The sequence below is a fragment of the Crotalus tigris genome, unplaced genomic scaffold, assembly GCF_016545835.1.
Source record: "Crotalus tigris isolate CLP2741 ecotype Arizona unplaced genomic scaffold, ASM1654583v1 scf7180000017753.6788120, whole genome shotgun sequence".
NCBI lineage: Eukaryota > Metazoa > Chordata > Lepidosauria > Squamata > Viperidae > Crotalus > Crotalus tigris.
Window position 1 is genome coordinate 5921944 of NW_024096615.1, and position 117354 is coordinate 6039297.

General features: G+C 43.5%; 1 protein-coding gene across 3 annotated transcripts; it reads left to right on the forward strand.

The window, feature by feature from the left end:
* The first annotated feature begins 3935 nt into the window (after window positions 1-3935).
* On the forward strand, window positions 3936-92662 carry DLG5 (discs large MAGUK scaffold protein 5). 3 transcript variants are annotated; one of them, XM_039340795.1, is made up of 33 exons: window positions 3936-4528; window positions 31271-31339; window positions 34837-35008; window positions 36335-36478; window positions 37616-37799; window positions 40841-41100; window positions 42042-42354; window positions 43138-43368; window positions 45458-45642; window positions 46421-46546; window positions 47680-47812; window positions 47975-48102; window positions 48472-48647; window positions 49251-49354; window positions 49751-49843; window positions 51570-52595; window positions 53761-53899; window positions 54975-55113; window positions 56704-56825; window positions 58971-59060; window positions 60114-60282; window positions 63538-63700; window positions 65439-65572; window positions 67234-67389; window positions 68847-69030; window positions 69982-70130; window positions 70370-70540; window positions 71578-71774; window positions 73741-73884; window positions 75054-75181; window positions 77871-77980; window positions 79977-80086; window positions 92509-92662. In XM_039340795.1, exons 1-33 carry the CDS (start codon window positions 4150-4152, stop codon window positions 92541-92543), a joined length of 6063 nt encoding a protein of 2020 aa, XP_039196729.1. In that variant the 5' UTR covers window positions 3936-4149; the 3' UTR covers window positions 92544-92662. The 3 variants fall into 3 exon arrangements, with proteins under 3 accessions (XP_039196729.1, XP_039196728.1, XP_039196731.1); XM_039340794.1 differs by lacking the exon at window positions 92509-92662 and adding an exon at window positions 83300-85049; XM_039340797.1 differs by lacking the exons at window positions 36335-36478; window positions 92509-92662 and adding an exon at window positions 83300-85049.
* Window positions 92663-117354: the final 24692 nt, after the last annotated feature.

Consider the following 117354-nt stretch of genomic DNA (forward strand, 5'->3'; position numbering starts at 1 on the left):
CAAAAGCCGTTCTTTGGATCTGAAAAATATTTCCTTTAATTGTGTGCGTTGTACGGTGAGGAATTTGTGGGAATGAGGGGGGCGGGGGGGGGCAGGGCTTAGAGTCTTAAATGTTTCTGCTCCATTCTTGCCCTTTATGTCAAACGCCCAGAAATGTGAGAAGGGGCTCCAGAAAAGGCCGCCCGTCTGTGGGTTCTAGGACTGACTCGCTCAGAGCCTAGATCCCAATAATGCTCAGTGCCGTGTTTCTTAAAATGCTCCCGTGCCATGTTTTCAGTAGCACACTGCTTGAACTTCACCGCGCCAAAGCTCCGCTCCTTTGCCGTGCCCTAGAAGGACACAGAGAGAGACAGGAGAGATTCTGAACCAGCCTACGTATCGAGGGTTGCATTGCATGGACTGAAAGCTCGCGTAATGCAGATAATTCCTCTTTCCTTGCCCTTGGCTTACTGGTGAAGCCCTGAGGGTTGAAGTAACCCTTTAGAGTGAGTCCTGACATCTCCCACTTTTTGAATTAAAGAGGAGGGGTGCTCTGAAGGGACAATTGTACAGAGCACCCACAGTTCAGTTCCTGAAGGCGTTTCTCTGTCCTGTCGCTAAGGGGGCATAATAAAAACCAGGACTTTCTTAGTGACGCTGGGAATCACCAAATGCCTGTTAGACCATAAATACTACTCATCTCTCAAACCAGGGAACATTTGTTGGTTTTTTTCCCACAGATTCCTCATCATCTGCAAGAAAAATAAACTGCTTAGGGTGTAAGAATGGGGAAACACCCGAAGATGGATTTGTCTGTTCAAAAGTACACTCGAGATCGGTCAGATCGGAAACATCCTTTATTCATACGGAAGGTGAGAATTCTGCCCCTCCTTTAGAAAAGGCAGGATAGAGACCTCTGCAAGCTCAGTAGCTCACGAAAAGAAGCGAGCCTTTGGCGATAGTAAAGGACCAGTTCACGAAGCCATCCACGTTCCCTTCAGTTGCCCCCAACTTCCTTTCAGCCTTTCAATTTCGACGTAAAAGAGGGCTGGCCCCTTGCTAGGTCATTTGATTACTTTAAAATTTGCTTACCATCTCCTTTCTGCTCATCCCATTTTATTCGGCGTAACGTGAGCCACTTAAATTTCTCCTGTGCTTTGGGACCTTGGAAGGTGGCGCAGCAGTTAGAGTGCAGTACTGCAGGCCACTTTAGCTGACTGTGTTCAGCGGGTCAGCGGTTCAAATCTCACCGGCTCAAGGTTGACTCAGCCTTCCATCCTTCCGGGGTAGGTAAAATGAGGACCCAGATTGTTGGGGGCAATGTAAATATATATATACATTGCTTACTGGTGTACACCGCTTAGAGAGTGCTTGCGCTTAAAGCGGTATATAAGTCTCATAAATAAATAAATAAATAGGAAAGAAAGCAGAAAAGATACAACTGACAAACAGCATCGCAACAAGCGGCGCCCATTGTCTGAGGCCGAAAAGTTGCGGAGCTCCCTGGGCGAGTAGGAGGGGCCTCCTCCCTCCCTCCCTCCCTCCCTCCCTCCATCGGAGGAAGGAAGGGAAGGAGAGAGGGAGGGAAGTAAGGAAGGAAGGGGGAGAGAGGGAAGGAAGGAAAGCAGGACGGAAGGAGGGAAAGCAAGAAAGGAAGGAAGGAAAGGAAGGAGAGAGGGAAGGAAGGAGGGAGAAAGAGGTGGAGCAGGTGATCGCGCTGCTGGAGGCGGCCGCCATGCTGGGGCCCCGTGACCTGCTCCGCCTGCGGGAGGCCGGCCTGCCCACCGCCGCCGCCGACTTTTCTTGGCCAATTCAGGGAGGGGCTTCACCCTAGAAAGGCAAGAAAGAACGGGTGGAAATCAAGGAGAGAAGCCACCTAGAACTAAGGAGGAATTTGGTTAACAGTGAGGACAATTAATCATCGGAAGAGAAGTTGTGGGTGTTCCAACACTGGAGGCTTTTCAGAAGAGACTGGACAGCCCCTTGTCTGGAAGGGTGGAGGGCAGAGGTCCCCAATCTCGACAGCCCAGCAAGGAGGGGGAAAGGGGAACCAGCCAGCTACTCGTACTGCCTGATTCCAATGGGCCTCAGCCGGGCCGTGACCTACGAGCTGGGGATCCTTGGTGTAGGTTCTTGTGCTTGAGCCAGAGGTGGGACTAGAAGACCTCAAGGTACCTTCCAACTGTGATTCGTAGGAGGAGGAGGAGGAGAAGGGTCTCCTGCTTCAGCAGGGGGTTGGTCTAGACCAGTGTTTCCCAAACTTGACAATTTTAAGGCATGTGGACTTCAACTTCCAGAATTCCACAGCCAGCGTTGCTGGCTGTGGAATTCTGGGAGTTGAAGTCCACATGCCTTAAAATTGTCAAGTTTGGGAAACACTGGTCTAGAAGATCTCCAAGTTCCCTTCCAACTGTTATTCGGAGGAGGGGGAGGAGAAGAAGGAGAGAAAGGTCTCTGGCTTGAGCAGGGGGTTGGACTAGCAGACCTCCAAAGTCCCTTCTAACTCTATTGTTCAGTGAGCCTCCAGCCCTGCAATTCCAGGGAGGCCTCCCCTCCAAGTTCCAACCAGGCCCGATCCTGCTTAGCTGCAGACCCCAGTCCCCGACACCCCCTCCCAGACTTGGGCCAGAGAGGAGCCCGATTCTGCCAAAGGCTCAGCAAGACCCGGCTGGCCCTGGGACCAAAGAGCTCCCTCCCTGCGCTGCCTACCAGCCAGCCAGGCCGGCTGGGGAAGGCCCAAGGCGGCCGCTTTCCTGCCCGCCCGTCCCGACGAGTCGGGGCAGTGGGGGGGGGGCGAGAAAGTTTCAGCAGCCGGGCCGGGGCTCCTCCAGCGCTGGACCCGGGGGAGGGGCGGCAAAGGAGGCGGGGGGGCGGCCGGGCCAGCTCGGCGGCCCGCTCTCCTCCCCTCCGCGCAGGCCGAGGGAGGGAGGCCGGCCGGGCAGGGGGAAAGGCCGGTCCTGCAGCCCAGCGCGGCGGCCCCCGCCCGAGGAGCCCAGCAGAAGCGGCGGCAGCAGCAAAGATGGCTGCGTGCGCCCGCCGGAGCTGCTGAGGGCAGGCCCGGCCGGGAGGCGCCCCCGAAGCCGCCCCTTCCCCGGGGGACGCGCCAGGCCGGGCCCCCCCGACCACGCAGCCGGGAAAGCGGAGCGGGGGCGGCGGCAGTTCGGGGGAGGCGCGGGCTGCCCCTTCCCTCCCCTCAGCGAAGGGGGCGCGGAAGGCTCGGCCGGGCTTTTGCCTCCCGCCCCGCCGCGCCGACCGGCCCCTGGGCGGGCCAGAGCAACAGTTGCCACTGGCGGCGTAACTTTGTGCCGAGTCGCGGAGGAAATCCGCCCTCGGGAGCAGGGAGCGAGGCCGGGGACAGCGAGGGAGGGAGCGAGGGAGGGAAGGCCGGGCGCGCCCCTTCCCTTCCCTTCGCTGCCGGCCTGCCTGCCTGCCTGCCTCTGGCCGGGCGCGGGTGGGCGCGGGCGGCGTGGGAGTCCCGCGCGCGGCGCCCATTGTCTGAGGCCGAAAAGTTGCGGAGCTCCCTGGGCGAGTAGGAGGGGCCTCCTCCCTCCCTCCATCGGAGGAAGGAAGGGAAGGAGAGAGGGAAGGAAGGAAAGCAGGAAGGAAGGAGGGAAAGCAAGAAAGGAAGGAAAGAAAGGAAGGAGAGAGGGAAGGAAGGAAAGAAAGGAAGGAGAGAGGGAAGGAAGGAAGGGGAGAGAGGGAGGGAAGGAGGGAAAGCAAGAAAGCAGGAAGGAAAGAAAGGAAGGAGAGAGGGAAGGAAGGAAGGGGTAGGGAGGGAAGGAAGGAAAGCAGGAAGGAAGGAGGGAAAGCAAGAAAGCAGGAAGGAAAGAAAGGAAGGAGACAGGGAAGGAAGGAAAGCAAGAAAGAAAGAAAAGGAGGGAAGGAAGAGGAAAGAAGGAAGGAGGGAAAGCAGGAAGGAAGGAGGGAAAGAGGGAGGAAGGAAGGAAAGGAGGAAGGGAGGGAAGGAAGGAGAGAGGAAAACAGGAAGGCAGGAAAGAAGGAGGGAGGGAGGGAGCGAAGGAAGGAAGACGCCCGCCAGGACATCCTCCTCCTCCTCCTCCTCCTGGCCGCCGCCGCCGCCATCGCGGGCCGGGCAGCCGCGGCGCTTCGGCCAGGGGAGTCGCGGGCGCCCGGGCTGCCGTGGCTGCTGCTGAGGCGGCGGCGGCGGCCATGGAGCCGAAGCACAAAGAGCTGCTGGCCCGCTGTCAGCCGCGCCTGGCGGAGGCCATGAGCGAGGTGGAGCAGGTGATCGCGCTGCTGGAGGCGGCCGCCGTGCTGGGGCCCCGCGACCTGCTCCGCCTGCGGGAGGCCGGCCTGCCCGCCGCCGCGGGGCCGGGGGAAGGCGGCGAGGGCGGCGGCGGCGGCGGCGGCGGGGCCGGGGAGCCCCTCCCGGCCAGCGTGGCCAAGGCCGAGCTGCTGCTCCAGCTGCTGCTGGCCAAGGAGCGCGACCACTTCCAGGACTTGCGGGTGGCGCTGGAGAAGACGCAGCCTCACCTGCTCTCCATCCTCTACCTGAACGCCCGCGAGGCGCGGCCGGAGGAGGCGGCAGGTGAGTCCCGGGCCCGCCGGCTTGGCGCTTACCTGCGGCCCGGGGAGGGGGGGAGAGGGGGGGACGCCAAGGTCGCTGGGCTGGGCAGGGGGAGGAGCAGGAGCAGGAGGGGACTTCTCTGCAGGCGCTCCTCGAGTTACGGTATAGCCCAGCTTTCTGGGGTTGAGTTTGGGAAGTCGGTCTTTTGCCCCGCTTTACGACCTTTCTTGCCGCAGCCGTTGTGGCAGTGAGGAGGTTGATGAAGTGAATCTGACTTTGGAAGGAACTTTCCTTCCTTCCTTCCTTCCTTCCTCTTCCTCCCTCTTTCTTTCCTTCCTCTCTCTCTCTCTCTCTCTCTCCTTCCTTCCATCTATCTTTCCCTCCCTCCCTCTCTCTTCCTCCTTCCTTCTTTCTTTCCTTCCTGCTTTTGTTTCCTTCCTCCTTTCCTTCCTTCCCTCCCTCCCTCTCTCACCCACCTCCCTTCCTTCTTCCCTTCTCTTCTTCCTCTCCTTCCTTCTTCCCTTCCCTCCCTTTCTCGCCCTCCTTCCTTCCTTCTTCCCTTCTCTTCCTCTACTTCCTTCCTCCCTGACTTTGCTTCCTCTACTTCCCTCTCTTCCTCTACTTCCTTCCTCCCTTCTCTCCCTTTCTTGCCCTCCTTCCTTCCTTCTTCCCTTCTCTTCCTCTCCTTCCTTCCTCCCTGACTTTGCTTGTCAGAAGGTCGCAAAAGGGGATCCCATGACCGGGGTGGGGGTGGGGGGAAGGGAAATGGCAACCATCATAAATTTGAGTCAGTTGCCAAGTGTCTAAATTTAGAATAGAATAGACTGGAAGGGACCTTGAAGGTCTTCTAATCCAGCCCCCTGCTCAAACAGGAGTACCTATACCATCTCAGACAAATGGTTGTCCAGTCTCTTCTTAAAAACCTCCAGTGGTGAAGAACTCACAGCATCTGGTGGCAAGTAGTTCCACTGGTTAATTGTCCTCACTGTTAGGAAGTTTCTCCTTAATTCTTGGTTGCTTCTCTCCTTGATTGCTTTCCATCCATTGTTTCTTTTCCTTCCTTTTGGTGCTTTGGAGAATAACGTGACCCCTTCCTCTTCTTTGTGGCAGCCCCTCAGATACTGGAATGCTGCTATCATATCTCCCCTGGTCCTTCTTTTCTCTAGACTGGCCAGACCCAAGTCCCGCAGCCGTTCTTCATATGTTTTAGTCTCCAGGCCTTGGATCATCTGAGTTGCTCTTCTCTGAACTTTTTCCAAGGTCTCAACATCTTTTTTGTAGTGTGTAGTATTTTGATCACATGGCTGTGGGGATGCTTGCAACGGTCATCGGTGGCAAACATGGTGACAAGTCACTTTTTTCCAGTGCTGTTGTAACTTGGAACGGTCACTAAACGAAGTGGTGCAAGTGGAGGACTTACCTGCAATCCGGATTGAATGGCTTGCTGGGAAAAGTTGGAAGACGAGCAGAACTTCCCTGCATGGATGGAGAGATTCCCCCCCCCAAAAAAAAGGTGACTGCAGGCGTGCAAAGCCCAATAGGGAACCTATCCAGAAAGAGTGGGAAAAGGAAAACGGCCTTGGCAGAAAAATTTCCACTGCAAACACGGTTCAAGCTTCTCTTTGCGCTTCGACAAATATTGGGTGGAAAACAGGGTAACGGTGTACAATCCGAAGCGTTAGTGGCACCAGAGGTTGCAAGGTTGTGCTTTCTTTGGTGACAACTAAGATGGGTACCGTATGTTTTTGTGGCAGCCCTAGGCAGGTGGAGAAATCCTTGCGGTTGTGGCAAGGATTTGCAGGGGGGGGGGTCATCAAGTTTCCTTGGCTGATGTTTGGACAATCTTGAAGACTTCAGCTGGAAGGACTTTGTCTCTTTGGGTTTGGGCAAAGTTCACATGAGAGGGAAGAACCTAGTGGACGACCGCTTGACCATGAGCCAGCCATGTGCAGCAGCAGCCAAAAAAGCCAATACAATCCCGGGTTGTGTAAACAGAGGCATAGAATCAAGAACACAGTATTAGTACCGCTTTATGAAACCCTAGTGAGGTCACACCTGGAATACTGCAGCCAATTTTGGTCACCATGCTACAAAAAAGAAAGACATTGAGACCTTGGGAAATGTTCAGAGAAGAGCAACTAAGATGATCCAAGGCCTGGAGACTAAAACATAAGAAGAACAGCTGCGGGACCTGGGTTTGGCCAGTCTAAAGAAAAGAAGAAATAGGGGAGATATGATAGCAGCATTCCAGTATTTGAGGGGCTGCCACAAAGAACAGGAAGGGGTCAACTTATTCTCCAAAGCACTAGAAAGCAAAACAAGCAACGGATGGAAACTAATCAAGGAGAGAAGCAACCTGGAATTAAGGAGAAACTTCCTAACAGTGAGGACAATTAACTAGTGGAACAGCTTGCCACCAGAAATAGTAGGTGCTCCGTCAATGGAGATTTTTAAGAAGAGGCTAGACAGTCACTTGTCTGAGATGGTATAGGTTCTCCTGCTTGAGCAGGGGGCTGGACTAGAAGACCTCCAAGGTCCCTTCCCGTTTCTATTCTATTCTATTCTATTCTATTCTATTCTATTCTATTCTATTCTATTCTATTCTCTATATTTCTATTCTATTCATGTTATAAAAAGTTGATTGATTTTGCTTGTCATAAGGTTGCAAGAGGGAATCCCGTCACCCTGGGGGACATTGCAACCGTCATAAATGTGAATCAGCTACTCAAGAGTCTGAATTTTGATCACACGGCTGTGGGGATGCTGCAACGGTCATCAGTGTGAAACATGGTCCTAAGTGACTTTTTTTCAGTGCCTTTGGGTTTTTTTTTTTATGCCTTTGAAGGGGGGCATCGTTGCCTTGGTTGATAGTTGCACAGACTTGAAGACTTCAGCTGGAAGGATTTACTCTTTATCTCTTTGGGTTTGAGCAAAAGTATTTTTCTTTAAAAAAAAAAAAGATGACGGTGGTGCTTCCTAACATGTTGAAATTTGCTAACGGAGGAATTTTGGAGCTTGCACATGGCTTCACCGAAATTGAAGAATTTCTCCTGCTCAAAGAGGGTGATTCATCTCTGCTTACATTCTTTCCAGAAGCTTTCTTTCTGGCCTCAAGCCTTGGTTTCATTGTGACTCCCCCCCCCCCAATTTTCAGAGCAGTAATAGTACCGGCGTGCATTTCGCATATCACCGTAAGCTTTGCAAAAGTGCCTGAAGGTAGCTTGTATAAAGCCATAACGATGTCTGGAGACTCTCCGTAGACATAATCATGACTTCCAAGGATGAGATGGCTCTCCTTGCTTTGCCTTGGACCATCCAATGAATCAGTCGGAATCAGAATAGAATAAAATATAGAATAGAATAGAATAGAATAGAATAGAATATGGAATAGAATTAAAACAGAATATGGAATAGAGAATGGAATAGAGAATATAGAATAGAATAGAATATAGAATAGAATAGAATAGAATAGAATAGAATAGAATAGAATATAGAATAAAATATAGAATAAAATATAGAATAGGATAGAATAGAATATGGAATAGAATATGGAATAGAATATGGAATAGAATTAAAACAGAATATGGAATAGAGAATGGAATAGAGAATAGAGAATAGAATAGAAAGAATAGAATAGAATAGAATAGAATAGAATAGAATAGAATAGAATAGAATAGAATAGAATAGAATAGAATAGAATAGAATAGAATAGAATATGGAATAGAATTAAAACAGAATATGGAATAGAGAATGGAATAAAGAATATAGAATAGAATAGAATATAGAATAGAATAGAATAGAATAGAATAGAATATAGAATAAAATATAGAATAAAATATAGAATAGAATAGAATAGAATATAGAATAAAATATAGAATAGAATAGAATAGAATAGAATAGAATAGAATAGAATAGAATAGAATAGAATAGAATAGAGCTGGAAGGGACCTTGGAGGTCTTCTAGTCCAACCCCCTGCTCAAGCAGGAGAACCTATAGCATCTCAGACAAGTAACTGTCCGGTCTCTTCTTCAAAACCTCCAGTGATGGAGTGCCCAAGATTTCTGGAGGCAAAAACTGTTCCATTGGTGCGTGGTTTTTTGTGCTTCCTGCATCCCGCAGATGGGGGTCTTGTTTGTTTGTGTGAACCGGTTGCTGGCATGCCGTGGCCTGCTACTGGTCCATGGACCGGGGATTGGGGACCCCTGCCCTATAGCATTTCAGACAAATGAAGGGTCCTGGGTGCTCTCTGAGCTGGCTGGTTTTCTTGCAGACCTTTCATTACCCAATCTAAGTAGCCTCATCAGTGCTAGTAAGGAGTGCCATCTGCTCTCAGTGTATGTCCTGGTGGCTCGCCCTGTCTGTGTCACTGGGGGTGGTATTAGAAGTTGCTTGGTTGGGTTGTTTGCTGTTGGCTTTTTGACAGTTTCTTGATTGGGGTGTTGTTTACTTGATTGTTGGTCCGATGTTAACCTTGGAGTTAATCGATGGTGATCTGGGTGCCGATGGCAGGTGGTGGAGAGGTGCTGAAATCTTTTGGTTCCCTTTTGGGCTGGTTGATTGTCTCTTTTGCATAGTCTAGAGATGTTGATGATGTCTCTGTGTCTATTGATGGCTGATTATTCAGAGTGCCAGGCTTCTAGAAACTCCCTGGCCTTTTTGGATTTAGCCTGGTCTAGGACGATCACATTTTCCCAGTTGGAACTATGGTTAAGTCTGTCCATGTGTTGTGAAATGAAAGAATTTCCATCATCCCTTCTGACTGCCAGTTGATGTTCCTGGATGCCTTCTGCCAGTCCTCTGCCTGTTTGTCCTACATAGTGGATGTTGAAGTCCTTACACTGCATGTTGTAGATGCCTCCTGTTTTTTCTTCTTCTGGGGTTGCTGGGTCTTTTGGTGGACTTAGGATGTTTTGAAGGGCTTTAGCTGGCTTGTGTACTGCGCTGATTCCATGTGGTTGTAAGAATGTGTTGGTGGTTTCTGAGATATTCTTGTTGTATAGCAGTGTGATTCTTTTTAGAGCCTGTGTTGGTTCTGCTGTATTGGGTCGAGTGGTCCAGAACTGTTTGATGAAGTTTAGTGTGTGTCCATGGGGTTGGAATGTGTTGTATAGATACTCTATTTCGTTTTTCTGCCCTTCCGGGTTGCTGCAGTGTGTTTGGGCTTGTTTAAATAAAATCCTTACGCAGCTTCTCTTGTGGGAGGTTTAGATTAGATTAGGTTAGATAACCTTTATTCTCGTTTTTTTACTATGGCCACAACAGCACGCATTAAAAATGAAATGTAGTTGCTTGCTCTCAAATATACACATACATAACACACATTTAAAACATACTATATACAACATGTGTATCAACCTACACCCTTACATATAAGTAACATATAAATATTAATCACTGTCCATCTTGAATACATAACGGAAGGAGGAAGGTTGAGAGTTCACAAGGTTGATATCGCATGGAACAAAACTGCGACTGAATCGGGATGTTCTGCTTTGGATACCGCAAAGCCCCCCTCCCCTCCCAGAAGGGAACAAGGAAAACAGGTTGTGAAAAGGGTGTGTAGTGTCCCAGACAATCTTGCGGACCCTGCTCAAGCATCGCTTGTGCGCTATGTCCTGGGTGGAAGAGATGGCAGAAAAGAATGACCTTTTCTACTGTACTCACCACTCTCTGCACCGCCTTCCTGTCTGAAGCAGGGATGCTTCCAAACCAGACTGTGATGTTGTGATGCTTTGGTTGTTGCTTTGGCAGTGGAGCACCTGGTTAGTATGGGTGGTTTTTCAGGACAGGTGCCTTTCTAGTTTGCCGTTGTGGTCTCTGCTGAACAGGAGGACCAGGAAGCATAGCAAGTTGTTGTTTTCTTGTTCTCTAGTAGACTGGATTCCTTTAATAATGTTATTCAGACAAATGGCTGTCCAGTCTCTTTTTTTAAAAAACTCACAGCTTCTGAAGGCAACCCGTTCTATGGGTTAATTGTTCTCGCTGTCAGGTAACTTCTAGGTTAGATCTTTCTTTGATGAGTTTCTATCCGCTGCTTCTTGTCCTGCCTTCAGGTGTTTTGGAGAAGAGGTTCACCCCCTCTTCTCTGGGGCTGCCCCTCAAGAATTGGAAGACGGCTATCATGTCACCCCCTAGTCTTTGTCTTCAGTAAGACAGACATTCCCAGTTTCTGCAACCATTCGTCAATATGCTTTAACCTATCGTCCGCTAAGCATTTTGTGGTTCATCATGTTTGTTTGTTGATTAAATTTATATGCTGCCCATCTCACTATCCTAAAGAAACTTAAGTCATATTCTACCAAGCTTTTGAAGCTTAGCCAGGATTCACTAAATACCATCTTTTCCTGAAACTCAGTTTGAAGAGATGTGCTTCTACCTGCTCTTGACATTCCTCTAAAAACAGTTTGCAGGTTTTGGTTCCTTATTTTTTTTGTCTGCACTTTCTTTCTTTCTTTCTCTCTCTCTTTCTTTCTTTTTTCTTTTTTCTTTTTTCTTTTTCCTTCCTTCCTTCCTTCCTTCCTTCCTTATCTTCCTTCCTTCCTCCCTCCTACTCCCCTTCCTTCTTTCTTTCTTTCTTTCTTTCTTTCTTTCTTTCTTTCTTTCTCTTTCTTTTTTCTTTCCTTCCTTCCTTCGCCATCTTCCTCCCTCCCTCCTTTCCTCCCTCCTACTCCCTTCCTTCCTTCCTTTCTTTCTTTCTTTCTTTCTTTCTTTCTTTCTTTCTTTCTTTCTTTCTTTCTTTCTTTCTTTCTTTCTTTCTTTCTTTCTTTCTTTCTTTCTAGGAAAGGAGTTGCTTTTATGTGATTACTACTTTTCTTGCCTAGTAACAGCAAGGAGGTAATCATAAATCATAACTACGTAAGTTTCTTTTCTGGAGAGAGAAATGTGGAATAGAAAAGGTTTTCCATCAACAGCTACCGTGTGTCTTTTTTTAAAGACAAGCATTGATGACGGATGGAAGATAGATGCTTTCCTCCTCCTTTTGCTTTGTTCCTTGGGGTTTCTAGTTGGGGGGGGGGGGGAAGAGAGATCCTATTAGAGAAAAGGAGATATTCAGTGGAAGACATGTTGCCACTGCTATAAGATTTTGTTGGAGATCACTGCCCCAAAGACGCTTTTTTCAGGAGGCAACTGGACTGTCTTGTTTTTCCTTTGAAGACGTTTCGCTTCTCATCCAAGAAGCTTCTTCCGCTCTGACTGGTTGGTGGGGAAGGGAAGGATTTATACTCCTTGCAGAGAAGCTGGTCATTTGCCTTCTTTTAGAGGGTCGTTGAGGCCACCTGGAGATCTACCTATGTTCTCAGGGTCACCTGAGTCGTGCAAATGGGTGTGGAGCCTTCTTGGAACTGCTGAAAGGATTGTGTTGTTGGGGTGGTTTTTGTTGTTGTTGTTGTTGTTGCAGAATTGCAAATCAGTTGCAGATCAAGTTCAGACTAGTTTGTGAGAGATTGCAGGATATAAACCTTAGGATGTGGCTGGCTCCAAGTCGGCATGTTTGTTGACAGATCTGTTGGTTGAATACCAGGCTTGGATGAATTCGCGTGCGTGCCATGGGGTGGCATGGCCAATGATTTTTCTCCCGTCCCAGTCGAACTGGGGCTGCTTGGTGTCAACATGGGTCGAGATCAGGTGTGGAAGTGTCCTTAAGGTTTAATAGATTCCCTAAGCATAGACAGATTCCTTTGTAATGCTACCCCTTTTCATCCATGGTGGTTAAATAGCCTAACTACAAGCAAGAACAAATGTTATGCCTGTTGAAAGAAAATCAGGTCCAGTTCCAAGCTGGGAGTAAGAGACTGGAAATAAAATGGAGGCTGGCTGCTTAGGAAAGAAGGTTTAATGGTGAGCAGAACCAGCAACAGCATGTAGTTCTGGGACAGTGGACAAAATGATCAAGTCTTCCTGAATGGATTAGAAAACCTGCATTCTTGAAGGCCATCCTCTTCAGCTGCTTTCTGCCTTTGTTAAGATGTTTTTTTTTCTCCATTTCTCCTTTGGGGAAATATAATAACCTGCCTCTTAGTTTATTATTAAGAATGAAGAATATTTTAATCTGGGGAGGGGATGTCTTCCTACCTGCCTATGAACTTTCCTTCCTTTTCTAGCAATGCATCTATTTTCTGAGAAATTTTAAATGCTAAACAGTCATTGCGTATGCACTGCATTCCTTAGAGCAGTAGGCCTAGGCCAGCTCCAGGTTCATTCCCACCCACTTCCCTGAGAACGGCATTAAAATATGGGGAAACCAAATGTCTACCTTGCAGATGTTAGTCTTCTGTCTGACGTTCTGTTGCGACGCGTTAGGTTAAGCAGTTCAAAATCCTTGGGGCGAAATGATGTAGACTGAAGTTGCTTCTGTTCCGGAGTTGACTGAGCTGGCATGGCTTGATGGAATATGACAAGTTTATTCTGACAACTGGCCTTTGAGGTAATACATTTGAGCCCAAGAGATTATTCTGTGCAAGCCGGCCTTTCTCTACGCTGCAGATTGTTTCTTCCTGAGACAGGGGAGAGATTAAGGGTTACCTTGGATCTAGTTGACGGCGTGTTGGAAGGACGAGACGGTGGGTGGGTGCCTGTTGATCAGGTTTCCTCTGTGAAAATAAAAACTGGAGAAGACCTTGGTCAGAATGCCCTGGAGTCATCTTGGAAAGTCATTGTTTTTTTTTTTTTTTCAGTCCACTTCTATAGGACATAGAATTACAGGGCTGAGTTCTTCTTGTCCAGGGGTGTCAAACTGCCGGCCCATGGGCTGGATGCGTCATGCCAAAACCGTACCCACCCCGTTGCCGGCAATGGAGAAAAAGTTACGATACGTCGTGACACATCACGTGACGTTGCAAGTCTGACACCCCTGTTCTAGTCCAACCCCTTGCTCAAGGCAGAAGACCTTATACTGTCCTATTCAAATGGTTGTCCTTGAAAATCTCCAGCGATGCAGCAACACCCCCGCCCCAGAAGGCAGGCTGTTCCACTGATTAATTGTTCTCCCTTTTAGGAATTTTCTCCTAGGTTGGAATGGAATGGAATGGAATGGAATGGAATGGAATGGAATAGAATAGAATAGAATAGAATAGAATAGAATAGAATAGAATAGAATAGAATAGAATAGAGCAGAGCAGAGCAGAGCAGAGCAGAACAGAATAATAACTATTGTCACTATGAATGTACACTAATCGGCATACATTAAAATGAAAATTTAAAATGAAAATTCTATTCTATTCAGGTTCTCCTGCTTGAGCAGGGGACTGGACTAGAAGACCTCCAAGGTCCCTTCCAGCTTCTATTCTATTCTATTCTATTCTATTCTATTCTATTCTATTCTATTCTATTCTATTCTACTTCCTTCCTTCCTTCCTTCCTTCCTTCCTTCCTTCCTTCCTTCCTTCCTTCCTTCCTTCCTTCCTCAAAAAAAATCTTTGCCATTGGGAAATGAGAGTTCACGTGAGTGCATCTTGAGTTAAACATGCTATTTGTGGTGTTTGATGTTGTAACCTGGCCCCGGAAATCTGTGCCTGTGTGTGTGCACTGCTGAACTTTGCACATGTATGGCTAATCTGTGGAAGTTGTGTACATGCAAAGTTTATTAATATAACATTGCCTTGTTTGTTAGGTTAAGCACCAGTGTGCATATGCATTGTGTCTGTATTTGGTCTTCTATTGAGTTTGGTTTTCAGAGTGCAAACATTTTACATTGGCGTGTTTTCTTTCTTTCTTTCTTTCTTTCTTTCTTTCTTTCTTTCTTTCTCTCTCTCTCCCTCTTTCCTTCCTTCCCTCCCTCCCTCCCTCTCTTTCTTTCTTTCTTTCTTTCTTTCTTTCTTTCTTCCTCCTTTCTTTCTTTCTTTCTCCCTCCATCCCTCCTTCTCTTCTTTCTTTCTTTCTTTCTTTCTTTCTTAAAAAAATCTTTGCCATTGGGAAATGAGAGTTCACATGAGTGCATCTTGAGTTAAACGTGCTATTTGTGGTGCTTGATTTTGCAACCTGGCCCTGGAAACTGTGCTTGTGTGCGCGCACTGCTGAACTTTACACATCTTTGGCTAACCTGGGGAGGTTGTGTACATGCAAAGGTTACTAATATAGTGTTGCCCTATTGGCCAGGCTAAGCATCAGTGTGCATATGCATTGTGCCTGCATTTTGTTTCCTTCTTGAGTTCGATCTTCAGAGTGCAAACATTTTACATTGGCGTGGCCTGTTTTGAGCTTTCGGGCTGGTCGGCTAGCTCTGTAGGTGTGTGCTCCTATTTTTGCTACAGGAACATAAATGTTGTTTATGCAATTAATTCACACCTGCAGCGTTTTCCTTCCCAGTTAGCAACCATCTTTACCTGCAAACGTGCAGTTGTTTTGGTTAGGCTTTCAGCCTGCAAGCAAAGAAAGAGGATGCCGAAGTGTGAAAAACGGCCACAAGCCACGTTTTTCAGGGCTGCTGTAACTTTGAATGGTTACTAAACAAACCATTGTTAGTCAATGACTACCTGTGATGCGCCAAAACTCTTAACTTCCAACATAAGCTGATAGGATGCCACCCAGCTAGTATCAGAAAGAGGAGCAAACAGTTCAATAAATAAATAAAAACTAAATTCCAAAATAACTGTGTGGCTAAATTTTCTGCATGTTGGGCAGAAGGTAACTCTCAGCAAAGACTACCTGGAGTGAAAATGCAGAAGGGTTTGATGTTTCCAAAAGATCCAAAATGGCTTCCCGACAGTTATAAAACATCCCCACTTCTGCTTTTTAGTGGTGTACAAAACACTCGAGATGTTTCCAGTTTATTTCTCCCAAGGCTGCTTCTTTCTGCCTGCTGTGATCCTCTCCGTTTCCTGCTCACCGCCCTTGTCAGTTTGCAGTTTATAGAAATGGGCAAAAAGCTTTTTTTTTTAATTTTGTTTCCCCCCCCCCTTTTAGGAAGCTCCGTCCCATAAAAGTGTAGCAACATATCAAGCCGCCGTTTGATGAATGTGGACCGACATAGCTATATGCCCTCTGGGTGGGATTATTAGCTAGCTGGAATGATGGTTTGTTTAGTTTTGTGTTCTGAGATGAAAACTCAAGTAAATGGAAGGGCGCTGCTCTCATCACGTATTTTAAATGGGTTTAACTGACATGGCTTTTTTCCCTTTCTTTCTTCCTTCCAAAAAACCTCTAGGAGTTGTAATTAGATTGTGGTATGTGAAGAGGCCCCTTAGGGTTTTCTGGCAATAAAACCATATTTAAGATTTTAGTTTAGGTCTGTCTGAACCTTGTTTTTCATGGACAACTTAATCTTGACTGGATGGCCCCGTCTGCGCTCTTTCACTGCAATTCCTAAACGGGCCTTTTTAAAGGCTAACTCCAAAGCAAGCACTTCTCTTACATGTAAAGGAAACAGATAATTAATTGCCCGTGTATTTTTAAATGCTAAATCCACAGCAAGCACTTCTCTTACATGCATGTAAAGGGAAATACATTCTTGTCCATGTATTTTTAAATGCTAAATCCAAAGCAAGCACTTCTCTTAACATGTAAAGGAAATAAATACTTGTCCATGGATTTGGCCCATGCCATGTTTGGCCTTCTTAGGGCTGTTTTTTTCCCCTTTTTTCCTGTTTCCCCTGCCGGCTCTGCCTTCCTTAGAATATAATTAATGAAGGAATTTAGGGCAAACACAATTAAATTACAGGCTTGTTCGGTGACAGCCAATGATCTGTTTGAATGGGGTTTGCTGGAGTTTCACATGATAAAAACAGTCTGCCGTGCCTTGAAGATGTCGGCAAGAACCAGAACGGTAAGGCTTTCTGGTCCGTTTTACGAGCAAACCCTAGGAGAAAGTTGAAGGGTGCTTTGTGTGGCTGGTTAGTTGGTTGTCTGATTGCTTAACTTGGTGAGCGGTGAATCAAGATCTAGCTACTTATAAGCTGACTTCCAAAACTCAATGGGGATCCACTCGGAAAGATTTCTTGTACAGCAGATTTTAAGAAATGAGGATAACTTGCAAGCTCCTTCTTCAAATCCATCTTTTAGTCCTTCAAATAGGGCTCGGTTCCAGCACTCAGGTGCTATCTTGGTTTTTGTTTTTGTTTTTTTTCATTTTTCCCCAGCAAACCGGAGAGCGCCTAAGAATGGCAACTGGTTTATGTGATTGTGCGTGACGTGTAGCTCATTGCCAGCGGGCAACCGAACCGTCTATCCTTACTAAACGTTGGGAAGGGAAATAGAACGAGGGCCTACAAATATACAACCGGCAATTCAGCCTCCCCCGTCACCGATGAAGAACTAGAAAAACAGATAGAAAAATGGTTAGAAAAATAAACCGTGCGCAAAACAGTGGCCCCAAATCTGCCTATAGGTAGTTCTCAACTTACAACAGTTGATTTAGTGACCGTTTTGAAGTGACAACGGCAGGGGGGAAAAAGTGACTTAGGACCGTTTTTCACTCTTAACGGCGATTCTGTGGCGAGAAAGGTCGTAAAATGGGGGCAAATCCCGCTTAACAAATGTCTCATTTAGCCACAGAAGTTTTGGTCTCGTGATCGTAAGCGGAAGATTACCTGTAGTTTGTCTTTTTTTTAAAAAAAAAAATGATTGTCATATCAGAGGGGGAATATAATAAGGGCATGAAGGAAACAGACCTAGCCAATAATACTTAAAATCTTGATCTCCTCTATGTTCATCTTCAGAAGTTCTGTTTTGCTTAATGGGGCTTATTCTCCACTCTTGAACGTAACCTCGCCTTAATCGATTTCGCAGGTTTGTTTTTTTTAATTACTAAGTTTGAAGCATTGAGCTTGCCAAGCGAATAAATCACTTGGCACTAGGCGGAAGGCCATTGACCTAGCATGGAAAAAGCAAGTTTTAAAAATGGTCCAGAAGACCAGGAAGCTTAGCTGTTTATTTTCCCGAGTCGGATCATTTGCAGTACTTGGAGTCTACAGCATTATCAGATGATGATTCTCGGGAATTTTGACACGCTATCCGCCGATGATGCATATTTAGAAACACCAATTTAGCAGACCCACGAGCATCTCAAAACGTTATCTGGCCATTGCCAAAGAGAAGCTCTGAAGCAAGAATTTAAAACAATGGTAGTCTTTATAAGCCGGCATTCGGAGGCATATGACGTCCAATATTACAGGCAATATATTGACCTTTGCCTCTTATGACTAGGATAACAGAAGCTTTGTACAACAGCGGAGAATTCTGGAGTTTAATTACAGAAGGATATCCTTTTCTCGTTTATAAATACCCCTCATTCAGCTTCAGTGAGCAATCTGCAGCTCTAGAGTCTTAGGAGAGAGCTGGTTATTTCATTTCCTCGCACCAGGATTAATCTATAATTGTATAACCTCCCCTCATAATCCCCCTTCATCGCTTCCTCTGGCTTGTCTTAAAAACAAGCTCTTCTGGGCTCTTCTTTTCAAGATGTTTCTTAGATGTGCAGCTCAAGTCAGGATGCTCAGGTTATCTACCTGTTTCTTTGTTTATATGAAACGTTGGTATCTTATTTTCCATAGAAAAAAATCTTGAACAAAATCATAATTATATTGAGTATAGTTGCGCACTGTGATGTGATAACAAGAATTATATACATAGATGCAGACTAACTGAAGTGGTACCTATTTATCTACTCTATCTATCTATCTATCTATCTATCTATCTATCTATCATCTATCTCTCAATCATCTATCATCTCTATCTACCTATCTATCATTTATCTTTCAATCATCTATATCATCTATCTATCTATCTATCTATCTATCTATCTATCTATCTATCTATCTATATCAGTGGTTCTCAACCTGTGGGTCGGGACCCCATTTGGGGTCGAACGACCATTTCACGGGGGTCGCCAAACAAGGCTGTCCGCCATTTTTCCCCCCTTTTCTTTGGCCAAGCCCCTGGCACCCGGTGATGTATAAGTGGTTGGGGGTCACCACAACATGGGGAACTGTATTATGGGGTCACGGCATTAGAAAGGTTGAGAACCACTGATCTATATCATCTATTTATCTATCATCTATCTATCTAATAAATCTATCTATATCAATCACTTCTCTCTCTCTATCCATATCTATCTATCTATCTATCTATCTATCTATCTATCTATCTATCTATCATCTATATCTAACAATCCTCTATCATCTCTATTTATCTATCATCTATCTAATCTATCGATAGCAATCATCTCTCTCTCTCTCTCTCTCTCTCTCTCTCTCATGTGACCCCAGGATGCTGCAACCGTCATAAATACAAATCAGTTGCCAAGGGTCTGAATTGATCATATGACCACAGGGAAGCTGCAACGTTCGTAAGTGTGAAATACGGTCACAAGCCATCTTTTTCAGGGTGTTGTAACTTCGAACGGTTACTGAATGAACTGTTGTAAATCGAGGACTACTATAACTTTATTCTGTAATGCTTTCACTAATTCACCTGCAATAGGTAGCCTAGTAATTTCCTCAATCACTTTTTAAAAACTTAATGTTTTTAAAAGCCAATGGTTGGACTTACGGCCATTTTTTTTAATGCGTTAGATATATCCTGGGATCTCACATTCTTGATCTCACAACCAGATTTGCTTGGAAATTGTTTGGAAATAGTTGCAAGGTTGATTATCCTATTTTCCAGACACTTGGAAACAATTGGAACAAGGTTGTTGCTTATTGTTGCTTAATGTTGTTGTCTGAAATGATACATCCTCATTGCTTCTCCTTCTCGACAGGCTTGTCACTTAGTTAATTAAGAACTTAATGTCATTTATTAAAAAAACCACGGCTTAAAAAAACATAAACAGCTTTATGACAAGAGCAAACAGTCTTGAGGGCACACAAGAACCAAACCGAATTAAAAGATGGAGAAAAGAGACCACTGAGCAAGGAATTATATTAAGGGAGGATACGGCTGAAGGCTGTGCTCTCTGAGCTGGGCGGTTTTCTTGCACACGTTTCATTACCCAACTAGGTAACGTCATCAGTGCTAGAAGGGAGTGGGGTTTGTGGAGATGAGCAGGAGGAGGAGGAGGAAAAGAAGAAGGAGAAAGAAGGTGTAGGAGGTGAATAACGTGAATAAAGAGAAGGAGGAGAATAAACAAGAGGGTTTGAGTTAGTTGAACAGTTAAAACCTTAATTGAAAAAAAATATCTTTCTTGTGGAGAAAATTGAAGCTTTTTATGGCTTGGGATCCACCTATAACGAGGCCCCTTAACTGTAAACCTGACTATTGGTTCTTAGTGTTTTCAAAAGAGCTGGCTCACAGCAGCTAACATGTAAACAATCTGTCACAATCGCAGCAGACACCCAATACAACTTACCTTGTTTCAGTTGAAACTCAGGAAACAACGGCAGGTTTTGGTTCGAGCAGAGAACCGATAAAACAGATTCAATAGGCAGGTTTACAACCTACACGGAGATAGATTGTCCACTTTGCTAGATTGAACATGTTGCTCAGCTGTGGCACAGCAGTTTTATGTGTTGAACCCAGAACTTTTCAGAGAAGCTATTCATGCTGACCTCAGCAGTTGATTCCCTGATGTCTGAATGCTTCCATTTCCATTGTTCAGTTCTGTTATACATTGGACTTCCCATGTTTTGGTCCTGCATGAAACTGCAGACTTGAAGAGTGAAATCAGCTATGACATTCCAACAGAATAACAGAGTTGGAAGGGACCCTGGAGGTCTTCTAGACCAACCCCCTGCTCAGGCAAGAAACCCCATGCCATTTCAGACAAACGGTTGTCCGGTCTCTTCTTAAAAACCTCCAGTGATGGAGCATTCACAACTTCTGGAGGCGAGTCGTTCCACTTATTATTTGTCCTCACTGTCAGGAAATTCCTCCTTAGTTCCAGGTTGCTTCTCTCCTTGATTACTTTCCATCCGTTGCTTCTTGTCCTTTGAAGAATAGGTATCCACCTTTATTATTTTTACAAATAACCTGGGGTGGCGAACATTATCCAAAACACGTCTTTCTCCTCTGTGAGGTGGGTTGAATTGAGAGAGAGAGAGTGACTGGCCCAAAAACACTCAGCCGGGTTTTATGGCTAAGGCGGGATTTGAACCCGCTGTCTCCCGCTTTGTAGCCTGGTGCCTTAACCACTAAAATAAACTAGCTCTTGCTTTTCTTCCGTGGAAATCTGGCTTAAGGCATCCAACATTGCTTAGGCTTTTCTTTGCAACCTTAAGGGATGCAACTCTCAACCTTTTTGCTGGGAATAATTTAGCAATTTTGGACAAATCTCTATGTCCCAGGAAACTAATAAACATTACATCAGACTCTCCCACTTTTTAGATAACGGTGGTTATGCTGTTAGTTGTAAACATTATGCTCTTAGTTGTAAAATATCATTGCCAAATCCTACAGGGTATATCTATATGACCAGTGGCTGTGTTAGTCATTAAGAGAAATAATAACTATCATGATAAGCAGCTACAGCTTCGTGACATCCAGATAACCCGCAAATGAACTACAACTTTATATTGTTGATGAGCTAATTGGTGCATAGAAGATAACAACAAAGACTCCACAAATGTTTATATGATAAATAAAGCGGGCAGAGGCAAAACGTGATGTTGGTAAATCCTTCCCTAACTCGGCACCTTCCCAATATATTAGATTAAAATTCTCATCTGTCTCCATTGGGATTCTGGGAGTTGTAACATCCCTGGAAGGTGTCTGGTTCAGGGTTACCAGACTTCATAGGAAGAACAAAATTCTGATTTGACACCTTCAAGTAATTTTTAATATTTTTTTTGAAAATTAGAGACTTTGCTAACTTATGAATAGAATAGAATGCAGAATGGAATAGAGCAGTGGTTCTCAACCTTTTTAATGCCGCAACCCCCAACCGGTCATAAGTTGAGGACTACTCAACCGGTCGTAAGTCGAGGACCACTCAACTGGTGCAGCACCGTTTGCAGAATGGGACTTTTGGTGGGCTCAGCAGGGCAGAGACAGCCTGGACAATTCCTATTGGCTTTGGAAAGCCAATAGAATTAGACTCTATTCAAGAGAGTCTATTCTATTGGCTTTCAAAAGCCAATAGAATAAAAGGGAGTAGCATAGCTAAGGAAAAGGGGGAAAAAATGGCGGACTGCGTTGTTTAGCAACCCCCGTGAAATGGTCGTTCGACCCCAAATGGGGTCCCGACCCACAGGTTGAGAACCACTGGAATAGAGTAGAGTAGAGTAGAGTAGAATAAGGGATAGAATGGTATGGAATGGAATGAAATGGAATGGAATGGAATAGGGAAACAATGGAATGGAATGGAATGGAATGGAATGGAATAGAATAGAATAGAATAGGGAAGAGAAGAGAAGAGAAGAGAAGAGAAGAGAAGAGAAGAGAAGAGATAATATGGAACCGAATAGAATAGAATAGAATAGAATATGGAAGAGGAGAAGAGAAGAGAAGAGAAGAGAAGAGAAGAGAAGAGAAGAGAAGACATAATATGGAATAGAATAGAATAGAATAGAATAGAATAGAATAGAATAGAATAGAATAGAATAGGAGAATGGAATGAAATGAAATGGAATATAGAATGGAAGTCACAAATGGACATTAGTGCCATTGTAACTTTGAACGGTCATAATGAACTGTGGTTTACTGTTGTTTGTCTATAGACAGAATCTTGCCAGGCTAAAGCAACTCTCTGCATAAATATAGATATACTTTGTGAACTAATAGGGAGGGGCCCTCTCAGCCTTCTTCCTGCCTAGCGCCTGGGGAATTCTGGGAGTTGTAGTCCACCCGACTTATAGTTGTCACGGTTGAGGCGAAGTCTAGACAGTAGGGTGACTTCCAGCAGCCCATTTATCCGTTTTTAATAGTAAAGAATGGCCACGAGGCTTAAACAAGCTCAGACTCATTCTTAAAATAAATATAATGTACCCCAAGGGTGGCATTTTTTATTTGCTTTATTCGTTTTTCAAATTTGCGTAGCAGCCCAAGCCAGCAAAGCAAGCGGGAGGCGTAGAACAAAGTTAAAACACGACGGCCTGCAAATAAACAAGGATGATTATTTAAACATTTAAAACTGTAAAATGCAGTGGGGAGAGAAAAAAAATCTGCCACAGTTCATTTGGTGACCGTTCAAAGTGACGTATGTCCATTTTTCACACTTATGACCCCCTTCCCCACGGTTATGTGATTTATATGCGGATGCTTGACAATTGACTCGTATTTATGATGGTCGCAAGGTCCCAGGGTCACACAGGAAAAGTCATAAAATGGGGCAAAACTCGCTTATCAAATGTCTCACTTGGCAACATATATTTCAGGCTCAGTTGCAGCCATAACTGGAGAACTACCAGTAGGAGGGTTAGTTTAACAGGCAGAAATCTCTGGTCATTTGGTAAATACGTAAAGAGTTTCCTGAAAGTAACATATTTGTAAGAACACGCTCCTGCATATGCAGGCATTCCTCGACCACATTGGAGCCCAAAATGTTTTGCTGCTAAGCGAAATCTTTGTTAAGTGAGTTTTGCCCCCATTTTACGACTTTTCTCACCACGGTTGTTAAGTGAATCATTGCATTTAACACGGCTGTTAAGTGAATCCTCTTTCCCCATTGAGTTTGCTTGTCAGAAGATCACAAAAGAGAATCGTGTGACCCTTCCCCGGGATGCTGCGACCGTCATAAATACGAGTCGGTTGCCAAACGTCCGAACTTTGATCACGTGACCCTGGGGATGTTGCAACGGTCATAAGTGTGAAAACCGGTCACAAGTCTTTTTTTGGGTGTCGTTGTAACTGAACGGTGGCTAAGTGGGCTGTGGTAAGTCGAGGGCTCCCTCTGCTACAGTTCGTGCTCAGTTCTGTTCTCATTTCGGATCACTTATGAGTAATTTTACTACACCAACCTTCTAATGAGTTGCTAGTCACAGCAAGTTTTTCTTTCTCTTTCTCTTTTTTTATAAGTTAGCTTTCCACTCTGCGCTCAACTGGTTGCCTATGTGAGACAAAGGATCTTTGTTCTGTGCTTGGATGTCCAAAGTACATTGTCAGCAGATTGCTCTGTTCAATGTTTTTATTTTATTTTATTTTATTTTTAACCTCTCGCAGGATCTCCCTCCGACTTAGCGTTCCGAACCTCTGCACTGTTTACGGAGGGATAAAGACTCAGAAACGAAGCCATCCCAACCAGGACTTTGGGTCTTGTTACACGAGAGGAGAGAAATATTTCTCCCTTTACACAGAATCCCTCTGGATTATACTGTGCTTTTGTTTCCACTGTGATCCAGTAACCCAAGCCTCTTTCGTTGACTCTCGTATCGTTCTTCCAAGCATAGTGGAATATATTCTCCCTGCAAAAGCTGGGGCTTGGGGCTTTTCGGCACGGCCTGCGTTCCATTGTGTAAAAATCAAATGAAAAATAAAGCTAGCTTCAAAATCAGTTTCAAATAAGGGATGGGCAATTTATTTAAAATATCTCTGCTGTTTGAAGCCTGTAGGATATTTTGGATACCAGCTTTCATGAGCCCTTGCTAGTGTTATAAATTCTCAGGAACGATGAGTTATACTATGGGACTTAGGTTTGGCTAGTCCAGTGATGGCAAACTTTTAGAGACCGAGTGCCCAAACTCACTTATGCATCGTCGAGTGCCGGGTAAGTATGGCCCATTGGGTGGGTGTGGCTGTGGTGGTAACGGCAGATTGGGTGGGACTAAAAAGTTCAGTCAATCAATTCCAACTTTGCAAGATCTTTTTTTTTCTGCGAGAAGTTGAAATTGACTGATTGAACCTTTTTTTTTTTTTTGCACACGGCGGCGGAAGCCTAAAGCGAAAGGGTTTTATAAAACCCAGCTGAAGGCCTAGGACTGGGGCGATGGCGCGCGTGCCCACAGAGAGGGCTCTGAGTGCCGCCTCTGGCACCCCTGCCGTAGGATCGCCACCACTGGGCTAGTCTAAAGAAAAGAAGGACTGATAGCAGAGTTCTAGTATCTGAGGGGCTGCCACTAAGAGGAGGGTATCAACTTATTCACCAAAGCACCAGAGGGCAGGACGAGAAGAAATGGATGGAAAACAAGGAGAGAAGCAACCTGGAGTTAAGGAGAAACTTCCTGACAATGAGGACTATTAACCAATGGAACACCTTGCCACCAGAAATCAATCCCTGGAGGTTTTTAAGAAGAGGCTAGACAGTCACTTGTCTGAGATGTTACAGATTCTCCTGCTTGAACAGGGGCTGGACTAGAAGACCTCCAAGGTCCCTTCCAGGTTCTACTCTACTCTACTCTACTCTACTCTACTCTACTCTACTCTACTCTACTCTCCTTCTATATTCTATTCTCCTTCTGTATTCTATTCTATTCTGTCATTTTTTGAAAAAAATGGCTTTTCTGTGGACAACTAAAGGAACTCATGGTTAATGGTTTATTTAGAATTTTAAACAACATTTACATATTCTTGCAAAAGGCCCACTGGCAGGGATACCATGAGTTCCTTTATTTGTCCACAGAAAAGCCATTTAAAAAAAAATGACAGAATTGTTATTACATTACCTTAGAAGGTGTACCAGTTCTGTGGAACGCACAGAAGTTATAATCCCATCCTTTTCATTTCCATAGATTTTAAGAACACAGAATAACATGGTTGGAAGGGACCTTGAAGGTCTTCTAGTCCAATTCCCTGTTCAAGCAGGAGACCCTATATCATTCTGGACAAATGGCTGTCCAGACTCTTCTTGAAATGTTCCAGTGATGGAGCACCCACACAACTTCCTTCCTTCCTTCCTTCCTTCCTTCCTTCCTTCCTTCCTTCCTTCCTTCCTTCCTTCCTTCCTTCCTACTACCTACCTACCTACCTACGTACCTAGAACATAGAATAATAGAGTTGAAAAACCTCCAATGATGGAGCACCCACAACTTCCTCCCTCCCTCTCCCTCTCTCCTTATCTACCCACCTAAAACATAAAATAATAGAGTTGGAAGGGACCTTGGAGGTCTTCTAGTCCAACCCCCCCTACTCAAACAGTCGACCCTATGACCATTTCAGACAAGTGGCTGTCCAAGCTCTTCCTGAAAATCTCCATTGATGGAGCATTGTGTTATTTTCACGTAAGAAAAATTTACTTTCAAGTTGAGTCTGTAGCCCCAGAGGCTGAGAACACCTAACCAAGAGCATTCATATGGAAGATTTTGAGTTGAGCTGTTTGGTTCCAAGCTTGTAAGCTTAAAAACAATTCCTCTTTGGCCCATTTCCCTTGCATTGCCTGTGAAAGGAGATACAGAGATAGGGATGTGTGTGTGTGTGTATACACATGCATGCACATACATGCACGCCCCATCTCCATTATGTCTCTTTATATCCACACACAGAGATGTACATAGGTAAGCGGTGATCTTGTTTGATGTGGAAGGAGAGAAGATTAAAGAAGAGTGTTGACAGGAGAAGGGGAAAACTCGAGTGACCAAACTTGTAATAGATACTGGGTGTGACTAAGACATTCTCGATTGCATTAGAATCTTAAGACAGGATGTAGGTTCTTAATTCATACATGGGAAAATGTTGTTTTGAGGCTCTTGTGAACTCCCGATCAGCTGTTTTGCAGGGAAACTTAATCTCTGTTATTGCTTCTTTTCTCTCTCTCTCAAGGATTGCCACTTTCAAGTCAGGGACAAAGTGTTCTGCAGATAGATTCCTCCCCAGATTTTTGATAACGATCTTTCTCATGCCAAGCCTGCCATTCAAAAAATGGTTGGGTAGCAATTGTCCCGTTCCCGTGAAAGATCGTGGAGCATTGTGAGCAAAAAAGGTGACACGGCTCAACAAATAATCTACTCGTGGGACCTCCCAAAGGTGCTTTTTCAAAAGGCAGCTGGACTTTCATGGGATTTTATTTTTTTTCCCCCTTTGAAAGCATTTTGCTTTTCATCCAAGGAGCTTCGAGAACTGAAGAAGCTTCCTGGATAAGAAGCGAAACGTCTTCAAGGAAAAAAATAAGAAAGTCTAGTTGCCTTTTTTGAAAAAGCACCTTTGGGATAACCATGATCTGGAGGACTGAGAATCTCTGTAGATCTTTATTCAGTTGAGTAATTGTAGGGCTCCCTGATGTCATGGTGCAAATTTTAGATCCTTCCGATTTGTCATCAAAAGATGGTCTCTCTTTTTAGCTGCTTGGTGATGTATGTAAACCAGAAAATTTACAAAAATGCACATTGACGGGCTTGCTCATCCGTAATTTGTAAATAGTTATTTTTCGTAGTTATTTCTGTCAAAGATGAATGCCGGGAAGTAGCACTTCCGTTCATCTTTGAGTTTCCTTGTGCACTTTCCCTTGGAAATCCAGAGGCTATACCGGTTTTCCTCAGGATGGCAAAAATCGGGTTGAAGAAGTTAAGATGCTTTTCGGAGGACAAAACATTGCGCCCAGAGAAAATGGGTATCGTATTTTCCGGCGTATACAGCGATTCGGCATATAAGACGACCCCCGACTTCGGAGACAATTTGCATGTTTAGAAAGTTGTCTTATACGCCAGAAACTACCGTATTTTCCAGCGTATAAGATGACTCGGCGTATAAGACGACCTCTGACTTCAGAGATGATTTGCGCATATGCTTTAGAACAGCGGTTCTCAACCTATGGGTCGCGACCCCATTTGAGGTCGATCGACCATTTTTTTGGGGTCGCCAAAGGCGGCGATCCGCCATTTTCTCCCCTCCGGGGGCGGCGCCGCGCATGCGCGCCGCGCATGGGGGTGCCCCGCCGCGCATGGGGCGCCCCGCGCATGCACGCCGCACATGGGGGGCACACCCATGTGTGCCGCGCCACGCATGCGCATAACGTTTGTGTGACGGGGTCGCCGTCACACAAATGTTGAGAACCGCTGCTTTAGAAGGTCGTCTTACACGCCGGAAAATACGGTATTCTTTTTAAATAACATGGCTGTTATACACTGTCTGCTGGCTGATATCTGATTTTATATATATACAGTGTTTGTGTGTGTGTGTGTGTGTGTGTGTGTGTGTGTGTGTGTATGTAGGTCTTTGGTTGTTCGGGTTTTCTCCCGCGTAAAATTGGAAGTGTCTTGGCGACGTTTCGACGAAGTCCCATTCGTCATCTTCAGGCTGGTGTTTTCAGCTTCGTGCTTCGAGGAGCAATATATATGTATGTATGTATGTATGACTATAATCGCAAAATTAACAACTAATATAAATTAAAAAAGAGAAAGGAAGGGAAGAAGAAAAGGAGAAGAGAAAGAGGAAAGGAAAAAACAGAAGAAGGAAGGGCAAGGAGAGGAGTAAAGGAAAAGAAAGGAAAGGAGAAAAAGAAAGAGAAGAAAAGAAGAGGAAGAGGAAAGGAAAAAGAAACGGAAGGAGAAAGGGGAAGGGGAGGAGGAAAGGAAATGAGGAAGAGGAAAGGGAAGGAGGAAGAGAGAAGGGAAATGGTATAGGGTTTCCTGCCTGAGCAGGGGGTTGGACTAGATGACCTCCAAGGTCCCTTCCAACATTATTATTAGTAGTATTAGTATTATGAGAGAAGGGAAGGAAAGGAAAGGAGGAAGAGAAGGGAAGGAAAGGAAAGGAAGAGAAGGAAAGGAAAAGAGGAAGAGGGAAGGGAAGGAGGAAGAGAGAAGGAAAGGAAAGACTTCCAACTTTCATCACAAGAAGTATAAACAATTTAAGCAACCTTCTCTTAATTTATGGCTAATGCTCTCTTCATCTCATGCCCCATCTCTATAAGCTATAAAGCATCAACATTTCAATCCCAGTGTTGGCAAAAGCCATTTTAAGCATTGCCACAAAGAACAACTTCTCTGTCTTCACCTTGATCAACTAAATCAATGTTATATTCCTTTCTTTTACTTCAAACAATCTTAATCTTCAGTCCATTCCAGTAAATGCCACATAATTTGATTTCTTCTCATTTCTTCTTTGATTTCTTCTCATAAGATTTGTCCGAGCTTTAACAAATTTTTTTGTAAAGTCAGTAATAAAGAATTATCCAGATCATTTTCTTGGTTTACTTGTCAATTCCCTTTCAATTTTTAAAGCATCTGTCATTGCATATCCAATGAAACATTTTTCCCGTGTTATTCTTTCTAACGTCATTTGTAGATCCACTTTGAGTGTCAGATAAAACTTGTTCCATTTCTGCCAAAACCTTTTTTTTGGGGGGCAGGGGGACACAGTCTATCCAAAGAAGCAAATATCACGAATGGCAATGTTGATATTAGTATCCGGTTCCATTTTTTTCAAAAATATCCTTCGGTATTTCAAATTTTATCACACTTTGTACCATTCTGTAGCTTTTTATCCTATTTATGCATTCTTTTCCTTTCGTGAAAGCCTTTGGTTCCCTCTAGTGTCTACTTCTTAAAACTGTTAAGGCTTTTATGCGTTAGGAAAAAAAAAATTAGGAACAAGCTGACTTTCCCACGGGAAGGACTCTTTATAATTAATTCCAAAATCTCATTTAAAAATTCATCTGGAGCCTTAATCTGTCGGTAGCTTTCTAAAAGCAAAGTCTTAATTGGCTTTTTTTTTTCCTGTTTATTTCATTTTTTAAAAAAAGTTTTTTTAAGATGGTACTTAAAATTTTCTTTCATTTAGGAGGGAAGGCAGACCTGCTGACCGAACGGTTTCTAGTAACTGAAAAGAAGTTAATAAGCAACCTCCGAAGGAGATTAGAAAAGGAAGTACAGACTGTCCTTGACTTACTGAGTCCCAAATTTTCTGTTGCTAAGCGAGACATTTGTTGAGTGAGTTTTGCCTCATTTTACGAACATATCTCGCCACAGATGCTAAGGGAATCACTGCAATTGTTAGTCACCCGGTGGTTAAGTGAATCCGAATTCTTCCCCGTTGACTTTGCATGTCGGAAGGACACAAAAGAGGATCACACACGTGACCCACCCCAGGACATAGTGCAACCATCGTAACTACGAGTCGGTTGCCAAGGGCCTGAATTTTGATCACCTGACCACGGGGATGCTGCAGTGGTTGTAAGCATGAAAAACGGATGATAAATCACATTTTCCCACATCGTTGCGACTTCAGACAGTCGCTAAATGAATGGCTGCGTGCCAAGGACAACCTCTGTGTGAACGGAGTATCCCTTTTTTAAAGGTTGCTGAGCATAATTTGAGCAAGAAGCAATCTGGAATTAAGGAGAGAGTTCCTGACAGTGAGGACAATTAACCAGTGGAACAGTTTGCCACCTGAAATTGTGGAGGTTTTTAAGAAGAGCATAGACAGTCACTTGTCTGAGGTGGTACAGGTTCTCCTGCTTGAGCAGGGGGCTGGACTAGAAGACCTCCAAGGTCCCTTCCAGATTCTATTCTATTCTATTCTATTCTATATTCTACCCTACTCTACTCTACTCTACTCTATATTCTGTTCTGCTCTGCTTCTGTTCTGTTCTATTCATAGGCGTTTGAATAAAGATATCCTAGATCCATTTTTATTCAAATAATCACCGCAACCAGCATTTTTTGGCTTTTTAAAATTAGGCAACCATTTGAGGTTCATGACAGAACAACAGTCTTTCACTTAATTACTTTCAGTTGAATATGTTAATGTCTTCCCTAAATTTCTGAGTCTTAATTTCTCTGCCACCTGTTAATGCTCCGTATGTTATTTTTTCGCCTTTGTCTGCCACCAGCTGCTTGTTTTCTAAGTTGCTCTGTGACTGTGACTAGACATAATTAAGGGGAAAAGAGACCTCTTTTCTTAATACTCTTAGTATTTTGTGAATACATCAGTGGAAAGCTTTCAGAGAGGAAACCCATGGAGCAGAGCTAGACTGTTAACCAGTCAGTGGACTGGAGATGTGAAAATATATGAAAATCGGCCAGAGATTGCTATCACGCCTATGAAGAAGAGGGTTGCAAACAAATCTGTGTTTGGTTCAGTTTTCCTCCAAACTACATAAATCTCATACATAACTAAATAGGATAGGATAGGATGGGATGGGATGGGATGGGATGGGATAGAATGGACTAGAATAGAATAGAGTAGAATAGAGTAGAATGCAGAATAGATTAGAATGCAGAATAGAGTAGAGTAGAATAGAACAGAACAGAACAGAATAGAATAGGACAGAATAGACTAGACTAGACTAGAATAGAATAGAATAGAATAGAATAGAATAGAATAGAATAGAATAGAATAGCGTAGAATGTAGAATAGATTAGAATGCAGAATAGATTAGAATGCAGAATAAGAGTAGAACAGAACAGAACAGAACACAATAGAATAGAACAGAATAGGACAGACTAGACTAGACTAGAATAGAATAGAATAGAATAGAATAGAATAGCGTAGAATGTAGAATAGATTAGAATGCAGAATAGAGTAGAATAGAACAGAACAGAACAGAATAGAATAAAATAGAACAGAACAGAACAGAATAGGACAGACTAGACTAGACTAGACTAGACTAGACTAGACTAGAATAGAATAGAATAGAATAGAATAGAATAGCGTAGAATGTAGAATAAATTAGAATGCAGAACAGATTAGAATGCAGAATAGAGTAGAGTAGGATAGGATAGGATAGGACAGGACAGGACAGAACAGAACAACAGGACAGAACAGAATAGAATAGAATAGCTAGGTCCTGTATCAATCAACTTCATGGCAATCATTCAAATTCCTATTTGAAACTTATTCTTGCTCTTGATCAGCTTCCCTGCTTGGAGAAGCCTACTGCTTTCATTGGGAACCTAACTACAAAATTACAGGGCAAATGGCTCAGGAAAACAGGGAGATGGTATAGGAATCGGATAAGAGAGAAGTGCAGCACGGTAGAGTTAATAGCCCTTATATCGCCTTTTTTTCCCCCCTTTCTCCAGGATCAACGTATAGCGTTCTTTCTATAATGCCTTCGGACTCTGAAAGCAGTAGTTCTCTCAGCAGTACGGGTAAGTAAAGATTTGCCTCTTTGGTTATTTGGTTTGGTTATTTGGTTTGAATATGGGAATGTTCTCACTCAAAATCTATGCTTAGAATGCAAACTTTAGGGTTTGTTCCTTGATTTTCATTTGGACCAAGATTCGGAGAGTAACCTATGAAACCTCTGTTTTGCTTGGCGACTCTTAAGCCAGTAAAGGAACTAGCTTGACTGCATATTTCCTTTTCACAAAAGTGCTTGGGTTTCGTTTGTCCAAAAGTGCCTTTTTCAGGACTTTCTTGTTTTTCTTTGATGATTTTTTGCTTCTCATCTAAGAAGCTTCTTCAGCTCTGACTGGAGGGTGGGGAATGGAAGGATTTATACTCCTTGCAGACAGCTGGTCATTTGCCTTCTTTTAAAGAATCCTTGAGGCCACCTGGAGGTTTACCTGTATCCTCAGGGTCACCTGAGTGGTGCAAATGTGTGTGGAGCCTTCTTGGCTGCAGGATGTGTCCCTTCCCTGTTGGAGACAGGCGCAGGCTGTTGGGGACGAGTCTGTGTTGTCTGCATCGCTAACTGAAGCGCAGATGGTTCCTGTAGTCTGCAATGTTTTCTGGAAATCCGTTCATGCTCCCGCACCCTTCGAAGGGGGTTCATCCCAAAGTGCATGGCTAAAGGAAGTTCTCAACCAGGATCTGGATGACTGAGGACTTCCTTAGACATTTAGATTTCATTTCCTATAGACTGTTTCATTAATTATACAGTTTCCAGCAAGCTTTATGCTAGGCAAGTGCTCTAAATAGTGCACAAAGCTTAGCCGTGCATGATTAAGTAGGTGCCCACTTGGGTTTTATTTTCGGAATCTGGTTTTAATTCTAGGGAGGCTCGGAAAAAAATTTATGCGTCTGGGGCAAAGTCCGGAAAACGGATCTGTCTGAGACCCTCGTGGGAGCAATTTCCACACAGCTGAAATCTTGCAGCTTGTCCCGTGTTCAAAACAGGGAATCCTGGAGACCGTCCCTTCCCCACCACCCTTTAAAGGTGGCGAATGAGAGCAGAAGAAGCATTTGCACCCATATAAATAAGAGATTGTGTTTAATATGTAGCAGTCACTGAATACTAGTTAGCTTTTCTTGCAATAAAGGAACAGTTTCAGGACTCTGGCCAGGCTGTTTTCTTGGTTGCAAGTCAGGCTTGTGGGAAAGCTGTTGTTGTGTCTGCTGCAAAAGATACAGGCTTCGGTCAGTGAGATAATCTTTCAATAAATAAAAACATCGGTTCCTCCTGAGCTTTTGAGGAGCGGCTGGCATTTGTTTTGCACGGCCAGCCCATATGGTTTAAATCACATTTCTGCCGGTCTTTTTAGCCCAGTAAGATGAACAGTGCCTTTAAAAAAAGAGAAAAGAACTTCTGTTGTTTATTTAAAAGTGAACTCCATGGAGGTTTGACTGTCATCATAACAACCACTCTTCAAAGATCATTCTCTCTTTCTGCCAATCAAAAATCCTTCCTTCCTTCTTTCCTTCCTTCTTTCCTTCCTTCCTTCCTTCCTTTTCCTTCCTTCCTTCCTTCCTTCCTTCCTTCCTTCCTTCCTTCCTTCCTTCCTTCCTTCCTTCCTCCCTCCCTCCCTCCCTTGCCAGTCTGTCTTCCTTCCTTCCTTCCTTCCTTCCTTCCTTCCTTCCTTCCTTCCTTCCTTCCTTCCTTCCTTCCTCCCTCCCTCCCTCCCTCCCTCCCTCCCTCCCTCCCCCCTCCCCACTCTTCCTTCCTTCCAAAAATTTCCACAAACTGTACTGTAAAAAAAACCTGTGGAATTGTCATAAGAACGTTTGCTCTTTTTTTTTTTTTGAGGGAAAAAGTGTCCTTTGACACTTCCACTGTTGTCCAGGAAAATGAACTGTAAATGCAGTCTGATTAATCATAATCGGAGGCATAAAGCAGGATCAGATCAGCAGAAGAAATAACTAAAAGATTTTCTCTAAAGACTGTGGAGTATCTGGGATTGACTCCCACTACCAGATTACTCTCTTCCGAGCTTGCTGTGCTGAATTTGTTTTGCATCATTTGCTGCAAAAATGTTCTTAGCCTTTTGACATTTTTCTGGAACTTACCAGGATATTAAAACGTTGGGTGTTCAGGATAGTCAGATAATCAGCCATTTTGAATTTTAGCAACAAGTTTTTGAAGCATACTTGGAGGGATGAGATGGGTTGAATTAGGAATGGAGGCAGATATCCGAAAGTGTGAAATAATGACAGTTGTGCGTTTGGGTGAAAATAGAAATCCTTTAGCTGGTGATACAGGTAGTCCTTGAGTTATGTTCCTTTGTGACTTATGACCGATTTTTACACTTAACGACCATTGCAGGATCCCCACAGTCGCATGATTGAAATTCGGATGCTTGGCAACTGGTTCATACTTACGACCGTTGCTGTGTCCCTGGGTCATGTGGTCCCTGCAGTAAAGTCAGGTGAAATCCGAGAGCCCCACGCAAAGCTCAAAGCAATTCCTCCGTTTCCCCCAAGGTTGTTTTGAGAACGCTGAGGTGCTAGGCAGATAACAAGGCACCCTCAGGGCACGTTGGCCTTGAAGTCAGGCTGGAACTGGCTGGGAGAGAATCTGCTCAGTCTCGGAAGACAGTCCCCCTCCCTAATTCCCCAGCGGTTACAGCAAAAGCGAAAGCGTGTGAAGGAAATCAGCAAACATTCCTCCACACACACCCTCCCTTTCCACAGAATGGCAGAACATGCTGGTGGACCTGACCCTGGGTCCTCGTTTGACCGACCTCAGAAGGACGGAAGGCTAAGTTAACCTTGAGCCGGTCAGGATCGAACTGCTGGCAGTGGACAGAGTTGGCCTGCAATACTGCATTCTAACCACTGCGCCACCACGGCTCTACTAACTAATTGCACACACCCAGATCTACAACAGAGCTCTTTCAACAGCTTCCCCCAAATGCCTGGAGGGAAAGGCAAATCCTGATGTTTTTCTGGGAATTCACCAGGATTAGGAGTTGTTCATGTCTTCAGGGATTACGCTTCTTAAGTCTCATTGGGTTACATTTTTTTCACCCAGGAGACCCCGAGCATGCCCAGTCTGGTGGAACGGGAGAAACCATATGGCTGACAACCAGGTAGTCCTTGACTTATGATGCCAATAGAGTCCACCATTTCCATTTGTAGACAAGACGGTTGTTCAATGAGCTTTGCTCCATTTTACGACCTTGTTAAGTTATAAGCTGGTTGTTAAGTGAATCCAGCTTCCCCCATTGACTTTGCTTGTCAGAAAGTCGCAGATGGTGGATCTCGTGACCCTGGGACACTGCGACCGTCATAAATACAGGCTAGTTGCCAAACACCTGATTTTTGATCACGTGACCACGGGGGTGCTGCAACGGTCGTAAGTGGAGAAAATGGTTGTAAGCCAATTTTTTTCACTGACTAAACCGAGGACTGTCTCTGTCTTGAAAACGTTTCTTCTAACCCTCATAATTCCGCTTCCGTGTTGTTGTTGTTTTTGGCTTGGTCACAGGCACAACCGGCAAGGCCTCGGCGTCTCCCCCTCCTGCCCCGGTGGAGGTGAGGCAGATGAATGAAAAAGTGGAGACCATCCTGTTTCAGCTTCGCCAAGTGACCCGCGAGCGGGACGACCTGCGCAAACGCCTCGCCCTGTCCTCCCCGGGGTCAACCTTTGATGACTGCAGGTGAGAGGAGAAAGGGGAGAAAGCTGAGATTTGTCTCAAGTCTGAAACTTTGGCGGCTTTGCAGAAGCCCTGAATGCTCCTACACTGGAGGCTTTCAAGAAGGGACGGGACAGCCATTTGTCTGAAATGGTCTAGGGTTTCCTGCCTGAGCAGGGGGTTGGACTAGATGACCTCCAAGGTCCCTTCCAACTTTATTCTTATTATGGATCATCGCACAGTCAGCCAGATGTTCAGACTGGATTTGGCATTTTGTCTACCTATCGAGTCCTTACCCAGGACCTGGGATAGGCAGATGTGGATGTTTGACGGTATCACAGATATCATTGCAGGATGGAAGCGGTTCCTAGTAAGGCCGTCTTTTGCAATTGACTAATGGCGAATTTGTCAATGCCAATGGTGTTCAAGTGGTGCTCCAGTTGTTTTGGGATTGCACCCAAGGAGCCTATCACTATTGGTACTACCCTTGCTTGCTTTTGCCATAGTCTTTCTATTTCTATTTGTAGGTCTTTGTATTTTATTATCTTCTCCAGTTCTTTCTCTTCTATTCTGCTTTCTCCAAGCACTGCCACGTCCACTATCCAGACTTTTTTTGTCTTTCTTATCGACAATTGTTAAGTCCGGGGTGTTGTGTTGCAGGTGCTTTTCTGTTTGAATTCTGAAGTCCCAGAGCAGTTTAATTTTATCATTTTCTATGACTTTCTTCTTCTTCTTCTTCTTCTTCTTCTTCTTCTTCTTCTTCTTCTTCTTCTTCTTCTTCTTCTTCTTCTTCGTCTTCTTCTTCTTCTTCTTCTTCTTCTTCTTCTTCTTCTTCTTCTTCTTCTTCTTCTTCTTCTTCTTCTTCTTCTTCTTCTCCTCCTCCTCCTCCTCCTCCTCCTCCTCCTCTTCTTCTTCTTCTTCTTCTTCTTCTTCCTTCTTCTTCTTCTTCTTCTTCTTCTTCTTCTTCTTCTTCTTCTTCTTCTTCTTCTCCTTCTCCTTCTCCTTCTCCTTCTCCTTCTCCTTCTTCTCCTTCTCCTTCTTCTTAAGTCACCCGTGGCAAGTTGGCTGTGGTGAGTTGTCATAGACCCCTCTCACCAACACTCACAGGGCAAGCCACTAGAATATAAACTGAGAACAAACCCCACTCCCTTTTGGCACTGATGGTGTTACCTAGTTGGGTCATGAAACGTCTGCAAGAAAAAAGCAAGCTCAGCTACAAATATTCTCTTTGGTTGGTTGTGGCCTAGAGCTGAACATTTAAAAGAAACTGGTGATGAATCCCTTGCATACTGTTGACCAAACTCCCCAAGGATTCTTCAGCTTACTCGCATGAGCCTCTCTTTCCGGTAGGCCTAACCCCAAACCAAACCACGATTATGAAAGACTGAAGGTACAGTGTATGAAGGCAATGTCAGATCTACAGTCACTACAGAACCAACACACCAAGACACTAATCAGATGTGAAGAAGCTGCCAAGGAAGCTGATTTCTACCAGTGAGTAAAAGTACACACCAGTAACCCTTTTTTCTTTGCATTGAATAGATTCTCTTAGAGTTGGAAATACTAACTTTCTTATACTCAGTCTGGATCATAATTTAGTCCAGGGAGTTGTTTTTGGTCTTCTTCTTCTTCTTCTTCTTCTTCTTCTTCTTCTTCTTCTTCTTCTTCTTCTTCTTCTTCTTCTTCTTCTTCTTCTTCTTCTTCTTCTTCTTCTTCTTCTTCTTCTCTTCTTCTTCTTTTCTTCTCTTCTTCTTCTTCTTCTTTTCTTCTCTTCTTCTTCTTCTTTTCTTCTCTTCTTCTTTTCTTCTTCTTCTTCTTCTTCTTCTTCTCTTCTTCTTCTTCTTCTTCTTCTTCTTCTTCTTCTTCTTCTTCTTCTTCTTCTTCTTCTTCTTCCTTCCCCTTCTTTCTCCTTCTTTCCTCTCCTCCTCCTCCTCCTTCCCCTTCCTCCTTCTCCCCCTTCCTCCTTCTCCCCCTTCCTCCCTCCCTCCTTCTTCTTCTTCTTCTTCTTCTCTCTTCTCTTCTTCTTCTTCTTCTTCTTCTTCTTCCCCCTTCCCCTTCCCTTTCTCCTCTCCTTCCTCCTCCTCCTCCTCCTCCTCCTCCTTCCCCTTCTCCCCCTTCCTCCTCTCTTCTCCTCCTCCGCCTCTCTCTTCTCTTCTTCTTCTTTTCTTCTTCTCTTCTTCTTCTTCTTCTTCTTCTTCTTCTTCTTCTTCTTCTTCTCTCTTCTTCTTCTTCTTCCCCCCTTCCCCTCCTCCTCCTCTTCTTCCTCCTCCTCCCTTATTCCTTCTTCTCCTCTCCTCCCCCTCCTCCTTTTTTCTTCTTCCTCCTCCTCTTCCTCCTCTTCCTTCTCCTTCTCCTCCTCTTCTCAAAATTGCATTGGCCTGTCCATGAACAGTAAAAAAAAGTTAATCTTGATTTGAAATTTTTGCTCTTTTTCATGTCCAAATACTTGATGGCCCTTAAAGCCTTTTCCCTGTATTTCAGCAGAGGGAGAAGGCCAGCCGTGGGAATCGCTCCTTCACTCTCTCCTTTAAAAGTCACTTTTGGTTTTTTTTGTTTCATTTCCAAGGAGCGAAAGGCCAGGGAGCGTTTTTCCTCCGGCCTTACTTGTGTTGCCTTTCTCTCCTGCCCCAGTACGTTACACAGCCGCCTGCTAGGCGACCAGTCCCAGCTGAAGGAAGACGTGGACACCTTGAAGAGGAAGAACAGCCAGTTTGTGCGGGAGCACAATCACCTCCAGCAGTTGTGTGAGGAAATGAAGAGGCTTCACGAGGAGGACCAGAAGGAAATAACAAACTTACGCAGCCAACAGCAGCAGGTATTCCTTCCCCTGATATTTTTTTTAATTAGGATTTTTCATTTAGTGACTGTTTGAAGTTAACAACAGCACTGGAAAAAAACTGACTTAGGGACATTTTTCCACATTACGACCGTTGCAGCATCCCCACGGTCACGTGATCAAAAATCAGATGTCTGGCAACTGTCTCTTATTTATGACGGTCGCTGTGTCCCCGGGGGGGGGGAGATCACATGATCCCCTTTTGTGATCTTCTGGCAAGCAAAGCCAATGGGGAATCGCAATTCGCCCCTTCGGTGGTGAGTCAAGGATGACCAGTGATTTCCATAGGAAAGGGGGATTACTTTTTGTTCACAGTTAAAATATGACATTAATGCCTTAGCAGCACTTTTCATTGAATTAGCGTTTTGCTTGCATTCCATCATTCCTGATGGCTTTTCGGCTGTGATTTTTGCAGAATTTAGGCACTCTAGTTACATTTTTCCCAATCTGAGCAATTTATGTGTTTCCATTTATAAACTTTTTGGTCATAAAAGGGCCAAGTTTGAAAATCCCTGCCCTATCTAGATTGAACAGTAATTCAAACTGATGAGCTCTTTTTTGCTACATTAATTATAATGGAATAACAGAGTTGGAAGGGACCTTGGAGGTCATCTAGTGCAACCCCCTGCTCAAACAGAAGACCCTAGACCAAGGGTAGGCAACCTTGGCTCTTTTATAATTCGTGGACTTCAACTCCCAGAATTCCTCAGCCGGCATGGCTCAGCTTGGAAACCTCTCCCTTTCCCCTCAGCATAGCTGACTCAGGAATTCTGGGAGTTGAAGTCCATGAGTCATAAAGGAGCCAAGGTTGCCTATCCCTGCCCTAGACCATTTCAGACAAATGGCTGTCCAGTCTCTTCTTAAAAACTTCCAGTGTTGGAGCATTCACAACTTCTGGAGGCAGGTTGTTCCACTGGTTAATTGTTCTCACCGTGAGGAAGTTTCTCCTTAGTTCTAGGTTGCTTCTCTCCTCAATGAGTTTCCATCCGTTGCTTCTTCTCCTGCCTTCAGGCGCTTTGGAGAACAGCTTGACTCCCTCTTCTTTGGGGCAGCCCCTCAAATATTGGATTGTTGTTCATAGTTGTGAATGAAAAAGACTTCCTAAATTGTGATGATTTTGTACTGAAAAGTCTCTTGATACGTTATATATGTCAGGCCCCCAGAGAATGGATAATCTGCAACTCGGTTTGAGGAAAGAGGGAACACGCCAAAGCAAAACCTGCTCTTTATGGGGGGGGGGGAAATGTCTGTATATAACTTGGGAGGTTCCTCCTATTATCCTCCCAAAATTGCTATTCTTACAAGCTCAGCAATTTTCAAACAGGAAGGTATGGGAAGCAATAAATGGCTATTTCCTTGTAGTCTGACCCTTTTAGAAGCTGCAGCTGTTGCAGAATTTGGTGGCCCCTTTTTAGAATGGAGAGCTGTCTTAAGCGTGTGAGGAGGAAACACAGGAGTGACATAAATAAATGTACATAGCAAGCAAGCAAGCAAGCAAGCAGGCTGTTTGTCCTGGTTAACCATTTGCTTCTAAAGCCACTTCAAAGAGAAGGGAGCTTGAGCAGGGCAGGAAATATATACCACATCTGGAAAACAAAGCAAGGCAAGGAAAAATAAATTCAGTTAAAAAAAAAACTGGCCTGAAACTTCAGGAATATTTTTCCCAGCCCTGCCCAACTTCATTTTTGATCCATTCAGGCTCAAAATGACCTGCTCTTTAAACAAATTCAAGCAGAAATACTTTCCATATGCACAACGTATCACACAGTAAGGCAAGCACAAACACAGTGTGACTTCTAAGGGGGTCTAGATGTTGACCAGTGTTGCAAATCATTTGGTGTTTTGCCTTGTTTTCTTGGCTGTCCTTGGTTCTCTAGAATCTTCTAAAATGTCAGAGTTCAAGCATAGCCATGTGTTTTCTATCCTCCTTCTTCAGACTCCAAATTTTCTTTTCCACCTGCCTTTTTTTTTTGTTTTGAATGTTACAGCACTTTAGCATTTTTTTTACGTTAATGCGTAAGGCGTCTGTTCATATGGAAATGAGGTTTTTGAAACAATGCCTTAAGAAACAAAGAGAATGCTCAACTTTTCACTGTGCAGAGAATGATTGAATCTACCTTTAAATTGCATTGAGACAAGGTATTCATGATTGTTGGAATGGAATAGAGAATAGAATAGAGAATAGAATAGAAAGGAAGGGAAGGGAAGGGAGAGGAGAGGAGAAGAGAAGAGAATGGGAAGGGACCTTGGAGGTCTTCTAGTCCAACCCCCTGCTCAGGCAGGGAACCCTATACCATTTAAGACAAAGACTTGTCCAATCTGTTCTTAAAAGCCTCCAGTGTTGAAGCATTCACAACCTCTGGAGGTAAGTTGTCCCACTGTTCACTTGTTCTAACCGTCAGGAAGTTTCTCCTTAGTTCCAGGTTGCTTCTCTCCTTGCTTAGTTTCCATCCGTTGCTTTTTGTCCTGCCTTCAGGTGCTTTGGAGAATAGCTTGACTCCCTCTTCTTTGGAGCAACCCCTGAGATATTGGAACACAGCTATCATGTCACCCCCCTAGTCCTTTTCTTCATTAAACTAAACATACCCAATTCCAGCAACCGTTCTTCATGTGTTTCAGCCTCCAGTCCCCTGATCATCTTTGTTGCTCTTCTCTGCACTCTTTCTAGAGTCTCAACATCTTTTTTACACCATAGTGACTAAAAATGGATGGATGGATGGATGGATGGATAGATAGATAGATAACCTTTATTGTCATTTTTTATTGTGAGCACAATGGCACACATTAAAAATGAAAGTTGCTTGCTCTCAAAGTATACACATACATAACACACATTTAAACATACTATATACTACATATGTATAGACCTACACCCTTACATATAAGTAACATATAATGGATGCAGTATCCCAAGTGTGGCTACAAAAACTCACTGGGCTTTCCTGGGCTTAAAATAAGACTGAGATGTGTCTCACTTTTGCTACAAAGCTTTGTTCAAAGTCTTTTTCCCCTTCGTGTAGGTTATGAAGCAGAATGGGTCATCGGAGATCTTGAATAAACTCTACGATACAGCCATGGATAAGCTAGAAGTTGTGAAGAAGGACTACGATGCACTAAGAAAGCGGTACAATGAAAAAATAGCCAGTCACAATAGTGATCTGAGCCGGTTAGAGCAGATCGAAGAAGAAAACAAATGTCTCCAGAAACAGATGGACATGTTGATGAAGCAGCGGGACACAGCCATCCACTTCCAGCAGCAATGTTCTACTTCTCTGAGAAGGTAAATATCCGCTTCCCCAACGGGGTCTTCTAAATCAGAGCTCCTTCAGTAGAAGCATCTTAACTCGATTCTCTCTTTCAACTTCCTTGGTGGTGCTTACAGTCTCTCAGGACCAAAGTAGACGTAACGGAACCAGCCTCATTGGTATCTAGGGAGGTTCTCCATCATCCAAGTCCTGGTTGTCCCGAAGATGCTTTTTTAGGAGGCAATTGGTCTTTCTTGTTTTTCTTTAAAGACGTTTCTCTTCTCCTCCAAGAAGCTTCTTCAAGCTCTGACTGGATGGTGGGGAATGGAAGGATTTATACTCCTTGCAGACAGCTGGTCATTTGCCTTCTTTTAGAGAGGCATTGAGGCCACCTGGAGGAATGCAATGAATTCTAAAAGATGGCAGATGACCAGCTGTCTTCAAGGAATGTAAATCCTTCCATTCCCCACCATCCAGTCAGAGCTGAAGAAGCTTCTTGGATGAGAAGCGAAATATCTTCAAAGAAAAAAAAAACAAAGAAGTCTAGTTGCCTCCTGAAAAAACACCTTTGGGACAACCCCGTTGGTTTTCTGCCTGTTTGTGAGTTGACATTTGAAATGTGAGTCTGTGTGTATATGGAGACAGGTTTTGAGGTGAAAAGTCCACAAAGGTGGACTGTCCTTACTTCCACGGTGTCTCTACTCCTTTCCCAGTCTGCCTCCGAAGAGGTGGAAGTGAAGTAGATTTGAAAAAGGAAAGGCACATTGAAAGATAAACTAAGACACAGTCCGACTCTTTACATCCGCTCACCTTTTATTGGGGTTAAAGTTTAACTCTGCTTACTAATCGTGTGGGCCACGTTGCTTCCACTCGGACTGTTTTAAAACAGTTTGTGTTCCGGCTCTAATTGGAAAAGGGATTTCAAAACCCCCCTTTCCTTTCCTGCAAACGGTCACCCCTCGCTATTTGCTTCTAGATTTGAGACCATACAACAGGAGCTGAGCAAAGCCACAGCCCAGAACAAGGAGCTGCAGAGGGAGATGGAAAGGCTGCAGTCGGAAGCCACAAGGTACAAAACGGTGCAGCTCAAGGCTGCCAAGGATGCGGAGAAATACAAGGAGGAACGGGACTCGGTCTTCAGCGAGTATCGCCTCATCATGAGCGAGAGGGATCAGGTGATCAAAGAAGTAGACAAGCTTCAGACGGAGCTGGAGGTGGCAGAATCCAAACTGAAAAACACGTCCTCGGAGAAGAAAGTGGCCAGTGAGGAAATGGAAGCTTTAAGACAGGTATGGAATATCTGTGGAGATTCTCCATCAGGGTTGTCCCAAAGCTGCTTTTTCAGGAGGCCACTGGGCTTTCTTGTTTTTCTTTGAAGACGTTTCGCGTTTTTCTTTGAAGACGTTTCGCTTCTCATCCAAGAAGCTTCTTCCGCTCTGACTGGATGGAAGGGAAATGGAAGGATTTATACCCCTTGCAGACAGCTGGTCATTTGCCTTCTTTTAGAGAGTTGTTGAGGCCACTTGGAGGTTTGCCTGTGTCCTCAGGGTCATTCCTTCATTATTACCAACAATTTTTTTTTCTTTCTTTCTTTCTTTCTTTCTTTCTTTCTTTCTTTCTTTCTTTCTTTCTTTCTTTCTTTCTTTCTTTCTTTCTTTCTTTCTTTCCTTCCTTTCCTTCCTTCCTTCCTTCCTTCCTTCCTTCCTTCCTTCCTTCCTTCCTTCCTTCCTTTCTAGAAGCTTCTTCAGCAAGCAATATAAATCCTTCCACTCCCCACCATCCAGTCAGAGCTGAAGAAGCTTCTTGGGTGAGAAGGGAAATGTCTTCGAAAGAAAGACGAGAAAGTCCAGTTGCCTCCTGAAAAAAAAAAGCACCCCTGGGTTCCATACAAGTTGTGCGCAGAAAATGACTTAAATTTAAGTTATTAGTTAACGACTTCTCATACATGCCCGGCAGTTAGAGTTTTCTTTTTGGTCAACACCAGGAGCTTTGAACAGGTCCAATGTCTGCTCATTGCATGAGAAGCTTCTTCCAGCAGTTGACGGACCTACCAGGGGTTGCTTCTCTTTCAGGAGCTGAATTCTGCTCTGGTGGAGCGGGACCGAGCCATCTGCGAAAGGAATGAGCTTCTGGAAAAATATTGCCATGAAGTGAAGGATAAGGCTGAGGCCCAGAAGGAGCTGGACCAGGCATGTAAGGATATTGAGACCGTGAAAGAAGAGCGGGACGTAGCCAGGAAGGAGAGGACGGAAGCCATTATCCAGAGGGACCACCTACTACGAGAATACTACCAGGCGCGCCAGGTAATACTGTGACTCTTTTTAACGATTGCGGAGTAGGATGCTGTTTTCTTGGAAGTCCTTTTTTCTTTTCTTTTTTTTTTAAATTTTATAACATTTTATTAGATTACAGAATAAAATACCCAAACACAAAAGCAAATAGTAGGACAAAGTGGGGAGAGAAAGAGAAAAGAAAAGAAAAGGCATTTTATTACAGAATAAAATACCCAAACAGAAAAGCAAATAGTAGGACAAAGTGGGGAGAGAAAGAAAAAAGAAAAGAAAAGAAAAGAAAAGGCATTTTATTAGATTACAGAATAAAATGTTGTTGTTGTTAATTGCGAAGTCGTGTCCGACCCATCGCGACCCCATGGACAACGTTCCTCCAGGTCTTCCTGTCCTCTGCCATCTTCTGGAGTCCATTTAAATTCACGCCTACTGCTTCAGTGACTCCATCCAGCCATCTCATTCTCTGTCGTCCCCTTCTTCTATTGCCCTCAATCTTTCCCAGCATTAGGCTCTTCTCCAGTGAATCCTTCCTTCTCATTAGGTGGCCAAAGTACTTGAGTTTCAACTTCAGGATCTGGCCTTCTAAAGAGCAGTCGGGGTTGATCTCTTCTAGGACTTGACCGGTTTGAACGCCTTGCAGTCCAGGGGACTCGCAGGAGTCTTCTCCAGCACCATAGTTCAAAGGCCCCAATTCTTTTGCGCTCAGCCTTTCTTATGGTCCAACTTTCACAGCCATACATTGCAACTGGGAAAACCATGGCCTGGACTATACGCACTTTGGTTGGCAGGGTGATGTCTCTGCTTTTTAGATGCTGTCTAGATTTGCCATAGCTTTCCTCCCCAGGAGCAAGCGTCTTTTAATTTCTTGGCTGCAGTCCCCATCTGAGGTGATCTTGGAGCCCAGAAAAATAAAATCTGTCACTACCTCCATTTCTTCCCCATCTATTTGCCAGGAATTGAGAGGGCCGGATGCCATGATTTTGGTTTTCTTGATGTTGAGTTTCAAGCCAACGTTTGCACTCTCCTTCTTCACCCGCATCAAGAGGCTCTTTAGTTCCTCTTCACTTTCTGCCATTAGAGTGGTATCATCTGCATATCTTAGGTTGTTGATATTTCTCCCGGCAATTTTAATTCCAACTTCTGATTCATCTAGAATAAAATACCAAACAGAAAAGCAAATAGTAGGACAAAGTGGGGAGAGAAAGAGAAAAGAAAAAAAAAAAGAAAAGGCATTTTATTAGATTACAGAATAAAATACCCAAACACAAAAGCAAACAGTAGGACACAGTGTGGAGAGAAAGAGGCATTTTTCTGTTTTTTTGTTTTATTTCTTATAATGGCCAAATTTGTTGAACTTGCTTGGTAATTTTTCAATTTCTCTGCTTTTTCTTTTTCTTTTTTTTCTTTTCCTTTTTTTTAAAAAAAAGCAACTTCACTTAATCGTTGTACATAAATTACATAAACAATTGCATAAGAATAAGAGTGAGTTCTTCAGAGGATCCCATTAACAACCGAGATTTAATCTGATTGCAGAATACAGGCTCACTAATTCAGAAGGTGGGGGAAATAAAATCCTTGCCCATAATAATAATAATAATAATAATAATAAAAATTGCAAATTGTACCTATGCTGAGCGCAAATTATTTTTTGTTTTTGTTTTTTGTTTTTTAAAAAACCTGATGTAAAATGCATTAGCAATCAAAGCAAAGTCTACGGAAGCAACCACAGAACGGATGATAGATGATTGGGGTTCTATTGAAATAAATCCAGAGCTTCTAATATTTTCAAACCATGTTGTCAGAATGTTTTAATTTCTTTTTCTTTTCTTTTCTTTTTTTTTTTAAAAAAAAAACCTGATGTAAAATGCATTAGCAATCAAAGCAAACTCTACGGAAGCAACCACAGAACGGATGATAGATGATTGGGGTTCTATTGAAATAAATCCAGAGCTTCCAATATTTTCAAACCATGTTGTCAGAATGTTTTAATTTCTTTTTCTTTTCTTTTTTTAAATCTGGCTTGGGTTCTCCCGGCCACAACTCTGAGCGCCCGCTTTCCTATCATCCGGCGTTGCTTCTGATTCCGTGATCTGCTTTTTCGCAGATACAAGATTCAGCCACGCTGGATGTAGAAAGGGCAAACAAAGAAATAGAAATCCTTCGGAAGCAGTACGAGGCCATGTCACAGGAGTTAAGAGAAGCGACGCAAGAAGCAGAAGTTGCCAAATGTAGACGGGATTGGGCTTTCCAGGAGCGGGACAAGATCGTTGCCGAACGAGAGAGCATACGGTAAAACCATCCTTTCTAGGAAATTGCACTATCCAGGACTGTACACGTAGTCCCCTATTTACAACAACAACAACAGCACTAATAATAATAAAGTTGGAAGGGACCTTGGAGGTCTTTTAGTCCAACCCCCTGCTCAGTCAGGAAACTCTATACCACGTCAGACAAACGGTTGTCCAGTCTCGTCTTAAAAACGTCCAGTTTCGGCCACAGAGAGTGGGCCATGACAAGATGGCCACAGAAGACTTGATCTTTTTTCAACTCATGGATTAAAGTCTTTCTGCTTTTTGAATAGGATCAAAGGTGCCATTTGCAGGTCTGCAACCATACTAAAGATTAATCGATTAAAGGAATCTGTACCTTTAGGGAAAAAAACGCAGTTGAGCTTGATCAAATGATCACTGGGGATGCTGGGGAGGTCGTAAGTGCGAAAAGCGGTCGTAAGTCCCTTTTTTTCCAGTGCTGTTACAACTTTGAATGGTCACTAAATTATGTACTCCCTGCTCCCAATATATATTGCACGTAATAGAGTGAAAGAGTAGGCAGAGATTTCCCATCTGAAAACTTCCATCGGGTCTACTAATCCTGTTTAGCTTAGCTGAGAAAAAGGTTCTCCACGTAGAACCATCGGTCCTTCTAAAGGTTATTTCATTGATTGATCTAGTTGCGCTGGTTGGACTGCCTGTGTTCTGTCCTAGAGAAGGGGGCACGGAGGCTGTGTGGGGACTCTTGTTGTGACACCACAGCAGCCCTCTAACCTTGTGTTTCCATTTCTTTGAAGAACTTTGTGCGATAACCTGAGACGGGAAAGGGACCGTGCCGTGAGCGACTTGGCGGAGGCCCTTCGCAACCTGGATGACATGAGAAAGCAAAAGAACGATGCCGGACGTGAATTGAAGGAACTGAAGTAGGTGATACAAAACTCTTTGCATCCTCTGTGTCAGGGCTTTCTTTCCAGGCAGAAGCCCTGGGAGGACGGGATATTTATGGCATGAAAGCACAGGTCGTCCTTGAGTTACGAGCACAATTAGCCCAACATTTCTCGTGCTAAAGGAGACAGTTGTTGAATGGGAGTTGTGCCCTGTTTTACAAGGTTCCTTGCCACAGTTGTTCAGTGTATCGCTGCAGTGGTTAAGGAGGTCACACGATGGTTAAGTGAACCTGGCTTCTCCATTGTCTTTGCTTGTCAGTAGTTGGCCAGCTAGGGTACAAATAGCAACAGGAAAAGCGCTTAGACTTATATACCGCTTCGCCGTTCTTTTACAGCCCTGACTAAGCAGCTTACAGAGTCAGCCTCTTGCCCTCGACCATCTGGGTCCTCATTTTACTGACTTCGGAAAGAAGGATGGAAGGCTGAGTCAATGTTGTGCCAGTTAGGATCAAACTACTGGCTGTGGCTGGTGTTAGTCTGCAATACTGCACTCTAAGCACTGTGCCACCAAGGAAGGAAGGAAGGAAGGAAGGAAGGAAGGAAGGAAGGAAGGAAGGAAGGAGAGGGAGGGAGGGAAGGAAGAAAGGAAGAAAGACAAGAGTGGGAGGGAAAGGAAGGAGGGAGGGAAGGCAGGCAGGCGAGGATGGAAAGGAAGGAAGGAAGGAAGGAAGGAAGGAAGGAAGGAAGGGAGGGTAGGAGGGAGGAAAGGAGGGAGGGAGGAAGAAAGATGGAGAAGGAAGGAAGGAAGATGGAGAAGGAAAGAAAGAAGGAAGGAAAGAGAAAGAAAGAAAGAAAGAAAGAAAGAAAGAAAGAAAGAAAGAAAGAAAGAAAGAAAGAAAGAAAGAAAGAAAGAAATAGATTTGTCTATCGGACTAACTTTGAATCAGAAGACAAATAAACCAGGATGCTCTAGTCTGAATGGGTTAGGAGAGATTCATTCTTTGCCCACTTAGCAGATTTCATTCAGAGTAGTATGTTTGGATCCCCTGCCTATTAAGCAGCGATCTGGTTTACCTGAAATCAGAACCCAAGCCTTGAAATTGCGCATATAAGGGTGAGAGAGAAAAAACGGTCTCTTCGTCCCGATTGTGATGTTCGATTTTCCCCAGAGAGAAGATGGAGAATCAGTTGGAGAAAGAGGCACGGTTTCGGCAGCTGATGGCTCACAGTTCCCACGATTCCGCCATCGACACAGATTCCATGGAGTGGGAAACGGAAGTAGTCGAGTTCGAGAAAGACAGAGTAAGTGGAAGACCATGCTCCTAAGTCGGGAGTAAGAGCTCCACGGCTTGAAAGTTCCCAGCAAACAGAGATAGGAGGTGAAGCAATTACCTCGCATGTGCTCGCCGTGTCCTTTGTAAGAAATTACTACAGGCGAATGTGTGTCGCGTTCATATCTTTTAGGAAGACATGGATTTGAAGGCTCTTGGTTTCGATGTGGCCGAAGGAGTGAACGAACCTTATCTTCCTGGAGACTGCGGGATATTTGTTACCAAAGTCGACAAAGGAAGCATTGCAGACGGCCGATTAAGGTATCCTGTGGGTGGCTTGTCCAGACACTGGAGTTGAATTGAACTGAATAGCTAAATGTCTATGGCAGGGGTAGGCAACCTTGGCTCTTTTATGACTCATGGACTTTAACTTCTGGGAGTTGAAGTCCACAAGTCATAAAAGAGCCAAGGTTGCCTACCCCTGGTCTATGGAGATTCTCCATCATCCAGGTCCTGGTTGACCCAAAGGTCCTTTTTCAGGAAGCCACTGGACTTCCTTGTTTTTCTTTGAAGACCTTTCCCTTCTCATCCAAAAAGCTTCTTCAGCTCTGTGCTATTAACAGAATCGGGTAGTCCTGCTAGAAAATTAATTAATTAATTAAAAAGTCTAATTCATTTCTAATTAATCAGGGTGAACGATTGGCTCCTGAAGATAAACGACGTGGATCTTACCAACAAGGACAAAAAACAAGTCATAAAAGCGGTCCTTAATGGCGGAGGAGTTATCAATATGGTGGTCCGGCGAAGGAAGTCCTTGGGAGGGAAGATTGTGACCCCGCTACACATCAGCCTTTCGGGCCACAAAGGTGAGTTCCCCGTGGCGCCTCAGAGTCAGGCGGGCAAATATGCGGGGATCCAGCCAGTATTTCCACTGCATTCTTCATGGATTCGCTCACCAAGTGACTAAGTAGATTCCCTCGTCTGCGTTCCTGGATTTGCTATCCAAGGGAATAAGCACATTGATTGGCTTCCCTTGTCTGTGTTCCTCTAAGACTGGAAGGCCTGTTATGGAAGATGTTTTCTGTTTCGTATTAATGATTCTAAAACGTCCAATTTCATTTTTTTTTTTGCAATGGCCCTGGTTGCATCGCTATGTCCAGTAGCTGTTAAGATACCGACTTTCCTAAATTAGAAGTCTCCTGTAAGTCAATCTCAGTTCTTTCATGGACGTCACCATATACGATGTTTTTCTTGGCAGTAGTAGGTCATCATTCTGGATGACTTAAAAAAAAAAAACTTCCCAATTTAGCCTGATCCCTGACATTCCTGGGAGTTTTTCCATCCAAAATCCTGACCAAACCAGGCTTTGCTTTAGTTTCCAAAGTCACCTCGCTGCTGCCGGATGCCGAGAACTCAGAACAAAATTGAGTGCTAAAAATTCACCTTGGCTTTGGTCTTCTCCATTTCAGATAGCGGAATTGGTTTAGAAAATGGCGTCTTTGTGGCCACCATAACGACGGGCAGTCCAGCGGCCAAGGATGGGTCCCTCACTGTGGGAGACAGGATCATTGCGGTAAATTTATTTTCCAGTCTGCTTTTAGTTCATAGAGTAGATTTACAATAGAAATTCAAATCAGATGAGACGGGAAGCTGGAAGCAGAGATATTTCTTCTCAAGTTACATGCTAACTATAAGTGGTTGGTAAGCAACTATCATAAAACAAACAGCTGTAAATGTGGCCAGATTGCCACAGGGCCATAGAAGGGGCCTAACCCATCAAAATTTCTGATCCAGGTGGTAAGTCCTATTTTTCGGGTCAGTTGTAATTTCTAATGATCGCTAAATGCTTGTTGTAAATCAACTGGCACATACTTATGACAGTTGCAGTATCCCTTTGGCCACCTTCAGACAATGGGGAAAGCCAGAGTCCTGACTGTTGCATGCTTGACACGTCTCCATTTTCCTGCAGATAAATGGAATTGCACTAGATAATAAATCACTGACGGAATGCGAAGCTTTGCTGCGAAATTGCCGGGAGTCTCTTACACTTTCATTGATGAAGGTGAGCAGGAATAAAGAGTGTGTAGTCTTTGTCAGTGAATAATATTTATTTCATAGGAGAGGATTGTATCAACCGCCTCTGCAGTTGTCTTCTTCTTCTTCTGATATTTCACTATGCATCATCCCCCTTTCTTCCTGTGAAGAAGATCATGACATACCAGAAGATTAAGCAAAATTGACTCATACGTCACGTTGTAGCATCTTTTCGAGTGGAGAAATCAGCCCTCTGGTTGGGCAGCCCATTAAAGCAGAGTTCCCCAACCTTTCTGGTTTGCTGGCCTGGTGAGAAAGGGAGGGGCAGGCACTTTTACACACGCATGTGCACATGTGAACCGGGATGCTGCCTGGCCCTCATCTTCTAAGTACTTGATAGGCAGGGGGTAAATCAGCATTCTTGTTGACTGATCAGGGGCCCGTTTCCCAGGCTTCAGTCACTTCCCTGGTTGTTTTTTTACCTGCTCGTCCAACAATCTGAGTAGCTGCAAAATTGAATATTGGAGTCCAAAAGCTTGGCAGACAAAACCAACCCAGATTGGATCCTGCAACTTACTTAATTGTCATGTCTTTCTCCTTGTATCTGTTTTTTGCAGGATGCTCCCTTCACTTCAGCAAGTGGGAGCATGTCATTTCCAACCGGAAGATGACGAAGGAGACTTAAGTTACCGATTGCTTTCATTAGGCCTGTCCTCCTGAATTTATCCAATCCTCTAAACTAGCGATCAATATTTTGGCCATTCATAAATCTTTTTATATATATATATAAATATTTTATTAGGTTTTATATAGGTAAGGAAAAGATAGGGTCAATACGGGCATAAGGGGAATGGAAATAGGAATTTGGGGTAGGATAAGGATAGGTACAATAATGGGGTAACCCCCCATAATATTCCCAAGCCTTAACAAATAAGCTACCATCTGGATCTAAATATTAAATAAACATAATTTGTATAATACTAAATAATTATAAAGATAAAGTTAACTATAATCATAAAACTAAAATTAGATAAGTACTGTAATTAAAATTCCTCTAAATCAATATTCATACTTAATAACATATTAACTAATTCTAGTCATCACCATTAGTATTTAAAATCACTAATAAAAAAAACTATTATTAATCTAAGAAATAACACTTAGTTAAGAGTCTATCATTTATTCTATTCAATTTTAAAATTCAATTCAATTTTAAATTCTGATCATATTTTGACATATTTCTAACCATCGATAAAAATTTTCCCAAGTTTTAAAATAAATTGAATCTTTTTTCTCCTTCATCTCCAAAGTTAATCTATCCATTTCTGCACAGTCCAAAATTTTCGAAATGGTAGATTTTCATTTTTCCAAAATTCATAGATCTTAAGGTAGTGAATTCCACTTCTCTGTGTTTGTTTTAAATGTATGCATTCTATGGGATTTTAAATTTTTTAGACCAACACTTCTAGAAGGTTTTAGGGGAGGAAACTATGTTAGAGTACCCCCCTGTCCCATAATTAATTAAAAAAAACAATATAAATTACAAAATAAATTCCCAAAAAAATCAACGTATTTTACATGATTTTTAGAATTCAGCTTTTCTTGTAACAGTATAAGGGTACAAAATATTAATGTATTTCAGAGCAGCCTAGCACTAAACATTGGTAGATTCATATATAGGTTTGGGACTGCTCTATTGCACAGCTGCATCTGTAAATTCTGCAACCAGCTGATGTTGTTTCTCCTCCTTCCAGGTTTATCCTCAGAGCTCGTGTTCCTCTTGGAGTGGCCAAAACATATTTGAAAACCTTAAGGATTCGGAGAAGATCTCCAATGGCAGGACTCACCCGTCAGACGTACAGGTTCAAAATAAAAGGAACTTAAAACACAACAGTTCAACCCAAACCGATATTTTCAGCCCGGACATAATGGATGTCAAGAAGGATCAGAGCGATCAAGAGAACAGCTTGTACTGCAGTCTGAAACCGTTTTCCAGTAGCGTTTTACATACCGACTCCCACAGGAACACAGTCCACGAGTGCCACAGTAATTCGGAACACAGCCTCGGATCCTTCGGTCCCGATGGGTACGGAGACCCAAGTTACGGGATAGTGAACCTGGACAACCAGAGGCTCTCCTTTGAACCCACAGTCGCAGATTGCCTTGTGCTTGAGAGCGCCTTAGACAAAGGACCGGGCGGGAAACACAGCGGTGGCACCTGGCCCAAAGTGCTGGTCAACTTAGGTCCGGCAGAAACGGAAAAATTCTCCGTGTACAAAAAGCCCAAACAAAGGAAATCCATCTTTGACCCGGACACTTTCAAAAGACCCTTGACGCCTCCCAAGATGGATTATCTGTCTCCCAATCCGATGTTGGGACCGTCAGCCCAGCCTTCCAAAGCAGAAGCCGTCTCCACTCCGCCAACACCTCCAACTAGAAGCGATTCTATTAAATTTAAACACAAACAGCAGGCCAGCTCTACCTCGGAGTCTACCGTGACCACGGGATCCCCCCCTCCTAGTCCAGCGACAGTCCAGCCCCCACTTTCCATTGAACAGAAGCCAGACTCCTGTGTTCTCAAGGGGCGAGGTAGACCCTCAGGACAATACTACAGGGAGGAGGCGGGAGACCCTGGACACTTGCCTTCAAGAAAACCCTGTGAAGAGGACCTTGGCTTTCAAAGAGCAGAAGAGCCTGAAATTAAAAGACCAAGGCCCAAATCTGCTCCCGCCTTCAGGCATAAACTAAACCCCGTGCCCATCCCTAATCCATCTCAGCAGGTAGATATGGGATCTTGGAAAAAAGGATGCTGGCTACTCCTTTCCCCAGTGAATTCAGGGCTTAAATGATCTTTCCGACATCAAAGGGGGGTCGCATTGCAGAAAGGTTGACTTGTTGTTCAAGGTGTGCCAGGATGCTTCTTGAACAGGGTCTAGGACAACGTGTCATGGCCAACTCACTGCGGTTAAATTGACAACGGCCAACTCCCTGTGGCCAACTTGCTGCAGCCGAGATGCTGTGGGGCAACTCGCCGCAGGACAAGAGTTGCAGCAATATCGAAGACCTGGTGGAATAGAATCGTTAAATAAAAGAAGCCAAAGGAAGTGTGAAAGACAAAATTTAAAATATATTTTTTTAATTATTTTAAAGAATTAAATTGAATTGTTGAATTGTCCCACAGCAAGTTGGCCACAGGTGAGTTGTCCCACGTGTAAGTTGGCCAAGACAAGTTGGCCACAGAGAGTTGGCCACGTGAGTTGTCCCACGTGTAAGTTGGCCATGGCAAGTTGGCCACAGAGAGTGTATGTTTTAGTCTCCAGGCCTTTGATCATCTTAGTTGCTCTAATCTGAATTTTTTCCAAACTCTCAACATCTTTTTTTGTGATATGGTGACCAATATTGGCTGCAGTATTCCAGGTGTGGCCTTACTAGGGCTTTATAAAGCAGTACTAGTACTTCACGTGATCTTGATTCTGTGCCTCTATTTACACAACCCCGGATTGTATTAGCTTTTTTGGCGGCGGCTGCACACGGCTGGCTCCTAAGAGGCAGAACACTTGACAATTTTCATCCCAGGTCTGATTATACGTACTTCTCTCTTTTTTTGGTCTATTTCTTCAATTAAGTCAGGAAATGTACTGTGGAAAATCAGCTCAGAATTCCACTAAAAGGGGGGAGTGTGATCAAGCTGTAACAAAAGGAATACATAACATTTTTGTGTCACGTCATACTAGTTGTGTGCGAGTAGAAATTGTAGAAATGTATGTTAAGTATTATATCTAACCTGGAATATTTGTTCTGAGAGTAGATCAAAGAGCCTGTTGGGAGGCCATTTTGTTTGGAAAGATGTCCTAATTTGCTGTGAAACGCAAATTAGGTGCCTTTGGGCGTCTATTGGAAATATGACCCATAACACAGGAAGATGCTTTGGATTTTCTTGCCCAGGTACAGAAATACATTCCAGCAAGTGAAGAGTTCCTGTCTCCGGAGGCACAAGAATGGCCGACATATTCACCCAAACGGGCGAGTCGTCACAGCGATGGTTTCGTGTCGGCCTGTTTATACTCCGGAAGCTTATCAGGAGGTTCGTACCAATGAGTTGCACGATCAGTTCAGACTTTCTTCTGTTGCATGATCTCTGCCCAACTGCAGATACTCCTCAACTTAACAACAGTTTGTAACCAAAGTTACAACGGAACTGGGAAAAAAATGTCTTACGGCTGTTTTTCACCCTTACGACCGTTGCAGCATCCCCTATGGCAGGGGTCCTCAAACTTGACCCTTTGATGACTTGTGGACTTCAACTCCCAGAATTCCTCAGCCAGCCTCCATTTTGTTTGTTAGATTTAAGACAGGGGTCTTCAAACTTTGCCCTTTGATGACTTGTGGACTTCAACTCCCAGAATTCCTCAGCCAGCGTGTCAACTGGCAGAGCCAGGCCCTGATAGGAGGGTTAGGGCCAACCTCACATTGGGGAAAGGGGCAAGATGTTCCAGAGGGCAGGAGCCACAGTAGAGAAGCCCCCCCCTTCCTGGATCCCACCAGCCGGAATAATCAGGCTGACGGGACCTGCAGCATGCCTCCTCTGCTGGCATCAGTGGGACAGGCCAATCCCAGTGGGGTGAGACGGTCCCTCAGGCAACCTGGACCCATGCCATGAAGGTGTTGTGGTTCCGGCTAATGAAACATTCCAAAGAACTTCCAGGCATTGATTTTCCTAAAAGTCTTTTATTATTACAAAATGTCAGCACAGGCACCACGGAGGGATGCTAGGATCTAAGTTCTCTTCCTCTGAGCAGTTAAATTATCAGCCTGTTCCCTCCCTAAATTAGCCGTCATATCTCACACTATCCAATTAGTGTGAAGGTCAAATGTTTTCTTCCTCTTTCTTTCCCGGGCTTTACCCCCAACGCCCCTTCTGCTCTTTATTTAACCCCATATTTACCAGACAATTCTGCATATTGTCAAAAGCAAGAATATACAATATTTGCAGCGTTGACAGAAGGGCTTACAAGGTGATCAGCAACACCTTGAATTGCACCGGAAGTTGAAGGCTGCCTTTATCTTTGGTGCATTTTTTCTGCAGCAATCAGTTGTCTATTATGGCTGAGCTACACTACTGCAGAGGTTACTCTATATAACTTCTCTTTACTCTATAGGTACCATCCCAAGAAACATTGCGCCGTGTTCTGCTGTGACAGCAGTGATGAGAAATCCCATTTACACAGCCTGGAGCCATAGAATTGCCACCACCAACTGCTCATCTGCAGCCAATCAATACTGCCACCTCCATCCCAGGTACTTAGATAAGGAGAATCTTGAACGAAAGTCAAATGACTTGGGTTGTAGCATTCTTCTTCCAATTATGGTCAGGCAGAAGGTTCAGAGAAGCCTTCAAAGAGGCATCAGGTGTGCTCTTCTGCCCCCCCCCCATGCACACAAACATAACTGTGGCTCAGTGGGTTTATTAATATTCCCCTACAATTCCCTTCACCAAAACCCCAGAACTGTCCCAATTAAGTCCAGCCAAAAGCAGACCGATGCTAGTCCAGAGAGCGATGGCCAGTGAGTCCACAAGGCACTTGAAAGTTTCCCAAACAAGATAAACCCACCAGACAAAATTAAATCCACAATACAGAGTTCACAAGACATGATGCAAGTCAAGGCACAGTGTCAATCCAAAGCAAGGCAAGAATCACAACAAGCAAGAAACAGACAGCTAGGAAATAAACACATTATTCCCAGCATCGCCTCCATCAGGCTGCAGTGCTAAATAGCCAGTTTCTGGTGCAGCCCATCAAAAAGGGCAAGGCTTTTTCCTCTTGAGTAAAATCTGGCTGACCTCCTCTACTCCTGCCTTTTCTCTGCCCTGTATGCTCTCGGATCAGGTGCAGAAGGCAATTCCTCTTCCTTATCACTGACCAGCTGCAGCTGCATGCTCTCCCCACCTGAAGCCTCAGGGCTGTCCTGCTGCAGCTGTGCTTCAGCCAAATCTCTCTCAGATGGCTGCTCAGAGCCATTGACCAACTCCCTTCCAGATGTGCCTGGAACTGGTTCATCCTCCTCTGAACTGACATCTGGAGAGGCATGTGGGAAAGCGTCTGGAGGAGTCATTACAATCAAGCCAACACATTAGGGCTGTGCAGAAATCTGGATCCACAATGAACATGAGGGAGGGTGTAGCTTAGGTCAAGAATTCTTTAAAGCAGCCGAGTCCTTTCCTTGACACAGCTGCCCCCCACAGCTGACCTACAAATATAGATTTGATTTGAAATTTGGTCTGAGATTGTGCCCTTATGAACAAGGGGTTATCAAAAAAAAAAAAAAAAAACTCGTGTCCTAATCTATTGTACCTTCTACAAGGACTTACAGATCCATCTCATAACACCTCAGCTGATAACATCGCTGGGAAACTCCAATCTTTTTTTTATGTACAATCAGTATTGGACCAGTCAGATGATTTGAATATAGCTAAATTTTGTTATGCTGTCTGCAAAATTAGGCAGACTTTGACTGTCCTCTGGCAATCTACCACCAATTGTTAAATATTGTATTGTCTTTTTTTGTTTTGTTTTATTTTTAGTCATACTTTGTATTTGTAACACCGGCCTGTAATTGTAATAAAAATACCACAATTTAAGATTTGGTCCCAGACCAGAGCATCACACATTGTTCTATGGTTCTTCCTCTCTGCACAGCTCTATGTTTGTTTGTTTTTCAGCCAGAAATTGATTACTCAGAGATGGTGAATCCCTCCATTCTACTCTTTTTTAAAAATATATGTCAGATCATATTTATGGGACAGAGATGTATCTTATGTCCATTTATGCTACTTGATGTTGCTGTTGGGTGCATGTGACTGAATATCCAATTTTTTTTGTCTTGCAGTGCTCAGCACCAGGGACATCTGAGCTTGGATCTGAGTCACAAGCACTCCAGTGAGTGCTCCGAAAATACGCGCTCAAGATCGTCCCATGGTTCAAATTCATTGCCTTCTAGCGCAAGACTGGGTAAGAAGTCTGAAAGAAGAAATGGTCTGCTTTGTTCTTGTAGTCGCAAGTGTATCGTGGATGTGGGTTTCCCTTCGCAGAGGGACATTGTTGGACAGGAGAGCTCCTGAAATGTTCTAGAGAAGATCTTTTGGGGGACAGTGAGGCCACCACCCTCCCACCCTCTATCCTTTCAAAAACCTCAATAAAAATCCATTTTTATCACCCTATTATCCCTTAATTCAGAGTAGAGTCAGGGTGACTGGATGGAGCCAAGAGTTTACTGACCGGATGCCCTTCCTGAAGCCTACACAGAGTTCACAGTAAATATTTTTTTTCTTTGCACCCTAAGAGAAATATCTGCCACTACCTAGGATTGAACTCTCAACTTTCTAAGTGGGAGGCAACCATCTTTACCACTGGGCCACCATACCCCTCTCTCACAAACCTCAATATGACCCACAAATGTTATGTATTGATTTGATTGATTGGCATTAAACTCCAATTTATTTTGATTGATCAGCATTGTACCTATAGACTGTTTAGCATTATATCTTTGTGAAAATACACTGGCATCAATGTACTGACGTACAGTTCATTGGCCTGTGTGTTTATGCACAGTTAACATGCAGAACTCTTGCGTGCGTAGCTAAGCACAAAACCTACCTAGCTAGGTGTTATGCTTTGCTACACGCACAACATGTAGGAACAAAGGTTCTATTTTAATTGCAAAACAGGGAGATTTCTAGATGAGAAACTTTCAAAAAGTGATAGAAGAGTTGTCTATAAGAGGCTTCCGACGAGCCTTTGAGTCCATCAGTAAGGAAAAAATATCATATTTTGTCCATTCTTGACTGTGCAACAAAGGCCACTCAAAGTTGATGAAGGGGGGGGTCAAGCTATTCTCCAAAAGACCTGAAGGCAGGATAAGAAGCAATGGATGGAAATTAATCAGGGAGAGAAGCAACCTGGAACTAAGGAAAAACTTCCTGACAGGGAGAACAATTAACCAGTGGAACCAATGGTGGATGCTCCAACACTGGAAGTTTTTAAGAAGAGACTGGACGGCCATTTGTCCAAAATGGTCTACAGCAGTGGTTCTCCACCTGTGGGTCGGGACCCCATTTGAGGTCGAACGACCATTTCACGGGGGTCGCCAAACAACGCAGTCCACCATTTTTCCCCCCCTTTTCCTTAGCTGTGCTCCTCCCTTTTATTCGATTGGCTTTTGAAAGCCAATAGAATAGACTCTCTTGAATAGAGTCTAATTCTATTGGCTTTCAAAAGCCAATAGGAATTGTCCAGGCTGTCTCTGCCCTGCTGAGCCCGCCAAAAGTCCCATTCTGCAAACGGTGCTGCACCAGTTGAGTAGTCCTCGACTTACGACCAGTTGAGTAGTCCTCGACTTACGACCGGTTGGGGGTCGCGGCATTAAAAAGGTTGAGAACCACTGGTCTAGAGTTTCCTGCCTGAGCAGGGGATTGGACTAGATGACCTCCAAGGTCCCTTCCAACTTTATTATTATTATTATCGATCATCGCACAGTCAGCCAGATGTTCAGACTGGATTTGGCATTTTGTCTACCTATCGAGTCCTTACCCAGGACCTGGGATAGGCAGATGTGGATGTTTGATGGTATTACAGATATCGTCGCAGGATGGAAGCAGTTCCTAATAAGGCTGCCTTTTGCAATTGACTAATAGTGAATTTGTCAATGCCAATTGTGTTCAAGTGGTGCTCCAGTTGTTTTGGGATTGCACCCAAGGAGCCTATGACTATTGGTGCTACTACTACTACTACTACTACTACTACTACTACTACTATTATTATTATTATTATTATTATTATTATTATTATTATCCAATAAGATAGGGGCTTCAGAGAGAAGGCGAGAGATTGTCCTCTACTCCTCAATCCATTTATTTTTTTAAAAAAAGATGCTCCCCCATCGTGCACAGTAACTCTATGTTTAAATCTGTGGAGCTATCTTCATAAACTCAAGTTTGTCCAAATCCAAGGAGAATTCTTACCAAGTAAAATGTACTTCAAAGAGTCTTGTTACCAGCCTAGCTGATTTCTTGGAATTTAAATGAATTTATTTCTTTTTTTTTTCCCCTCCTTAACGCTATATCTTTTTTCTCTCTCTTACTTTCCACTTCCAAATAGGTTCCTCCAGCAATTTACAGTATAGAACAGAACGAATAAAGATACCTTTGACACCACGGTACCCAAGGTCCATCATTGGTTCTGACAGAGGTAAGTAATGTCCATGCTTTTCTTCTTTTCCAGCTCTCAGAGGGTAACCACCTCCAATGTACACTGCAGAAACGGGACAAAAAACAAACAACTACAATAAATTATGCATATACCCACACACACACACATAACGTGGCCCAGAGAAACAATACAGCCTAGTTCGGATGTATACATATATACACGGCGAGAAAAACAGCCCTTGCGAGTTTAACACCAGACGTTTTTCTTGCCATGTATGTATATACATCCGAACTGTGGTAAGGCCACACTTGGAATCCTGCATCCAGTTTTGGTCACCACGATGTAAAAAAGATGTAGAGACTCTAGAAAGGGTGCAGAGAAGAGCAACAAAGATGGTTAAAGGTCTGGAGGCTAAAACATATAAGGAACAGCTGCTGGAATTGGGTATGTCTAGTTTAACGAAGAGAAGGACGAGGGGGGACATGATAGCAGCCTTCCAATATCTCAGGGGCTGCCCCAAAGAAGAGGGAGTCAAGCTATTTTCCAAGGCGCCTGAAGGCAGGACAAGAAGCAACGGATGGAAACTAATCAAGGAGAGAAGCAACCTAGAACTAAGGAGACATTTCCTGACAGTGAGAACAATTAACCAGTGGAACAATCTGCCTCCAGAAGTTCTGGATGCTCCAACACTGGAAGTTTTTAAGAAGAGACTGGACAGACATTTGTCTGAAATGGTATAGGGTTTCCTGCCCGAGCAGGGGGTTGGACTAGAAGACCTCCAAGATCCCTTCCAACTCCTCCTCCTCCTCCTCCTCCTCCTCCTATTACTATTACTATTACTATTATTATTATTATTATTATTATTATTATTATTATTATTATTATTATTAGACTGTGTTGTTTCCCTGGGCCACAGATGTGTGTGTATGTGTGCATGTGCATGATTTTTTGAGAGATAGAGATGCTTTTGATGGCAACCCAGTCCAAAATGCTTGGAGATAACCCCGTAGGGAATGTGTGAGCTCCTTGCTGTGTTCGTGAAATGAACGTTTGCACTAGATCAACATGGATATTTGTCTGTCGTTTATGCAGGTTCCTTGTCTCATTCCGAATGTAGCAGTCCCAGCTTGGTAACCCCACCCCAGTCGCCGCTTAACTTGGAGACCTCATCTTTTGCCAGTAGCCAGTCACAAAATTCTCTTTCCACCTTGCCCAGGATTTCAGTGAGCCCGGTCTCCATGGGGCAACGTCGAAAAGACAAGTAAGTTGTACTTGTGGTTATGCCAATGCTTTACTCTCCGAGGGAAAGAACGTGGCTTGATCCAGCTCCGTTCCTGGTGGCCTCAAATCCATGCAAGTTTCTGGGCAACAATGTGGGAATGGCCTTCCGTTGCCTTCTTTGGGGAAGTTTATTTCGGCCAGAAAGTTTTGGGAACTCTGTCCTATAGTACTGGGTTTACTCTCAATTATAATTGTCCCATCTGTTTCTTGTTTCTTGTCTCTACTTCATGCCATTTCCATAGTTTCATGGTTTGCCTTCTTTGATTTGTGTCACATTTTCCCCCTGTGCTTAGTCTGCCCTGGTTTATCAACAGCCAGAGTATTGCTGACCTGTTTAGTATCGTGGTTTTGTGGCTTTGGCTGCATTTTTGGCCAGGAAACCAAACAAGGGATGAGTAGATGACTATGAATACAGCATCTCCTTTCCTAGCAACAGATTGTTAAGGATCCGTTGTGTGTTAGTTAGCAAGAACAACTCTTTTCAATAGTAGAGCAGTAAACTAAACCAGGAGCCCCCAATTCCCAGGCTGTGGCCTGTTTGTGCAAACGGCTGGCCGGCTCACATATGCGTGAAAAGCAGACCGGCGTGCATGCACACACACCTCAACTTGCCTGAGTGGCAGGCCAGCTCACCTGTCCTCCTTCTTACCTATCCGGGTTTCCGAGCTGTAAAGCTGGGGCCGCTGAACTAAGAGATGCTTGGGTCTTTTCTTACGGCATGTATGGAAGACATGGAAGGTGGTAGCTCTGCCTGGAATTTTTCATGCTCGGTGAAAGAGTCCAAAGCACTCTGTACCAATGGAAGGGAATATTTGTAGCTCAGGATGGAAGCAGGGGGTCCTTGGTGCTCTCTGAGCTTGCTTGTTTCCTTGCAGACGTTTCATGTCCCAAGTAGATGAATCCTCAGTGCTGGAAGGGAGGGGGGTTGCTCTGAGTTTATGTACAACTGGCTTGGCCAGTCAGCTTTGGTGGGGCTGTTCTTGGTGTGGCTGGACTAACAGCCCAGTCAGCATCATTAGTATACTCAATCATGTCTAATGGCCAGCATGACCAGTCATACCTAATTAGCCTGATCAATCATGCCTTATCAGCACGATCAGTCTAGCCAACAGCCTAATGAAGGAGCCACGAAGAACGCTCGCACCAGCAGTGACAGTACAAACCACATAGAGAGAGCAAACTCCGCTCCCTTCTAGCCCTGATGATGTTCCCTAGTTGGGTCATGAAATGTCTGCAAGAAAACAAGCAAACTCAGAGAGCACCAAGGACCCCACAGTTCTTCTCCTCCTCCACAGTCCTCCTCCTCCTCCTCCTCCTCCTCCTCCTCCTCCTCCTCCTCCTCTCCACAAACCACTCTCTCTTCCAGCCCTGATGATGTTCCCTAGTTGGGTCATGAAATGTCTGCAAGAAAACAAGCAAGCTCAGAGAGCACCAAGGACCCCACAGTTCTTCTCCTCCTCCACAGTCATCGTCGTCGTCGTCGTCCTCCTCCTCCTCCTCCTCCCCCCCCCCTCCTAGCCCTGAAGACATTACCTAGTTGGGTAAAGAAACTTCATCTAGAAAACAGCCAAGCTCAGAGAGCACCCAGGACCCCACAGGACTCTACTTCAGGTGACCGAGGCCTACCTTTAACACGTTTTATCATACAGGTAGTCCTCGGCTTAACCACAGTCCATTTACTGACCATTCAAAGCTACAACGGCACTGAAAAATGTGACTTACGACCATTTTTCACCCTTACGACTGTCGCAGCATCCCCAGGGTCACGTGATCCAGACGCTTGGCAACAGGCTCCTATTTATGACCGTCCCAGGGTCACGTGATTCCCCTTTTGCGACCTTGTGACAAGCAAAGTCGATGGGGGGAACCCGGATTCACTTAACGTGTGTTCCTAATGCAACGACTGCAGTGCTTCACTTAACACCAGTGTCAATCAAGGTCATAAAACGGGGCAAAACTCACTTAAGAAAGGTCTCGCTTAGCAACATAAATGTGGGGCCCAGTTGGAGCAGAATTCAGCGGCTACAGACCGGCATCAAGGGCATAATTTCCATACGTCAATGTGTAGTATAGCTTTGGCTACTATATCTTTCTCTAAGGCTCTTTTCCTTTTTTCCTTCCTTTCTTTCTTCATCCCTCTTCACCTTTCAGATATTTGTTCCGTAATAGGTCTTTTCTGAGAATCCCTGTGGCTCCTACGCCAAGGTTCTGTTCCCTCAGGAGTTTGAGGTTGGCTTGATATACAGGTTGTCCTTGAGCAGTTATTTGTGTGCTATTTACATGTTTGGATAAACCCTCCCCAAGGGGGGGGGGAAATACTGCATGGGTAATTGCGTTGCTACCAGGCAAGGCGCCATTGTGAATTAACAGCTTGAGTTTGCTTTAGAGCTGCTTAATTTCCATCGACTAACCTTGCATTTTACTTGCGTAGAAGCACAAAACGAGCGGAGTTGCACTTTCCCGCCTTCATCTTGTGATTCACCCCCATGAGCTAGAACTATATTTCTATATTTCTATAGAAATGCACTCTAAAGCAGGGGTCCCCAATCCCTGGGCTGCAGCCCACTAACCAGGCTGCGGTCTATTCGGAACCGGGCCGTGCAAGAGGAGAGCCAGTACACACGTCATACGCAACTCAACTCACGCGAGCAGCAGGCCGGCACGTGCACGTACGCACAATCAACTCAACTTGCAGTTGAGTTGTGTGTGCGCGTGCGCGCCGGCCCGCCGCTTGCACAGCCCAGTTCCCCTCTCCCTGCCTCCAGCCGGGCCGCCAAGCCACAAAGGTTGGGGATCACTGCTCTAAAGGGTCCAAAAATGGCTATAAATTGACGTCAGGCTTTTTTTTTTCTTCCTAGAATGCATTCCGAAATTGCCTATTATATATGCTTATTGACCTATATATATAATATGGGCAAAGATACGCTTTATTTCCGGAGTTTTCCACCGTAATTCAATTTATAATTTAGTTTTCCATTCCATGCCCTTTAAGTTAGCACCGACTGCATCAAAGCTGTTCCGTGGAAGAACCACCTGACCGCGGCTTTTATCCCTCGCATGCGGAAAAGAATGTTGCCGTTTTAAGTCGACATTTTAAAGTGGCCGCTGTTCCACTTTTGGAAGGGGGCGGTGGGCATGGTGCATGCCCTCCGTGCAATTATTATTATTATTATTTTCCCTGTCTTCCTGCACTCGCTCAAGAGGTGTTCCTGTGCTCTTTTTTTGTCTCCCAAAGACTCTACATGGAAGAACCACGTCACGTCAAAGTGCAAAAGGACGCCGAACCTCTGGGGATCTCCATTGTCTGCGGGGAAAATGGTGGGATATTCGTGTCGAAAGTAACCGGTGGCAGCATCGCCCATCAGGCCGGGCTTGAATATGGCGATCAGTTGTTAGAGGTAAAGCTTTTCCGTAGAGGTGGGCAATGAGTTGATCACGACGATGCTGCTTTTCAGCTGACTGGGTAGTAGGGATCGTCCTCCTCTTACGACAGTTCCTTTAGTGACCGTTCAAAGTTACGACAGCACTGGGAAAAATGACCTAGGACCGTTTTCCACGCAGCATCCCCCACGGTCAGGGGCTCAAAATTCAGCTCCTTGGCAACTGGCGTGTACTTACGACAGTTGCAGTGTCTCGTGTGATCCCCTTTTGTGACCTCCTGACAAGCAAAGCCAATGGGGAAGCCGGATTCACTTAACAACGGGGTCACTAACTAATCATCTGAACAACGGTAGGAGGAAAAGTCGTAAAATGGGGCAAAACTCACTTAGCAAACATCTCGGTTGACGACTCGATTGTCTTAACTCGTAAGTCAAGGGCTACCTTGATCAAAAGCTGTTCAGATGCCTTCAAATACTCGGATTTATTGGCATTTTAACTAGCTTTCGTTGACGTGCTCTACTGCAGAGGTCCCCAACCTTTTGGGCACCAGGGACTAGTTCCACGGAGAGAGGTTTTCCCACAGGCCGGAGGGGGTATGGTTTCATGTACTGCCTGCATCCCATGGATGTGGCTTTGCTTGTTTGCATGGACAGGCTTCTGGCATGCCACGGCCCGGTACCGGTCCACAGAACGGGTTGGGAACCCCTACTCTACTGCAAATACCCTTGTTTCTAAGGATGGGTGGTTTAACAGGCTGTTGGTAAACAGGGATGAATCCAAATACATCTCCCTTGTCCTTTATGCTGTCTCCCTTGTGGGTTCACACATCTCCATGTTTTTTTTTTTTTTTGCACTGTGTTACATTCCTACTTATTTTTTTCCCCCAACACTAGCATTCTCTTCGTTTCCAAGAATGCTTCGGGCTTTGTAGAGAATAAAAATGGCAAAAGAGTTTTGTATGGAAGTGGGCCTATCTGCCCAAATGTAACTCAAAAGAAAATTGAGAGATCTCATCACAGAGAAGTGGTGGTTATTTTTACTAATGTCCTTTCAAGAATGTTCTTTCCCCCCCTGGCTAATGCCTTTATCCTGACAACCATGACGTAGGTGCAGGTAGTCCTCGACTTAACAACGTTCAGTGACCGAAGTTGCAACAACCTTCAAAAAAAGGCAGCTGATGACCATTTTTCACACTTAACAACCATTGCAGCATCTTCATGCTTATGTGATCAAAATTCAGATGCTGGGCCACTGGCTTGTACTCATGACAGTTTTACTGTCCCAGGGTCACGTGATCACCATTGTAATCTGCCCAGCCAGCTTCTGACAGGAAAAGCCAATGGGGTGAAGCCAGCTTCACTTAACAACTGGGTTACTAACTTACTAACTGCAGCGATCCACTTAGCAAGAAAGGGCATAAAATGGAACAAAATTCACTTAATAACGGTCTTGTTTAGCCACAGTAACTTTGCGCTCAATTCTGCTCGTCAGTCGAGAGAACTACCTATGTAGGCATGGCATTTTCCTCAAAACTCAGAAGGCTTCTTTCTCCCAAAGGAGGTCATTAAGTACTACAAAACCAAGTTCTGAGCTAGCACGCATGCACTCACAACTTAATGCAAGGGAAACAATCAGTTGGAAAAAATCTTAGTGCAACATATTCCATCAGTTGGGGAAATCAAATTTCAGGCAAACAAGGTTAGCAATGTTCAACTGTTGTGAATGAATCTGTGTGTGGTTCCTGTCTTTTCCCAGTTTAATGGAATCAACTTGCGAAACGCTACAGAACAACAAGCTCGGCTGATCATTGGACAGCAGTGCGATACCATAACTATTTTGGCACAGTACAATCCTCACATGTTCCAGCTGGGCAATCATTCACGATCAAGGTAAGCTTAGACCTTCTCGGTATCCTGTGAAGATCTTTTTTCTCCAGGAGTAGGTTTGAACCAGAGAGCGTGAAGCATCAGTTGATTGATTAGCAGATTTTAGCAGATTTCCCCAATCGTTTTGGCTTTTCAGCCTGGCCAGGGGGAGTGGGGGGAAGAGGATATGGTTCCCTGTGAGTCCCACCACTCACACAAAAGAAGTGCACGCACTCGCCCGTTGCTCACACAAGTGGGGATGCGCATGTGTGCATGCGTGCTTGCCTGCCACTTCTGCAGCCCAGTAGCGGGCCACAGCCCAGGGATTGGAGACCCCTGGATTACAGTAAGAGAGGCAGGATGAGGAAGCTGAAAAGAGAGATGGAGTCACAAGTCCTCTTGATAGATCTCTGCAAAAGATCCTTTTAATTTTATTGGTTTACAAAATAGATAAACAAGGTTACTCACTTTGGAACATTGTTTTCCAGGGGTATATGTTTGAATTGGAGACCAGAAAAAAAAAAAAAAACCAGGATACCTTTGCACTTAACCCAGAAAAAGCAAGGGGTTTTTTTGTTTTTTTTTGTTTTTTGTTTTAAATAGCAAGTTGTAGCATCTGTTGACCAGCTTGAAGCTGTAGGGAATGTAGGCAGAGCTAAAAGTGTGCAAAAATGTGTTTCATTCTCACTTTGTGAGTGAGGTTTTCCCTTCTTTGAAGAAGTCTGGCTTGAAATGGAAAGAAATTGGCTTCCTTAGTCTTTTCCCAAGAAACCCATGGTGGACTAAACCACAGTTTCATATAAAGTTCAAAGGCATTCAGTCAATCAGAATAGAGTTGGAAGGGACCTTGGAGGTCTTCTAGTCCAGTGGTTCTCAACCTTTTTAATGCCGCGACCCCCAACCGGTCATAAGTCAAGGACTACTCAACCGGTCGTAAATCGAGGACTACTCAACTGGTGCAGCACCGTTTGCAGAATGGGACTTTTGGCAGGCTCAGCAGGGCAGAGACAGCCTGGACAATTCCTATTGGCTTTTGAAAGCCAATAGAATTAGACTCTATTCAAGAGAGTCTATTCTATTGGCTTTCAAAAGCCAATAGAATAAAAGGGAGTAGCACAGCTAAGGAAAAGGGGGAAAAAATGGCGGACTGCGTTGTTTGGCGACCCCCGTGAAATGGTCGTTCGACCCCAAATGGGGTCCCGACCCACAGGTTGAAAACCGCTGTTCTAGTCCAACCCCTGCTCAAGCAGGAGACCCTATACCACAAGTGGCTGCCTAGTGTCTTCTTAAAGACCTCGAGTGATGGAGCACCCACAACTTCTGGAGGCAACTTCTGTTCCACTAGTTAATTGTCTTCACGGTCAGGAAGTTTCTCCTTAGTTCCAGGTTGCTTCTCCCCGTGATGAGTTCCCATCCGTTGTTTCTCGTCTTGGCTTCTGGTGTGTTTGAAAATACGTTGGCCCCCTCCTCTTCTTTGTGTCAGCCCCTCAAATAAATTCAGTGCTCCCCAACCTTGGCAACTTGAAAGCCTCTGGACTTCGACTCCCAGAATTCCCCAGCCAGCACGAGGCGGAAGAAGGCAACCGTCTGGTCCAGACCCCGAGAATTTGTGCCGTTCTTGAAAGATGGCGCATTCCAATCGCCTTTAATTCACTTCTGCTGTGGCTCCCTTCTTTCCTTTAAAGCTCCCGCCTGGAACCAGCGAGTAGCCATTCCCCTCCACAAGGCCCAACTCCGGACAGCCATTCCATAATTGATACTGTGAGCGAACAAGATGAAGGGACCATGACCCCTCCCTCCAAGGAGACCACGCCCACCACCAGTCCCCGCAATTCGGTTAGGTAAGCTACTTCCCCAACAACAGACGGTGCTTATTTCAGTAGGAACCTTTTGTGATCTGGCACAGCCTTCCCCAGGGATAGATCCCTCCCGTGTTTGAGTCTAATTTCTGACAGGTTCTTGATGCTCTCTTAAGCCTGGTTGTTTCCTTGCAGACATTTTATGACCTAAACTAGGTAACATCATGAAGGTACTAATGATGTATAGAAATATATATATATAGAATAAACACGGAAGGGACCTTGGAGGTCTTCTAGTCCAACCCCCTGCTCAGGCAGGAAACCCTATACCATTTCAGACAAATGGTTTGTCCAGTCTCTTTTTAAAAAAACATCCAGTGTTGGAGCATCCACAGCTTTTGGAGACAGGTTGTTCCACTGGTTATTTGTTCTAATAGTTAGGAAGTTTCTCCTTAGTTCTAGGTTGCTTCTCTCCTTGATTAATTTCCATCCGTTGCTTCTTGCCCTGCTTTCAGGTGCTTTCTCTCTTTCTCCCTCCTTCTCTCTCTCTTCTTCTCTGTTTCTCCTTCTCTCTCTCCCCTCTCTCTCTCTCCTCTCTCTCTCTGTGTCCTCTCTCCTTCTGTCTTTCTCTCTCCTTTCTCTCCTCTCTCTCTTGCCTTCTTTTTCTTTCCTCCTCCTCTCTTCCTCTCCTCTCTCTCTCTCTCCCCTTCTCTCTCTCTCTGTCTTTCTCTCTCTCTCTCCTCTCTCTCTTGCCTTCTTTTTCTCTCCTCCTCCTCTCCCTCTCCTCTCTCTCTCCCCTTCTCTCTCTCTCCTCTCTCTCTCTCTGTCCTCTCTCCTTCTGTCTTTCTCCTTTCTCTCTCTCCTCTCTCTCTTGCCTTCTTTTTCTCTCTCCCTCTCCTCTCTCTCCCCTTCTCTCTCCTCTCTCTCTCTCTGTCCTCTCTCCTTCTGTCTTTCTCTCGCCTTTCTCTCTCTCCTCTCTCTCTTGCCTTCTTTTTCTCTCCTCCTCCTCCTCTCTCTCCCCTTCTTTCTCTCTGTCTTTCTCTCTCTCTCTCCTCTCTCTCTCCTCTCCCTCTTGCCTTCTTTTTCTCTCCTCCTCCTCTCTCCCTCTCCTCTCTCTCTCCCCTTCTCTCTCTCTCTGTCTCTCTCTTTCTCTCCCCTTTCTCTCTCTCTCCTCTCTCCTCTCTCTCTCTCTCTCTCTCTCTCTCTCTCTCTCTCTCTCTCTCTCTCTCTCTCTCTCTCTCTCTCCTCTCTCTCTTAAAGGATGCTTGAATTTTTTGAAATTTCTTGGCAAGGGACAAAGAGTTGAGTTTCCACGTGGCTCCTGGCATCCAAATATTGAGTGGGGAACATTTTCATTCCTGTCCTGAGGCTCCCAAAATCCACCGCTGGAGCATCCTTTTACCTTTATCCCTCCCCTCCCAGGAAGAGTTAGGGGAGCAGCAGCCACAGAGGGTCAGTTTGACCCAGAGGCCTTCTTCACTCTTGTCTCTTGTTCAAAGGAGTTCTGCTGACACGATTAAAAGGACACCTGAACCCAGAACGGTGAACATCAAGAAACCTCAGGCGGAGGTCGGAATCCAAATCAGCGGTGGGAACGTGCACGGAATATTTGTCTCTGATCTAGAAGATGACAGCCCAGCCAAAGGACCTGAAGGCCTGAGGCCAGGAGATCTAATAGTGGAGGTACGCTGTCCATGTTAGAAGAAGAGGGACCAAGAAGTTCCAGATACTATGAAAAAGAGGGTGATGGTGTGAACGAAGTCACACAGAACAAATTTGGGGGTCGTCGTATTTTTGTCCGCCAGTTTTAGAATATTTCTGAGTATCTCAAAAGGTTAAATCAGGGCAGCCGGACCAAAATTTACTGGGGATCCCAGGGAAAAGTTAAGGAAACATTATGGATCCTCTCTAGAACTTTGTCGATCATAATTCTTAGCCACACCAACAAGAGTGATGGGATTTGGATATCTGAAGAGGTTAAAGATATAGACTAGACCAAAGTTTATTAAAAGTGAGACATTTCATTTACACACCCAAGTAACGTCTTCAGTCAAAGTGAAAATTTGGGTAGGCAGAGAGTCAATGATGCAGGCCAAAAGGATCTTAAAAAAAAAAAAGGTTAAATCATGGCAAATGAAGCAAATTTTTTGAAAACTGAGACATTTTGTTAACTCATCCAAATAAACTGGATGACTGAACCTTCATTTACAAGTTGCTTTTCATTTGGGGGAGAAAACCCCCTGCAGTTCTATAGGGGCAAGAATTGGTTCTTCCCAACGGCTCTCAGATTGTCCAAAATTTTTCATTTTTTTTTTACTGAAAACATTATTTGGATGAGTAACCTCGATGAGATACATTTGGAGGTAGACTTGGTGACATTTTAGATCAGTGTTTCTCAGCCTTGACAATTTTAAGGCATGTGGACTTCAACTCCCAGAATTCCACAGCCAGCAATGCTGGCTGTGGAATTCTGGGAGTTGAAGTCCACATGCCTTAAAATTGTCAAGGTTGAGAAACACTGTTTTAGATCATCTGAAAAGGTTAGTGTTAATTACCAATTTTGGCTGATAATGAAGTTCATCAGCAACCCTTAAACACGTGGCCCTGTTTTATTGTTTTGTGTCTTTTTAACAGTACGGATCCGTTGACATGCGAAATAAAACAGCTGAGGAAGCTTACCTTGAAATGCTCAAACCGGGTGACACTATCAGAATAAAAGCTCAGTACAGAATTGAAGAATTCAACAGAATCAAAGATTTACCTGGAGATGGTTTCTATGTCAGGTACTTAAACATTTTGTCTAGTGTTTTCATCAGCTGTTTATGCACACAAGCTTTTATTCCTGGTTTAGTGCAGAAAACTCAGCCACGTTACTACAACAGCTTCATAGGAATATTGGCCACATGTAAAGAACTTTGTGCTATAACAGGAAGGTGACTTAAGGACCGACTTAAAATAATATTAAATATTTGAGATGATTAAACCAAAATGCATATGGTCATCTGTCTCCCTCTCCTCACAGGGCCCTCTATGACCGACTAGCAGAAGTCAAGCAGGACTTGAGTTTCAAAAAAGATGACATTTTGTACGTTGATGACACTCTGCCCCAAGGGAACTTCGGCTGTTGGATGGCTTGGCAGCTGGATGAAAACGCTCAGAAGCTGGAAAGAGGACAGATCCCCAGCAAATACATGTAATTGCACCCTGGCGATTTCAATGGGATTTAAGGCGTTGCCCGAATAAAGCTATTTGAAGGAAGTAAAAATAAATCCAAGCCTTCTAGGCTTCATGACTTGATTGGGACGGGCCATCTCCAGTTTCCCACCACGGCTGGGAGAAAGAGGTGGAAGCCAGTCACGCTGGTGGCATTGGCAATTTCTCCCCACCTAAAAATGGAACGGACTTTGTGTTCTGATCTCAGACTAAAAGCCAAACCAGCATCTCCCCTAATCATGTTGTGGCACGTTCTCTCCACGGCTGTGGCATCTGAGTTTAATTTGGATCCTGAGGTTGGGACGCCGTCCTTCTTTAATCCACTAAATTAATGTTTTGTTGTTTTTTTTCAAAGATCAGGAATTTTGAGAAGGAGGGGTGAAGCGGTCACATGGCTTCAATTAAAAGACCGACTTCGTGGCATTGAAATCGGCTACCAGCTTGTCTTATTCTAGGCTGCCAAATTTATCCTTTTTGCTCTCCGTGCCACCTCAGATCTTTCCTTGGGGACCCACCCATGGCAGTTCTGCAACTGGGCCTTTTTTTATGATTTCGGGAATTAGCTAGATCGAGGATGCCACAAACAAACAGGAATTGTTGCAGAATTAGATAGAGTGTGCTGCATTTGTTCCTGTCTGGATGAAAATGTACTCAAGTAGAAGAGAAAAATCGACAGGTAGTCAGTCATCGACATAACGGCTACAACGGAGGCCAACATTTTATTTTCCTCACTGAGACATTTGTTAAGTGACGGTTGTCACGGTTGCCAAATGAATCCAGCTTCCCCAGTGACTTTGCTTGTCGGAAAGTCACAAAAGGACACTAGGACCGTCATAAAGTGACGTCATAAACGTCACTTAACCAATGTCCCCCCTTTGGAAAATAAACCTTGAGCTCAGTTGTGGCTGTAAGCCAGGGACTACCTTTCTCTTACAACCAACTTTTTTCTTGAGGAATTTTCTCGGTGGCCTTTCTTCCTCCAGCTGCCTGATTCTTCCCCCAACCCTTTCCTTGCAGAATGGAGCAGGAATTCTACCGGAGGCACAGCATGTCCGAGGCCAAAGATGAGAACAGTTCCTCAAAGACCTCGTCCGCTGCGGCTCGCAGGTCCTTCTTCAGAAGGAAACACAAACACAAGCGCAGCGGGTCCAAAGACGGCAAAGATCTGCTGGCCCTCGACACCATCAGCAACGACTCCATTCCTTTCCTGGATGGCAAGTGACCGTTGCGTTCAATTAAAGCAGGGCAGAACCATTCGTAGGACTTGTCTACTCAAGCTTTGTGTGCTGCAAACGCAGAAGGAGGCTGCACAATCGAAAACGCATAGCTACAGTTCTGGAGGGGCTTTTTAAGCTGTCCAGTTGTAGGGGCCCATAACTGAATTTCGTTCTTAAAAAGAAGTTAACTTTTTAAATAACAGATTTGTGTGGGCCATAACCCTTTATCCTAGTGAATTTCCTACAAGCGATCTTACTTTTTGCACTTTTCCTAACACGTTCAGTTGCTTCCGTATGCCGTAGTCTCTGCGAAACAGCTTAAATTTGCCTTAGCGAAGAAAGTACTTGGTGTCTTAGAAATAACAGGATTCGTTTCACTTCCGCAAGGCATTTGGCCTCGCCCGATGGTTGCTTTTAATCTCCGACTCTTGCGAATGCCGAAAGAGATTTTTCTGCTCAGGTTCTGTGGATTGCATACGCAGAGGGAGAAGGGAGAAGGGAAATCGGGTGAAGTAAGGCGATACAAGAGCTTTGTTTCATGCTAAGAATACACGGCTTTGTGCAACGAAGTTTGAAAGGGATGCTTTGCTCTCGTTCCAGATCGAGCAGGACTGTAGTGGAAAGAGGACACCAAACACTTGTGTGTTTTGGATTCAAAGTAGGACAGTAGCTTAAGTCTCCCTGGTAGTCTTCAGTTTTCTTATTGATTGAAATCTGTTTGAGTATTAGTAGCTCAGGTTGGTATTTGGGCTGTTGGGTTGATCTCCGAGCTTGGCAATTTGGTTCCAAATGTTTCGTCACCATTCAGGGGGGACATCGTCAGTGTGCTTTGAATTGTGCTCGTCTGTCAGAGCACTGGCCTTTAAATACCTTTTTATGTGATGCAAATTGGTACGAATGTTATTTGTTTGGATATTTCTGAGGCGTAGGCTGATTTCAGACTGCTTGATTGACTGGTTGTTGTTGCTGGGACATAGTCTTTGGTGTTAAGTACCACCTGTGTGATGCAAATTAGCATTAGTGTTGTTTGTTCGGGTGCTAAAAAGGTATTTAAAGGCCAGTGCTTTGACAGATGAGCACAATTCAAAGCTCATGGACGCCGCCATCTCGAATGGTGTCGAAATGTTTGCAACCAAATTGCCAAGCTCAGAGGTCAAACCAGGTTATTGATGTCAGACTTCCTAGTCACTGTGTTTATAGCAAATGCTGCCAGTAAGATGAATGTTAAGTCTTCCCAGTTTGTGGTTCCATGATGTTCTTCAAGAGAGATCAGTCAACACACAAACACAACTTCCAGTCTGCTTCCTTTGTGTACTTGGTGAATTAGAAAGACAAAGCACAGGACCTTGAAAGAGAAGGCCCTTCTTCCCACCATGTTTTGGTAATTTGAACTATATAATAATTACCTTCATGTATTAGTACTTCAAGTTCACCCTGTTTGTTCCCTAAACTATGAGCATTTGTTGTGTCTAGGCATTTGAGTCTTTTATGGTTGACCCTAGTTATGCTTCCTATGTCTCCTATGTTACGTCTGAGTTTTTCTTCCATCCCATCACTTTCTGTCTCATTGTTTGATTGGTTGTCCTGGAGTTTGTGCTTGGAATTAAGTCTTAGAGATTGGTTACCCTCACCCCCCTTTTTGAGTTTAAAATCCTTCTAATGAGTTGAGCCAGTCATTTTCCCCAGGTCTTGTTGAGGTGCAGCCCATCCTTCGCTATTCATTTCCTCATAGCCATTTGTGTTTGTGTGTGTTTTTTTGCTGTATGAGCAGTTTCTTGAGTGGGTAGAACAGTGGGTGGATTGGGCACCTGACCCAGACTTGGCACAAAACAGACTTGAGATCCACCTTCTGGGAAGAGGACCTCAGAACGAGTTGTTGTTTTTCCTGTTGTGTTGCTTTTGAGTGTGACACGACTAGGAGAAACACAGGACAAAATGCAAGCGGGGTCTTCTTTCTTTGCAGATGCTGTCAGCCTGGCATATCAACGAGTCCAAAAGGTAGACTGCACATCTCCTAGACCGGTGCTTATCCTTGGGCCGTTACTTGATGCTGTGAAAGATATGTTGGTCAAAGAATCACCAGAGAAATTTTGCAGATGTCCCCTTGGTAGGTCCATTGTTTGGGGGGGGTCTCTCCTAAGAAAGATGATGTAGGAGAAGAGCAGGCAGAGTTGGGGACCAGAGTTAAATGTGTCATAAGCACAGAGACTTTACATTGCCACAAACAATCCAAGTTTAGTTCCTATTGAATTCCATTGCGCAGCAATTTAGTGCTGAACTTTAATTGATCAGATTCTTGTGTATAAGCTTGAATCTATCTTCTGTAACTTAATGATGGTCCTGGTCTCCTTTGCACCTCCACATAACATCTGTTTATGGAAGGAGCTTCCTAAAATATTCGAAAAGTACTTCCATTCAAGCAATTAATACCTGTTTATGTGACTTGGATGCCAGCTGCTTCTATTTATGGTTTGCTGGATGTCCCATTATCTGAACCTTCAAACTAGGAAGCGAAAAAAAAAATGAGTGGACATCCGTCCTAGCAGCTGGTCCTTCTTCAGGGTTGACTACTTAGTCATCTCTTGAAGGACTTTCTGGAGCTTCTGAAATAAAATAGAAAAGATTCTTCAGCGTGACCTGTTTTCTCCATTCGCTTTTGCATTCTCCTCTTTTGCTCTTAATTCCTGTCCCTCTGAAATTGTTGACTTCGTCTATCAAAAAAATAGTTACAGACTTGGGCAAGGCACAAAAGGAAACAGGTGGGAAGCCAGCCTCCTCCAGGGTTCAGGTTTTGGAAACCTAGTCTGCCCGTGCAACAATAGGGCATTTCACTCTGGGGACTGTTTTCCTATGAAAGAGTAGCGTGTGGTGGCCTGGAAGTCGTGCTCTCGCTTCACAATCAGGAGGTGGTTGAGTTCGAACCAAGGTAGCAGCAGATGTTTCTCTCTTCTAGGGCGCAAAGAGAAAACGTCTGCTGTGAGCTTCACATAGGCATCAGGAAGGGCATCTGGTCAGTAAATACTCAGCTCCATTCAGTTGCCCCAACTCCACTCCGATGACAGTGATTACAGAATCTTTAAAAGGGAAGAAACAAGTTTGCAGATGCAGGATGAATTCCTTGATGATCTCAGACAGTCTTTTTCCAGATCTAGGCCACCCAATAATTGCACCCATGAAACCTGGGTCAGAAAAAAAACCCCATGTGTTTCCGTAAGATCCACCTATTTTGGCTAAAACTGAACAAACCGATGTTTGTTTTTTTTGTTTTCCAAACAGAGGTGATGAAAGCTTCACAACAAGCCATTGAACGGGGCGTGAAAGACTGTCTGTTCATAGATTATAAACGGAGGAGTGGACATTTTGACGTGACAACCGTCGCTTCCATAAAGGAGATAACCGAGAAGGTGCTTTTCTTTCCTCCAGTCTTATCCTCTTGATAGGAAAAAAAAAAAAAAGGAACACAATTGTAGATTTTTCAGGTGGTTTAACCCTGTTGGCTTCTCAAATAAGAGACTGGAAAAATTGTCCCAAACGTTTTGAAATAGGATGGGATCGGAAGCTTCTAGCAATCTGACAAAAGCAGTTCCTTCTCAGCTATGTCAAAATGTTGGTGTTTAAAAACAGACACATTGGACTAAAGCTCTGCTGGTTTTAATCATGGCTTCTTGAACAAGCCACAATCAGCCAGCCTTGCAGAAGAACCAAGGAACAATGGTATATTTGATTGCTTCTTGGCTGATTTATTATCCTTCCTTATTTTAGAACTTGTTGACTTCACATCTATAAAAATAGTTATAGACTTGGGCAAGGCACAAGGCAGGAAACCGCAGCCCGTGCATTTTCGTTCTCTAATTGTGCTAACCACCGGAGAATTGTGGCTTCAGTTTGTGAAAGCAAACCATTGATGTGGTCGTTGACTTTTGCTTGCACAACATGTTCAACTGGAAACAGCCCTCACCAGAGGATACTTGAGCTCTGTGTGGTACCAACAGATTCATTTCTATTGTTAGAGCAACGTAGAGGCTAAGAAGTCAAGCCGATCAGTTCTACATGAATCAAAACTCAGATTTTTTTAAAGAAAAACCACTTGTATTAAATAGGTAATGTGCGCAGAACAAAATAAGAGAGATAAATATCTTCAAGAATTCAGTAGCAATAGCAATAGCACTTATATTTATAGACCGCTTCATGATGCTTTATAGCCCTTTCTAAGCGGTTTAAGAGTCAGCCTGTTGCCCCCAACAATCTGGGTCCTCGTTTTACTGACCTCGGAAGGATGGAAGGCTGAGTCAACTGAGTTGGTCAGGATCGAACTGCTGGCAATAGGCAGAATTAGGCTGTAATACTGTATTCTAACCACTCCGCTACCACGGCCCACCCTCCCTCCCTCCCTCCCTTCCTTCCTTCCTTCCTTCCTTCCTTCCTTCCTTCCTTCCTTCCTTCCTTCCTAGCAATAATACCTAGACTTATATACCATTTCACAGTGCTTTACAGCCCTCTCTAAGCAGTTTAGAGAGTCAGCCTATTGCCCCACAACAATCTGGGTCTTCATTTTACCAACCTGAGAAGGATGGAAGGCAGAGTCAACCTTGAGCCAGCGAGAATCAAACTGCTGAACTGCAGACAACCGGCAGTCAGCAGAAGTAGCCGGCAGTACCACATTCTAACCACTGTGCTACCACGGCTCAAGAAAAGACTGGACAGCCATTTTTCCCGGAATGATAACGGGTTCCTGCTAGAACAGAAGGTTGAACTAGAGGATTTCCAAGGTCCCTTCCAAGTCTTTTGTTCTGCGTTTTATGTTCTGTCTTGATGGAATGGCTACATCAGTTCAGAGGTGGTCCAAGCACAAACTTAGGTTATTGGTGAATCTGTCTCTTTAGGTTAAGTTCTGGGGTCCAGGAGTAGGAAAGCAAAGAAGAGAGGAGTGGAGAGGATAGGAAGAGGAAGGGAGAGAGGAGAGGAGGAAAGGGAAAGGAGAGGGGGTGACAAAAAAGAGTGGAGGGGAAAGGAGAGGAGGGGAGAGGAGAGGGGAGGAAGTGGGAGAGGAGGGGAGGGAGAGGACAGAGAAAGGAGAGGGAAAGGGGAGAGGAGAGGAAGAGAAAGGGAGAGAGGAGAGGGGAGAGGGAAAGGAGGGGGGTGACAAAAAAGTGGAGGAGAAAGGAGAGGAGGAGAGAGAGGAAAGGAGGGGAGAGGAAGTGGGAGAGGAGGGGAGGGAGAGGACAGAGAAAGGAGAAAGGGAGGGGAGAGGAGAGGAAGAGGAGAGGGGAGAGAGAAGGGGTGACAAAAAAGAGTGGAGGGGAAAGGAGAGGAGAGAGGAAAGGAGAGGAGGGGAGAGGAGAGGGGAGAAAGTGGGAGAGGAGGGGAGGGAGAGGACAGAAAGAGGGAAAGGGAGGGGAGAGGAGAGGAAGAGGAAGGGAGAGGAGTGGAGGAGAGGGGAGAGGGAAAGGAGAGGGGTGACAGAGTGGAGGGGAAAGGAGAGGAGAGAGGAAAGGAGAGGAGAGGGGAGGAAGTGGGAGAGGAGGGGAGGGAGAGGACAGAGAAAGGAGAGGGAAAGGGAGAGGAGAGGAGGAAGGGAGAGGAGTGGAGGAGAGAGGAGAGGAGAGGAGGAGAGGGAAAGGAGGGGGGTGACAAAAAAGAGTGGAGGGGAAAGGAGAGGAGGGGAGAGGAGAGGGGAGGAAGTGGGAGAGGAGGGGAGGGAGAGGACAGAGAAAGGAGAGGGAAAGAGGAGAGGAGAGAAGAGGAAGGGAGAGGAGTGGAGGAGAGGGAAAGGAGGGGGGTGACAAAAAAGAGTGGAGGGGAAAGGAGAGGAGAGAGGAAAGGAGAGGAGAGGAGAGGGGAGGAAGTGGGAGGGGAGGGAGAGAACAGAGAAAGGAGAGGGAAAGGGGGGGGAGAGGAGAGGTAGAGGTAGATAGCTTGGTTTTGGATTTACGTGAGACCAAAAGGCGAGCTCCTGTTGTGTCAACCCTCTGCTACAATATAGGACTAATTATACTGATCAGTCTTGCAGAATTCCTTGTTAAGAACTGTTGAATGAACATCATCACAGTGTTTTGAATAGCCAACCGCAGGTCTGTCTTCTTCCTTCCTTAGGACTGTCACTGCCTCCTGGACATCGCACCTCACGCCATTGAGCGGCTGCACAGCATTCACATCTACCCAATAGTCATCTTCGTTCGCTACAAAAATGCCAAGCAGATCAAGTAAGTGTGAAGTATGGAGTCATAGAGTTTGGACAGGGGAGGGGTATCTTTCTCCTTCTCCTAACCAATCCTGAGTTGTTGTTTTTTTTTTTTTTTTTTAAAAAAAAAAACGATTTAAGGTTTGCATTCATGTGCAGTGTGTGGGGTTGTTCCTAACAATTCCCTCTGGTTAGCTGCACTGGAAGGCAACTGAATTAAGCTGAGCATTCATGTTCGTTGTCTACAACATGTAATAAGAAACAAGCCTGATCAGTCACAAATATTTGCCAGAATGGGAGAGATTTCAGATGCCCATTTGGACATGTAATTCTTGACATAAATAAAGATAAAGCATTGCCCATAAAGAATAAGGGTCTTCTCACTGGAGAAGAGCCTAATTCTGGGAAAGATTGAGGGCAACAGAAGAAGGGGACAACAGAGAATGAGGAGCCTGGATGAAGTCACTGAAGCAGCAGGCGTGAGCTTAAATGGACTCCAGAAGATGGCAGAGGACAGGAAGGCCTGGAGGAACATTGTCCATGGGGTCATGATGGGTCGGACACGGCTTCGCAACTAATAAAGCCTTGAGCTTGACTTTGTCCAACGCCATGGGTGTATCCATGTGAGAGTTGGGAGCACAACGTGTAAGCGGGTTGCTGTTGTCTTTGGGGAGACATTTTTGCAAATTCTCAGTCAAGGCTACAGCCATGGGAATGTCTTGGTCTTCTCCCATCCATGGACACCAGAGAAGAGTTTCAAAAAGAGGAAGGAGAAATCAAACCAAAAATTCCATTGCTTTAGCATTTATAAGAGGTGAACGAAAAAGATGATGGCGATATGAAATGGTGGTAAAAGAGAACACTTCCAATGGCAAATATTTCCAGTTCTTAGTCCTTCAGAAAGACCTCCGAGCTGATCCATGGCCATCCTTTTTGACGTCAACCTCAAAATTCTTAGAAGGCGCTGAGCCAGTCAATTCCAGGTGTCCAGAGCTGGTTTAATGTCAACTGTCCAGTTGGCATTTCCAGAAAAAGTCCTGGGACGTGATATTATCAAGAGTAATAATCCTTTACTGAAAATCCTTCCGTAGCTTGCCTTTGGTTCTGGATAATTCTTGGCGGAGTGTGGCTGTGGGTTTGTGGGCTATTGTGGTTTTTACTTGTGTGTAGTATGCACTGTTGACAGCAGTTAATTTTGTTGTGGAATACACAATGACAATAAAGATATTCTACTCTACTCTACTCTATTATACTCTTTCTATATCAGTGGTTCTCAACCTGTGGGTCGGGACCCCATTTGGGGTCGAACGACCATTTCACGGGGGTCGCCAAACAACGCAGTCCGCCATTTTTTCCCCCCTTTTCCTTAGCTGTGCTACTCCCTTTTATTCTATTGGCTTTTGAAAGCCAATAGAATAGACTCTCTTGAATAGAGTCTAATTCTATTGGCTTTCAAAAGCCAATAGGAATTGTCCAGGCTGTCTCTGCCCTGCTGAGCCCGCCAAAAGTCCCATTCTGCAAAGGGTGCTGCACCAGTTGAGTAGTCCTCGACTTACGACCGGTTGAGTAGTCCTCGGCTTACGACCGGTTGGGGGGTCGCGACATTAAAAAGGTTGAGAATCACTGTTCTATATATTCTATATTCTATTCAATATATTCTCCTATTCTATTCTACTCTACTCTACTCTACTCTACTCTACTCTATATATTCTATTCTATTCTATTCTATTCTGTTATTATATACTCTACTCTACTTTATTATTCTACGCTACTCTACTCTATTCTATTCTATATTCTGTTCTATTCTATTCTATTCTATTGAGAGCAGAGATTGCTTTGGAGATTTTGATTGGTGAAAGTTTTGCTGTTCCTTCCGTGGGCACTAGATGGCGCTCTCCTCTCACATCCTCCTGTCAGCTTTTGCTATAAATCCCTTTGGTCTTCCCTGGATCCCCAGAAGAAACACAAGCATTTAATAAGATAAGAGATTGATACCTACGTCTATTTGTGTCTTCCAGGGAGCAAAAAGATCCTGTCTTCTTGAAAGACAAGGTGACACAGAAACATTCCAAAGAACAGTTTGAGACGGCTCAGAAGATAGAACAGGAATATAGCAAGTATTTCACAGGTTGGTATTTATGAAAACAGACGCTACCGAACGAAGCAGGATATTCTCTCCCCCCCCCCTTTGGTGGTAGGGACTGGAGCCTTTCCAAGGAGCTGCCCTCATTTCATCACTCCCCGTTGAAAATGTACAGTGACATCAGCAGGAAAGACCAACCCCTCCTCTCCCGTGTAGCAGCTTTGGGTATATTCATCTCAATGGAGATTCTCAGTCACCCAGGCCATAGCTGTCTTAAAGGTGCTTAAAAAAAAATAATAATAAGGATTGCTTTTGGAAATAGCCTACCTAAAATGTTTCCTTAACTTTTCCCGGGTGTCTCTTTGTGCAACAGACGCCTGTCCAAAATGACATCAGATAAACATATTTCGGTTAAGGGAGCTGCTGATGTATTTGATTTTATTATAATTTTACTATATTATACCCTGTATATCGATCAACGGTGTGTTGTTGCTACACCCGTCCTCCCTGTTCTATTCTTCCCTTCCTCCCTCCCCTGCTAAATTAAGGGTTTTGCTTTTCTGTAACCGCATCCTTCTAGCCCTATTTAAATTTAATGTGCAAATTTTCTCACTCGCGGTTGCTCAAAATAGCTCCCAGGAAGAGCTCAGTGAGAAGAAGAAAAAAAGTTCTCTTAGGGCAGCGGTTCTCAACCTTTTTAATGCCGTGACCCCCAACTGGTCGTAAGTCAAGGGCTACTCAACCGGTTGTAAGTCGAGGACTACTCAACTGGTGCAGCACCGTTTGCAGAATGGGACTTTTGGCGGGCTCAGCAGGGCAGAGACAGCCTGGACAATTCCTATTGGCTTTTGAAAGCCAATAGAATTAGACTCTATTCAAGAGAGTCTATTCTATTGGCTTTCAAAAGCCAATAGAATAAAAGGGAGTAGCACAGCTAAGGAAAAGGGGGAAAAATGACGGACTGCGTTGTTTGGCGACCCCCGTGAAATGATCGTTTGACCCCAAATGGGGTCCCAACCCACAGGTTGAGAACCACTGTCTTAGGGAGTCTTCATTGTGGAATTTGGTAGTTGTTGTTATTCATTGCACAGTCAGCCAAATGCTCGGACTGGATTTGGCATTTTTGTCTACCTATCCAGTCCTTACCAAAGACCTGGGATAGGCAGATGTGGATGATTAATGGTATTACAGATATTGTTGCAGGATGGAAGCAGTTCCTAGTAAGGCCGCCTTTTGCAATTGACCAATAGCGAATTTGTCAATGCCAATGGTGTTCAAGTGGTGCTCCAGTTGTTTTGGGATTGCACCCAAGGCGCCTATTACTATTGGTACTACCCTTGCGTGCTTTTGCCACAATCTTTCTATTTCTATTTGTAAGTCTTTTGTTATCTTCTCCAATTCTTTCTCCTCTATTCTGCTGTCTCCAGGCACTGCCACGTCCACTATCCAGACATTTTTTGTCTTTCTTATCGACAGTTGTTAAATCTGGGGTGTTATGTGGCAGCTGCTTTGTCTGTTTGAATTCTAAAAGGCCCAGAGCAATTTAACATTTTCATTGTCTATGACTTTCTCTATTTTATGGTCTCACCAGTTCTTGCTTGCAGGCAAATGCTATTTCTTGCAGATCTGCCAATGCACCAGGGTTGCTACTTTGTCATGCCGCTGCAATAACAACAAGAACAACAACAATAATGATAATAACAATAATGATGATGATAATAATAACAATAATAATTGTTTTTATTTTGCTTGTGTGCTAATTATTTGTTTAAATTTGGCCATCCACAATTTATCTCTTTTTCCCATTTAATTTGCCTGCCTACTTTTTCTCCTGCCATGTTTTCATCACTGGGAAAGCTAATTAAGCCATTCGGAGGACTTTAAAAATAAGGTCGCGGGGGGATGCTTAGAAAATGTTCTATTAAAAACCCAGGAGTCAGAGTGGCTGTTATAGGAGGCTGCTGATGAGGTGCTGAGAATATGATGCTGTGTTAAGAACACACATACGCGGAATTAAAGGGTTGCATAAGATCTTCTCGCCCGATCCGATTTTAGCTGATTCATTCCTTTGAAGGGAGTGGACAGCAAATCTGCGCTTTGAGTGCTGCTTCTGTATAGGTAGTTTGCCGATTGATTAGCCTTATGATCATATGAAAACTATAAAATAAAGATGTCCCAAAGATGCTTTTTCAAGAGGCAATTGGACTTTTCTTGTTTTTCTTTGAAAACGTTTCGCTTCTCATCCCAGAAGCTTCTTCAGCTTTGACTGGATGATGGGGAAGGGAAGGATTTATACTCCTTGCAGACAGCTGGTCATTTGCATCCTTTTAGAGAGTCCTTGAGGCCACTTGGAGGTTTGTCTGTGTCCTCAGCGTCACCTGAGTGGTGCAAATGGGTGTGGAGCCTTCTCGGAGCTGCTGAAAGGATTGTGTTGTTCCAAGAAGGCTCCACACCCATTTGTACCATTCAGGTGATGCTGAAGACACAGAAAAACCTCCAAGTGGCCTCAACAACTCTCTAAAAGGATGCAAATGACTGGCTGTCTGCAAGGAGTATAAATCCTTCCATTCCCCACCCTGCAGTCAGAGCTGAAGAAGCTTCTTGGAGGAGAAGCGAAACGTCTTCAAAGAAAAACAAGGAAGTCCAGTTGCTTCCTGAAAAAAACACCTTTGAGACAATCAGGATCTGGATGACGAAGAATCTCCATAAACCTACCAGCCAGTTCTTCATCTCTTGAGTGGCACTTCTCCTCAGCCTATTGAACAAAAGAAAAGAAAAAATAATACCCTCAAACTTGCAGGACTATTCCATTCCATCCCATCCCATCCTATTCTATATTCCACTCTACTCTACTCTACTCTACTCTACTCTATTCTACTCTACTCTACTCTACTCTACTCTACTCTACTCTACTCTACTCTACTCTACTCTACTCTACATTCCACTCTACGTTCTATTCTACTCTACTCTACTCCACTCCACTCCACTCCACTCCATCTTATTCTATATTCCACTCTACATTCTATTCTACTCTACTCTATATTCCACTCTACGTTCTATTCTACTCTACTCTACTCCACTCCACTCCACTCCATCTTATTTTATATTCCACTCTACATTCTATTCTACTCTACTCTACTCTGTTCTGTTCTATTCCATTCCACTCCACTCCACTTCACTCTACTCTACTCTACTGTACTCTACTCTACTCTACTCTACTCTACTCTACTCTACTCTATTCTATTCTTGTTTCCCCAGGCATTGTCCAAGGAGGACCACTTCCAGCCATTTGCACTCAAATCTTGGCCACCGTGGATCAAGAGCAGAACAAAGTCCTGTGGATTCCTGCTGGCCCCCAATAGATGGACGCTGTGGAAAAAAAATAAAATACTGTAACTGCAACAGATTCTACGTGAATGGCTGATGGGGTTATCTGTGTGGTAGGTTGGAAAGCATCTCACGCCACGTTATCGGCGACTTGTGTTTGGAAGGAAGCGATCCGTTGCTGACAGCAGAATTCTTCCGATGTTTCTCTCGCCACGGACGATCAAATCCAGTTCTTTTTTTTTTTCCAGAAAAAAAAAAAAAACTTTGCAAAGCTGCAAGAAAAAGAAAAAGAAGAAGAAGAATCGTTTAGGTTACGTTTACAAAACCTTTGCCCTTCTCCCCAATATTTTGGGTTTGTGTTTACTTGAATTTTTTTAAACAACAACAACAAGCAATCGTTTTTTGAGCTTCTCCTCGGCTGCCCCCCTCCCCCTCCACACACACACACCCCATGACAACGGTGTGAGAAGGAACTCTCTTTCTTGAAGTGTGCAGCCGTTTTAGGCCAGGATTGCATGCATGAATTTTGAGGAGTGGGCTTCCCCTACAGGTACTTGATGGGGAAAAGGAAATCCCCCCCCAATGGGTCAGGCCACTGTGTGCGTGTGTGTGTGTGTGCGTGTGTGTGCGTCCAGTGTTCTTTGTCCAAAGTTACTGGTTTATTTTATGCATAACTTTTTGGTATTTAAATCTCATGCTGTATGCTCCTTGTCTCTTTAAGAATTGGGTTTGGGCTTTGTGTCAAACCACAAATAAAAAAGGGGGGGTTATAAGTTAGGCCTAGGCTGTTTATGTTAACCATGTGTAGATAGTTTACACAACATTGGTGAAAGTTGGTCCTTGGAGTAAAATAGCCATAGGGATTTTTTTTATTATTTAATTAGAAGCAAGTTCAGTTTTAGGGGACCCTGACAGCTTCTCTAGTGTGATCTATAACTGATAGTTTTACCCCTGTTGGGAAAAAATAACAACAACAACAACAACAACATGTGTACGCTTTTGTTTTTTTAAATTTGTTAGAATTTGTATTTCCTGGCTGTATCGATCTCCACTGTATATTGCTTCCCCCTCCCTTCTCTTCCTTTTTTATTTTTAAAAAATAGGACTTTTTTTCCTCCCCCACCCGTCATTTTATTATATTTTTTCCTTCGTAAAATAATTGCATGTCGTGTTTTGTCGATGCCCTACCTTGATTGCTAAAAGATTTTGTTTAGAGCCGCGTTTGTGGCTAACACGTTCCTAACATTTCATTAGATAGATTTTTGTTCTGTGGGCTTGCCTTCCAGTTTTGAGATTTTTTTCCCTTTTTTTATTTGCATTAATTTTAAAAAAAAAGGGATTTTTCTTGCACAATGACTCAAAAGCAGCACTTGGTTAGAAATTATATCTTTTGTTTTACAGATACTATTTTGTAGTACTGAATACCACAGAGAAAGGAAAAAAAATGTAGAAAGGTTATAATACATGCAGAGTGAAAATTTTGTTTATACGTTGAGGGACAGCAGTTCTATTTTTTTTTTTTCAAAGGAAAGAGGCTTCAGGTGGACGATGGTACGACTGAAAGAAACCAATACTGTTCCAACCGTAAATTTTCTGTACTAAAAATGTCACTTTATATCAAAACAAAAATAAAAGAAACTTAAGTATTGTGTTAAATAAAGGTCAATTTCTATAATTTGAAGGGTATGAAAATTTGTTGCCCGCTTACAGTCGAGTCTGTTTTTTTTTTCATTTTATTTCGATTCATTTATTAAACTGATGTGCTGCTCATCTCGCCATTACAACGGCTTGTTTAAATGATTTAGATAGCCACGAATCTCCGAATAAAGTGAACGCAACACAGATGACAAACAAGGTTCACAACATACAGTATGTAATAAGCAGAAAAAATATTTGTTTCAGAGGAAACAAAATAGAAAGTTCTGGAATCTCTTTTAGATGAGGAAAAATTGATGTGGTATGTTTTCCTTTATACTTACTTGGCTCAAGTAGGAAAAATAATTTTCCTAAATTTCGAGGAATCTTAGAACAACAAAACTGAGTTTTAAAAAAAGGACCAGATAAGTTGATGTCAGGCGGGAAAAATCAGGACGACACATTGTAAGCTCCAGTTAAGCTGATTTATTGGTCATGCCTGTACAGAAGAATCTAGTCAACTAATGGCCAGCACTAAATTGGTGCTAGATAAGACTCAACAGAATTCAAGAGGGTTTAGACTTTGATCACGTGTGGAAATGTAATAACCCCAGGCTGATTCCTCTCTTGACTCCACCCACAGGTTCTGCCTTTCCTCCTTTAAAAATAAAAAGCCAACTTAGTTCTAGGCTGCATTAACAGAGGGATGGAATCAAGATCACGTGAAGTGTTAACACCACTTTACAAGGACTTGGTAAGGCCTCACTTGGAATGCTGCATCCAGTTTTGGTCACTACAATGTAAAAAAGAAGTTGAGACTCTAGAAAGAGTGCAGAGAAGAGCAACAAAGATGATCAAGGGACTGGAGGCTAAAACATACGAAGAATAGTTGCAGGAATTGGGTATGTCTAGTTTAATGATGAGAAGGACAAGAGGTGACATGATAGCAGTCTTCCAGTATCTCAGGGGCTGCACCAAAGAAGAGGGGGGCAAGCTATTCTCCAAAGCACCAAAAGGCAGGACCAGAAGCAACTGATGGAAACTAATCAAAGAGAGAAGCAACCTGGAACTAAGGAGAAATTTCCTGACAATTAACCAGTGGAACAACCTGCCTCCAGATGTTGTGAATGCTCCAACACTGGAAGTTTTTAAGAAGAGAGTGGAGAACCATTTGTCTGAAATGTTATAGAGTTTCCTGCCTGAGCAGTAGGTTGGACTAGAAGACCTCCAAGGTCCCTTCCAACTCTGCTATTCTATTCTATATTTGGGCTGGATTCTTTTTCTATTTATTACAAATGGATAAGTTTGATGCAAGATGACTCGGTTGTCTTTATGGTCTACCTTTTTTAAAATCCAATCCTGTGTGCTACTGTTGAGAAGCTACAAATCAAGCAGGACTGCTTGACTGTAATTGTTCTTCAGAAGCGTTTTTTGATCTTTGGTGGAGAATCCTAAAGTCTGGTGCCATTGGAGTCCGATGCCTGCATGAAAATATGAAAATATGAAGATTGGATATGATCGTACAGACAGCAACAGGGAAGGAGAGGACAAAGCAAAAGTTCCATCAACCCAAAACAAAAAGAATCCCACATGATGGGCAAATTGACAACATGGCGCCTCAGCAGAAGGAATGCATGTCATGGCCAGCAACAATGATAAAGACAACGGTTGTACCATGAAGACTCTACAGAGAAGGGCATCTGAATGGAACGGAGTTTCCAAGCATGAATGCCAAGGAGACTCAAACAGAGATATTGTCAAGTTCCGGCTGAGAAGCCCAACGAAGCAAAACACCAGAGGCGTTGTGTTCTCTAACGTAAACTTTATTAGGCATTAGGAAACCGGTAAGATAGAAAGGAAACTAGCTCTGAGAATATGGCAGGAAGAAGGTAATTAAAAGAGTGAAACTTTCCCTCCACTCTCCGACAGTTCAGGTCACATTGTCCAAGATGTCTTCCAGTAATTGTTACGTTATCAGAAACTTCAGTTCGCCAAAACAACTTTTCAACGGCTTCGGATCGCACGTTGATAAGGAACACCTGTGGATCCAAAACTCTCTCCTTTTCTCCCTCCCCTGTACTGTAGACAAACTAGAAGCACTACAGTGGTCCTAAACACACAAGGTTTCATAGCTTGACAGATATTTGCTGGAGGGGGGAGCTTACTTAAGCCTCTCTTCTTGCAGATGGGAGAAGCCCCCCCTTGCTTATAATGCACCAAATGGTTTAATTATGATTGGACACCCAAGAAGTTTTGAGAAACAAGAATGTGCCAAGGAAAGGAAAGGGCATCCCAGGGTTTAACTAGCAGCCCGAAACCAAAAGGAAATTGTGGGGACCAAACTAGGTTGCATTGTGGAAAGCTTTTCTAATGACAGCAATTAGGTTCCGAGGCTGTGAAGCATCGCTAAATGTGTGCAGGAAGTGCAGCCATCACACATTTCAGTGGAAAATTAACGAGCAAGGGGGTGGGGGAGAAAACAGATAAAATATAAAGACAGGAGCAGCTTTGACGGAGCTGTGGGCTATGCTCACATCTTTAATTAGAAGCTGGCAGCTGGATACAAAAAATGTAGCAGGGCTTTCTAAGGCCCAGCATGAAGAGCTCAAGTGTAGGCAGAAAAATGAAAGTGTCCAAGTGACACCCAGTTGTGATTTCCTAGCCTTGAGTTATTACGTTAATGTCATGGGGATCCTTGTCCTGTGACCGATGTTAAAAATTTGAGGAAATGGCAAGGATTGCCTTCTGAGGCCCGAGAGGGGAATGATGGCGATGATGATGGTGATGTTATCCATTCAGTTGTGTCCAACTCTTGGCGATTCTTTGCGCTACTTCTTTTGAGTATTTCTATGCCCTGACTGGTGTGGGATAGAATCAAGATCCCATGAAGTGTTAATACCACTTTACAAGGCCTTGGTAAGACCACACTTGAATTATTGCATCCAGTTTTAGTCACCACGATGTAAAAAAGATGTTGAGACTCTAGAAAGAGTGCAGAGAAGAGCAACAAAGAGGATCAGGGGACTGGAGGCTAAAACATATAAGGAAAGGTTGCTGGAATTGGATATGTCTAGTTTAATGAAGAGAAGGACCAGGGGCGACATGATAGCAGTCTTCCAGTATCAAAGGGGCTGCCACTAAGAAGAGGGAGTCAAGCTATTCTCCAAAGCGCCTGAAGGCAGGACAAGAAGCAACGGACGGAAACTAATCAAGGAGAGAAGCAACCTGGAACCAAGGAGGAACAGTGAGAACAATTAACCAGTGGAACGGAAGTTGCCTTCAGAAGTTGTGGGTGCTTCATCACTCAAGGTTTTTAAGACTAGACAGTCACTTGTCTGAAATGGTATAGGTTCTCCTGCTTGAGCAGGGGGCTGGGCTAGAAGACCTCCAAGATCCCTTCCAGTTCTATTCTAACCAAGGAGAGAAGCAATCTAGAACTAAGAAGAAATTTTCTGACAGTGGAACAGCATGCCTCCAGAAGTTGTTTTTAAGAACAGACTGGACAACTATTTGTCTGAAATGGTAGAGGGCTTCCTGCCTAAACGGGTTGGACTAGAAGATCTTCAAGATCCCACCCAACTCTGTTATTATGGGTGTTTGATTGTACCCAGCCACCATGTTCTTTGATGGCCTCGTTTCCTTTTACCACTAATCTTCCCAACATAATTCCCTTCTTCAGTGAATTCCCCTGCACACAACGTGGCAAGTTTTGAGACACAGTTTCGTGATTTTGTTTTCCAGTGACACGTCTGGTGTTATGAGCTCCAGAACTTGCTTGCTGGCCCTCTTTGCTGCCCAAGGAATACGCAGGAACCTTCTCCAACACCACGGCTCAAACAAGTCCACTTTCTTCCTGTCTTGCCTTTTTTAAGGTCCAGTTTTCACAATCATAGGCAGCTACGGGGACATATAATAGAGCTGGCTATCCCCAGGGTGAGAAACACAGAATCGTGGCTTTCAAATATTCGAAGGAGGAACCTACATTACTGAAATCTCTAATTCTGCTCCTGACCTGCAAGGCCATTAAGGTGAAATTTGAAAAATAAGCAAGTATAATAAAAACCTGGAACTTTGTGATATATGTTGACAGCGGCGAGAATGCTCTCTGTGGCAAAAGTGGAAAGAGGACACTAATTCCTCCAATGGAAGGAATGGCTGAAAAAACGGAGGGAGCTGACAGGGCCAAATTAATGGCTTTAATCAAAGGAAAGACTCCATCCAACTATTGTTAATCAAAGGAAAGACTCCATCCAACTGTTGGACACCTCTTCTAGCTTTTGTGCTTGAGACAGAACAAAATGAAGCCGCCTGACTCTGGGGTTTGCAGATTAGATAGGTCTGTTGGCATAGAAGTGGCTGGTATACACTAAGTCTGCAAAAGTAAAACGTTGAGGGTGTCACGTTATTTACTTTTATTCTACTGCACTGAAAATACTAGACGGTACCTGGAGGAAATCTCAGCTTACTTCTGGTCTGTATGCTGAGGATTCGTAGTCCAGCTGTTTTTGATGCCTGCAAGCTCACTAGCATCGAAAACAAGCTTTCCTCAAAGATTCCTTTAACAAGATTTCACTTCTGAGTTAAAAATGTCAGTTACTGGGTCATTACCAGTTTAAAACTTATCTTCAACTAGTTGAGGCAGAAATCTTTTTTTCCTTTCCTTTCCTTTCCTTTTTCCTTTCCTTTCCTCTCCTCTCCTCTCCTCTCCTCCCCTCCCATCCCTTCTCTCTCCTCTCCTCTCCTCTCCTTTCCCTCCTTCCTCCTCTCCTCTCCTTCACCTTTCCTCTCCTCTCCCCTGTCCTCCCCTCCCATCCCCTCTCTCCTCTTCTCCCCTACCTTCATTTACCTTTCTTTTCCTTTCCTTCATCTTTCCTCCCCTCCCTTCTCTCCCCTTTCCTCTCTCTTCTCTCCTTCCTTTATTCACCTTTCTTTTCTTTTCCTTTCCTTTCATCTCCCCTCCCCTCCCCTTCCTTCATTCACCTTTCCTCTCCTCTCCCGTCTCCTCCCTTCTCTCCTCCCCTTCCTTCAGTCACCTTTCCTTTGTTTTCCTTCACCTCACCTCTTCTACCCTTCCTTCCTTCACCTTCCCTTCCCTTCTCTTCTTTCTTGGCTGAGGAAGAAGCCGCTGAGCAGGATCTCTCTCCTGGACTTTTAATATTTTATTACACTGGGGAAATCATGAAGCCAGATCAAAGCCCTTCATTATCTCATTCATATTAGCCATTATCATTACACTAGGAATGGCTTAATTGGCAGTTTTCTAGAATCTTCCGGGAAATCTAGCAAGCTTTCTAGAGCCTTCCCCTTAAATATTCCTTCCTGTAGGAAAAAAAGTTTATTCCGTGGTATACCGTAGCTGTCAGTTGTGGCAGGGAAAGACAATTGCTTGACTTTAGAAAACCCAATCTCCTTATCTTTATGCTAAAGAAAACATGCTTTTCTATGAATCTGCCTTCATCTTCCTCATATAAATATAAATAAATAAACAGGAGCTTTATCGTGGGCTTCCCCAGCGTGTGTCCCAGAGGAAATAAACCAATCCCATCTTCACGCATGAAATCTGGTATAGCTTCTGAAATCATTCATTGTCTGGGTTAATACATGGGCTGCAGTTCAGCCAAGGGTTTCAGAAGTGGCTTAAAATCACAAAAAGATTCCAATTCGGTTAAATTCTATCCAAGATCACCCTGCGTGAATCTAACCGGTAGGCCTCTCTATCTGGTCTGGCTAAGAGTGCTAGGTGAATGCTAGCTTGGAGTGAGACCTACAAACTCTTTAAAAATAGGATCCAAGCAACGTCCCCAAACTGCTTTTCCAAAAGGCAACTGGACTTTGTTTTCGCTTGAAGACGTTTCACTTCTCATCCAAGGAGCTTCTTCAGTTCTTACGGATTGGTGGAGGATGGCGTTTCTTCCATCCTCCACCATTCAGTCAGAGCTGAAGGAGCTTCTTGGATGAGAAGCGAAACGTCTTCGAAGAAAAACAGGAAAGTTCAGTTGCCTCCTGAAAAAAGCACCTTTGGGACAACCAGGACTTGGATGACCGATCAACGACGGATCAAAGCAACGTTAGATGGCTGCAAAATCCTTTTGAGTCCTCTAAATATTCGCTTTAAAAGAAGCTAGCTAATACAAAAAAAAAAAAAAAGCAGATTTGTTAACACCTGTTAAGCAATTGAGCTTCCATCTTATTACTTCTGAATTCTAGCTTTTAAGGACAAAAACAGACAGGAAAAAGTTGCTATTTTTTATGTCTTGATCTGTGAATCATCCAACATATAGATCCGGCCACAGCTGGAGACAAAACCATTGATTTAAAATATAAGCTTTACATCAGTGATTCTCCACCTGTGGGTCGGGACCCCATTTGGAGTCGAACGACCATTTCACAGGGGTCGCCAAACAACGCAGTCTGCCATTTTTTTACCCTTTTCCTTAGCTGTGCTACTCCCTTTTATTCTATTGGCTTTTGAAAGCCAATAGAATAGACTCTCTTGAATAGAGTCTCATTCTATTGGCTTTCAAAAGCCAATAGGAATTGTCCAGGCTGTCTCTGCCCTGCTGAGCCCGCCAAAAGTCCCATTCTGCAAACGGTGCTGCACCAGTTGAGCAGTCCTCGACTTACGACCGGTTGAGGGTCGCGACATTAAAAAGGTTGAGAACCACTGCTTTACATGGACGTGTTGTGAAATTCAGTGGGCTTCGGAAGGGCGAAAAAAGATTTCTCCTCCATTCCCCCATAATTTCTCTCTTGACCGGGAAAAGTATAAAGTTGGCGCTATTCATTTTTTTAGCTGGCTATCTCTCTGTGGTTCTTGGCTCGCTCATAAATTTATAACTGCAGAAACGTATCTGGAAAGAATTTAGTGTTGTCCAAAGCCTAGGCAACAAGACTCTGGTCCTTCTCTGCAGTGCATCTCCTGACTGGTGCTTTGTGATGGAAAAACCTCCTGACTAATATGAGCTAATATGACAGACTCTGTCACTGAATTCTTTCCTTTTACAGTCATACCTTTAGGAAGATAAACTTGAGTTCCAGCCAGTTTTTGGTGATCTTGTGAATTTCCAGCATACTTTAACAATGGCATACTTTGATTTTGCTGAGCTCTGTGGCAGCTTCTTCTTCCTCTTCTTCTTCTTCTTCTTCTTCTTCCTCTTCTTCTTCTTCTTCTTCTTCTTCTTCTTCTTCTTCTTCTTCTTCTTCTTCTCTCTCTCTCTCTCTCTCTCTCTCTCTCTCTCTCTCTCTTTGCCATTTAAGGAATAGTTCCTTCTCCTTTTCATTCCCTTAAATGTCTTCAGTTTCAAAACAGTCCATTTCTGGGCCCCACGGTGACTTGCTGCATTCGATCGCCCTTAAAGCAGGGCTCAAGATTTTGCCTTGCCTATACACACACACGCACAAACATGGAAGGTGCAAAGGACGTATCTTTGAAGCCTCTTCACCCACCATTTCTAAAATCAAGAGAGACAACCGTGTTGTTGTTTTATTTTTCTTCTGCTTTGCAGCCCTCTTCAGCAGTCCCTCTTCAGAAGTTGAATGAAGGATGCTTTCTGCAGATGTACAGCACACTAAATTACATCGCCCGTCCGGGGGAGAATTCCTCAAGGCAAACGTTAACTGCCTTTGCACTGGCATATAATAAACTGCAGCTGGGAAGACGTGGAAGACACACTTTTTGCTGTTGTGTAATTCTCTCTTGAGTTAAGTCAAAGCCCTTTAAAGACCCGATTGCCTAGTGAGAATCATTGCATCCTTTTGTAAATGTCTAGAGCGGGATTAAGGAAGGGGGAAATGTAGGAATTAAGATGTACCCCCCAATTCCAGTATCTTGCTCTTTTTATACTCCATTAAACGTGTTTACGTACATGTGCCCTTCCATCTTTTCAGGCCTTTCCTCTTTTTTACAGTTCAATTGCAAATGTCACGGCCGAGTCAGCCGGGGTTGTCTTTTTGAAATTCCACCATTATCGTATTTTTAGCCATGGTGACATTCATCAGCTCACCTTGCAGCTTCTCATGTTGCAGCTAATTAGCGCTACAATGATTAAGTCTCCGTGTGTGTGTGTGTGTGTGTGTGTGTGTGTGTGTGTGTGTGTTGGAGAAGAACTTCTATTTTGGGAAGAAGGTTGAGTATCTAGGCTCTTCACCATCCAATTTGTAATCAGGTCGGATCCAGGCAAACTTCCCTTTGGAGTTGACCAGCGCCAAGTAGACTTGTTGATCTACCTTACGTGGTGTTTCTAAAAACTCCTTAAAGTCTTGGGGGGGGGGGTATGGGCTTCTCTCAGTCTTCCTCATAAGAGGAGAGCAGTGCTTTTTTTGTAAGAAAAAAGGTGCCGGAACTCACATCTTGTTAATCTTTTATTTAAAAAATTACATTCAGTTCTTAACATAAATCTAATTTCATAGTAAATTTTACACTAAAAAATAGTAAATCAAATGTTCATAGTAAATTTTACACTAAAAAATAAAAAAAACATTTTTCAATTCACCAATAATTTTTTAAAAATAAAGAAATTATTTACCTTTCGCACGTAGTCAATCACTGTACACACACCCAACATGTCAGTTGTGCAATGAAATATAATGGTTGCCACCCAGAGTAAGCACTCGGTGCGCGACCACACAACCAATCACAAGCTGAGCAGTGCCACAAGCCGAGCAGCGCCATCACAACCAGCGCAGATGAAGTATGCATACATCGGACTTGACACATAAGCAGCCTGCCTGCACCTTTTTAATGATTTTTACCGCCAACCTGCTACATTCGACAGGGCGATTCAAGTCCACGTGGACCAAACATCACATTTCCAAAAGTTACTTTTAAAACTTGGAAAATCCATTGAAAAAATGGTGCTGGAACTCTGTTCCAGTGCGTTCTATAACAAAAAAAGCACTGGAGGAGAGTGAATACATTATTAATTTTGGTCAAGTGTAATGTTATCCCATCCAACAAGCTGTGACGCTTTCCCATCCTAACCGAAAACATTTACTGTACTTTCCGGCGTATAAGACGACTTTCTAAAATGTTGAAATCGGCGCCGAAGTGGGGGGTCATCTTATACGCCGAGTCGTCTTATACGGCAGAAATTACGGTAGCTTCTGGTGTATAAGATGACTTTCTAGGCATGCAACTCAGCGCCGAAGTTGGGGGTCGTCTTATACACCGAGTCACCTTATACGCCGGAAAATATGGTAATTTTCTCTTAAACCTCAGGCAGATATTTGGGTGATTCATGTTAGTCTTCTAAAACAAAAGAGAGGAAATATAAACCTGTTTAATTTACGATGATGGTGTCCCGCTTTAGCCTACATGCCACCTAAAGAACTACGAACTTCTAACACAATCAGCCAGGTTTTGCTACTTTCAGAGACCACGATACTAAGCTAATGCAATTGCCTTGCTCCGAGTGATTTTTAAATCATTCAAACGTCCGGCTTTCACCCTGGCGGTAATTATTAGGAGTTTTAGAGTTTCTTTGAATTGATTAGAAGCTGACATTTTCATAAAATTGGAAATAGCATCCTCGGATGATTTGTTGACAGCGGAATGGAACTCCAAGATGCCTTTTCCAACCAAAGGGACTGATGTTTTAGATGACTGAGCTAAATAAATTGGCTAATGAAGTCACCCCGATGCATAAAGGGAATGTTTCCTTGCCTTCAGAATAATTACTTAAATTACTGCATCTGCCCCTGTGAAGGAAAAATTGTCTGGTGGCACGAAAAGTTGCTGAATCGACGTCTCCTCTCTCCCCCCCCTTTCTAATCAAATAAACTGTGTTTTCTAACTAGGACAAATAGAGGTTTTTAAGAAGAGATTGGGACAGCCATTTGTTCAGAAGGGTTAGGGTCTCCTGCTTGAGGAGGGGGTTGGACTAGAAGACCCCTAAGGTCCCTTTCAGCATTAACCTGAAATAAAACAAAAATAGATAAGGTAACACGAATCTTATTAAACACAAATCGACTACGAAAAGGAAGGACCGTTTTCAAGAAGCGGCAGAGACATGACGCTGATATTGTTTGTTTGCTTGCAAGAAATTCACATAAAACAAGAGCGTGTCAGTTTGGTATAAGAAGAAGAAGAAGAAGTTAGGTGAAGAATACAAAGCAGCGAAAAGAAAGAAAAATGGAATCGTAATTTATTTCAAATCACCTTCCTGGGAAAAGCTAGACGATATGGAAGAATTCTAATCCTAAAACTAAAAAAAAAGAAAAGGCACTAGAACCCATCCAGGCCCCAAACTGACGCAAGGAACGATTCTGTGAAAATACCTTCTGTATGCTAATAGAAATTGATGGATTAATATGTGCTGCCTTAAGGCTTTCGTGCCATTTGTTAAGAAGTCTAGATCTGTACAATGAGATATGCAGACCACAGTTCAATTCTGATGGCGTGGTTCAATAGCAATAGCTCTTAGAAATATATACTGCTTCACAGAATAGAATAGAATGGAATGGAATGGAATAGAATAGAATAGAATAGAATAGAATAGAATAGAATAGAGAAATAAGAATATGTAGAATAGAATAGAATAGAATAGAATAGAATAGAATAGAATAAGAATAGGAAAGAATAAGCATAAGCATAGGAAAGAATAGAATAGAATAGAATAGAATAGAATAGAATAGAATAGAATAGAATAGAATAGAATAGAATAGAACAGAATAGGAAAGAATAAGCATAAGCATAGGAAAGAATAGAATAGAATAGAATAGAATAGAATAGAATAGAATAGAATAGAACAGAATAGAATAGAATAGAATAACAGAATTGGAAGGGACCTTGGAGATCTTCTAGGCCTATACCATTCCAGACAAGTGGCTGTCCAATCTCTTCTTAAAAACTTCAAGTGCTGGAGCATTCACTGCTTCTGGAGGCAGGTTGTTCCACTGGTTAATTGTTCTAACTATCAGGAAGTTTCTCCTTAGTTCTAGGTTGCTTCTCTCCTTGATTAGTTTCCATCCGTTGCTTCTTGTCCTGCCTTCAGGCGCTTTGGAGAATAGTTTGACTCCCTCTTCTTTGGGGCAACCCCTGAGATATTGGAAGACTGCTATCATGTCACCCCTAGTCTTTTTTTTTCATTAAACTAGACATACCCAATTCCTGCAACCATTTTTCATATGTTTTAGCCTCCAGTATCCTGATTATCTTTGTTGCTCTTCTCTGCATTCTTTCCAGAATCTCAAGATCTTTTTTATAATATGTTGATCAAAACTGGATGTAGGATTCTAAGTGCTTTCTTATTAAGGCTTTATAAAGTGGTACTAATACTTCATTGATCGTGATTCTGTCCCACTGTTAACATAATTATTTCCCCATCTAGATCATTTATGAAAATATTGAAGAGTACTGGGCCTAAAACAGAACCTTGGGGCACCCCAATATAATTTACTTTTATTCATTAAATTTATTAAATTGTTTAATATAACTGATTACATAATTTGCAATATAATTTATTCCAAGCTATAATTTAAAGGAAAAATGATATGTTCTACAGGTGATACATAATTCCATCAACAACAACTGACAAAGCATACTTCATAACAACAAGTGTTGGAGATGCCTCAACAAAGATGGAATATTTTATCACATATGGTATTATGTTTTTTTAAAAAAACATACACACACACAGCACAAAGTACTGGAAAGAAATTCATAAAAATATTAAAAAAGCAATCCTAAAAATAAAAGTTTGAACTGAAACTGCAGATATTTTTATTAGCTAGGATTCCAGAAACTTAACCCACAAATATATTCCAAGTTTGTTCTTGCAGCTGTCAACATATTTCTTAATAAATCATGACAGCTGCAAGAACAAACTTGGAATAACAGAGGAAAAGAAAAACCTCGCCAACGATGTTAGACTGAGAAATTAAAATGGAAGGATGGGCAGCAAAGGCAAAATGGATGGGATATATCAGTAGTGGCGAACCTATGGCGCGGGTGCCAGAGGCAGCACTCAGAGCCCTCTCTGTGGGCACGCGCATTGTCGCCCCAGTCCTAGGCCTTCAGCTGGGTTTTATAAAACCTTTTCTCTTTAGGCCTCCACAGGCGTGTGCAAAAAAAAAAAAAAAAGGTTCAGTCAATTTCAACTTCTCACGGGAAAAAAAAAGATCTTGCAAAGTTGGAATTGATTGATTGAACTTTTTAATCTCACCCAGTCTGCCCTTACTACTGCAGCCACGCCCACCCAACCGGCCAGGCCCAGCCAATAGGCCACCCCCACCCAACATTCGACAATGCATAAGTGGGTTTTGGGTTGCATTTTGGGCACTCGGTCTCTAAAAGGTTCGCCATCACTGGGATATATCCTCAATTATGATTGAACCAATTTCACTCAGGTTACTGTATCCACAACTGCAAAGCAAATTTAGACACATTGAATATGGTTTCTACAGCTTAAGCAGAAACCAGCAACAACCGTATACCATTTTTCTGAAACGGGATAGGGTTTCCTGCTTGAGCAGGGGGTTGGACTAGAAGACCTCCAAGGTCCCTTCCAGCTAATGAAGAGAAGGACTAGGGGCGACATGAGAGCAGTCTTCCAATATCTCAGGGATTGAAGACCCCAAGTCAAGCTCTTCTCCAAAGCCCCTGAAGGCAGGACAAGAAGCAACGGATGGAAACGAATCAAGGAGAGAAGCAACCTGGAACTAAGGAGAAATTTCCTGACAATCAGAACAATTAACCAGTGGAACAACCTGCCTCCAGAAGCTGTGAATGCTCCAACATTGGAAGTTTTAAAGAAGAGATTGGATAACCATTTGTCTGAAATGGTATAGAGTTTCCTGTCTGAGCAGGGTGTTGGACTAGAAGATCTCCAAGGTCCCTTCCAACTCTATTATTATTATTATTATTATTATTATTATTATTATTATTATTATTATTATTATCTTTTATTCATTAGACATGAACCTCAGTCAACTGAACATTCAAATTGGCTGGCACTGATGGTTGACACAGGTTGCTACCAGCATCCAGCATTGCTATCAGCATCATCATCATCATCATCATCATCATTGTCGTCGTCATCATCATCATCACCATCATCATCATCATCATCATCCTTTCTCCAGCTTCAACACTTCATGCATTTCCTGAAGCAAACTGGAGCCAATGTAATTCCATTTTGCGCTGTGTTAAGAGGCCCGTTCTCTTTTTCTAGCGACTTTTTGCTTTTAAATAGCTATCTTGCCAAAAGGTGCGGCTGTGTGATTCACCATCTAAATGTAGGGACTTCCAGATGGCTCACGTTGCTTACAGCAACTCTCTCCTCGACACTACGCAACAGGTTTTTTGGTGGCAATAAAAGAGAGAGAAAAGAGAGGGGACTTGTAGCAGTTGCTGGGTGCTCTTTTTTATAAAATCTAAAAGTGGAGCAGCGATTTGTACAACCCGTTGCTTAGGTTTCCTTCTCCATCCTGCTCATAGTTCTTGGAATATATGATGACTTTGGCACTTAACAATTCATAAATCTCCATCTCAGAAGACGAAGCAGCTTTGTCTTTGACTGTCCCAAAGATGCTTTTTTACAAAGCCACTGGACTTTCTTGTTGTTCATTTTTTAAAAATTTACAATGAAAAAAAAGAACTCTAAGAATATTTACTGAGTCCATGGTTACAATGAGCCTCTTTGTATTATTATTATTATTATTGCTATTGTTATTGTTACTATTATTGTTGTTGTTATTTGCAAACCTCTATCAACTTCTTAACATGCCCCACAAATTACAAATGGAATTGAGCTCTGAATAACTGTGCGTGTGCAATCTTAACAATCTTGTAAACAAACTTTTGAACTAAGTTTCATCTGTAAAATATATATATAAAAAGCACGCACGTAGGAAACACCTGTATCTGTTCTTGTGTGGCATGCTGCCCCAATCCCCTGCAAAAGCAGGGGAAATAAAACAGCTCAATTTACTTTCAGTCAGTCAATTGTATCTCTTCGCTGAAATGATAAGATAGATCTCTCTAGCTGCGTTATTATTTTGCATCGTAATTCTGCGTTCGATTGTCAAGGCACGCGTGCATAATACCGAAATCTTATCTCTTGACTATTAGAAATTTCACTCCGTCACACGCCTGCCTTAGTCACAATGTCTCCTTTTCTTGAGCTATCACAGAAGTATGGTAAGCTTCCTCTGAAAGGCATAGATTCAGAGAGCTGGAAGGGACCTTGGAGATCATCTAGTCAAACCCCCCTCCCAAAGCAGGAGTCTTTATTCCATCCTGGATAAATGGCTGTCCAATCACTTCTTGAAAATCTCCATGGATGGAGCACCCAGGAGGCAGGTTGTCCCATTGTTCTCCTCGTTTGGAAATTCCTCCTTATTTCCAAGTTGGCTCTTCTCCTTAGGAGCTTCCACCCATTGCTTCTTGTCCTGCTCTCAAGTGCTATGGGGAGTAAATTGACACTCTCTTCCCTGTGACAGCCCTTCAAGGTGCTATCATGTCACCCCTAAGCCTTCTCTTTGTTAGGCTATCATACCTATTTTCCTTAGCCATTCATCATATGGTTGATTGGCGAATAGAATAGAATAGAATAGAATAGAATAGAATAGAATAGAATAGAATAGAATAGAATAGAATAGAATAGAATAGAATAGAAGTAGGAAATAATGTGTAGAATAGAATAGAATAGAAGTAGGAAATAATATGTAGAATAGAAGTAGGAAATAATATGTAGAATAGGATAGGATAGGATAGAATAGAATAGAAGTAGGAAATAAAATATAGAATAGAATAGAATAGAATAGAATAGAATAGAATAGAATAGAATAGATGCAGAATGGAATAGAATAGAAGTAGGAAATAATATGTAGAATAGGATAGGATAGGATAGGATAGGATTGGATAGGATAGAATAGAATAGAATAGAATAGAACAGAACAGAACAGAACAGAACAGAACAGAACAGAATAGAATAGAATAGAATAGAATAGAAGTAGGAAATAATGTGTAGAATAGAATAGAATAGAAGTAGGAAATAATATGTAGAATAGAAGTAGGAAATAATATGTAGAATAGGATAGGATAGGATAGAATAGAATAGAAGTAGGAAATAAAATATAGAATAGAATAGAATAGAATAGAATAGAATAGAATAGAATAGAAGTAGGAAATAATATGTAGAATAGGATAGGATAGGATAGGATTGGATAGGATAGGATAGGATAGGATAGAATAGAATAGAATAGAATAGAACAGAACAGAACAGAACAGAACAGAACAGAACAGAATAGAATAGAATAGAATAGAATAGAATAGAAGTAGGAAATAATATGTAGAATAGGATAGGATAGGATAGAATAGAATAGAAGTAGGAAATAAAATATAGAATAGAATAGAATAGAATAGAATAGAATAGAATAGAATAGAATAGAATAGAATAGATGCAGAATGGAATAGAATAGAAGTAGGAAATAATATGTAGAATAGGATAGGATAGGATAGGATAGGATTGGATAGGATAGAATAGAATAGAATAGAATAGAATAGAACAGAACAGAACAGAATAGAATAGAATAGAATAGAATAGAATAGAATAGAATAGAAGTAGGAAATAATGTGTAGAATAGAATAGAATAGAAGTAGGAAATAATATGTAGAATAGGATAGGATAGGATAGAATAGAATAGAAGTAGGAAATAAAATATAGAATAGAATAGAATAGAATAGAATAGAATAGAATAGAATAGAAGTAGGAAATAATATGTAGAATAGGATAGGATAGGATAGGATTGGATAGGATAGGATAGAATAGAATAGAATAGAATAGAATAGAACAGAATAGAACAGAACAGAACAGAACAGAATAGAATAGAATAGAATAGAATAGAATAGAATAGAATAGAAGTAGGAAATAATATGTAGAATAGGATAGGATAGGATAGGATAGGATAGGATAGGATAGGATAGGATAGGATAGGATAGGATAGGATAGGATAGAATAGAATAGAATAGAATAGAATGACAGAGTTGGAAGGGACCTTGTAGGTCATCTAGTCCAACTCCCTGCTTAAACCAGAGTCCCAACACCATTCCTGACGGATGGCAGTCCAGTCTCTTCTTGAAAGCCTCCAGGGATGGAGCTCCCACAGCTTCTGAAGGCAACTTCTGTTCCCTTGGTTGATTCTTCTCACTGTCAGGAAATTTCTCCTTTTTTCTAGGTTGAATCTCTCCTTGATCAGTTTCCATCCATTATTCCTTGTCTGGCCTTCGGGTGCTTTGGAGAATAGGTTGTCCCCCTCCTCTCTGTGACAGCCCCTCAAGTATTGGAACCTTGCTATCACATCTCTCCTCTTCACTAGACTAGCCCTGCCCAGTTCCTGCAACCGTTCTTCGTATGTTTTAGCCTCCAGTCCCCTAATCATCTTTGTTGCCCTTATAGCTGGGAAAATCTACTTGTTCCTATAGGAAAAAGAACAGAAGATGTCCTGATCTGGACTGGAAACACTGAAGCATCATCATAACACTCTGTCTTACACACACACACACACACACACACACACACACACACACCATTTTCCATGAACCACATAAGGTCTAATCTCAACGGGTGATTATTTTTTCAAAGAACTTCGGAAAAGCAGGATGCTAATCCCACTTTTATTTTTAAGAAAGAGATCTCTTTTTTCCTGGTTCATTGCTGCACAATGTCTGCGTGGCACTGAAGGAGGGGGGTGACAGAAAAAGGGGAGCATAAAACTCTGGTGCAAATTCCTGCCTATGCTTATGGCAATGCTTGGCACCCCAGGATACTTCAGCCTGTTCCAGAGTTAATTGTTGCACATCTATTCATTTCACGTTGCTCAATGCTCAGCAACAGATACAATTTCCCTCCAAAAGTTAATACCTCCAATAAGTTTTTTTTTCCTTCCCTCTTTTGAAACCCATTTATTAAGCCAACCTAATGATGACAAACAGTTACTTGCTTCCTTTTAGTTCTGCTAAAAACTAAATAACCTTGTGAATGCTGGTGAATTGTTTTCCTCTCCCTAATCACGGCTTAATTATTTTCGGTGGAATTTGGGATTTAATTGGAGATACGTTCCTTGGCGTTACCCAGCCTCGTATGCCAATGACTAAGAGAATCTGGAAGGGATTTTGGAGGTCTTCTAGTCCAACCCCCTGCTCAGGAAAGCCAGGAAACCCTGGACCATTTCAGACAAATGGCTGTCCAGTCTCTTCTTAAAAACTTCCAGTGTTGGAGCATTCACTGCTTCTGGAGGCAGATAGTTCCACTGGTTAATTAACAGAATAACAGAATCGGAAGGGACCTTGGAGGTCTTCCAGTCCAACCCCCTGCTTAGGTAAGAAACCCTATACCATTTCATACAAATGTTTGTCCAATCTTTTCCTGAAAACCTCCAACGATGGAGCACCCACGACACTGGGAGAAATGCTGTTCCAGAACAATCTACTACTATCGGCTACAATTCCCCCACGATAATATAGTAAATAAGCAGCAGTAATGTTTTATTGCTATTGCTCATTTTCAGATATAATTCTACACACTTCAGAACAAATTCGTGTGTAATCACAACTCCATCATCATCTGGGCTGTTTACATGAAGCCATAATGTGATTTTGGCTTAGTGTGCTGTATAAAACCAACCGATTCTGGCTTGATCAACCAATCATGATTATAAAGGCTTTGTTCAAGGCAATGGGTTAAACTCAGCCTTCGTGTTTTAAAGAAGAAGGATATGTCTAGTTTTATTCTTCAATTACATTCATATTGCTTTTTTCGCCTTTTATTTTGGCAGGTAATGGAATTACAACTTGTAAAGTCTTCCAGGGGGGCAGATACTCTATTTGGTGTAGAATTTTCCTGGAGATGTTCCAAGATCAGAATTCTACTGCTGAAAAGCTTTGTGAGCAAAATCAGAAGAATGAAAATGATTTAGGGCTCTTAAGCCAAAAAGAAAAGGAACACAAGAGTAACAATACAAAGAAATACATGGGGTAAGATGATTCCAATATTTGAGGGGCTGCCCCAAAGAAGAGGGGATCAAGCTGTTCTCCAAAGCACCTGAAGGCAGGACAAGAAGCAACGGATGGAAACTCATCCAGGAGAGAAGCAACCTTGAACTAAGGAGAAACTTCCTGACAGTTAGAACAATTAACCAGTAGAACGACCTGCCTCCAGAAGCAGTGAATGCTCCAACACTGGAGGTTTTTAAGAAGAGACTGGACAGCCATTTGTCTGAAATGGCATAGGGTTTCCTGCCTGAGCAGGGGGTTGGACTAGATGACCTCCAAGATCCCTTCCAACTCTGTTATTCTGTTACTTATGTCTGTGAAGAGCAGATAGTACAAATCTGCACACCCTAGTGTGCAAATTTCACAGAAGTCTTCAACAAGTAAAATCTAATACGTGGTCTCAGTCCAAAGAGTGTTGATTGTGTCATTCTGGGATGCCATTATTTTCAATCCAGTATTTACCAATGACACCTGAGGGTTTTTTGTTTTTGTTTTTGCTGAGTCAATGTAGTCACAGATGCATTGGCAAGACACAGCTAATGAGATTCTACTCTACAGAAAAAAAATGTGGACACACTTAGACAACATCAGCTACCCATTTAATTTATTGAATTTGGTTTCCCGCCAGCCTTTGGCTCTGGAAGGGCTGATGAGACAAATATGTCGAGAGGAGGGTAATGGAAAAGCATCCTGTGTGGAATATTGGCTTTTCATCTCATGGCCTATTCCACCCTTCCAATACATTGACTTGAGTGCAATCACCACAAGATGGAGCTGGGCAACAATCCCATCACATGACTATTATGTAGAGCTATGTAGACCGCCAAGTTCTATATGATCACCAGGAGGTCGGATAAAGTCAAAGCTGTTTCTAAGTTGATCCTATTGGTGATCTGGATATTTTGCACTCAAGATATGTAAGCCCTAAATTTTGCTGGAACTGGCAGTGCCATATCTGGAAACGCTAGAACGTTCCAGATATGTTCCTTGATGACTCCTCCTTCTCCTTCTCCTTCTCCTTCTCCTTCTCTTCCTTCCTTCCTTCCTTCCTTCCTTCCTTCCTTCCTTCCTTCCTTCCTTCCTTCCTTCCTTCCTTCCTTCCTTAGCCGTGGTGACTCAATGATTAGGATGCAGTACTGCAGGCTACTTCTGCTGCCTGCTGCCTGCCTGCAGTTGGCAGTTCGATCCTGACCAGCTCAAGGCTGACATAGCCCTCCATCCTTCCAAGGATGATAAAATGAGGACCCAGATTGTTGGGGGCAACAGGCTGACTCTGTAAACTGCTTAGAAAGGGCTGTAAAGCACTGTGAAGCGGTATATAAGTCTAAGTGTTATTGCTATTGCTTCAGCCTTCCGTCCTTCTGAGGTCAGTAAAATGACCCAGATTGTTGGGGGCAACAGGCTGACTCTGTAAACCATTTAGAGAGGGTTGTAAAGCACTGTGAAGAGGTCTATAAGTCTAAGTACTATTATTATTCCTTCCTTCCTTCCTTCCTTCCTTCCTTCCTTTCATCCATCCTTCCTTCCTATTTTTTTAAAAAACATCTTTTACATCAGTCACTCAGTACATTGGTATGCTTCAAAATAGCCTCCTAACCAGTAGCAGCATCTCATTTGTAGCCAAGAAAAGTGGGAGAGGACCCTCTTTTGAAGCTAATCTCCTTTTTGGAAAATGGACCATTTTGATTGGTCTTGCCCCATTGTGGTTATTGTGGCATTTTATGGGAATCATTTTGTGAAAGGGCTTGAGATGGGCTCCCAAAATTCTACATTCTGTGGTTTTCAACTACAAAAGATAAACTTCCCTACCAGAATGTGCCTTCATTTCACGTTGAGTTTATTTGGAATGAGATGGTACTTCCAACTGCAGGAGCAGATGTTAGATCCAGTCTGCTCCTTTCAAATACTTTATGGCTTCATGACATGAGTGATTTGGCCACAGCTGTTCCAGGACAAGGGGGTGTCATTAAAACACTCCCATTAAAGTAAACTAAAATTATTTCCAGGACATTGAGTAAGGTCTATGAGCTTGTCCAGAGAGCCATTAGAGAGAAAAGTGTCTCCATTTCTGATTCTTGTAAACTTTGTCTTTAAGTTTGCAGAGGGAGTTGAAATAATACTTATTTTAGAGTGTGATGTGAATACTTCACTATTTCAGCCCTGCCTTTCATGGTTCTAATTCTATCACAATTGGGTAAATATTTAGACCTGTATCTAGATCAGCATTTTAGCAGTCTGTCAGTTCAATAAACTAAGTGTGTTTTTTCTACACATTTACCATCATACCACACAGCTGTTCTCCACTATAATAAGAAGAGACTGGACAGCCATTTGTCCGAAATGGTGTAGGGTTTCCTGCCTGAGCAGGGGGTTGGACTAGATGACCTCCAAGGTTCCTTCCAACTTTACTACTACTACTACTACTACTACTACTACTACTACTACTACTACTACTATTATTATTATTATTATTATTATTATTATTATATGAAATTGGTGCTATCCATCTATCTTTCAGTTATTGCATAGCAACGTCCACACAACAATCGCTATCTCCGTTGCCACCCTGTCACTCTTGGGCTTGTTCCAAAGAGTGGCCAGTCCTGTTGTCCTGATTAGAAAGTAAAGTCATACCTGGAATTAAGGAGAAATTTTCTAACAGTGGGGACAATTAACCAGTGGAACAGCTTGCCACCAGAAGTTGTGGGTGCTCCATTACCAGAGGTTTTTAAGAAAAGGCTAGACAGTCACTTATCTGAAATGGTATAGGTTTTTCTGCTTGAGCAGGGAGGCTGGACTAGAAGACCTCCAAGGACCCTTCCAGCTTCTATTCTATTCTATTCTATTCTATTCTATTCTATTCTATTCTATTCCATTCCATCCCATCCCATCCCAATCCCTTTCCTTTCCTTTCCATTCCATTCCATTCCATCCTATCCTATCCTATCCTATCCTATCCTATCCTATCCTATCCTATCCTATCCTATCCTATCCCATCCCATCCCATCCCATCCCATCCTATTCCATCCCATTCTATCCCATCCCATCCCATCCCATTCTATTCTATTCTATTCTATTCTATTCTATTCTATTCTATTCTATTCTATTCTACTCTACTCTACTCTACTCTACTCTACTCTACTCTACTCTACTCTACTCTACTCTATTCTATTCTATTCTATTCTATTCTATTCTATTCTATATTCTATTCTATTCTATTCTATTCTATTCTATTCTATTCTATTCTATCCATCCTATTCCAAAATAAAATACTAGCCTTGCAATAGTTTGGCTTATCTGCAGCTGAGCTAGAAATAAATCAGCTCTGCTATGCAGCATTGATAACACCGTGGCCTCGCAGAGATTAAGAGCTGCAGAAATTTGGTGCAAAATCCTTGTTGTTTGGTACTCACAGTGCATGGAGGAAATATTCCAGAATCGTGAAGATTAACTCATTTATTATGGCCTATAGCTTTTGTGGATGGAAGTTTATGCCCATCCAGAGAGTGCTATCAAGCTGGCAGATGAGGCAAGGATTTCCTTTTGAGACATTTCAAGAATGAAGTTTTATGAAATGATCCATTTTAAGAGAGAAACGGCTGTCTCAAATGCAAAACTGGGTTATTCTGAGCATTTTAGAAGCGCAGAACACGGCCTTGAAAGCTCTCCCAGGGCTTACAGGATGCACAACAGCCCGTTTTACACACCAGACAATGGTTGTGCACCTGGTGGCACATTACAAGACATTTCACAAGAGAGTTGTTTCAAAAGGAAGTGTTTTAATTGCGTCTTAGAGCTCAGTTCGGGAAGACGTCGGTTTCAAAAAGTGTAGTTTAGACCGCTTACATTATACAAGTAGTCCTTGACTTACAACAGTGCATTTAATGACCATTCATAAGTCACTGAAAAAAGTGACTTATGACCAAAGGGGCTTTTTCTGAAGGCAATTGGACTTTGTTTTTCTTTTGAAGATGTTTTATTTCTCATCCCAGAAGCTTCTTCAGCTCTGTCTGGATGGTGGGGAAGGGAAGGATTTATACTCCTTGCAGGCAGCTGGTCATTTGCCTCCTTTTAGATATAAATATAAATCTTTATCTTCCCCACCATCCAAGTGGCCAAGATAAGGCAGACAAATTTAGAGGAAACACATCAGGAGTTGAAATCAAGTCCACTCCATTCCTGTTGCACTGTTCTGATTGGTGGATGGCAGCGAAGCCAGCAGAATCAATCAGTCAGTCAATCAATCAATCAGAAAGGAACTGGAAGGATCCTTGGAGGTCTTCTAGTCCAACCCCCTACTCAAGCAGGAGACCCATACTATTTCTTAAAAACCTCTGGTAATGGAGCACCCACAACTTCTGGTGGCAAGCTGTTACACCGGTTAATTGTCCTCACTGATAGGAAGTTTCTCCTTAATTCCAGGTATGGCTTTACTTTCCAATCAGGACAACAGGACTGGCCACTCTTTGGAACAAGCCCAAGAGTGACAGGGTGGCAACGGAGATAGCGATTGTGTGGACGTTGCTGTGCAATAACTCAAAGATAGATGGATAGCACCAATTTATAGTAGGGAACAGCTGTGTGGTATGATGGTAAATGTGTAGAAAAAACACACTTAGTTTATTGAACTGACAGACTGCTAAAATGCTGATCTAGATACAGGTCTAAATATTTACCCAATTGTGATAGAATTAGAACCATGAAAGGCAGGGCTGAAATAGTGAAGTATTCACATCATACTCTAAAATAAGTATTATTTCAACTCCCTCTGCAAACTTAAAGACAAAGTTTACAAGAATCAGAAATGCTTTCGAGGGGCTTAGCACTGTGTTTAAGGGCGATAAAGTCAATAAACATTCTGGCACTTTTTTGGAGGAGGTATGATTTACAGGCTACGGAGAGGCCCAGCAGAAGAAATCCATATTCTATTTTTATTTTAATTTCTGAACACGCAATTCTTTTTAGAGTGTTTGTCAAAAGTAGGACAAGCTATAAAATGTCTTCTGTTTAGATCAATGGTAGCTGATCTCTCTCTCTCGGTACTGGATCATGGACTGGGGGTGGGGGACCCCTGGAATATAGTATTCTGGGCCAAATTTTGCCTTTTTGTGGCATTTTAGATTCCAACACTGAGGAGAGAATTTTTTTTAACTGTTTAGAACCAATTTTTTCAACTTGAGAAAGCCTTGGCTAAAATTCCATGATCTGACTCTGGAAGATACGGTAGATATGTGGAGGAAGAGACCTGGTGTCTCAAACCGGTGAAATATTGACCTGTGGTGTCATTCTTAATAAATAACCAGGTTTTTCTTTGCAACCAGACTTTTCAGAAAATTCACGGCTGGTTCATTTATTTTCTTAATGTTGTTATTATTCAAGATAGAGGAATCAGCGGCTGGTCTCCAAATCAATCCATATCTTGCCATTTATTATTATAAAGAGCCATCCGTGCAGATAACACTTCCTGGCATAACAACGGGAAAACCCCATCCTGCACGATTAAATCTAAAATTAGAGCAGGATAAGGCAAGAAGGGGAAAACAGAAGCAAATGAGAAAGAATATGCATTCAGTTCAGCTACACAGGCTGAGGTTTAATTTTGGTGAAGGAGGAAGATTTAAAATGTCGGTCCCAGGAGTCAACATCACGTAGGTGTTTTAGGACTAAATTCCAGATATATGAGGCAGCGGGCAAAACAATACCAAAACAAAACTCTGAAAGAGAAGATGGCATTCAGATGTACCCACACAAATATGAAGAGCAGGTGTGAGTGGGCTGGGGTCTATCGCTATCCCTGCCTTCAATTATCCCATGATTTCATGTGGTATGGAAGGTGAGCCACTAAGGGTGACATTAGCCTTTTTCCCTCTGAAGATGGATCTTCACGGCCAGGTGGTGTCACCACACCGGGAACCAAGCGTACAAATTCTGCGTTCTTTTCTCGGCTGCTGCAAATCTTAGGGACACCAATTGTCTTCCCCGTCAACCACAATTCTTAGGGCTCTCCCCTGACTTCATGCTTGGAAAGTAGCAGCAGTAATAGCAATAGTAGTAGTGAAAAGTAGTAGTAGTAGTAATAATAGCAATAGTAATTCTCCCAGTGTAACACCGTGGTTCTCAACCTGTGGGTCGGGACCCCATTTGGGGTCGAATGACCATTTCACAGGGGTCGCCAAACAACGCAGTCCGCCATTTTTTTTCCCCTTTTCCTTAGCTGTGCTACTCCCTTTTATTCTATTGGCTTTTGAAAGCCAATAGAATAGACTCTCTTGAATAGAGTCTAATTCTATTGGTTTTCAAAAGCCAATAGGAATTGTCCAGGCTGTCTCTGCCCTGCTGAGCCCGCCAAAAGTCCCATTCTGCAAATGGTGCTGCACCAGTTGAGTAGTCCTCAACTTGCGACTGGTTGAGTAGTCCTCGACTTACTACCGGTTGGGGGTCACGGCATTAAAAAGGTTGAGAACCACTGGTGTAACAGAATCTAGCCGCTCCCATCTTTAATCCTACATGGGTATTTAGGCTTTCCTGGAAAAGCAAACAGCCCCATAAGCATTTTTTAAAAATGATCCAGGAGCAAAGGAACTATTATTCAAGCAGCTGTTTACTTGAGCGAAGGGCATAGAATTTCAGCAACGCATGAAGAGATCTGAGGTTTGTCCTGTTGCAGTGACAGCACAGTTTAGAAACAAATACAGCGTGGTCTGCTTCTTGTGATATACAAAGATAATCAAGCCCCAGTACATCATCCTGTTCACTAAATGATCTCAAACTCTGTTAGGAGAGCCTTCTGGAAGACTGTTGAATTTTTTTAGTGAACTTCTACGATAACCGATTGTGTTGTCATGTTGATAGGAATCGTTAGCAATCCCAAAAACAGATCTGCAAGATGGTTTGGTCTAGGGTTTCCTGCCTGAGCAGGGGGTTTGACTAGAAGACCTCTAAGGTCTCTGTTCTGTATCTGTCCCCAGCCTGCAAGGTTTCCTGCCTGAGCAGAGGATTGGACTAGAACAGGGGTCTTCAAACTTGGCCCTTTTATGATTTGTGGACTAGAAGATCTCCAAGGTTCCTTCTATTCTTCTCTCTCTCTCTCTCTCTCTCTCTCTCTCTCTCTCTCTCTCTCTCTCTCTCTGTGTGTGTGTGTGTGTGTGTGTGTGTGTGTTTGTGTGAAATATAAATACAAATTTATATGAAATATAATCAAACAAATAAATAAAAGTGGTTAGCCATTGTCTTCCTAGATATTTTCCTATTAAGTAGTATAAAGTAAAATCCTGTGATGCTCTCCCATCCCACCCAAATTCTAACCAGCCTGTTTTTTGAGCCTAAACTAAGCCATTATTGTCACCTGCAGAAACAACAAAGAAGAAACTCATATTTATCTGGCTTCAGTTTAGTGAGAGACGGACGTATTACTGAACCCATTTGGAAATGAAAAACACATTTGGGATAAACTTTAATCGTTTTGCCACCGCCCTCTCTCTCATGCAGATTTGTATCTGGCAAAATATTATGAATGCTTTAAAACCACATCGATGGGAAAAAAAATCATAATTTCCCTGTAACTTTAGACCTGTGTTTGAAAGAGGTTAATGAAGTACTGTACGGTTGAAAGTCACTGTAATTGCTTTCCTTTTTTTTTTTTTTTTGTATTAGAAACATTTCAGTGCAACGTGTCATGCAGTTCAGTTTTGAGTGGTTTGGCAAAAATGAAGAATCTTGATGGAAGTTTTGACCTTGCAACCTAAATGGTTTTGAGAAACTGGGTAAGATTGAGAAAGTCATCAGAAGTGCTTAAAGAAAAGGCAAATTGGAAAGTCTGAACGGATGATAACATGCTGTATTCCACAGCTTAAATCCTTTTAAAACACAGTCTAATGCTCGCCTACACACCATCTTTTTTAAAATCAAGGACAACTTTTCTTAGTCCTGTTTCCAAGTTTGGGGCACTGATCTTGGAGCTAAATTAAGCCGTGGTTCTATCTAGAATGTAAAATTCTGAATGAGAGTTTAAAGTATTTTACTACCTTTATTTTCAACCACAAAGACACGAAATAGGCTATGTGACTACGCTGGTTTGTTTTTTCTCATGTTTGCAGGCGAGTTGGAGAGGATTTGTGGCTGTGTGCCTCTGTGTGTGGGTGCACAGTCTTCAGTTTAACCTTTGCAAAAACAGGTGTCTTTTAACATTCAGACAGGTGAGCTGCAGCTTAAAAAGTTATGATGCCTGCATTTGAGGTGCTGATTTTAAAATAAAACCTTACTGGGGTTTTCCGTATTGCTGAAGTTAGGGTTTGCTTCAAAATAGAGTTTTTTTTATGCAGACAAGCCCTAGGTTACCAGGGGTCAATGCAGTCAAGTGGAGGGTGACATTAATCATTAATGTCAGGACTGGTAAGCAACCATCTTTCTGGTATCAGGTAACCATCATATCTGGTTGGAAATCCATGACCTGCAACATCTTTTCTGGTGGCATTAGGTAACATCTCATATCCGACCGAGTTCATGATCTGACGATGTCTACATTATTTAGGTTTTTACTGATTCCTCTGATGGCGCAACCGATTAAAATGACTTACAAGCTCTCATTTTAGATGACAAATACCTATTTAGGATCTCCTGATTTTTTGTTTGGGAATAGCATAGTCTTTTATTATTATTTATTAGCAATAGGAGCCGAGGTGGCGCAGCAGTTAGAGTGCAGTACTGCAGGCCACTTTAGCTGACTGCGTTCAGCAGGTCAGTGGTTCAAATCTCACCGGCTCAAGGTTGACTCAGCCTTCCATCCTTCCGGGGTAGGTAAAATGAGGACCCAGATTGTTGGGGGCAATGTAAATATATATATATATATATATATATATATATATATACATTGCTTACTGGTGTACACCGCTTAGAGAGTGCTTGCACTTAAAGCGGTATATAAGTCTCATAAATAAATAAATAAATAAATAGCAACAGCACTTAGATTTATATATCACTTCACGGTGGTTTACAGCTCCCTCTAAGCAGTTTACAGAGTCAGCCACCTGCCCCCCAACAGTCCTCATTTTACCGACCTCGGAAGGATGGAAGGCTGAGTTAAGCTTCAGCCAGTCAGGATCAAACTGGTGGCAGTCGGCAGAATTAGCCTGCAATACTGCATTCCAACCACTGCGCCACCACAGCTCCTAAATATTAAATTTATATGCCACCTGTCTCATCAACTCTTGCGGCAAACACCTTCTGTTTATTTCATTTGTTTTTCATCTAGCAGGCCATTTTTTTTCATCAAGCAAAGAGCAAAGGGATATTGATCTGTGCTTTTCTGGCTTTTTGGTCAGTTTCTGTGTATTTGCCAACTTCAGCAAGGCTCTCCCAAGTCCTAAATAGTCAGTTTCAGGTTTTTAGGCCTGGCTAGTGGTAGAGTCTAGGCAGGGTCTGCTTCCTTCTCTCTGATTCTCGATATTTCTCTAGCCAATTCTTGTTAGTTCAGGCACTCCCAGTATAAACTGAGGTCTGGTTAGGATTATTTTGCCCTGATAGGCCTCCATTTTTTCATTGCCACCAACAACTGTAAAAGGCCATTTTTAAAAATGTAAACTATTTCCATCCTATTTATCCAGTATATATATTTTTTTACTTTGAAAGTATCCTTCTGAAGTTCTTCAATGCCTTGTTTCTTTTATCTGCCTGTACTGAATTGCTGATACTAAGTACTGTAACAATGTTGTTTTATGGTGTATCTCTTTTCCTTTTTTTATTTTTACTGTGCTGCTCTCCTTTAAGCAACTTACAACCTATGAGTAACTTACAGTCTGCTTGCAGTAATATTATGCTAGCCAAAAGGAAGAGTAAGCACCCCATGAAACTGTTCCCACTACATATAAATTTCTCCCACAGCTTCTCAATCTTCACCAAACACATTCCAGAAAAGCTGGGTCTTTAAAATCCATTGAAACAGTAGATCTTTTACATTTTTTTAAAAAAAAATTGTGGGACTAAAGATTCTCGAAGAATATAATAGTGTAATAGTGCCATACGTATATTATTTACCTTCCCCTTCAAATTCAAGTAGGGATGCCTCTATTATCCCACATCTCATGACCACATTGAGTGCAATCGTTATTAAACGGGATTAGAATGATTAAAATGCCAAAGTACAGTTGAGGGATGGCTTAAATTGAAAGCCTAATACATATATTAAACCATAAAACCGTATTTTCTAGCTCAGTGGCTAACTGCTGCAATTTAGAGCTGAAAGTAGCTATTATAGAGAAAACTAATTCTGCTGATAAGTTATTGGTTCATACTTTATCTCCTTGCATTCCTGTTTTATTGACTCTCGCTTCTAATAAAGTAGGCCATTAACTGGGATGATGAATGGAGACCATCACAAAAGTCCTGAGCAGTTTGGCTGGTGCTCCCTGTCTCACAATTGGGTAATGTTTAATTAAGAGTTGGAATCTTATGGGTATTTAAAACATTCTTAGAATATATATATATATATATATATCTCCTTGGAACAGAATTCTGTGCATTTACTGCAACATAAATTGTACTCTGATGAACTGGGCTTATCCCTGCAAAGTAGGCAGGAGCCAGTTGGTGGTTAGGGCACCAGATTAGAAAGTGGGAGACGGTGAGTTCTAGTCCAGTTTCAGTCATGAAGGCCAACTGGGTGGCTTTGGGCCAATCACCAAAAGGCAGCGAGTTCAAATCCCACTGTAGCTGTGAAAGCTGGCTGGGTGACTGAGTCAATCACCAGAAGGTGAGTTCTAGTGTGGTTGTAGCATGGGCTTAGCCATGAAATCCAGCTGGGTGTCTTTGGGCCAATCACCAGAAGATGGTGAGTTCGAATCTCACTGTAGCCGTGAAAGCCGGCTCGGTGACTTTGGGTCAATCACTAGAAGAAGGTGAGTTCGAATCCCACCATAGGCGTGAAAGCTGGCTGGGTGACTTTGGGTCAATCACTAGGAGAAGGTGAGTTCTAGTATGGGCTTAGCCGTGAAATCCAGCTGGGTGTCTTTGGGCCAATCAACAGAAGATGGTGAATTCAAATCCCACCTTAGCCATGAATTCCAGCTGAGTGACTTTGGGCCAGGCCCTCTTTCTCAGCCCAACCCATCTCACAGGGTGGGCAAAACAGGAGGAGGATGTGTTGGATATGTTTGTTGCCTTATGTTACTTGTAACAAAAAAACCAAAACAATAAAGGCGGGATACAAATAAATAAATGAAATGAAATAAAGAAGAACAATGTCCCAAAGTTTGAAAACAACCATAATCCATGCTGAACCTTTTGGAATGAACCATTTTAAATGAAGCATCTATTTTTTTTTAAAAAAAAAAAAAGTGAAGAAAAAAAAGATAACACGTCTCAATGGTTGAAAAACTTGTCAGTTTTTCTTAAGGCTGGGTGTTCCCTCTAGGCACTGGGCTTGGATTAAAGGAGTGTTTTGTTATTATCTTAGTGGTTGAAGGGCATGGTGTTTTCAGTGCAGGTGATACAATTTGCTGAAATAAATAAATAACAATCTGATTTTATGGTTTCTGTTTTCTGTTTTCCCTTTTTTTATGCTGCTTGAGATCTACCTTGGTGAGATAGACAGAGAGAAAAATTCTTTTATTTTTTTAAAATTTTTATTCTTAAACAAATAAACAGCCCTCGCTGTGCTTCTTTCTACAGTCTTTGGATATCTCACGGGTACTTAAATGAAAAACAATCGGACTGGAATCTTTCTCACGTCATATTTTTTCAAAGTCTCAATTGTCTAGTAGATGGGGAAGCCCTCATGTTGTGTCTGGGCATCAAGGCTGGCTGGAAAAGGTAGGCCTCACCTGCCTGGAGCCATAAGCTTATGCTTTGGATGGGGTTGCTCCCGGTTACAAGAACAGTTGAATGGTTAATACTAAAGGTTTGGTTTGTCTTTCTCAACTTTTCAGTTTGTCTTTCCAGTAATTGAGGAGCTGCCACAAAGAAGAGTAGGGGGTCAACTTATCTTCCAAAGCATCAGAAGGCCAGACTAGAAACAATGGATGGAAACTAATCAAGGAGAGAAGCAACCTGGAATTAAGGAGAAACTTCCTGGCAGTGAGGACAATTAACCAGTGGAACAGCTGCCTTCAGAAATGGTGGGTGATCCATCACTGGAGGTTTTTAAGAAGAGCCTGTACAGCCATTTGTCTGGAATGGTGTAGGATTTCCTGCTTGAGCAGGGAGTTGGACTAGATGACCTCCAAGGTCCTTTCTGGCTGGATTCTGATTCTGATTCAGCTTCTCCTGTCTGTGCTGCTTTTCATAGGCTGTCCTCCCTTTGCTGATTCCCAGTCTTCCAGTGAATGGTGTCAGACTCAAGCTTCACTCTGTGTGATTTCATAAATATCTCATCCGCCTCCTTTTCCTGGCCAAAAAAAGACATGAGGCTTAATGGGAAAAAAAGACTAAGAAACAAGGCTGGAAAACTGGGTTAGAGGCTCCGATGGGACTGGATTTCTGCATTTGGGTCTCTCTGGGATGCTTGGGGACATGGATGGAGATTGTGAGGCAGGTCTTGAGTTCGAGGTGTCCCCGTTTCCTTGTACTTTTGTCTCCAGTTGTTGGATATTTTTTTTTATTTAATGAAAACCTTTCAGAAACCGGTGGCAACAGACAGCCAATCTGGCATCCGGCCCCCTCTTTGAGGCCGGGGGAAAATTTATCCCAGGATAAACCTGGGCTTCCCTAAATTATGAGGCTGAAAGTCCCCGTGGCTTTTTTCTGCTTCGCTTCCTTTATCCAGCTCCCCCCCCCCCACGCCTTTCTGTTTCATTCCCAATCAGCGCCAGGGAGAGGATTAAGGGATTCTCTCTCTCCCTTCCTCTCCCCACCCCCCTTTCTTCCAATTCGGTGCCAGTTCTGCCAGCGACCCACTCATCCGGCCCGCTTCCTGGTGGGGGATCCGCTGGAAAGCGGGGAAACACCGCCAGCCGCGACCGCCTCCTGCCTGCCCGCTTTCGGCCCCGCCTCCTCCTCCTCCTCCTCGGCGGCCCGCGAAGCACCTGTTTCTGCAACTCAGCGCTGCCAATTGCTGGCTGGCTCGCCCTCGCTCCCTTTTGCCCGGAGAAACAACAGGGCCCTGGGCTCCGCGTGGAGACTTCAGGGGGGAGCAGGAGGAGGAGGGGGAGGAAGGAAGAGGAAGAAGAGGAAGAGGGAAGGGGGAGGAGGAAAAGGAAGAAGGGGAGGGGAGGAGGAAGAAGTGGGGAAGGAAGAGGAAGAAGAGGGGAGGAGGGAGAGGAAGAGGAGAAAGGGGGAGGGGAGGAGGAAGAAGAGGGGAAGAGGAAGAGGGGAGGGGGAGAAGGAATAGGAAGAAGAGGAGAAAGCGGGAGAGGGAGGAGGAAGAGGGGGAGGAAGAGGAAGAAGAGGGGGGAGGAAGAGGAAGAAGAGGAGAAAGGGGGAGGGGAGGAGGAAGAAGAGGAAGAGGGGGAGGAAGAGGAAGAAGAGGGGAGGAGGAAAAGGAAGAAGAGGAGAAAGGGAGGGGAGGAGGAGGAAGAGGGGGAGGAGGAAGAAGAGGAAGAGGGGGAGGAAGAGGAGAAAGGGGGAGAGGGAGGAGGAAGAAGAGGGGGAGGACGGAAGGGAGGAGGAAGAGGAGGAAAAAGAGGAGGGGGGGAACAGGGGGGGAAGCAGGAAGAGGAAAGGGAAGCAGGCACAGCCGAGCGCTAAAAAGCCCTACCGATTGCCCCCTCCCCCCCCCCTCCTCCCGGTGTCTGCTCGTATCCCCAGGCTGGCCGCTCCGATCCCGGCGATGCGCAGCGCGCGGGCGAGCCCCACATCCACGCCCGCAGAGCGAGGCCGGGCCTGAGTGACAGCCCGTGCGTCACCCTGCCCGCCAACCGGCAGGCCCGCGCGGGGTTCTGAGCCCTCCCCCTGCCCGCTCTGCGCGGCTCCCCCCGCCATCACCCCCCCCCTCGGCCCGCCGCAACCCCGAGCCTTAGCCTGCCAGAGCCCGGCCGGCCTTCCTCCTCCTCCTCCTCCTCCCGCCGCCGCCGGGGCCACCTGCGCAAGCGGCGCGTGCGGCCGACGGACCCTCCCGCTCGCAGCCTCAGCCCGGCCGAAGCAGCGGCGGCGGCGGCGCGTCCGTCTCCCCCTCCTCCGCCTCCCCGGAGGGAAACGAGGCAGCCGAGCCGAGGCGCGGCAAGCGCGGCGCCGGAGCCCCCTCGAGGCGGCGGCGGCGGCTGCCTTAGGCGAAGCGGCGGAAAGCAGCGCGGGCGCCGGTCCCCCCCCCTCGCCCCTTCGCTGCCTGCCTGGCTGACCAGAAGAGTCCGGCTGGGGAGGGGAAGCTACGGCGGGCGCGCTTCTCTCGGCTGGGAGGGGGCGAGGCAGGGCGGCCCCGCGGGCCTTTGGC

Excerpts from the sequence above, each read along its gene's own strand:
- DLG5 (XM_039340794.1), top strand. The coding sequence starts at position 4,150 with ATGGAGCCGAAGCACAAAGAGCTGCTGGCCCGCTGTCAGCCGCGCCTG. Across the intron at positions 59,061-60,113 it reads CATCATTGGTTCTGACAGAG|GTTCCTTGTCTCATTCCGAA; the intron begins GTAAGTAATGTC and ends TCGTTTATGCAG. Across the intron at positions 69,031-69,981 it reads CAGGAGATCTAATAGTGGAG|TACGGATCCGTTGACATGCG; the intron begins GTACGCTGTCCA and ends TCTTTTTAACAG.